The 144,179-nt window shown below is 43.5% G+C and overlaps 5 protein-coding genes, 1 long non-coding RNA gene and 1 pseudogene across 7 annotated transcripts; 2 read left to right on the top strand and 5 right to left on the bottom strand.

Annotated features, from left to right (window-relative positions):
- Positions 1–9,604: 9,604 nt before the first annotated feature.
- Positions 9,605–14,191, bottom strand: LOC123725471 (keratin, type I cytoskeletal 13-like). The gene is made up of 7 exons (XM_045691246.2): positions 13,514–14,191; positions 12,870–12,952; positions 12,389–12,545; positions 11,990–12,151; positions 11,725–11,850; positions 10,506–10,726; positions 9,605–10,311 (listed from the first exon to the last, which is right to left on the bottom strand). The coding sequence occupies exons 1-7, from the start codon at positions 14,114–14,116 to the stop codon at positions 10,062–10,064; spliced, it is 1,602 nt and encodes a 533-aa protein (XP_045547202.2). The 5' UTR covers positions 14,117–14,191; the 3' UTR covers positions 9,605–10,061.
- Positions 14,192–37,578: 23,387 nt separating this feature from the next.
- LOC106564960 (keratin, type I cytoskeletal 13) lies at positions 37,579–41,347 on the bottom strand. The gene is made up of 7 exons (XM_014131516.3): positions 40,728–41,347; positions 40,119–40,201; positions 39,640–39,796; positions 39,243–39,404; positions 38,978–39,103; positions 38,433–38,653; positions 37,579–38,239 (listed from the first exon to the last, which is right to left on the bottom strand). Exons 1-7 carry the CDS (start codon positions 41,277–41,279, stop codon positions 38,035–38,037), a joined length of 1,506 nt encoding a protein of 501 aa, XP_013986991.3. The 5' UTR covers positions 41,280–41,347; the 3' UTR covers positions 37,579–38,034.
- Positions 41,348–49,611: 8,264 nt separating this feature from the next.
- LOC106564961 (keratin, type I cytoskeletal 13) lies at positions 49,612–53,451 on the bottom strand. The gene is made up of 7 exons (XM_014131518.3): positions 52,843–53,451; positions 52,243–52,325; positions 51,762–51,918; positions 51,363–51,524; positions 51,098–51,223; positions 50,554–50,774; positions 49,612–50,259 (listed from the first exon to the last, which is right to left on the bottom strand). The coding sequence occupies exons 1-7, from the start codon at positions 53,380–53,382 to the stop codon at positions 50,061–50,063; spliced, it is 1,488 nt and encodes a 495-aa protein (XP_013986993.1). The 5' UTR covers positions 53,383–53,451; the 3' UTR covers positions 49,612–50,060.
- Positions 53,452–96,928: 43,477 nt separating this feature from the next.
- LOC123725643 (keratin, type I cytoskeletal 19-like) lies at positions 96,929–110,482 on the bottom strand (annotated as a pseudogene). The gene is made up of 9 exons (XR_014379830.1): positions 110,101–110,482; positions 101,464–101,592; positions 99,899–99,981; positions 99,512–99,668; positions 98,996–99,157; positions 98,682–98,807; positions 97,919–98,139; positions 97,154–97,220; positions 96,929–97,015 (listed from the first exon to the last, which is right to left on the bottom strand). The product of XR_014379830.1 is annotated as a keratin, type I cytoskeletal 19-like (transcript).
- On the top strand, positions 105,714–106,661 carry LOC106587059 (uncharacterized). Its single transcript, XR_006757959.2, has 2 exons — positions 105,714–105,973; positions 106,112–106,661. It is a non-coding gene; the product is annotated as an uncharacterized LOC106587059 (long non-coding RNA).
- A 10,743-nt stretch (positions 110,483–121,225) lies between the features above and the next one.
- On the bottom strand, positions 121,226–128,751 carry LOC106564757 (keratin, type I cytoskeletal 19-like). Its single transcript, XM_045691244.2, has 9 exons — positions 128,219–128,751; positions 126,785–126,913; positions 124,770–124,852; positions 124,383–124,539; positions 123,877–124,038; positions 123,606–123,731; positions 122,986–123,206; positions 122,234–122,322; positions 121,226–122,110 (listed from the first exon to the last, which is right to left on the bottom strand). Exons 1-9 carry the CDS (start codon positions 128,525–128,527, stop codon positions 122,004–122,006), a joined length of 1,383 nt encoding a protein of 460 aa, XP_045547200.2. The 5' UTR covers positions 128,528–128,751; the 3' UTR covers positions 121,226–122,003.
- Positions 128,752–138,562: 9,811 nt separating this feature from the next.
- LOC106564758 (cholecystokinin-like) lies at positions 138,563–139,360 on the top strand. Its single transcript, XM_045691245.2, has 3 exons — positions 138,563–138,615; positions 138,717–138,992; positions 139,141–139,360. The coding sequence occupies exons 2-3, from the start codon at positions 138,719–138,721 to the stop codon at positions 139,209–139,211; spliced, it is 345 nt and encodes a 114-aa protein (XP_045547201.1). The 5' UTR covers positions 138,563–138,615; positions 138,717–138,718; the 3' UTR covers positions 139,212–139,360.
- The last annotated feature ends 4,819 nt before the right edge of the window (positions 139,361–144,179 follow it).

The following is a 144,179-nucleotide window of genomic DNA, read 5'->3' as shown; positions in this document are numbered from 1 at the left end:
CATTAGCCTTTGCAACCTCAAAAATAAAATGTTCTGTCTGTATGTTGTTTTTAATGATTGGTATTGATAATTAATATAATCACAGAAACCTGTATCTGGGATATTTTTTCCCATCAACACGTCTCCTTCTCCAGTAGGGGCGATAAAGTCCTAGACCACTGTTACTCTATCCACAAGCAAGCATACAAGGCCCTTCCTCGTCCCCACTTCGGCAAATCAGATCATGACTCTATACTCCTACTTCCTGTCTACAAGGTCAAACAGGAAATACCCGCTCCATAGAGGAATGGTCCCCCGAATCGGAGACTAAGCTACAAGACTGCTTTGCTAGCGCTGACTGGAATATTTTACGTTACTCAGCCGATATCATCAACAAGCTAACCACCTCCGTCAACGGCTTTATTAGGAAATACATCAGCGACGCTGCTTCCCAATCAAAAGCCCTGATTTAACACAGAGTTTGGCGCTAAGCTAAAGGACAGGTTTAGCGCACACAGGAATATCGCAGCCAACTCCAAGGCAATGGCTGAGGACACAAACAAGTACAAGAAGTCCTGCTATGATCTCCAGACAGCCATCAAACAAGCAAAAGGACAACATAGGAACACGCTGGAATCCTATTACACAGACTCCGACACCCGCCGCATGTGGCAAGGGCTATAGTCCATTACGGATTACAAAGGAAGGCCCAGCCATTATCTTCCCAATGATGTCAATCTACTAGAAGAACTCAATGCATTTAATGCACGCTTCAACAAAAACAACACCGAGCCGTGCATGAGCGCACCCGCCGATTCAGAGGTCTGAGGGATCTCGCTAATCAGGTTAACCTGTTATGGCTAGGGGGCAGTATTTTCACAGCCGGATAAGAAACGTACCCGATTTAATCTGATTATTACTCCTGCCCAGAAACTAGAATATGCATATAATTATTAGCTTTGGAAGAAAACACTCCAAAGTTTCTAAAACTGTTTGAATGGTGTCGGTGAGTATAACAGAACTCATTTGGCAGGCCAAAACCTGAGAAGATTCCATGCAGGAAGTGCCCTGTCTGACAATTTCTTGCCCTTCTTGATTATCTCTATCCATTACAGGGGATCTCTGCTGTTACGTGACACTTCCTACGGCTCCCATGGGCTCTCAGAAGGCGGCAAAAAGCTGAATCGTGGCTTTGCAGGCTCTGGCTGAAACAAAGTAGCCGCGTTTGGATAGTGGCTGGTCACAGTACTGTGAGACTCAGGCTCGTGCCCGAGTCGACCCCATGCTTTATTTTCTTTCGTCTGTTTACCTAAACGCAGATTCCCGGTCGGAATATTATCGTTTTTTTACGAGAAAAATTGCATAAAAATTGATTTTAAACAGCGGTTGACATGCTTCGAAGTACGGTAATGGAATTTTAAAAAATATTTTGTCACGAAATGCGCCATGCTCGTGACCCTTATTTACACTTCGGATAGTGTCTTCAACGCACGAACAAAATGCCGCTATTTGGATATAACAATGGATTATTTTGAACCAAACCAACATTTGTTAATGAAGTAGCAGTCCTGGGAGTGCATTCTGACGAAGAACACCAAAGGTAATCAAACTTTTCTAATAGTAAATCGGAGTTTGGTCAGGGCTAAACTTGGTGGGTGTCTAAATAGCTAGCCGTGATGGCTGGGCTATCTACTCAGAATATTGCAAAATGTGCTTTCACCGAAAAGCTATTTTAAAATTGGACACCTCGATTGCACAAAGGAATTCTGTATCTATAATTCTTTAAATAATTGTTGTTTTTTTTTGTGAACGTTTATCGTGAGTAATTTAGTAAATTCACCGGAGGTTTGCGGGGGGTATGCTAGTTCTGAACATCACATGCTAATGTAAAAAGCTGGTTTTTGAAAAAAGTATTTAGTCAGCCACCAATTGTGCAAGTTCTCCCACTTAAAAAGATGAGAGAGGCCTGTAATTTTCATCATAGGTACACGTCAACTATGACAGACAAAATGAGAGAAAAAATCCAGAAAATCACATTGTAGGATTTTTTATGAATTTATTTGCAAATTATGGCGGAAAATAAGTATTTGGTCACCTACAAAAAAGCAAGATTTCTGGCTCTCACAGACCTGTAACTTCTTCTTTAAGAGGCTCCTCTGTCCTCCACTCGTTACCTGTATTAATGGCACCTGTTTGAACTTGTTATCAGTATAAAAGACACCTGTCCACAACCTCAAACAGTCGCACTCCAAACTCCACTATGGCCAAGACCAAAGAGCTGTCAAAGGACACTAGAAACAAAATTGTAGACCTGCACCAGGCTGGGAAGACTGAATCTACAATAGGTAAGCAGCTTGGTTTGAAGAAATCAACTGTGGGAGCAATTATTAGGAAATGGAAGACATACAAGATCACTGATAATCTCCCTCGATCTGGGGCTCCACGCAAGATCTCACCCCGTGGGGTCAAAATGATCACAAGAACGGTGAACAAAAATCCCAGAACCACACGGGGGGACCTAGTGAATGACCTGCAGAGAGCTGGGACCAAAGTAACAAAGCCTACCATCAGTAACACACTACGCCGCCAGGGACTCAAATCCTGCAGTGCCAGACGTGTCCCCCTGCTTAAGCCAGTACATGTCCAGGCCCATCTGAAGTTTGCTAGAGAGCATTTGGATGATCCAGAAGAGGATTGGGAGAATGTCATATGGTCAGATGAAACCAAAATATAACTTTTTGGTAAAAACTCAACTCGTCGTGTTTGGAGGACAAAGAATGCTGAGTTGCATCCAAAGAACACCATACCTACTGTGAAGCATGGGGGTGGAAACATCATGCTTTGGGGCTGTTTTTCTGCAAAGGGACCAGGACGACTGATCCGTGTAAAGGAAAGAATGAATGGGGCCATGTATCGTGAGATTTTGAGTGAAAACCTCCTTCCATCAGCAAGGGCATTGAAGATGAAGCGTGGCTGGGTCTTTCAGCATGACAATGATCCCAAACACACCGCCCGGGCAACGAAGGAGTGGCTTCGTAAGAAGCATTTCAAGGTCCTGGAGTGGCCTAGCCAGTCTCCAGATCTCAACCCCATAGAAAATATTTGGAGGGAGTTGAAAGTCCGTGTTGCCCAGCGACAGCCCCAAAACATCACTGCTCTAGAGGAGATCTACATGGAGGAATGGGCCAAAATACCAGCAACAGTGTGTGAAAACCTTGTGAAGACTTACAGAAAACGTTTGACCTGTGTCATTGCCAACAAAGGGTATATAACAAAGTATTGAGATAAACTTTTGTTATTGACCAAATACTTATTTTCCAACATAATTTGCAAATAAATTCATTAAAAATCCTACAATGTGATTTTCTGGATTTTCTTTTCTCATTTTGTCTGTCATAGTTGAAGTGTACCTATGATGAAAATTACAGGCCTCTCTCATATTTTTAACCTCTCTGGGCTAGGCGGGACGAATTCGTCCCACCTACGTAACAGCCACTTTAAGCCTGTGGCGCGATTTTCAAAACCTTAAAAATCCTATTACTTCAATTTCTCAAACATATGACTATTTTACAGCTATTTAAAGACAAGACTCTCGTTAATCTAACCACACTGTCCGATTTCAAAAAGGCTTTACAACGAAAGCAAAACATTAGATTATGTCAGCAGAGTACCAAGCCAGAAATAATCAGACACCCATTTTTCAAGCCAGCATATAATGTCACCAAAACCCAGAAGACAGCTAAATGCAGCACTCACCTTTGATGATCTTCATCAGATGACAACCCTAGGACATTATGTTACACAATACATGCATGTTTTGTTCAATCAAGTTCATATTTATATCAAAAACCAGCTTTTTACATTAGCATGTGACGTTCAGAACTAGCATACGCCCCGCAAACTTCCGGGGAATTCGCTAACATTTTACTAAATTACTCACGATAAACGTTCACAAAAAGCATAACAATTATTTTAAGAATTATAGATACAGACCTCCTCTATGCACTCGATATGTCCGATTTTAAAATAGCTTTTTGGTGAAAGCACATTTTGCAATATTCTAAGTACATAGCCCAGGCATCACGGGCTAGCTATTTAGACACCCGGCAAGTTTAGCACTCACCATAATCATATTTACTATTATAAAAGTTTGATTACCTTTTGTTGTCTTCGTCAGAATGCACTCCCAGGACTGCTACTTCAATAACAAATGTTGGTTTGGTCCAAAATAATCCATCGTTATATCCGAATAGCGGCGTTTTGTTCGTGCATTCTAGACACTATCCGAAATGGTAAAGAAGGGTCGCGCGCATGGCGCAATTCGTGACAAAAAAATTCTAAATATTCCATTACCGTACTTCGAAGCATGTCAACCGCTGTTTAAAATCAATTTTTACGCCATTTTTCTCGTAGAAAAGCGATAATATTCCGACAGGGAATCTCCTTTTCGGCAAACAGAGGAAAAAATCACAAAGGCGGGGGCGGTCGGGTCACGCGCCTAAGCCCAGTGTCCCTTGATCGGCCACTTGAGAAAGGCGATAATGTGTTTCAGCCTGGGGCTGGGATGACGACATTCTGTTTTTTCCCGGGCTCTGAGCGCCTATGGACGACGTAGGAAGTGTCACGTTAGAGCACAGATCCTTAGTAAAAGATAGAGATGGAAAAGAAGTTCAAGAAATGGTCAGACAGGCCACTTCCTGTAAAGGAATCTCTCAGGTTTTGACCTGCCATTTGAGTTCTGTTATACTCACAGACACCATTCAAACAGTTTTAGAAACTTTAGGGTGTTTTCTATCCATATGTAATAAGTATATGCATATTCTAGTTACTGGGTAGGAGTGGTAACCAGATTAAATCGGGTATGTTTTTTATCCAGCCGTGTCAATACTGCCCCCTAGCCCTAACAGGTTAAGTGGGAGAACTTGCACAATTGGTGGCTGACTAAATACTTTTTTGCCCCACTGTAAATATGAACTTGATTGAACAAAACATGCATGTATTGTATAACATAATGTCCTTGGTGTGTCATCTGATGAAGATCATCAAAGGTTAGTGCTGCATTTAGCTGTGGTTTTGTTTTTTGTGACATTATATGCTAGCTTGAAAAATGGGTGATTATTTCTGGCTGGGTACTCTGCTGACATAATCTAATGTTTTGCTTTCGCTGTAAAGCCTTTTTGAAATCGGACAGTGTGGTTAGATAAAGGAGAGTCTTGTCTTTAAAATGCTGTGAAATAGTCATATGTTTGAAAAATGGAAGTTTTTGTATTTTTGAGGAATTTGTAATTCGCGCCACGCCTATCATTGGATATTGGAGCAGGCGTTCCGCTAGCAGAACGTCTAGATGTAAGAGGTTAACACTCAGTATTCCATGGCACGTTCTCAGTGCGTGCACAGAACAGCCATTAACAACCTCTCCTTGTCTCAGTCTCTAATCCCCACGTCTCAAGCTGACCCCCATCATTCCTGTTCCCAAGAACTCTAAGACTACCTGCCACAATGACTACCGCCATGTAGGACTCACATCTGTAATCATGAAGTGTTTTGAAAGGCTGGTTATGGCACACATCAACTCCATCATTCCAGACACCCTAGACCCACTCCAATTTGCATACCGCCCCAACAGATCAACGCATACTCAATTGCACTCCACACTGCTCTCACCCACCAAGAGAAGAGGAATACCTATGTGAGAATGCTGTTCATTGACACCTCCCTCTGCAACTGGATCCTGAATGGTGAGGGTAGGCAACATAACCTCCGCCACACTGACCATCAACATGGCGGCCCCAAAAGGGTGTGTGCTTAGTCCCTTCTTGTTCTCCCTGTTCACCCACGACTGCTTGGCCACGCACGACTCCCACACCATCAAGTTTGCTGACGACACGACGGTGGTAGGCCTGATCCCCGGTGACTATGAGACCGCTTACAGGAAGGAGGTCAGTGATCTGACAGTGTGGTGCCAGGACAACAACCTCTCCCTCAACATCAGTAAGACCAAGGAGCTGATCGTGGACAACATTAGAGGAGGGTGAGGACTCCCCCATCCACATCGATGGGGATGTAGTGGACTGGGTCGAGAGCTTCAAGTTCCTCGGTGTCCAAATCACTAAGGACTTCAAATAGCCCACACACACAGTCGTGAAGAAGGCATGACAGCGCGTCTTCCTCCTCAGGACGTTGAAAAGATTTGGCATGGGCCCTCAAGTCCTCAAAAAGTTATATAGCTGCACCATTGAGAGCATCATGACTGGCTGCATCAATGATTGGTATGACAACTGCACCACCCTCGATTTCATGGTGCCACAGAGGGTTGGGTGGACAGCCCAGTACATCCCTGGGGCCAAGCTCCCTACCATCCATGACTTCTATATCAGGCGGTGTGAAAGGAAGGCCCAGAAAAGACTCCAGCCACCCAAGCCATAAACTGTTCTCACGGCAATTGGTACCAGTACGTGACATCAACGGGCTCCTGAACAGCTTCTGTCCTCAGCCATAAAATGGCTAAATAGCTCATCTCAGTTACCCAGAAGCTTCTCGTAAAAGTTTGCCATTTCCTTTTTTTTCTTTTGGAGGGAATTTCATTAACAATTATGATTACCTTTGTGCAAAGGAAGGAAGCGAAGTTTCCTCCTTCGCCACATGGAAACTCTCGGCTAAAGTCCTCCCTTTAATTATTTTCACCAGTATTTATCTTGACTTTGTGGCTGTGGAATCTAGTGGAAACCGCTTATCATCCGCACACAGGCTTAAAAATCACGGTACCAGTTTACGCACCGCCTTCGCCCCAATTCTGATTCATCCAAATAATCAATGATGAAAACAGAAAAACAGAAACCACTGCCGCTGGTAATCACATTATTCTACGTGAGCCTTGACGGATTCTCGCCGTTTCATCTGTCCACGAAAATCTGTCGAAGAGATTTTAAATAGCTAACTCAATCACTACACGGCCTATCTGTACTGACCCTTTTTATGGATTTCTTTATTTTTGCACGTACTTTATGCACCCTCGCAGGACTCTACACACTCACATTGATACTCCAACACACACACACACACACACACACACACACACACACACACACACACACACACACACACACACACACACACACACACACACACACACACACACACAAACACAGTCTTGCACAGCTAACCGTGTGGGGACATACAATTCAGTCCCATTCAAAATCCTATTTTCCTTGACCCGTAGCCTTACCTTAACCCTAACCCTAACCTTAAACCCATACCCTAACCTTACCCTAAACCTAACCCTAGCTCCTAAACCTAACCCTAAAACTAACCCTAGCTCCTAAACCTAATTCTAACCCTAACACTAATTCTAACCTTAACCCCAAACCCCCTGGAAATAGCCTTTGTCCTTGTGGGGATCAACAAAATGTCTCCAGTTGGTCAAAATGTTGTTTGTTTTCTATTTTTGTTGTGAATTCTGGTCCCCACAAGTATAGTTAAACACGTCCACCCACACACACACACACACACACACACACACACACACACACACACACACACACACACACACACACACACACACACACACACACATTTTGTTACAATTTGTTAGATTACTTGTTAGATAATACTGCACTGTCGGAACTAGAAGAACAAGCATTTCGCTACACTCACATGAACATCTGCTAACCATGTGTGTGTGACAAATAAAATTTGATTTGATTTGACACACACAAATACACACACACACACACACACTTCATTTTCTCACACACACAGAACACACACACACATTCATGCTGACTCTACACACATGCACACACACTCACACACACAATCATCATATACGCTGCTGCTACTCTGTTGATCAGACACAAGCAAAGAATGTACATGTTTGACAGGAATGAACATGCAGAACCCCCCCAGGAGAAAATGTATGAAGCATGAACTATGTAAAGTGACCTCTGCCTGTCCTCTCCCCTCCAAAAAGATGGCAGACCGCACAATCTGGTGGGCCATGATTATGTCCTAGCTAAATTCCCAAATCTGGCCCTCCAACCGTGATGACCATCTAATCATCCCAAGCTTTCTAATGGACTTTTTCACCCCGTCAGCTCTCCCCTGCAGCTATTCCCAGGTTGTTGCTATAAATAAGAATGAGTTCTCTTCTCAGTCAATTCACCTGGTAGAATACAGGTTAAATAAAGCAATGGTGTACACCCACCTCTAAGATTGGATTGCAGCTTGTGCCTACTGTGCAATCACCCATAAAGGGTGGCAGGTAGGCTAGCAGTTAGAGAGGGGAGCCAGCAACCGGGTTGCAAGATTGAATCCCGGGTCCGACGGGAAAAATCAGTCGGGAAGTGAGCTGGCAACCGGAGGATTACTGGTATCAAATCTTAGACATCATTGCCTGCTGTTGTGCCCTTGAGCAAGGCACTTAACCCCCCACAACAAAAGCTCAGTTTTAGTTTGATTTTAGTTTGATTCTTTATATAAATAGTGCATGCAAAAGCTTGTTTGTGTGTAAACTAAGGTATACCGCTTCATTTTAGCCTCAACCTTTTGTAATTCATAACTTATTATCTGTTTGTTTGTGGCTGTCACACGGAGCAGAGTACAGCAGTGCAACGTTGTCACCACTGTCACTCACCAGATTCACCTGTAACTCAACCCCTGTCCATTGGCATTACGTAACTGGTTCTTCCAGACATACAATGTAGAAACAAACAGACGCCCTTTTCTTGAACAAATATGTCATGAAGAAGACATTCTATAGCAATATTCTCTAGAACACAATCTAGTGATATTATGGCTTTTACAACCAATGCTAAATCAGAAATGTGCAGTCAGTTTGTCAGTCCGCATTGACATGTTCACACAAAGAAGGAGCTAGGGAAATGCAATCAGTTTAGATAAAAGCAATTCATCTGAATGCATGAATTACTATATTGGATGAAGGCAGAAGACACATTTCAGTTGAATGCATTCAGTTGTGCAACTGACTAGGTATCCCCCTTTCCCTTTCCCTTACATGTGTCTGCATCTTGATTTATGGCTGTGCACCACTGTGAGTAGAGCACTCTACTTTTCAAGCCTTGTATGAGTTTCTCAAGTCACCCACAGTCATATCTGTCAACACTAACCCTCTAACTCCACTGTGTGGTCTCACTTGTTTCAGAGATATTAATGCTTTATCATAGACTGACTATATGAATCTGTGAGTATGGATGTCATAGCAGATACATTTTGTGCTCTCATTTCATAAGACTTGATTTCAATTTACATCTTTCCACCAAAACATTGTGTCCAGCACTAGAGTTGACTCCACAAACACTCTCCATACAGTATATAACTCTGAATCTAATGCTTGAAAAATTGAGTTTGATTAATACAGATAGAATTATATAATTTTGCTGACAACTTGCATTCAAGTTTCTACTATCAGCATTTCAAAAAATATTGGCAAGTATTAAACTCAGTACAAGTGAATGTCCTAAATATATTCAAGATCATACTGACACATATACTTTCTCAAGACAATATAATTGGCCTCATGTGCAAAAGATGACAACTTATATGATAGTCAGATGTATAGGAGCATGCCAGATCAGATACATCAAGTTGAAAGACACAGAAAACAGAATGATGGTGTCAGCAAGTCAGAGCATCTTTATTGTATTCACAATGGGGTCTGTTGTTGGTGTCCCATCCAGATGTAGTAGAATATGTTGTTCTGGAGGTGTTAACCATAGAAATAGAATTACCAGAAAATAAATCCCCATTCAAGTCAATGTTCCATGATGGGTATCTGAGGGGCTTTAGCCATTCTAGAAAGTATAGCAGGACGTTAAGCACATCTTAAACTAGAGTAATCCAGAGCTGGCCTAAACAAATAACACTGATAACGAGGATAGGGATTTTTTTATCTGACAAATACTTTTTATAAGTTGGAACATTGTATTTTAGGTTGCATGAATAAAGGACTGGGGAACCGTAATATTCCACTTTCTGGCCTCTCATTTCCAATAACCATTCTAGTAATTATATTTCTATGTAGTTAACCAATTGCTTGCCGCAGTGCTCGCTGTGTGTCTAGGACCTTAAGAGGTGTGTTTGGTTTCACTTGAGGAGACAACCTTGCCATCCACCATTTCCTCTGTGACAATCACCACCTTGCGTGCGGTGGAGGTGGATGAGCTGGGGCCAGAGCTGGCGGAGCTGAGGCCGGAGCTGAGGCCAGAGCTGGAGGAGCTGAGGCTGGAGTTGAGGCCGGAGCTGAGGCCGGAGCTAGAGGAGCTGATGTGGGAGCTGGAGGAGCTGTGGCCAGATTTCGAGGAGCTGTGAACGAGGCTGTTAGGAAGGGAAACCAATGGCTAGCATAGTTAGCATCTATGATCTATGATCATAGTAAATATCTATTAAAGGTTACATAGCTGTAGATTCATGTCAAAAGTAACCATGGCTCAAACTAAGGTCAACTTCAAATGAACATTGTTTTTAAAAATCAAATGTTGAGGGAGACATCCAATCGCTTCCTGCCTTACCCGCTAGCCTCTCCATCCAGCAGCCTCCTATACTCAGCGATCTCCATCTCTAGGCGTGTCTTGATGTCCAGCAGCATCTTGTACTCCTGGCCCTGGCGTTCCATGTCGCTGCGGAGGGACACTAGCTGCTCCTCCAGACTGGTCACTTGGTCTTGGAGGCGTCCCAGCTGCATGGAGTAACGGTCCTCTGTCTCCGCCAGCGTGTTCTCCAGGGAGCCTTTCTATTGGCCGGGAGAGACAGAGATGATAAGTCAAAAACTGTGGCAGTAGTTTTGGAATTTGGAATGTTTACTGTCATACTGAAAAAGTTAGCTCGAGTAATTGAATGTGAAGGCAGTAAGAGGTTATCTATAGTAAAGTACAACACAAAGATGCTTGTCCTAGATCCCAAGAAACAAAGAGATCTTCTGTTGAATCTGACAATTCATCTTGATGGTTGTACAGTCGTCTCAAATAAAACTGTGAAGGACCTCGGCGTTACTCTGGACCCTGATCTCTGTTTTGACGAACATATCAATACTGTTTCAAGGACAGCTTTTTTCCATCTACGTAACATTGCAAAAATCTGAAACTTTCTGTCCAAAAATGATGCAGAAAAATGTAGACATGCATTTGTCACTTCTAGGTTAGACTACTGCAATGCTCTACTTTCTGGCTACCTGGATAAAGCACTAAATAAACTTCAGTTAGTGCTAAACACGGCTGCTAGAATCCTGACTAGAACCAAAACATGTGATCATATTAGTCCATTGCTAGCCTCTCCACACTGGCTTCCTGTTAAGGCAAGGGCTGATTTCAAGGTTTTACTGCTAACCTACAAAGAATTACATGGGCTTGCTCCTACCTATCTTTCCGATTTGGTCCTGCCGTACATACCTACACGTACGTTATTGTCACAAGACGCAGGCCTCCTAATTGTCCCTAGAATTTCTGAGCAAACAGCTGGAGGCAGGGCTTTCTCCTATAGCGCTCCATTTTTATGGAATGGTCTGCCTACCCATGCGAGAGACGCAGACTCGGTCTCAATCTCTTCAGTAGGTCCTATGATTGAGTGTATTCTGATTTGATTTGATTTGGTGCCTGGCTATAACAACTTGAGGGATAGTGTTAGATTCTAGGTGAAAGTAAGGTACTTGAGGAATGGTAGAGAATGATGAAAGTGTCAAATATTGATTATTGATAAAAGTTGCAGAAAGTTGTGTAGGTAATTACGGCTCACCATGGTGAGCTGTGACTGCAGTTCGGCTTCCAGGCCCTGCAGTGTGCGACGGATCTCTGAGATCTCTGACTTGGAGGTCTGGAGAACCTCTGTGCTGGACGCCACCTCCTGGTTCAACGTCTCTGTCTGTTAAACACAATAAGTGGTCAATCATCACAGGATCAAACCAACATTTCAGCTCATGATGGAATGTCACAATGTTACTAACTAGAAGTAAAGGAACATCTACACAATGAACATAGTTTATAGGTTCTAGAGGTTCTACCTTGGTCTGGAACCAGGACTCCAGGTCGCGCTGGTTCTTGGCACTAACGGACTCGTACTGCTCACGGATCTCAGACATGACTCTGGTCAGGTCCTCCTGTGGTGCTGCGTCCACTTCCACGTTGATTTGTCCAGTCATCTGCGTCCTCATGGCAAGCAGCTCCTGTGGAGAAAAACATAGTGGTGAGTTTAAAGGATTAAGAAGTAACTAACCTCTGCCTGATGGTAACAACTTGACCTGCCCTCTATCTTCATTATACATTTGAACACCATTGCTTGATACAGATGTGCTTGAAAGCCAGCAATGGTGTTCTAGTGAAGACCCATAGCAGGTTGACATGGTCAATAGATGTAATACATTAAGGGACTGTATGGATATGTTCCATCAGCCCACACCCACCTCCTCATGGTTCTTCTTGAGATAGATGAGCTCCTCCTTCAGCCCCTCGATCTGCATCTCCAGGTCAGATCTGGCCATGGTCATCTCGTCCAGCATCCTCTTCAGCCCGGCGATGTCCGCCTCCACTGACTGACGCATGGCCAGCTCGTTCTCATACCTGAGAGATGGAGAGAGCTTAGGTCAAAGAACTGTCGGAATGTGTTCCTCTGTGAGAATAGCAGGGTTTATAGATTCTAGTTAGTATTGCATTAAGTTTTGGGAAAATAACAGAAAGTAACACCAGGCTTCTGATATGTCTGTTAGGTGGGTGTGGTTATGGTGGGGGTGAAGGGTAATGTCATTTGGTTTACTTTTAATAGATTCAACACAAAATGTAATAACAAACAGTATGAGGGTTTTTACAGATTTGGGGTTATTCCATGTGGTTAATGTAATGCACCAGCAGTGTACTGTATCTGTGGATGGTGTTGGGTGTACTTACTTGTTTCTGAAGTCGTCTGCAGCGAGCTTTGCGTTGTCGATGTTCAGATAGATACTTCCGTTCAAGCAGGTGGCAGCCTGGATCTGAGAGGTGGAGGATGGCAAAAACATTTCAGGATGGGGTATTCATGGAATTTGATACAAATGCAGTACACACAAACTGTGATACCACAATGTAATGATTGAGTTCTGAGTTTCAGCTGCACTGTAAATGATAGACCATAGAATCATTACAGGGACCCTGTTGTCATTATGATCATTGTAAACCATGACATGACACAAAGAAACAATTTGCGACTTCTGTATTCGCCTAGGGGCTATTAAGAGAGAGGAAGGATTGGCTTCAATGATCTGCTTTATTTTCAATGCTTCAGCTGCAAATATGCATACTGTCTTTGCATCTATCTTTGGTGCAAATTCTTGTTTGAATCAATTATAACAAATGTATATAATTTTGCATTTTCTAAAAGTCATATTAATTTCTCTATTAGTAACTTGTTGGAAAAACAAGCTGATGACGTGTACACCATGTACATGTACTCTCTAACAAAGAATAATATTTTCACAATGCAGACATTATCATGCTTTGACATGCTGTGATGTCATCATTGAGTGCTATTGCCGTCTAGGAGACATGTCACATACCTTTTCCTGAAGGTCGGCGATAGTAGCGTGGAAGCCAGAGTAGTCGCGAGCGCTGGGGGACGTCTTACTCTCAAGGAACTGACGGATCTTCAACTCCAGCTCACCATTGGCTGCCTCCAGCGAGCGCACCTTCTCCAAGTAGGTGGACAGGCGGTCGTTCAGGTTCTGCATTGTGGCCTTCTCATTGACCGACACATGGAGGTCGGCTCCACCGCCGCCACCACCACCCCCACCCATGCCAAAACCATAACTGCCGCTGCCACCCCCTCCCATGCCGCCGCCACCCCCTCCCATGCCGAAACCATAACCGCCACCGCCGCCACCCCCTCCCATTCTGAAACCATAACCGCCACCACCACCTCCGCCACCGGAACCGAACGAGGAGCTAGAGATGCGCACCCCAGAGCCTCCTGCTCCTCCATACACACTGCCGGCCCTCATGGCAGTGACACGGCCTCCTCCACCGCCACAACCACCCATCGAGGAGAAGCGGGAGGAGCCCATACCCATTCCACCTCCACCTCCAGACCTCATGGACATGGTGCCACCTCCGCCTCCACCGCCGCTGCTGCTGTAGGACATGCTAGATCTGGAGAAGGACATGGCTGCTGAGAGGGAGTCTGCCTGCCTGGGATGAAGAGGAGAGAGAATGTGGTGCACTGCCCAGCCACTGTTCCCTTTTTATGCTGCACAGGGCAGGAGGGAGGGAGGTTGGGAGTAGGACATCGGTGGGAGATGCAGAAGGGAGGAGAAGGGAGGAATACAGGGAGTCATTACCTCATGTAGGGCAGGGCAGGGCAGGGCAGGGCTCCTCCACCCACTTTGACAACCTGCTGGCAATCGCGAGAATGCAGAAGGAGGTGGTGTGCCAAAGACACACCAGAAGGGCTTTCCAAGAGGTGTTGAGTATTCCAGGGTGGTCCAGTCTTTGTCCAAAAACAATGGATAAATGTTGCCATAAATCAAAGGGTGCAGTCAGTCAGTCAGTGTACATTGGCGTGTTCACACAAACAAGGTGCCAGGCCAGTGCAATTCATTTTGATAAAAGCAATTAATCTGAACGCATTAATCACTATATCATCTATCATACGGTACATGGCCAAAAGGTATGTGGACACACCTTCAAATTTGTAGATTTGGCAATTTCAGCCAAACCCGTTGCTGACAAGTGTATAAAATCGAGCACACAGCTATGAAATCTCCATAAACTAACATTGGCAGTAGAATGGCTTTCATGAAGAGCTCAGTGACTTTCAACGTGGCACCGTCATAGGATGCCACCTTTCCAACAGGTCAGTTTGTCAAATTTCTGCCCTGCTAGTGCTGCCCCAGTCAACTGTAAGTGCTGTTATTGTGAAGATGAAACCTCTAAGAGCAACAACAGCTCAGCCGCGAAGTGGTAGGCCACACAAGCTCACAGAACGGGACCGCCGAGTGCTGAAGCACGTAAAAATAGTCTGTCCTCGGTTGCAACACTCACTACCGAGTTCCAAACTGCCTCTGGAAGCAAGGTCAGTACAAAAACAGTCCGTCTGGAGCTTAATGAAATAGGTTTCCATAGCCGAGCTGCGGCACAAAAGCCTAAGATCAAATAAAATCAAATCAAATGTACTTATATAGCCCTTCTTACATCAGCTGATATATCAAAGTGCTGTACAGAAACCCAGCCTAAATCCCCAAACAGCAAGCAATGCTGGTGTAGAAGCACAGTGGCTAGGAAAAACTCCCTAGAAAGGCAAAAACCTAGGAAGAGACCTAGAGAGGAACCAGGCTATGAGGAGAGGCCAGTCCTCTTCTTGCTGTGCCAGGTGGAGATTATAACAGAACATGGCCAAGATGTTCAAATGTTCATAAATGACCAGCATGGTCAAATAATAGAAGTCATAGTGAACAGGTCAGGGTTCCATAGCCGCAGGCAGAACAGTTGAAACTGGAGAAGCAGCACGGCCAGGTGGACTGGGGACAACAAGGAGTCATCATGCCAGGTAGTCCTGAGGCATGGTCCTAGGGCTCAGGTCCTCTGAGAGAGAAAGAAAGAAAGAAAGAAAGAAAGAAAGAAAGAAAGAAAGAAAGAAAGAAAGAAAGAAAGAAAGAAAGAAAGAAAGAAAGAAAGAAAGGAAAGAAAGAAAGAAAGAAAGAAAGAAAGAGAGAATTAGAGAGAGCATACTTAAATTCAAACAGGACACCGGATAAGACAGGAGAAATACTCCAGATATAACAGACTGACCCTAGCCCCCCGACACATAAACTACTGCAGCATAAATACTGGAGGTTGAGACAGGAGGGGTCAGGAGACACTGTGGCCCCATCTGATGATACCCCCGGACAGGGCCAAACAGGCAGGATATAACTCCGCCCACTTTGCCTAAGCACAGCCCCCACACCACTAGAGGGATAGCTTCAACCACCAACTTACCATCCTGAGACAAGGCCGAGTATAGCCCACAAAGATCTCTGCCACGGCACAACCCAAGGGGGGCGCCAACCCAGACAGGAAGACCATGTCAGTGACTAAACCCACTCAAGTGACGCACCCCTCCTGGGGACGGCAAGGAAGAGCACCAGTAAGCCAGTGACTCAGCCCTGTAGTAGGGTTAAAGGCAGAGAATCCCAGTGGAGAGAGGGGAACCGGCTAGGCAGGCTAGGCAGAGACAGCCAGTGCCTTTCCGTTCACCTTCACACTCCTGGGCCAGACTACACTCAATCATAGGACCTACTGAAGAGATGAGTCTCAAAAAAGACTTAAAGGTTGAGACCGAGTCTACGTCTCTCACAAGGGTAGGCAGACCATTCCATAAAAATGGAGATCTATAGGAGAAAGCCCTGCCTCCAGCTGTTTGCTTAGAAATTCTAGGGACAATTAGGAGGCCTGCGTCTTGTGACCGTAGCGTACGTGTAGGTATGTACGGCAAGACCAAATCGGAAAGATAGGTAGGAGCAAGCCCATGTAATTCTTTGTAGGTTAGCAGTGTCGTGTCTTTGGGGTACCATTAAACTGAAGACATGTTTATCAATTAACTCTATTATCACGTGATCAAACTGATTCATCGTTTAATTGTAATTAACTAGGAGATCGGGGCACCAAGGAAAATATTCAGATTACAAAGTTATAATTTTCCTAATATAACTTTCCTATATTATAACATTATATATTATATTCTATTATAGTATAGGCCGATTATCTTCTGGTTTAAATGGTGTATTTTACCTCGCGTCCAGTCTCATTCCAAACGTCGTAAATTGTTGTATCTGCCCGAACCCAGTCTTTACTAAGAGTCATCCATACATCAATTGTCTTAAAATCATTTATTTACTAAACTAAGTAATTCACATAAAGTATACAAACAGTAATTATCATCACAAAGAATTGGTAGAGTAATGTGCCCTAGTGGTCTAAACAGGCATGGCTGGTGTCTTGTAGAACAATGGGTCATAAAATGTTCAGCTGAGGAGGTACACAGTTCATTAATATTAACAATTGACATGCTAATCCTTTGCACATGAACGCTCACTCATTTGAGAACAATTGCAATCAATATATATTTACGCTCAGTGTGTCGTCGGGATCCTTGTTGGAGCGTCGTTCTGATGGAGAGTTCTCTCTCTCTCTCTCTCTCTCTCTCTCGGTTAGAATGGATCTTTCAAAGCGACATTCATTAATGTCGTCATAGAATGGATGTTTCGTTGGTCTTCGCGTTCAATGATATAATTTACTTAGCTGCAGACTAATAATTAATATCAAAGACTTGTTCTTATTCTGTCGGTATCAATAGTCTAAAAGTTAACCACGTGGTATAGTTCACTTTCAGTAGAGTACTTGGATGGTCAAACCTATTGGCCAACTCGCAATGGAGTGGAGGCCAGGTCTGAAGAAATGTAAATCAGGGTCTAGTTTTTTAGTGAACATGTCAAATGACGCCTGGTCCTGTCTGTGTCCCTGGGGGCGTGCCGATGACTGAGTTAACCTGTTAGGGCTAGGGGGCAGTATTGACACGGCTGGATAAAAAACATACCCGATTTAATCTGGTTACCACTCCTACCCAGTAACTAGAATATGCATATACTTATTACATATGGATAGAAAACACCCTAAAGTTTCTAAAACTGTTTGAATGGTGTCTGTGAGTATAACAGAACTCAAATGGCAGGTCAAAACCTGAGAGATTCCTTTACAGGAAGTGGCCTGTCTGACCATTTCTTGAACTTCTTTTCCATCTCTATCTTTTACTAAGGATCTCTGCTCTAACGTGACACTTTCTACGTCGTCCATAGGCGCTCAGAGCCCGGGAAAAAACAGAATGTCGTCATCCCAGCCCCAGGCTGAAACACATTATCGCCTTTCTCAAGTGGCCGATCAAGGGACTCTGGGCTTAGGCGCGTGACCCGACCGCCCTCGCCTTTGTGATTTTTTCCTCTGTTTGCCGAAAAGGAGATTCCCTGTCGGAATATTATCGCTTTTCTATGAGAAAAATGGCGTAAAAATTGATTTTAAACAGCGGTTGACATGCTTCGAAGTACGGTAATGGAATATTTAGAATTTTTTTGTCACGAATTGCGCCATGCGCGCGACCCTTCTTTACCATTTCGGATAGTGTCTGGAACACACGAACAAAACGCCGCTATTCGGATATAACGATGGATTATTTTGGACCAAACCAACATTTGTTATTGAAGTAGCAGTCCTGGGAGTGCATTCTGACGAAGACAACAAAAGGTAATCAAACTTTTATAATAGTAAATATGATTATGGTGAGTGCTAAACTTGCCGGGTGTCTAAATAGCTAGCCCGTGATGCCTGGGCTATGTACTTAGAATATTGCAAAATGTGCTTTCACCAAAAAGCTATTTTAAAATCGGACATATCGAGTGCATAGAGGAGGTCTGTATCTATAATTCTTAAAATAATTGTTATGCTTTTTGTGAACGTTTATCGTGAGTAATTTAGTAAAATGTTAGCGAATTCCCCGGAAGGTTTTGAAAATCGCGCCACAGGCTTCAAGTGGCTGTTACGTAGGTGGGACGAATTCGTCCCGCCTAGCCCATAGAGGTTAAGCTTGGTACAGAAATATAATTCTATCACATTAACATCAGTACATAGCATCTCAATGTATTACAAATAGCTTTATCCTTATAAATACATTCTATACAACCATGTGGATGCAAGTCTCAAGGCTGAGGCTATTATATAAACCGTTTTATGGTAATATGGCTATATTGTCTCTTCTGAGTATCACAAAATTGTACCAAGCGGACCAGTTCGTAGCTGGATTCTTCACCAATCTTTCATACCTTCTCCAGAACACAAATGTCACTTGGCTCCCCAATTCTGTGAGTTGGAAGAATTTCCTGTGTCTCTCTATGGGCCATGTGGCAAGAGATTCTCCTCTTAGAGTTTTTACAACCCTTTCACACAGGGCCTGGGTGGGGGAAGGTAGGTTGGGGGATGGTGCAAGGGGGGAGGGGGTCAACTGTCCTCCCTGTACTCAAAGAGGCCAACGTCATGACAGCAGAAAAACCTTGAAATCAGCCCTTGCCTTAACAGGAAGCCAGTGTAGGGAGGCTAGCACTGGAGTAATAGGATCAAATTTTGGGGTTCTAGTCAGGATTCTAGCAGCCGTATTTAGCACTAACTGAAGTTTATTTAGTGCTTTATCCAGGTAGCCGGAAAGTAGAGCATTGCAGTAGTCTAACCTAGAAGTAACAGAAGTATGGATACATTTTTCTGCATCAATTTTAGACAGAAAATTTCAGATTTTTGCAATGTTACATAGATGGAAAAAAGCTGTCCTTGAAACAGTCTTGATATGTTCGTCAAAACAGAAATCAGGGTCCAGAGTAACGCCGAGGTCCTTCACAGTTTTATTTGAGACGACTGTACAACCATCAAGATTAATTGTCAGATTCAACAGAAGATCTCTTTGTTTCTTGGGACCTAGAACAAGCATCTCTGTTTTGTCCGAGTTTAAAAGTAGAAAGTTTGCAGCCATCCACTTCCTTATGTCTGAAACACAGGCTTCCAGCGAGGGCAATTTTGGGGCTTCACCATGTTTAATTGAAATGTACAGCTGTGTGTCATCCGCATAGCAGTGAAAGTTAACATTATGTTTTCGAATGACATCCCCAAGAGGTAAAATATATAGTGAAAACAATAGTGGTCCTAAAACGGAACCTTGAGGAACACCGAATTTTACAGTTGATTTGTCAGAGGACAAACCATTCACAGAGACAAACAGATATCTTTCCGACAGATAAGATCTAAACCTGGCCTGAACTTGTCCGTGTAGACCAATTTGGGTTTCTAATCTCTCCAAAAGAATGAGGTGATCGATGGTATCAAAAGCAGCAATAAGGTCTAGGAGCACAAGGACAGATGCAGAGCCTCGGTCTGACGCCATTAAAAGGTAATTTACCACCTTCACAGGTGTAGTCTCAGTGCTATGATGGGGTCTAAAACCAGACTGAAGCATTTCGTATACATTGTTTGTCTTCAGGAAGACAGTGAGTTGCCGCGCAACAGCTTTTTAAAAATGTTTTGAGAGGAATATAGGCCGATAGTTTTTTATATTTTCTGGGTCAAGGTTTGGCTTTTTCAAGAGAGGCATTATTACTGCCACTTTTAGTGAGTTTGGTACACATCCGGTGGATAGAGAGCCGTTTATTATGTTCAACATAAGAGGGCCAAGCACAGGAAGCAGCTCTTTCAGTAGTTTAGTTGGAATAGGGTCCAGTTTGCAGGTTGAAGGTTTAGAGGCCATGATTATTTTCATCATTGTGGCAAGAGATATAGTACTAAAACACTTTAGTGTCTCCCTTGATCCTAGGTCCTGGCAGAGTTGTGTAGACTCAGGACAACTGAGATTTGGAGGAATACGCAGATTTAAAGAGGAGTCGATAATTTGCTTTCTAATGATCATGATCTTTTCTTCAAAGAAGTTCATGAATTTATTACTGCTGAAGTGAAAGCCATCCTCTCTTGGGGAATGCTGCTTTTTAGTTAGCTTTGCGACAGTATCAAAAATAAATTTTGGATTGTTCTTATTTTCCTCAATTAGGTTGGAGAAATATAATGATCGAGCAGCAGTGAGGGCTCTTCAATACTGCACGGTACTGTCTTTCCAAGCTAGTGGGAAGACTTCCAGTTTGGTGTGGCGCCATTTCCGTTCCAATTTTCTGGAAGCTTGCTTCAGAGCTCGGGTATGTTCTCTATACCAGGGAGCTAGTTTCTTATGACAAATGTTTTTTGTTTTTAGGGGTCCAACTGCATCTACGGTATTGCGCAAGGTTAAATTGAGTTCCTCAGTTAGGTGGTTAACTGATTTTTGTCCTCTGACGTCCTTGGGTAGGCAGAGGGAGTCTGGAAGGGCATCAAGGAATCTTTGGGTTGTCTGAGAATTTATGGCACGACTTTTGATGCTCCTTGGTTGGGGTCTGAGCAGATTATTTCTTGGGATTACAAACGTAATAAAATAATATCACCATGTACAGTGCCAAGCTTCGGCTGGAGTGGTGTAAAGCTCACCTCCATTGGACTCTGGAACAGTGGAAACATGTTCTCTGCAGTGATGTATCACGCTTCACCATCTGGCATTCCAACGGACGAATCTGGGTTTGGAAGATGCCAGGAGAAACGCTACTGGCCCTAATGCATAGTGCCAACTGTAATGTTTGGTGGAGGAGGAATAATGGTCTGTGGCTGATTTTCATGGTTCGGGATAGGCCCCTTAGTTCCAGTGAAGGGAAATCTTAACGCTACAGCATACAATGACATTCTATCGAAGACGTTTGGAATCCCATCGAACACCTTTGGGATGAATTGGAAAGCTGACTGCGAACCAGGCCTAATCACCCAACATCAGTGCCCGACCACACTAATGCTCTTGTGGCTGAATGGAATCAAGTACCCGCAGCAATGTTCCAACATCTAGTGGGAAGCCTTCTAAGAAGAGTGGATGCTGTTATAGTAGCAAAGGGAGGACCAACTCCATATTAATGCCCATGATTTTGGAATTAGCTTTTCGACAAGCAGGTGTCTACATACTTTTGGCCATGTGTTTTGAGGTGGCAGATAGCCTAGTGGTTAGAGCATTGGGCAAGTAATCGTAAAGGTTGCTGGATTGAATCCCCGAGCTGACAAGGTAAAATCTGTCGTTCTTCCCCTTAACAAGGCAGTTAACCCACTGTTCCCCGGAAGGCTGTCAATAAGAATAAGAATTTGTTCTTAACTGACTTGCCTAGTTAAATAAAGGTTACATTTCAAAATAAAAAAATGTCGTGTTTAAGTGGTCTGTTTAATAAGTGTTTAAGTGGCTGTGCACCACTGTGAGTAGAGCACTCTACTTTTCAAGCTTTTTATAAGTTTCCCAATTCTCCTACATTCATATCTGGCAAAACTGACTGTACCATCCTGCAATGTCTACTGATGTTGTGTAACAGTGGAGGCTCTTCAGAGGAGGAATATGAGGACCACCCTACTCAGTGATTTCTGAAAAATACTAAATATTTACAAATTAAAAAGTTATGCTTTTTAGATAAAACTCTACTAAATATATTCACGTCACCAAAAACCTGATTTCCTAAAACACACTCTCACAATGAAGGTCTACAGAAGTCTCTAAAGGACCCTCTATGGTAGCACCCTGGTGTATCCAGAGGACAGCAATTTTCTATCCTCCTCTGGCTACATCGATTTTCAATACAAAACCTAGGACGCTCTTGCTCCTGACCTACTTCCATAGACCTACATGGTAGTTCTGATGGAGACCACCCAGAACCTCGATGTGGATGTGGATGAGATCAAGTAATAATTTGTCAACAGAACCATCAATAAAGATTATGTGGTTGAATGAGAATGGACTGTGTGGCTTCACTTGTTATAGAGATATTCATTCTTTATCATAGACTGAAAATATGAATCTTGGAGAATGGATGTCATAGCATTTACATTCTATCATCTAATTTCAAATGACTTGTTTTCAAATCTAAATCTTTCCACCAAAACTTGGTTTCCAGCTCTACAGTTGACTCCACAAACACTTTCTCTACAGTATACAACTCTGAATCTAAAACTCTGAAATGTTCTTAATAGAGATAGAATTATATAATTTTGCAGACAACTTTCAACATTTCTACTATCAATATTTAAATGTTTTAGCCTAGTATTAAACTCAATACAAGTGAATGTCATAAATATATTCAAGATCATACTGACACATATGCATTCTCAAGACAATAGAATTGGCCTCATGTGCAAAAGATGACAACTTATATGATAGTCAGATGTATAGGAGCATGCCAGATCAGATACATCAAGTTGAAAACACAGAAAACAGAATGATGGTGTCAGCAAGTCAGAGCATCTTTATTGTATTCACAATGGGGTCTGTTGTTGGTGTCCCATTCAGATGTAGTAGAATATGTTGTTCTGGAGGTGTTAACCATAGAAATAGAATTACCAGAAAATAAATCCCCATTCAAGTCAATGTTCCATGATGGGTATCTGAGGGGCTTTAGCCATTCTAGAAAGAATAGGAGGATGGAATTCACATCTTAAACTAGAGTTAACCAGAGCTCCCCTTAACAAATAAGACAGATAACGAAAATAGGGATTTTTCATCTGACGAAGACTTTGTATAAGTTGTAACGTTGTATCTTAGGTTGCATGAACAAAGCACTGTGGAGCAGCAACATTCCATGTGCTGGCCTTTCATTTCCTATACCCATTCTAGTAATTATATTTCTATGGGGTTAAACCGTTGCTTGCTGCAGTGCTCGCTGTGTGTGTGGGACCTTAAGAGGTATGTTTGGTTTCACTTGTGGAGACAACCTTGCCATCCTCTAATTCCTCTGTGACGATCACCACCTTGCGTGTGGTGGAGGTGGAGGAGCTGGGGACGGAGCTGGAGGAACTGACAGCAGAGCTGAGGCCGGAGCTGGAGGAGCTGACGTGCGAGCTGGAGGAGCCGTAGCCGGATTTCGAGGAGCTGAGGCTGTGAGGAAGGGAAACTCATGGTTAGCATAGTTAGCATCTATGATCATAATAAGTATGGTAACAACTTGACCTGCCTCTGTCTTCATTATGAATTAGAACACCATTGCTTAACACAGATGTGCTTGAAAGTCACCACCCCCCCACCTCCCATGACGAAACCGTAACCGCCACCGCCGCTGCCACCCCTTCCCATGCCGAAACCTTAACCGCACCACCACAGGTTAGTCGAGGTAATTTGTAAAGTGACTATGCATAGATAATAAACAGCAAGTAGCAGCAGTAAAAAACAAAGGTGTAGGAGGCAGTGGGGGATGGGGGTCAATGTAAATAGTCCGGGTTGCCATTTGATTAATTGTTCAGCAGTCTTATGGCTTGGGGGTAGAAGCTGTTAAGGAGCCTTTTGGTCCAAGACTTGGCGCTCTGGTGTCGCTTACCGAGAGAACAGTCTATGACTTCAGTTTCTTCAGTCTTTGACAATTTTGGGGCCTTCCTCTGACACCGCCTGGTATATACTGTAGGTCCTAGATGTCAGGAAGCTTGGCCCCAGTGATGTACTGGGCTATACGCACTACCCTCTGTAGCGCCTTACGGTCAGATGCTGAGCAGCTGCCATACCAGGCGGTGATGCAACCAGTCATCACCGCCTGTCCTTTTCCTTAAACTTAACAGTCCATTATTGCTTCATAGTGTTTGTGATTTTATGCATATACTCAGGTACCATTATATTAAGTTTCACTCAACTTTATGCATTTTCCATCCACTGTAGTTGTCTGCAGGTCCAACAAAAGTAGTTTTCCTTCCCTTTCCAACTTTATAGCACCATGGGATGAGTCATTACTCCAGGCATCGTACCCCATGAAAAATCACCTCAGATGGGATTAATGATAGAACGTACTGTTCTTTTCCCTTAACACCTTGGCAAGGAATTTGGCATCTGCAGCGTGCAAGAACAAGCTATTGCTTGTTTGCATAGTTTCATATAACCAGAGCATGCTCCAGATGTTGCCATTTGAGTCCTATGTTCTGTATGTGGGAAAGTTGATTTGCATTTGGTTAAAGCCAAAGAGCATTGCAGAAGTTATGTTCTCATGTTAATGATTTGCAGTAGAATGGATTATTGTGACATTGGTGGAGATGTTGCACTATATACAGCTATTGCCTTTAAGTCAACACGGTCTAACTAGAATATGTAACAGAAAAGTTACATTTAACCTTTGTAGGTAAATTGTCACCATAGCTGACATATTATTAACACGTAAGTTGCAGTGACATCTCACTGGGCTCACCATGTCATTTCTGTAATGAACACGAGGGAGACAGAGAGCTGGTTTCAAGCGCAGGGCACAGCAGGTGTTTAATGTAAAGGACCATAGGAGGAGGCAGGTAGCTGGGTCCAGGGGCAGGCAGAAGGTCATACACAGAGGTCCAAAAAGGCAACAGTACAGGCAGGGAAATGAGATCAGGAAATAGGTAGATAACAGGAAATCCGATAGGCTAAAGTACAGGCAAAAGGCGTCGTTAGTGAGGCAGGCAAAAACTATCATACATAGGAGGATTAAATCACGCGAAAACCAGCGCTCCGAATAGAAGTGTGTCCAAAAACAAACAATACTTCACAACGATTGGGTGCAAAGAACTGAACTAAACAATGTGTGATAATGACATACAGGTGTGTGAATAGGTTATCAGAATTAGGGTGATTGGAATCTGGAGAGTGAGCTATGTGCAGGAGATCTATGTGTTTGAGAGTGTGAGTTGGAAGCAGACGTTACATTTTCAACATGTACAATTGGGTGACATTTGGTTGAGATGTTGATCAATGAGATTATAACCTATATTCACCCATTCAAAAAGACAGACAAAAGTTTGTTGAATTCCCAAAGTGTTATCACTATGCTTTAAACCATCCAAAAACAATGGAACAACGTTGTCTGATTTCTCGTTTAGTTATCACCTAAATGTGTTATAGCTGCACTTTCAACCGTTTAGCACCACGTTCAAATGGCGAAACAATGACAGAAATGTTGTGTGTTTGTACAACTCAATGTGCTGTCACTGTGCTTCATCTAATAGCACAACCAAATGAGCTGATTTAGCATGTGTCACGTCCTGACCAATATTTAGGTATTATTTGTATTATATTTGATCAGGACGTGGCAGAGGTATATTTGTTTTGAATTGTGGGGTTTTGTGTGTGGTGTAGTGGGGTGTGTTAGTTTTGGTATAGGTTCTAGGTTTGTTTTTCTATGTGTAGTTTTGGGTGCTGGACTCTCAATTGGAGGCAGGTGTTTCTAGTTGCCTCTGATTGGGAGTCCTATAAGTCGGTGTGTGTTTGTTTGGTAGGTTGTGGGTAGTTGTATTTTGCACTGCGTTTAGTCTGCCTGTAAAACTGTCACTAGTCTTTATTCGTTTTCTTGTTTTTTATCCGTGTTCTCTTTATTCAATTAAAATATAAGATGAGCATTCACATCCCGGCTGCGTTTTGGTCTGTACAACCCAACGAACTCTGTGACAGAATGACCCACCACAACAGGACCAAGCAGCGGAGGAATTCTGGCGAGGACTGGGGAACACGGCTGGTAAGGGAGCCCGAGAGGCAGCCCCAAGAATTTCTTTTGGGGGTGCACAAGGGCAGTTTGGCGGGGCGAGGATGGATCCCCAGGCCAGCTCCCCATACCCTGTTTAGGCAGAGACAAACTGGACAGGTCCCGTGCTTTGGGGTGATGGGTACGGTGGCGAGGCCGAGCATTTTTAGGCCAGTACGCGCAGTACCAGCGCCCCGAAAGTGCCAGGGGAAAGTTGGCATCCAGCCATTAGGGGTGATGCCAGTCCTGCGCTCAAGACCGCCAGTGCGCCTCTACGGTCCAGTGTTTCCTGCTACACGCACGAGCCTTGAGGTGCGTCAGCCCAGTCTGACTCGGCCTGTTCCCACTCCCCACACTAGCCCTAAGTTGCGTGTGCCCAGACTGGCACATCCTGTACCAGCCCCACACATCAGGCATCTAGTGCGTCAGCCCAGCCTCACCAGTCTGGTGCTGCCAGAGCCGCCCGCCAGTCAGGAGCTGCCAGAGCCGCCTGCCAGTCGGGAGCTGCCAGAGCCGCCCGCCAGTCGGGAGCTGCCAGAGCCGCCCGCCAGTCGGGAGCTGCCAGAGCCGCCCGCCAGTCAGGAGCCGCCAGAGCCGCCCGCCAGTCAGTAGCTGCCAGAGCCGCCCGCCAGTCAGGAGCTGCCAGAGCCGCCCGCCAGTCAGGAGCTGCCAGAGCCGCCCGCTAGTCAGGAGCTGCCAGAGCCGCCCGCTAGTCAGGAGCTGCCAGAGCCGCCCGCCTGTCAGGAGCTGCCAGAGTGGCCCGTCTGCCCGGAGCTGCCAGAGTGGCCCGTCTGCCCGGAGCTGCCAAAGTGGCCCGTCTGCCCGGATCTGCCAGAGTGGCCCGTCTGCCCGGATCTGCCAGAGTGGCCCGCCGCGCCGGATCTGCCAGAGTGGCCCGCCGCGCCGGATCTGCCAGAGTGGCCCGCCGCGCCGGATCTGCCAGAGTGGCCCGCCGCGCCGGATCTGCCAGAGTGGCCCGCCTGTCCGGAGCTGCCAGAGTGGCCCGCCTGTCCAGAGCTGCCAGAGTGGCCCGCCTGTCCGGAGCTGCCAGAGTGGCCCGCCTGTCCGGAGCTGCCAGAGTGGCCCGCCTGTCCGGAGTCTGCCTGTGACCCGGAACAGAAAGGGTTTACCTGTGACCCGGAACCAAGGGGGTCGGCCTGCGACCCGGGACTAAGGGAATCTGCCTGTGACCCGGAACCAAGGGGGTCAGCCTGCGAACCGGGACTGAGAGCATCTGCCTGTGACCCAGAACCGGGTGAGTCTGGCTACGATCCCAAAATATAATTAATTAACTGTGAATGTAATGAGTCTGCCTACAGCCCGGGACCGAAGGAGTCGGCCTATGACCTGGAACCGAAGGAGTCTGCCTACTGTCCAAAGCCAAGCAAGTCTGTCTACGGTCTGGAGGGCAGTAGGCCAGAACCGGAGCCACATCCAATATAGGTGGGTTGGGGAGGGGGGGTGTAGCACAGTGCCGTCATTGACGGCAGCCACCCTCCATTCCCTCCCTTTCATTTAGGGGGTTTATTTTTGTATTGGGTTCTCTTTATGTTGGTGCATTCGGTGTATGCACCTTTAGGGGGGGTAATGTCACATCCTGACCAATATTTAGGTATTATTTGTATTATATTTAGTCAGGACGTGGCAGAGATATATTTGTTTTGTATTATGGGGTTTTGTGTGTGGTGTAGTGGGGTGTGTTAGTTTTGGTATAGGTTCTAGGTTTGTTATTCTATGTGTAGTTTTGGGTGCTGGACTCTCAATTGGAGGCAGGAGTTTCTAGTTGCCTCTGATTGGGAGTCCTATAAGTAGGTGTGTGTTTGTTTGGTAGGTTGTGGGTAGTTGTATTTTGCACTGCGTTTAGTCTGCCTGTAAAACTGTCACTAGTCTTTATTCGTTTTCTTGTTTTTTCTCCGTGTTCTCTTTTTTCAATTAACCTGTTAGGGCTAGGGGGCAGCATTTGCACGTCTGGATAAAAAAAATGTACCCGATTTAATCTGGTTACTAATCCTACCCAGTAACTAGAATATGCATATACTTATTATATATGGATAGAAAACACTCTAATGTTTCTAAAACTGTTTGAATGGTGTCTGTGAGTATAACAGAACTCATTTGGCAGGCAAAACCCTGAGACATTTTCTGACAGGAAGTGGATACCTGATGTGTTGTATTACCTTTAAACCTATCCCATTGAAAAATACAGGGGCTGAGGAATATTTTGGCACTTCCTATTGCTTCCACTAGATGTCACCAGCCTTTACAAAGTGTTTTGAGTCTTCTGGAGGGAGATCTGACCGAACAAGAGCCATGGAACGATGATGTCCCATTAGACACCTGGCGAGCGAGTTGATGTTGGGTACCCTCGTTCCAATACGTTATAAAAGAGTATGCATTCGTCCACCTTGAATATTATTCATGTTCTGGTTAAAAAAGGCCCTAATGATTTATGCTATACAACGTTTGACATGTTTGAACGAACGTAAATATATTTTTTCCCCTCGTTCATGACGAGAAGTCCGGCTGGCTTAGATCATGTGCTAACAAGACGGAGATTTTTGGACATAAATGATGAGCTTTTTTGAACAAAACTACATTCGTTATGGACCTGTTATACCTGGAAGTGACATCTGATGAAGAGAATCAAAGGTAATGGATTATTTACATAGTATTTTCGATTTTAGATCTCCCCAACATGACGTCTAGTCTGTATCGCAACGCGTATTTTTCTGGGCGCAGTGCTCAGATTATTGCAAAGTGTGATTTCCCAGTAAGGTTATTTTTAAATCTGGCAAGTTGATTGCGTTCAAGAGATGTAAATCTATAATTCTTTAAATGACAAAATAATATTTTACCAATGTTTTCTAATTTTAATTATTTAATTTGTGACGCTGACTTGACTGCCGGTTATTGGAGGGAAACGATTTCCTCAACATCAATGCCATAGTAAAACGCTGTTTTTGGATATAAATATGAACTTGATAGAACTAAAAATGCATGCATTGTCTAACATAATGTCCTAGGAGTGTCATCTGATGGAGATTGTAAAAGGTTAGTGCATCATTTTAGCTGGTTTTATGGTTTTGGTTACCCTGTCTTTGAATTGACAAAACATTACACACAACTCTTGTAAATGTACTGTCCTAACATACTCTAAATTTATGCTTTCGCCGTAAAACCTTTTTGAAATCGTAAAACGTGGTTAGATTAAGGAGATGTTTATCTTTCAAAGGGTGTAAAATAGTTGTATGTTTGAAAAATTTGAATTTTGACATTTATTTGGATTCAAATTTGCCGCTCTTGAAATGCACCTGCTGTTGATGGAGTGCACCACGGGTGGCACGCTAGCGTCCCACCTAGCCCATAGAGGTTAAAATATAAGATGAGCATTCACATCCCGGCTGCGTTTTGGTCTGTACAACCCAACGAACTCTGTGACAGCATGACATCTATTGTTGGGTATGCTATTTCATGATAATAATTATGATAAAATGTAGTCTAGAGTAAATTGCACATCCATATCCCACTCTTATCTTATCTCTCCATTCCCCACTTTCTTTCGTACCCTCATTACTCTCAAACCCAGAGGAGTAAAATTAAAATAGTGTTTTTGCCTCTGGTCACAAAAGTTGAAGTTTGCATTAGTCAAACATTTCTATCTCTATAACATCTCCTAAACTCTCCTGGTTTGTGTCGTGCATATATGCATCTCTCAACTATATAGAATAACATGTGCTATGACATGGCAGTGTGCAATGTACTCTCATGACCATACCTGCACTCTGCAGGCTTTTACAAACCCTCAGAAACTGGCATCTTGGTGCTGGCGTGGGATCGAGGATTGTGGGAGGTGGAAGGGGTTCATGTGGTCCATAATAGCCCTTTTCTTTTATACACTTCCTTGTCTTCACCATTAGCCTTTGCAACCTCAAAAATAAAATGTTCTGTCTGTATGTTGTTTTTAATGATTGGTATTGATAATTAATATAATCACAGAAACCTGTATCTGGGATGTTTTTTCCAATCAACACGTCTCCTTCTCCAGTAGGGGCGATAAAGTCCTAGACCACTGTTACTCTATTCACAAGCAAGCATACAAGGCCCTTCCTCGTCCCCACTTCGGCAAATCAGATCATGACTCTATACTCCTACTTCCTGTCTACAAGGTCAAACAGGAAATACCCGCTCCATAGAGGAATGGTCCCCCGAATCGGAGACTAAGCTACAAGACTGCTTTGCTAGCGCTGACTGGAATATTTTACGTTACTCAGCCGATATCATCGACAAGCTAACCACCTCCGTCAACAGCTTTATTAGGAAATACATCAGCGACGCTGCTTCCCCAATCAAAAGCCCTGATTTAACACAGAGTTTGGCGCTAAGCTAAAGGACAGGTTTAGCGCACACAGGAATATCGCAGCCAACTCCAAGGCTATGGCTGAGGACACAAACAAGTACAAGAAGTCCTGCTATGATCTCCAGACAGCCATCAAACAAGCAAAAGGACAACATAGGAACACGTTGGAATCCTATTACTCAGACTCCGACACCCGCCGCATGTGGCAAGGGCTATAGTCCATTACGGATTACAAAGGAAGGCCCAATCATGATCTTCCCAATGATGTCACTCTACTAGAAGAACTCAATGCATTTAATGCACGCTTCAACAAAAACAACACCGAGCCGTGCATGAGCGCACCCGCCGATTCAGAGGTCTGAGGGATCTCGCTAATCCGGTTAACACTCAGTATTCCAGGGCACGTTCTCAGTGCGTGCGCAGAACAGCCATTAACAACCTCTCCTTGTCTCAGTCTCTAATCTCCACGTCTCAAGCTGACCCCCATCATTCCTGTTCCCAAGAACTCTAAGACTACCTGCCACAATGACTACCGCCCTGTAGGACTCACATCTGTAATCATGAAGTGTTTTGAAAGGCTGGTTATGGCACACATCAACACCATCATTCCAGACACCCTAGACCCACTTCAATTTGCATACCGCCCCAACAGATCAACGTATACTCAATTGCACTCCACACTGCTCTCACCCACCAAGAGAAGAGGAATACCTATGTGAGAATGCTGTTCATTGACACCTCCCTCTGCAACTGGATCCTGAATGGTGAGGGTAGGCAACATAACCTCCGCCACACTGACCATCAACATGGCGGCCCCAAAAGGGTGTGTGCTTAGTCCCTTCTTGTTCTCCCTGTTCACCCACGACTGCTTGGCCACGCACGACTCCCACACCATCAAGTTTGCTGACGACACGACGGTGGTAGGCCTGATCCCCGGTGACTATGAGACCGCTTACAGGGAGGTCAGTTATCTGACAGTGTGGTGCCAGGACAACAACCTCTCCCTCAACATCAGTAAGACCAAGGAGCTGATTGTGGACAACATTAAAGAGGAGGGTGAGCACTCCCCCATCCACATCGATGGGGATGTAGTGGAGTGGGCCGAGAGCTTAAAGTTCCTCGGTGTCCAAATCACTAAGGACTTAAAATAGCCCACACACACAGTCGTGAAGAAGGCATGACAGCGCGTCTTCCTCCTCAGGAGGTTGAAAAGATTTGGCATGGGCCCTCAAGTCCTCAAAAAGTTATATAGCTGCACCATTGAGAGCATCATGACTGGCTGCATCACTGATTGGTATGGCAACTGCACCACCCTCGATTTCATAGTGCCACATAGGGTGGGGTGGACAGCCCAGTACATCCCTGGGGCCAAGTTCCCTACCATCCATGACTTCTATATTAAAAATCAATGTACCAGTTTACGCACCGCCTTCGCCCCAATTCTGATTCTTCCAAATATTCAATGATGAAAACGGAAAATCAGAAACCACTGCCGCTGGTAATCACAATATTCTACGTGAGCCTTGACAGATTCTCGCCGTTTCATCTGTCCACGAAAATCTGTCGATGAGGTTTTAAATAGCTAACTCAATCACTACACGGCCTATCTGTACTGACCCTTTTTATGGATCTCTTTATTTTTGCACTTACTTTATGCACCCTTGCAGGACTCTACACACTCACATTGATACTCCAACAAACACACACACACACACACACACACACACACACACACACACACACACACACACACACACACACACACACACACACACACACACACACACACACACACACACACACACACACACACACACACACACACACACACACACACTGTCTTGCATGTGTGGGGACATGCAATTCAGTCCCATTCAAAATCCTATTTTCCTTAACCCGTAGCCTTACTTTAACCCTAACCCTAACCTTAAACCTTAAACCCATACCCTAACCTTACCCTAAACCTAACCCTAGCTCCTAAACCTAACCCTAAAACTAACCCTAGCTCCTAAACCTAATTCTAACCCTAACACTAATTCTAACCTTAACCCCAAACCCCCTGGAAATAAATTTGATTTGATTTGACACACACAAACACACACACACACACTTAATTTTCTCACACACACAGAACACACACACACATTCATGCTGACTCTACACACATGCACACACACTCACACACACAATCATCATATTCGCTGCTGCTACTCTGTTGATCAGACACAAGCAAAGAATGTACATGTTTGGCAGGAATGAACATGCAGAACACCCCCAGGAGAAAATGTATGAAGCGTGAACTATGTAAAGTGACCTCTGCCTGTCCTCTCCCCTCCAAAAAGATGAGACCGCACAATCTGGTGGGCCATGATTATGTCCTAGCTAAATTCCCAAATCTGGCCCTCCAACCGTGATGACCATCTAATCATCCCAAGCTTTCTAATGGACTTTTTCACCCCCTCAGCTCTCCCCTGCAGCTATTCCCAGGTTGTTGCTATAAATAAGAATGAGTTCTCTTCTCAGTCAATTCACCTGGTAGAATAAAGGTTAAATAAAGCAATGGTGTACACCCACCTCTAAGTTTGGATTGCAGCTTGTGCCTACTGTGCAATCACCCATAAAGGGTGGCAGGTAGTCTAGCAGTTAGAGAGGGGAGCCAACAACCGGGTTGCAAGATTGAATCCCGGGTCCGACGGGAAAAATCAGTCGGGAAGTGAGCTGGCAACCGGAGGATTACTGGTATCAAATCTTAGACATCATTGCCTGCTGTTGTGCCCTAGAGCAAGGCACTTAACCCCCCACAACAAAAGCTCCCCAGGCATCCAGTGTGGCAGCACCCCACACCTCTCCAAAAAATCTGTATGTATGTGTGGGTCGGGTAAAAAGAGGAAGTCATTTCGGTTTGGACCTTGTGTGCAATTGACCAATAAAGTTCTTAATCTTAATCTTAATGTCACGTCCTGACCAGTACAGGGGTTATTTGTTATTATAGTTTGGTCAGGACGTGGCACGGGGAATTTGTTTTATATGGTTTTGAGTGTCTGTTTATGTAGAGGGGCGTTTGATTTATGTATTCCGGGGTTTTTGGTTTAGTTCTGTCTGTTCTAGGGTATTTAGATCTACGTTTAGGTAATTGGGATTGGGGCCTTCAATTGAAGGCAGCTGGTTATCGTTGCCTCTGATTGAAGGTCCTATATTTAGGACTATGTTTGTTATGGGTATTGTGGGAGGTTGTTCTTAGCACTGCTGTATTTAGCCTGGAAGACTGTTAGTTCGTTCGTTTCTTGTTTTGTTTATTTAAGTGTTCACTGATAAAGTTAAGATGAGCACTCGACCCGCTGCGCCTTGGTCCATTCACTACGACGACCGTGACAGAACCTCCCACCTCCAACGGACCAAGCAGCGGAGAAAGGAGCAGCAGGTGGACTATCGGGAGTTTTGGACATGGGAGGAAATTCTGGACGGGGCTGGACCATGGCACCAGGCTGGGGAATACCGTCGCCCACCGGAGGAGATAGAGGCAGCCAAGGCAGAGCGGTGCCGGTATGAGGCTATATATGCACCGATAAGGAAGAAGGAGAGGCACCCCCCCCAAACTACACGGGTAGTTTGACAAGGGCAGGCAGTAGACCTGAGCCAACTATCCGTGATTATTATGGGGAACAGAGGATCAGAGGAACACAGTACTATGCGGAAGTGTGCATGATCTCGCCTATGCGCACGAACAGTTCGGTAAAAATTTCAGCCCCTCTCAAGTGCCATGCTCGAGCGAGTACTCAGGCCGTAGGGGTTGTATGCTCCAGACCGCCAGTAATGCTTCACGGCCCAGTGTATCCTGTTCCCGCTCCTCGCACTAGCCCTGAGGTGCGTGTCTCCAATCTGGTACCTCCACTACCAGCACCACGCACCAGGCTTCTAGTGCGTCAGCCCAGTCCAGTACGTCCTGTTCCCGCTCCTCACACTAGCCTTGAGGTGCGTGTCTCCAGTCTGATACCTCCAGTACCAGCACCACGCACCAGGCTTCCAGTGCGTCAGCCCAGTCCAGTACGTCCTGTTCCCGCTCCTCGCACTAGCCTTGGGGTCCGTGTCTCCAGTCTGATACCTCCAGTACCAGCCCCACGCACCAGGCTTCCAGTGCGTCAGCCCAGTCCAGTACATCCTGTTCCCGCTCTTCGCACTAGCCTTGAGGTGCGTGTCTACAGTCTGATACCTCCAGTACCAGCCCCACGCATCAGGCTTCCAGTGCGTCAGCCCAGTCCCGAGCTTCCGACAACATTACCTCGTCCAGAGTGTCCGGCAACAGTGCCTCGTCCAGAACTTCCGGCAACAGTGCCTCGTCCAGAACTTCCGGCAACAGTGCCTCGTCCAGAGCTTCCGGCGACAGTGCCCCGTAGAGAGATGGCCCACTGTCCGGAACCAAGAGAGATGGCCCACTGTCCGGAACCAAGATAGACGGCCCACTGTCCGGAACCAAGAGAGACGGCCCACTGTCCGGAACCAAGAGAGACGGCCCACTGTCCGGAACCGAGTGAGACGGCCCACTGTCCGGAACCGGGTGAGACGGCCCACTGTCCGGAACCGGGTGAGACGGCCCACTGTCCGGAACCGGGTGAGACGGCCTACAGTCCGGAACCGAGTGAGCCGGCCTACAGTCCGGAACCGAGTGAGTCGGCCTACAGTCCAGAACCGAGTGAGACGGCCTACAGTCCGGAGCTCCCAGAGTCACCCTACAGTCCGGAGCTCCCAGAGTCAACCTACAGTCCGGAGCTCCCAGAATCGCGCTACAGTCTGGAGCTCCCAGAGTACAGTCCAGGGTCTACAGTGACACGCTTCAGGCCGAGGTATTCAGTAGGGGTGGACTGGTCAGGTGGGGGACAGGAATGAGCCTGAGCCACCTCTACTGTAGGAGGTTTAGGGAGGGGGGGTGTAGCACGGGAGCCGTCGGTGACGGCAGCCACCCTCCCTTCCCTCACTTTAGTTTAGGAATACTTTTATTATTATTCCCCCTACTAGAATGTACTTTACACTGACATTCAGCTAGTGGCATGAAGTGTTATGTTATGTTTTACTTTGATTTTAGTTTGATTCTTTATATGAATAGAGCATACAATAGCTTGTTTGTTTGTAAACTAAGGTATACCGCTTCATTTTAGCCTCAACCTTTTATAATTCATAACTTATTATCTGTTTGTTTGTGGCTGTCACACGGAGCAGAGTACAGCAGTTGTGGTGGCCAATTTCTGCATTACCAAATGAGAGTTAAACTACATCTTTAATACTTAAGATACTTTTGCAAAAGTACTTGACCCCCAATAATGCACTCTCTCGAATGAACCATTGAATGAGGTAATTACACAATGGATACAGAGATCTTTTATAGCAAAGGTACACCCCCTTCAATGTACATTGACAAACAACAGCTCTTAGTACCAGTTCACAAAGGTTAAGTTTTATATGACAGATATCCATAAAACACAGCAGACAGTAACTGCTATGTCAACAGGGTTCATTATATAGACCAGTATCTGGTCCCCTTAGAACTGTCCTTCCCTGGTATGGTATTGAACAGAAGCATTAGCTCATGTCCTCTGGAATGCTTTTTAGGCGTTTTTATCAAAATACATCATACATCTCCTTTGTCAGTGCTATCTCATAGTGGCCCATCCTCAGTAAAACACCTCTTGTTCCCACTCCTGGACAGGCTCACTGAGAGTGAGCCTCTAGGCCATATATTATCACAGGATAAGTGTGAGATCTAAGAAAGGACATACAAGGGTCCATTTACTGCCATAATCCTCCAAACAATAAAGAAAAGGAGGGAGTGACTTGCTCACAGACATTGTGGAGACAAGTCATTGGTTCCCCATTAATCACGCCATCCCTTCACATGGTTTAAGAATAAGTAAAGACACATTCCCATGACGACAAATCTGACCTGTCCCCTCTCTGGGCCCCAAGTGTCTGAGCCCCAGCTAAGGTAGACGTGCAACGGAAAAGACACCAGAGTCCAATGGACACTTTCTAATGACAAGTACCTCAAATAAGCATATTATACTAATAAAACATCTTAATTATCTATGTTACCCAACTAATTCTGATTCGTCCACGACACAGTGCAACGTTGTCGCCACTGTCACTCACTAGATTCACCTGTAACTCAACCCCTGTCCATTGGCATTACGTAACTGGTTCTTCCAGACAGACAATGTAGAAACAAACAGACGCTCTTTTCTTGAACAAATATGTCATGAAGAAGACATTCTATAGCAATATTCTCTAGAACACAATCTAGTGATATTATGGCTTTTACAACCAATGCTAAATCAGAAATGTGCAGTCAGTTTGTCAGTCCGCATTGACATGTTCACTCAAAGAAGGAGCCAGGGCAATGAAATCAGTTTAGATAAAAGCAATTCATCTGAATGCATGAATTACTATATTGGATGAAGGCAGAAGACTCATTTCAGTGGAATGCATTCAGTTGTGCAACTGATTAGGTATCCCCCTTTCCCTTTCCCTTACATGTGGTCTGCAGCTTGATTTATGGCTGTGCACCACTGTGAGTAGAGCACTCTACTTTTCAAGCCTTGTATGAGTTTCTCAAGTCTCCCACAGTCATATCTGTCAACACTAACCCTCTAACTCCACTGTGTGGTCTCACTTGTTTCAGAGATATTAATGCTTTATCATAGACTGACTATATGAATCTGTGAGTATGGATGTCATAGCAGATACATTTTGTGCTCTCATTTCATATGACTTGATTTCAATTTACATCTTTCCACCAAAACATTGTGTCCAGCACTAGAGTTGACTCCACAAACACTCTCCATACAGTATATAACTCTGAATCTAATGCTTGAAAAACTGAGTTTGATTAATAGAGATAGAATTATATACTTTTGCTGAGAACTTGCATTTAAGTTTCTACTATCAGCATTTCTAAAAATATTGGCAAGTATTAAACTCAGTACAAGTGAATGTCCTAAATATATTCAAGATTATACTGACACATATACTTTCTCAAGACAATAGAATTGGCCTCATGTTCAAAAGATGACAACTTATATGATAGTCAGATGTATAGGAGCATGCCAGATCAGATACATCAAGTTGAAAGACACAGAAAACAGAATGATGGTGTCAGCAAGTCAGAGCATCTTTATTGCATTCACAATGGGGTCTGTTGTTGGTGTTCCATCCAGATGTTGTAGAATATGTTGTTCTGGAGGTGTTAACCATAGAAATAGAATTACCAGAAAATAAATCCCCATTCAAGTCAATGTTCCATGATGGGTGTCTGAGGGGCTTTAGCCATTCTAGAAAGTATAGGAGGACGTTATGCACATCTTAAACTAGAGTAAACCAGAGCTGGCCTAAACAAATAACACTGATAACGAGAATAGGGATTTTTTATCTGACAAATATTTTTTATAAGTTGGAACGTTGTATTTTAGGTTACATGAATAAAGGACTGGGGAACCGTAATATTCCACTTTCTGGCCTCTCATTTCCTATAACCATTCTAGTAATTATATTTCTATGTGGTTAACCCATTGCTTGCTGCAGTTCTTGCTCTGTGTGTAGAACCTTAAGAGGTGTGTTTGGTTTCACTTGAGGAGACAACCTTGCCATCCACCATTTCCTCTGTGACAATCACCACCTTGCGTGTGGTGGAGGTGGATGAGCTGGGGCCGGAGCTGGAGGAGCTGACGCCGGAGCTGAGGCCAGAGCTGGAGGAGCTGATGTGGGAGCTGGAGGAGCCGTGGCCGGATTTCATGGAGCTGTGAACAAGTCTGTTAGGAAGGGAAACCAATGGTTAGCATAGTTAGCATCTATGATCTATGATCATAATAAATATCTATTAAAGGTCACATAGCTGTAGATTCATGTCAAAAGTAACCATGGCTCATAGTAAGGTCAACTTCAAACTAACATTGTTTTTAAAATCAAATGTTGAGGGAGACATCCCATCTCATTCTGCCTTACCCGCTAGCCTCTCCGTCCAGCAGCCTCCTGTACTCAGCGATCTCCATCTCCAGGCGTGTCTTGATGTCCAGCAGCATCTTGTACTCCTGGCCCTGGCGTTCCATGTCACTGCGGAGGGACATTAGCTGCTCCTCCAGACTGGTCACTTGGTTCTGGAGGCGTCCCAGCTGCATGGAGTAACGGCCCTCCGTCTCCGCCAGCGTGTTCTCCAGGGAGCCTTTCTATTGGCCAGGAGAGATAGAGATGATGGGTCAAGAACTGTGGGAGTAGGTTTGGAGTTTGGAATGTTTACTGTCATATTAAAAAAGTTAGCTCTAGTAATTGAATGTGAAGGCAGGTAGAGGTTAGCTATAGTAATGGAGTGGTGCCTGGTCCCAACAACTTGAGGGATAGTGTTAGAGTCCAAGTGAAAGTAAGGTACTTGAGGAATGGTAGAGAATGATGAAAGTGTCAAATATTGATTATTGATAAAAGTTGCAGAAAGTTGTGTACGTAATGTGCCCTAAACTGTGGTCCTTGGTCAGATGTTTGTAATTACGGCTCACCATGCTGAGCTGTGACTGCAGTTCAATTTCCAGGCCCTGCAGTGTGCGACGGATCTCTGAGATCTCTGACTTGGAGGTCTGGAGAACCTCTGTGCTGGACGCCACCTCCTTGTTCAACGTCTCTGTCTGTTAAACACAATAAGTGGTCAATCATCACAGAAAGAAGTCAACATTTCAGCTCATGATAGAATGTGACTGCGTTACCAACTAGAAGTAAAGGAACATCTACACCATTAACATATTTTAGGGGTTCTAGAGGTTCTACCTTGGTCTGGAACCAGGCCTCCAGGTCACGCTGGTTCTTGGCACTAACGGCCTCGTACTGCTCACGAATCTCAGCCATGACTCTGGACAGGTCCTCCTGTGGTGCTGCGTCCACTTCCACGTTAATCTGTCCAGTCATCTGCGTCCTCATGGCAAGCAGCTCCTGTGGAGAAAAACATAGGGGTGAGTTTAAAGGATTAAGACATGACTGACCACTGCCTGATGGTAACAACTTGACCTGCCCTCTGTCTTCATTATACATTTGAACACCATTGCTTGATACAGATGTGCTTGAAAGCCAGCAATGGTGTTCTAATGAAGACCCTTAGCAGGTTGACATGGTCAATAGATGTAATACATTAAGGATGTATGGATATGTTCCATCAGCCCACACCCACCTCCTCATGGTTCTTCTTGAGATAGATGAGCTCCTCCTTCAGCCCCTCGATCTGCATCTCCAGGTCAGATCTGGCCATGGTCATCTCGTCCAGCATCCTCTTCAGCCCGGCGATGTCCGCCTCCACTGACTGACGCATGGCCAGCTCGTTCTCATACCTGAGAGATAGAGAGAGCTTAGGTCAAAGAACTGCCGGAATGTGTTCCTCTGTGAGAATAGCAGGGGGGTTATAGATTCTAGTATTCCATTAAGTTTTGGGAAAATATCAAGAAGTAACATCATGCTTCTGGTTTGTCTGTTGGGTGGGTGTGGTTATGGTGGAGCTGAAGGGTAATGTCATTTGATTTCCTTTCTTATAGATTCTACACAAAAGTTATAAAATACAGTATGAGGGTTTTTACAGATTTGGGGTTATTCCATGTGGTTAATGTAATGCACCAGCAGTGTACTGTATCTGTGGATGGTGTTGGGTGTACTTACTTCGTTCTGAAGTCATCTGCAGCGAGCTTTGCGTTGTCAATGTTCAGATAGATGCTTCCGTTCAAGCAGGTGGCAGCCTGGATCTGAGAGGTGGAGGATTTCAAAACATTTCAGAATGGGGCATGCATGGAATTTCACACTAATACAGTAGACACAAACTGTTAAATCACACTGTTATCACTGAGTTCTGAGTTTCAGCTGCACTATAGCTAATAGAAGCATAACAGGGAACCTGTTATCTTGGTGAACATTGTAAAGAATTACACAAAGAAACTAATTGCACCTTTTGCAATCGCCTAGGGGCTCATAAAAGAGAGGAAGGATTGGCTTCAATTGTCTGCTTTGTTTTCAATGCTTCAGCTGCAAATATGCATACTGTCTTGTCATTTATCTTCGGTGAAATATCTTGGTTGATTCAATTATAACAAATGTATATCATTTTGCATTTTCTTATAGTCATATATCACTCTCAGTAACTGACATGTGTTCACCATGTACCTATACTCTCTAATAAAGCATAACATTGTCACTTTGCAGACATTATCATGTTTTGACATGCTGTGATGTCGTTATTGAGTGCTCTTGCCCTCTAGGAAACATGTCACGTACCTTGTCCTGCAGGTCGGCGATAGTAGCGTAGAAGCCAGAGTAGTCGCGAGCGCTGGGGGACGTCTTGCTCTCCATGAACTGACGGATCTTCAGCTCCAGCTCGGCGTTGGCCGCCTCTAGCATGCGCACCTTCTCCAAGTAGGTGGACAGGCGGTCGTTCAGGTTCTGCATTGTGGCCTTCTCATTGACCGACACATGGAGGTCGGCTCCACCACCGCCACCACCACCACCACCCCCTCCCATGCCAAAACTAAAACCGCCACCGCCGCCACCCCCTCCCATTCCGAAACCATAACCGCCACCACCACCTCCGCCACCGGAACCGAACGAGGAGCTAGAGATGCGCACCCCAGAGCCTCCTGCACCTCCATACACACTGCCGGCCCTCATGGCAGTGACACGGCCTCCTCCACCGCCACCACCACCCATCGAGGAGAAGCGGGAGGAGCCCATACCCATTCCACCTCCACCTCCAGACCTCATGGACATGGTGCCACCTCCACCTCCACCGCCGCTGCTGCTGTAGGACATGCTAGATCTGGAAAAGGACATGGCTGCTGAGAGGGAGTCTGCCTGCCTGGGATGAAGAGCAGAGAGAATGTGGTGCACTGCCCAGCCTCTGTTCCCTTTTTATGCTGCACAGGGCGGAATGAGGGAGGGAGGGTGGGAGGTGGACATGGGTGGGAGAGGCAGAAGGGAGGAGTAGAGAAGGGAGGAATACAGGGAGGATTTACCACATATAGGGCAGGGGATCCTCCCCCATACTTTGACACGCTAGGATGCAGAAGGAGATGGAAGAGGATAGATATGTACTGTATGTGTGGATACGCAAATATTGAAAATATACTAATGTTGTGCAACTCCACTCTCCCTGTAACGGCTGTCTTCGTCCTCAGACAAAACAGAGAAGTCATCGTCTGAGAAAGTGGACCAATATGCAGTGGAGTTAGTGTTCATCTTTGCATTTATTTAAGCAAGAACACTATACAAAAACAAAACCGACATCCAAACAGTCCTGTCAGGTGCAAAACACTAAACAGAAACAATCCCCCACAAAACCCAAAGGAAACACATGCTCCTTATGTGTGACTCCCAATCAACAACAACGAACTTCAGCTGTGCCTGATTGGGAGCCACACACGGCCCAAAACAAAGAAATACAAAAACCTAGAAAAAGAACATAGAACGCCCACCCAATGTAACACCCTGGCCTAACCAAAATAAAGAACAAAAACCCCTCTCAATGGCCAGGGCGTTACACTCCCCATCTCACTCTATATATGGCGTCTGCCTGCACAAACATATAAAAGTGCCAACACCTATAAATAGTTGGAATTCCTCTCCCGTAATAGCGTCTGGTTGAAAGCATAAACAAACCTGCTTCTACTAGCCCCAGGTAGGTCAATCAATCGGTCAACACACACAGTATAATTTTTACATGCTGTGACAGGTGAGCTTTGCCATGTTTCCTGAGCATATTTTTTTAAACACTGAATGGCTATTTAACTCTAACTGTTATGTACCAAGACAGGGACTGGAGAATTTGTCAGGATCAAAATAAATATGAAAGGAGCAAAGGGAGAATTACACATATGTTAATGCCAAAGACATGCCAGAAAGGCTTTCCAAGAGGTGTTGAGTTTTCCTGAGTGGTCCAGCCTCAGTTCAAAAACAATGGATAAATGTTGCCCAAAGACTTGTCTAAAGTTTGTAAAAACTAAAATATACCTCCTCACCTGACTTTGCCTTTTAATTACTCATAACTAATTTCCTGGTTGTATGTGGCTGTATACAACCAAGTCACAGAGAGCGGAGCCGAGCGCAACAGCACATAGAGCCACTGACAGTCCCTAGATTCACCCAGAACTCAATCTCTGTCCATTGGAATTCTGTAGCTGGTTCTTCCGCAAACACAATGTCCCCAACGTAGGAACAAACAGACCTCCTTCGCATGAACAAATACAGTTGAAGTCGGAAGTTTACATTCACTTAGGTTGGAGTCATTAAAACTTGTTTTTCAACTAATACCACAAATTTGTTGTTAAGAAACTATAGTTTTGGCAAGTCAGTTAGGACATCTACTTTGTGGATGACACAAGTACATTTTTCCAACAATTGTTTACAGACAGATTATTTCATTTATAATTCACTGTATCACAATTCCAGTGGGTCAGAAGTTTACATACACTAAGTTGACTGTGCCTTTAAACAGCTTGGAAAAGTCCCGAAAATGATGTCATGGCTTTAGAAGCTTCTGACAGGCTAATTGACATCATTTGAGTCAATTGGAGGCGTACCTGTGGATGTATTTCAAGGCCTACCTTAAAACTCAGTGCCTCTTTGCTTGACATCATGGGAAAATCTAAAGAAATCAGCCAAGACCTCAGAAAAAAAATTGTAGACCTCCACAAGTCTGGTTCATCCTTGGGAGCAATTTCCAAATGCCTGAAGGTACCATGTTCATCTGTACAAACAATAGTATGCAAGTATAAACACCATAGGACTACGCAGCCATCATACTGCTCAGGAAGGAGACGCGTTCTGTCTCCTAGAGATGAACGTACTTTGGTGCGAAAAGTGCAAATCAATCCCAGAAAAAAGGACCTTGTGAAGATGCTGGAGGAAACAGGTACAAAAGTATCTATATCCACAGTAAAACGAGTCCTATATCGACATAACCTGAAAGGCCGCTCAACAAGGAAGAAGCCACTGCTCCAAAACCACCATAAAAAAGCCAGACTATGGTTTGCAACTGCACATGGGGACAAATATCATACTTTTTGGAGAAATGTCCTCTGGTCTGATTAAACAAAAATGTAACTGTTTGGCCATAATGACCATTGTTATGTTTGGAGGAGAAAGGGAGAGGCTTGCAAGCCGAAGAACACCATCCCAACCGTGAAGCACGGGGGTGGCAGCATCATGTTGTGGGGGTGCTTTGCTGCAGGAGGGACTGGTGCACTTCACAAAATAGATGGCATCATGAGGGACGAAAAGTATGTGGATATATTGAAGCAACATCTCAAGACATCAGTCAGGAAGTTAAAGCTTGGTCGCAAATGGGTCTTCCAAATGGACAATGACCTCCACCATACTTCCAAAGTTGTGACAAAATGGCTTAAGGACAACAAAATCAATGTATTGGAGTAGCCATCACAAAGTCCTGACCTCAATCCTACAGAACATTTGTGGGCAGAACTGAAAAAGCGTGTGCGAGCAAGTAGGCCTACAAACCTGAATCAGTTACACCAGTTCTGACAGGAGGAATGGGCCATAATTCACTCAACTTATTGTGGGAAGCTTGTGGAAGGCTACCCGAAACATTTGACCCAAGTTAAACAATTTAAAGGCAATGCTACCAAATACGAAGTGAGTGTATGTAAACTTCTGACCCACTGGGAATGTGATGAAAGAAATAAAGGCTGAAATAAATCATTCTCCCTACTATTATTCTGACATATCAAATTCTTAAAATAAAGTTGTGATCCTAACTGACTTAAGACAGGGAATTTTTACTAGGATTAAACGTCAGGAATTGTGAAAAACTGAGTTTAAATGTACTTGGCTAAGGTGTATGCAAACTTCCGACTTCAACTGTATGTCTAAAAGAAGACATCCTGAAGCAGTAATTTCTAGACCACAATCTAGTTGAAATGGATTCAAATCCAAAGTGTATCATCTGTGTCATATTACAATTGTGAAATTATGGTATTTTCTGAGCAATGCTAAGTCAGAAGGGTGCAGTCAGTCAGTCAGTTTACATTGGCATGTTCACACAAACAAGGTGCCAGGCGAATGCAATCAATTTGTCACGAAATCTACCGAAGGTGGCTCCTCTCCCTGTTCGGGCGGCGCTCGGTGGTCGTCGTCGCCGGCCTACTAGCTGCCACCGATCCCCTTTTCCTGTTCGTTTGGTTTTGTCTGTTTTGTGTCACACCTGTTTTGAGTTTAGGTAATTAGTGGGGTATTTAGTCTTGCTTTCTACGTTTAGGTTTTGTGCGGGATTGTTCGTTGTTACCTGTCGTGGGGTTTTGGGGTTGTTTTGTTTTCCCGATATATTTTCGTGGAAGAACATTATTTTATTTCTGGACTGTGTTCCGACCCTGTTGAGGTGGACATTATTTTTTGTCTGGTTCATTTTTCCTTGTTCATAGCCTGGTTATGGTATTGTTGGACTTAACGCATCTTTGGTCTCCTGCGCCTGACTTCACCCCATCACTCTAGTGAGCTTTGACAGAATCCCGCACCAAATATAATGGAGTCAGCAGGAGTGGACGCGCCCCACTCATCTATGGAGGAGCGTGTCGCGCAAAACATCACCATCCTACATCGTCTGGGATCGGCCATGGACCAAGTATTAGCAAGAATGGAGAGTTGGGAGAGAAGCGCTCTCCCTACACCACCTTCAGCTGCTCTCCAACCTGCGCCACCACCATCACCGACGGCGTCCAGCCCCAGCAGGATTAAACTCGCTCTCCAGAGGGAATACGATGGGACGACTGCCGGGTGTAAGGGGTTCCTGCTCCAGTTGGAACTTTACCTGGCGACCATTCACCCGACTCCCTCGGGAGAGGAGAGCGTCAGCGTCCTCGTCTCCTGTCTTACTGTTAAAGCCCTGGAATGGGCCAACGCAGTCTGGGAGGGTCCGGATTCTGCTAGGGACCATTACCCAGAATTCACCCGTCGCTTCCGGGCTGTTGTCGTGGACGAATCAGAATTAGTTGGGTAACATAGATAATTAAGATGTTTTATTAGTATAATATGCTTATTTGAGGTACTTGTCATTAGAAAGTGTCCATTGGACTCTGGTGTCTTTTCAGTTGCACGTCTACCTTAGCTGGGGCTCAGACACTTGGGGCCCAGAGAAGGGAGAGGTCAGACTTGTCGTCATGGGAATGTGTCTTTACCTATTTCTTAAACCATGTGAAGGGATGGCGTGATTAATGGGGAACCAATGACTTGTCTCCACAATGTCTGTGAGCAAGTCACTCCCTCCTTTTCTTTATTGTGGGGAGGATTATGGCAGTAAATGGACCCTTGTATGTCCTCTCTTAGATCTCACACTTATCCTGTAATAATATATGGCCTAGAGGCTCACTCCCCCCAGTGAGCCTGTCCAGGAGTGGGGTCAAGAGGGGGTTTGCTTGAGATGGGAGTATCTAGAGTTGACAATTGATATATGCCATTGGATGAAATCGTTCTGTTCAATACCGTACCAGGGAGGGACGGTACTAAGGAGACCAGATACTGGGCTATACCATTAATCCTGTTGACATAGCAGTTACTGTCTGATGTGTTTTATTGATATCTGTCATACAAAACTTAACCTTTGTGAACTGTTACTAAGTATCTGTGGTTTGTCAATGTACGTTGAAGGGGCTGTATCGTTGCTATAAAAGATCCCTGTAGCCATTCTGTAATCACCTCATTAAATGATTCATTCGAGAGAGTGCATTATTGGGGGTCAAGAACTTTTGCAAAAGTATCTTAAGTATTAAAGATGTAGTTTAACTCGGACTGGTGTGTTTGTAACTCCTCATTTGGTAATGCGGAAATTAGCCACCACACTGTGTTCGATCATCCACCAGAGGGCAGAGCAGCGGGTGAGCAGCTGTTCTATTTAAGACAGGAGACGAGAAGTGTTCAGAACTTCGCGCTGGAGTTCCGGACCCTGGCCGCTGGCTCAGGGTGGAATGAGAGGGCCCTGATGGACCATTATAGGTGTAGCCTTAGAGAGGACCTCTGCAGGGAGCTGGCATGTAGGGACTCCACTCTGACTCTGGACCAACTCATTGACATGTGCATAAGATTGGACAACTTGCTGGCTGCCCGATCAGGCCCTCTTTGTTCCACCTCCCAGCACTCCTGCTCCAACGCCCATGGAGATAGGTGGTGTTGCAGCTAGGAAGACAGGAGGGGGAGTCTTCTCCTGCACCAACTGTGGTCGGAGAGGGCACACTGCTGACCGGTACTGGAGGAGCTTTGGAGTCGAGATGGCAGGCAGAGCACTACTCAGACACCTCAGGTGAGTCAGCACCAGGCTCACCCAGAGCCCCCTGTTGGCCATATGCATGTATTGGTTTCTTTCCCTGAGTTTTCCCCTCATTCCCAGCATAAGGCGCTAGTCGATTCAGGCGCAGCTGGGAGTTTTATGGACCGTGGGGTCGCGAGTAAGTTAGGGATTCCTTTGGTTCAGTTGGACCAACCCTTCCCCGTGCACGCCTTAGATAGTCGACCACTTGGGTCAGGGCTGGTCAGGGAAGCCATAGTTCCACTGGTCATGGTAACGCGGGGGGGTCATGAGGAGCGGATTAGCCTCTTCCTCATTGATTCCCCTGCGTTTCCGGTGGTGCTGGGGATTCCCTGCTTAGCTGATCACAATCCTAATATTTCATGGAGAGAGGGGGCTCTTCAGGGGTGGTCAGAGGAGTGCTCGGGTAGATGTGTGGGAGTTTCCATCGGTGGAGAGTCCGGACCAAGTCTCTACTGTGCGCATTCCCTCTGAATATGCCGATTTGGCTATCGCCATCAGTTAAACGAAGGCGACTCAATTACCACCTCATCGACGAGGAGATTGTGCGATAGACCTCCAGGTTAACGCTGCACTTCCCAAGAGTCACGTGTATCCCCTGTCACAGGAGGAAACGGTGGCTATGGAGACATATGTCACTGAATCGCTGAGGCAGGGATACATTTGGCCCTCCATGTCACCCGTCTCCTCAAGCTTCTTTTTTGTGAAGAAGAAGGATGGAGGTTTGCGTCCGTGCATTGACTTTAGAGGTCTAAATTCCATCACAGTGGGTTTCACTTACCCGCTACCTCTCATCGCCACGGCGGTGGAGTCATTTCATGGGGCACGCTTCTTCACAAAACATTTTTTAAATTCATCTGAATGAATAAATCACTATATCATCTTTCATACACTACATGGCAAAAGTATGTGGCTATTTCAGCTACACCCATTGCTGACAAGTGTATAAAACCGAGCACACAGCTATGCAATCTCCATAAATTAACATCGGCAGTAGAATGGCTTTAATGAAGAGCTCAGTGACTTTCAACGTGGCACTGTCATATGATGCCACCTTTCCAACAGGTCAGTTTGTCAAATGTCTGCCCTGCTATTGCTGTCCCAGTCAACTGTAAGTGCTGTTATTGTGAAGTCGAAAGCCCTAGGAGCAACAACGGCTCAGCCGCGAAGTGGTAGGCCACAAGTTCACAGAACGGGACCGCCGAGTGCTGAAGCTGAAGCACGTAAAAATTGTCTGTCCTCTATTGCAACACTTACTACCGAGTTCCAAACTACCTCTGGAAGCAATGTCAGCACAAAAACAGTTAGTCGGGAGCATTATGAAATAGGTTTCCACGGCCGAGCAGCAGCGCAAAGGCCTAATGCCACCATGCGCAATGCCAAGCATCTGATAGAGTGGTGTAAAGCTCATCGCCATTGGACTACGGAGCAGTGGAAAAGTGTTCTCTGGAGTGATGAATCACGCTTCACCAACAGGCAGTCCGACAGACTAATCTGGGTTTGGAAGATGCCAGGAAAACACTACCGGCATATTGGTGGTCTGGGGCTGGTTTTCATGGTTTGGGATAGGCCCCTTAGTTCCAGTGAAGGGATATCTTAACGCCACAGCGTACAATGACATTCTATTGAACATCTTTTGGACGAATTGGAACGCCAGCTGCGGGCCTAATCACCCAATATCAGTGCCCAACTTCACTAATGCTCTTGTGGCTGAATGGAACCAAGTACCTGCAGCAATGTTCCAACATCTAGTGGCAAGCCTTCCCAGAATAGTGTAGGCTATTATAGTAGCATAGGTGGACCAGCTCCATATTAATACCCATGACTTTGAAATGATGTGTTCGACGAGCAGGTGTCCGCATACTTTTGGCCATGTAGTGTTTATGTGGTCTGCATTTTGGTTTATGGCTGTGCACAACTTTGAGTAGAGCACTCAACAAGTCTCCCACAGTCATATCAGTCAAAGTGAACGGTACCATCATCTAACTCCAATGACTACTGATGTTGTGTAACTGTGGAGGACCAGCCAACTCAGTGATTTTCAGAAAAATACAAAAAAATAAAAAATTCTAATCATCACCAAATACCTGATTGCCTAAAACACACTTTCACAATGAAGGTCTACAAAAGTCTCAACAGGACTCTCTATGGTAGCACCCTGGTGTATCCAGAGGACAGCAATTTTCCATCCTCCTCTGGCTACATTGACTTCAATATAAAAAATAGAAGGCTTGTGCACCTGACCTACTTCCATAGACCTACATGGTAGTTCTGATGGAGACCACCCAGAACCTCGATGTGGATGTGGATGAGATCAAGTAATAATTTGTCAACAGAACCATCAATAAAGATTATGTGGTTAAATGAGAATGGACTGTGTGGTTTCACTTGTTATAGAGATATTCATTCTTTATCATAGACTGAAAATATGAATCTTGGAGAATGGATGTCATAGCATTTACATTCTATCATCTAATTTCAAATGACTTGTTTTCAAATCTAAATCTTTCCACCAAAACATGGTTTCCAGCTCTACAGTTGACTCCACAAACACTTTCTCTACAGTATACAACTCTGAATCTAAAACTCTGAAATGTTCTTAATAGAGATAGAATTATATAAATTTGCTGACAACTTTCAACGTTTCTACTATCAATATTTAAATGTTTTTGCCTAGTATTAAACTCAGTACAAGTGAATGTCATAATTATATTCAAGATCATACTGAAACATATACTTTCCCAAGACAATAGAATTGGCCTCATGTGCAAAAGATGACAACCTATATGATAGTCAGATGTATAGGAGCATGCCAGATCAGATACATCAAGTTGAAAGACACAGAAAACAGAATGATGGTGTCAGCAAGTCAGAGCATCTTTATTGTATTCACAATGGGGTCTGTTGTTGGTGTCCCATCCAGATGTAGTAGAATATGTTGTTCTGGAGGTGTTAACCATAGAAATAGAATTACCAGAAAATAAATCCCCATTCAAGTCAATGTTCCATAATGGGTATCTGAGGGGCTTTAGCCATTCTAGAAAGAATAGGAGGATGGAATTCACATCTTAAACTAGAGTTAACCAATGCTGATATTAAAAAATAAGACAGATAACGAAAATAGGGATTTTTCATCTGACGAAGACTTTGTTTAAGTGGTAACGTTGTATTTTAGGGTGCATGAACGAAGCACTAATATTCCATGTGCTGGCCTTTCATTTCCTATACCCATTCTAGTGATTATATTTCTATGGGGTTAATAACCCGTTGCTTGCTGCAGTGCTCGCTGTGTGTGTGGGACCTTAAGAGGTATGTTTGGTTTCACTTGTGGAGACAACCTTGCCATCCACTAATTCCTCTGTGACGATCACCACTTTGCGTGTGGTGGAGGTGGAGGAGCTGGGGACGGAGCTGGAGGAACTGACAGCAGAGCTGAGGCCGGAGCTGGAGGAGCTGACGTGCGAGCTGGAGGAGCCGTGGCCGGATTTCGAGGAGCTGAGGCTGTGAGGAAGGGAAACTCATGGTTAGCATAGTTAGCATCTATGATCATAATAAGGATCTAATAAAAGGTCACGTAGCAGTAGATTCATGTCAAAAGTAACCATGGCTCACAGTAAGGTCAACTTCAAATGAACATTATTTTTTAAATCAAATGTTAAAGGAGACATACATTTATTTCATGTGTTTCAAGGTCCAGTGTCACCCCTCTTCCCATCCCACAAAGATGTAACACTCTCCTCCCACATCCCTGTCTGTCTCATTGGCCCCCCTCTGTCCAATCGCTTCCTGCCTTACCCGCTAGCCTCTCCATCCAGCAGCCTCCTGTACTCAGCGATCTCCATCTCCAGGCGTGTCTTGATGTCCAGCAGCATCTTGTACTCCTGGCCCTGGCGTTCCATGTCGCTGCGGAGGGACACTAGCTGCTCCTCCAGACTGGTCACTTGGTTCTGGAGGCGTCCCAGCTGCATGGAGTAACGGCCCTCCGTCTCCGCCAGCGTGTTTTCCAGGGAGCCTTTCTATTGGCCGAGAGAGACAGAGATGATGGGTCAAAAACTGTGGGAGTAGGTTTGGAATTTGATATGTTTACTGTCATACTGAGAAGTTAGCACTAGTAATTGAATGTGAAGGCAGGTAGAGGTTAGCTATAGTAATGGAGTGGTGCCTGGCTACAACAACTTGAGGGATAGTGTTAGAGTCCAGGTGAAAGTGAGATACTTGAGGGATGGTTGAGAACGATGAAAGAGTCAAACGTTGATTATTGATAAAAGTTGCAGAAAGTTGCGTACATAATGTGCCCTAAACTGTGGTCCTTGGTCAGATGTTTGTAATTACGCCTCACCATGCTGAGCTGTGACTGTAGTTCAATTTCCAGGCCCTGCAGTGTGCGACGGATCTCTGAGATCTCTGACTTGGAGGTCTGGAGAACCTCTGTGCTGGACGCCACCTCCTGGTTCAACGTCTCTGTCTGTTAAACACAATAAGTGGTCAATCATCACAGAAACAAGTCAACATTTCAGCTCATGATAGAATGTGACAGCGTTACCAACTAGAAGTAAAGAAACATCTACACCATGAACATAGTTTAGGGCTTCTAGGGGTTCTACCTTGGTCTGGAACCAGGCCTCCAGGTCGCGCTGGTTCTTGGCACTAACGGCCTCGTACTGCTCACGAATCTCAGCCATGATTCTGGACAGGTCCTCCTGTGGTGCTGCGTCCACCTCCACGTTGATTTGTCCAGTCATCTGCGTCCTCATGGCCAGAAGCTCCTTTGGAGAAAAACATAGTGGTGAGTTTAAAGGATTAAGACATGACTGACCACTGCCTGATGGTAACAACTTGACCTGCCCTCTGTGTTCATTATACATTTGAACACCATTGCTTGATACAGATGTGCTTGAAAGCCAGCAATGGTGTTCTAGTGAAGACCCATAGCAGGTTGACATGGTCAATAGATGTAATACATTAAGGGACTGTATGGATATGTTCCATCAGCCCACACCCACCTCCTCATGATTCTTCTTGAGATAGATGAGCTCCTCCTTCAGCCCCTCGATCTGCATCTCCAGGTCAGATCTGGCCATGGTCATCTCGTCCAGCATCCTCTTCAGCCCGGCGATATCCGCCTCCACCGACTGACGCATGGCCAGCTCGTTCTCATACCTGAGAGATGGAGAGAGCTTAGGTCAAAGAACTGTCGGAATGTGTTCCTCTGTGAGAATAGCAGGGTTTATAGATTCTAGTTAGTATTGCATTAAGTTTTGGGAAAATAACAGAAAGTAACACCAGGCTTCTGATATGTCTGTTGGGTGGGTGTGGTTATGGTGGAAGTGAAGGGTAATGTCATTTGGTTTACTTTTAATAGATTCAACACAAAATGTAATAAAAAACAGTATGAGGGTTTTTACAGATTTGGGGTTATTCCATGTGGTTAATGTAATGCACCAGCAGTGTACTGTATCTGTGGATGGTGTTGGGTGTACTTACTTCGTTCTGAAGTCATCTGCAGCGAGCTTTGCGTTGTCGATGCTGAGATAGATACCTCCGTTTACGCGGGTGGCAGCCTGGATCTGAGAGGTGGAGGATGGCAAAACATTTCTGGATGGTGCATGCGTGTAATTTCACACTAATGCAGTACACACAAACTTTGATCCCACATTGTAATCATTGAATTCTGAGTTTCAGTTGCACTGTAAATATTAGCTCATAATTGCATTACAGGGAACCTGCCGTCTATATGATCATTGTAAAGCATGGATCAAAGAAACAAATTGCTCCTTCTGCAATCGCCTAGGGGCTCTTAAAAGAGAGGAAGGAATAGCTTCAATGATCGGCTTAATTTTCAATGCTTCAGCTGCAAGTATGGATACTGTCTTTGCATCTATCTTTGGTGCCTTGGTTGAATCAGTTATAACACATTTTACAATGTTCATATATCACTCTCACTAACTTGTTGGAAAAACAAGCCGATGTCGCCTTTACTCTCTAGCAAAGGATAACATTGTCACTTTGCAGACATTATCATGTTTTGACATGCTGTGATGTCGTTATTGAGTGCTCTTGCCATCTAGGAAACACGTCACGTACCTTGTCCTGCAGGTCGGCGATAGTAGCGTAGAAGCCAGAGTAGTCGCGAGCGCTGGGGGACGTCTTGCTCTCCATGAACTGACGGATCTTCAGCTCCAGCTCGGCGTTGGCTGCCTCTAGCATGCGCACCTTCTCCAAGTAGGTGGACAGGCGGTCGTTCAGGTTCTGCATTGTGGCCTTCTCATTGACCGACACATTAATGTCGGCTCCACCGCCACCACCACCCCCTCCCATGCTGAAACTAAAACCGCCACCGCCGCCACCCCCTCCCATTCCGAAACCATAACCGCCACCACCACCTCCGCCACCGGAACCGAATGAGGAGCTAGAGATGCGCACCCCAGAGCCTCCTGCACCTCCATACACACTGCCGGCCCTCATGGCAGTGACACGGCCTCCTCCACCGCCACCACCACCCATCGAGGAGAAGCGGGAGGAGCCCATACCCATTCCACCTCCACCTCCAGACCTCATGGACATGGTGCCACCTCCGCCTCCACCGCCGCTGCTGTAGGACATGCTAGATCTGGAGAAGGACATGGCTGCTGAGAGGGAGTCTGCCTGCCTGGGGTGAAGAGGAGAGAGAATGTGGTGCACTGCCCAGCCACCGTTCCCTTTTTATGCTGCAAAGGGCAGAAAGAGGGAGGGAGGGTGGGAGGAGGACATGGGTGGGAGATGCAGAAGGGAGGAGTAGAGAAGGGAGGAATACAGGGAGGATTTACAACATGTAGGGCAGGGGATCCTCCCCCATACTTTGACACGCTAGGATGCAGAAGGAGATGGAAGAGGATAGATATGTACTGTATGTGTGGATACGCAAATATTGAAAATATACTATTGTTGCGTGACTCCACTCTCCCCATCTCACTTTATATATGGCTTCTGCCTGCAGGGTGCTTGCAGGAACTCACACAGACATATAAATGTGCACACACCCATAAAGAGTTGGAATTCCTCTCCCGTAAAAGTATCTGTTTGAAGGCATGGACACGCCTGCTTCTATTAGCCCCAGGTAGGTCAACACACACAGTATAACTTTGACATGCTGTGACAGGTGAGCTTTGCCATGTTTCTTGAGCATACACTGAATGGCTATTTACCTGTACATGTTATCTTACCAAGAAACAAGTTGCAGAGATGCATGCAGTTAATTGAAACTTTACGGTACAATTTGATCTTTCACTTGACACCCAGACAACATTCTCCCCAAACAGACCTGTCTTTTACTCACACACTGATATCTCGCAAGAAAATCTCCTTTTCTTTTCCTTCAACGCAACAGTCCATTGTTCCTTCATAGTTTTGTGATTTTATGCACATACTCAGGTACTATTGTATTAAGTTTCACTCAACTTTATGCATGTTCCATCTACTGTAGGAGTCTGCAGGACTGACAAAAGTACAATTTTATAGCCCCCATGGGATGAGTCATTACTCCGGGCATTGTACCCCTGGAAATCTCACCCCAGATGGGATTAAAGTACTGGGCCCAGATTCACAAAACACTAGAAGCTTCTTAAGAAAACAAAACGTTTATAAGATAGTTCGTAAGTGCAATTCCTCAACAATATCTTAAGATTTAATTGTTTTCTTGCAAACTTTTGTTTCTAGTTGACAATTTTAGCTAGCTATCTAGCTAGCAATGGCAATGGCAATCATGTTAGCATATTTCTTACTGAGATTACTGTTCTAAAACATGTTCTTGGATTTAAATAATCAATACTGAAACTTTCAGATGAAGTTTGTGAGTGAATTAAACATGTTCAATTGCGTTCATGAGCTTTTTCTCTCACTGCCCTGAGTTTAAGACAAGGGTTTGGCTATCTTGGAATTAACAACATTTCCAATAACTTTATGTTCAAGAATCTAATTTCTTCTTAACTTCTTGCTTACGGAGAAACATAGGAAGTAGGAGAAACATAAGAAATTGGAAACATTTCCAATAACATTTGAGGAATAGCAACTTTGCTTAACTTTCTTCTTAAGTCTAGTTAAGGAAAAAAATGTCAGTTAAGAAGACATTTCTTAGTAAGAAGGTTTTGTGAATGTGGGCCCTGTTCTTTTCCCTTAACACCTTGGCAGGGTACTTGACATCTGCAGCGTGCAAGAACAAGCTATTGCTTGTTTGCATATTTCCATATAACCAGAGAATTTCTTCCAGGTTACAATTTGAGTCTCACATGCTGTACATGGAAAAGTTGATTTACATTTGTTCAAGCCAATGCAAGTTATGTTAATGATTTGCAGTAGAATGCAAGATTGTGACATTGGTGAATATGTTGGAAAGCACTATAGCTAGCTAGCTGTCAGTCAACATGGTCTTATTAGAAGATGTCAAAATCAAAAAGTGACATTTAACCACTGTAGTTACAGTGCCTAGTGAAAGTCTTCACACCCCTTGCACAGTCTTCACATTTTGCTGCTTTAAAATGTACTCTAAATATGTATTAAATTATATATTTTTTATATGGATATACACAACCTAATCGTCATTTTAAAGTGAAGGAAAAATTGCAATTGTCCAGCTGAAAAATAAAACTATCCCAGAGTTAGGTTTTCAGAAGACTGAGGCGAGTTTTTTTTTACCTGGGCTTTGCTCCTTTCATATTTATTTTGATCCTGACATCACAACGCAGGTTGAAACCCTGTGTATTTTCAAGCTTTGTGATGGCAAAATCACCTTATGGGTATGCCTGTTACCGGCAGGGACTGTGTGGTTTGTCAATATCAAATGTAATATGAAAGGTGCAAAGCACAGGTAAAAAGGTGTATTTTTCAGCCAAAGATCCTTAAGAATGGCATTCCAATAGGTGTTGAGTGTTCCTGAGTGCTCCAGTCTCAGTCCAAAAACAATGGATAAACGTTGCCCTAAGAGCTGTTGTAACGCCCTGGCCATAGAGAGGGGTTTTTGTTCTTTATTTTGGTTATGCCAGGGTGTTACATTGGGTGAGCGTTCTATGTTCTTTTTTCTAGGTTGGTTTGTTTCGTTAATTTTGGCCGTGTGGCTTCCAATCAGGCACAGCTGTAGTTTGTTGTTGCTGATTGGGAGTCACACATAAGTAGCCTGTTTTTTCCTTTGGGGTTGGTGGGTGATTGTTTCTGTCTAGTGTTTTCTGTTTTGTTCATTTGGGACCAGACAGGACTGTTTGCTGTCGTTGCTATCGAGTGTTTTGTTTGTAGTGGTTCATTTTTAAAATTAATACACATCCTTCGCTGCACCTTGGTCTTATTACGACGACAGCTCTTACAGCTGTCTAAAGTTTTTAGAATTGTATTATTCACAACTGTAATGGCTGCCAAAGGTGCTTCCACCCAGTATTAACTCTGGGGTGTGAAGACGCAAAACGTTCTATACATTTTCTTTCACTTGTGGAGTAGGTTACAGTATGTAGATCGGTAGGAATGAAATCCAATTTAATCACTTTTAGATGTAATTTTAAGACTGCAAAATGTGCAGATTGTGCATGGGGTGTGTAGACTTTCCCTAGGCTCTGTGTGTCAAATAGGCTGGTACTAGTTACGTGGCAGTTGCGGTGAGATGTATCAGTCCAAGTTTCTGATATGTAAGTTATAAGTGAATGAATGAGTAAGAAAATAATTAGCTGAGGTCATCTGCCTGGTACTCCTGCTCACACGCTCACTCATATGACTGATTTCCTCTCATCTTCACAAAACTTCAGCCTTTTCTCAACGTACTCTACGGATTACCAGTGTGTCTGTACCGCAACTCAGGGTTTAGACATAGAAACTCATTGAGCCTAATTCTGCTACTGACCAATGAGAAAGGGGGCGGGTAAATGGCATAGCCATGTCCCACTCTCATCCCTCTAGTCCCCACTTTCTTTTGTACACACGTTACTTAGAGTGTGAGAGAGAGTGTGAGAGAGTGAGATAGAGAGAGTGAGAGAGATTGAGAGACGTTATGTTCTTGTGTGCCCTGCAGCTTTCCTCTTCAAAGGAGAGATCCACACCCAGATAAAACCACAGGAGTGTCTTTCTCATGCCCTGACAATGACTGCAATGTATGATTTTCAGCATTTATCAATTTGATTTGTCTGTCCCTCCTCTGCAATTAAGAATGTGCACGTTTGACAGGAATGAACATGCAGTAACCCCAAGGAGAAAATGTATGAAGCGTGAACTATGTAAAGTGACCTCTATCTGTCTTCTCCCCTCCAAAAAGATGACAGACCACACAATCTAGTGTACTATGGAAGACCAAGTCCATATTATGGCAAGAACAGCTCAAATTAACAAAGAGAAACAAGCCCTGAAGCAAGCTTCCAGAAAATTGGAATGGAAACAGTGCTCCCCCAAACTGGAAGTCTTCCGACTAGCTTGGAAAGACAGTACCATACAATATCAAAGAACCCTCACTGCTGCTCGATCAGCCTACTTTTCCAACCTAACTGATAAAAACAATACAAAATGTATTTTGATGCTGTCGCAAAGCTAACTAAAAAGCAGCATTCCCCAACAGAGGATGGCCTTCAGTTCAGCAGTGATGATATTTTCGTAAAAGTAGTTCATGATTTCATGATCATTAGAAGGCAAATTACAATCTGCATATTTCTCCAAAACTCAGTTGTCCTGAGTCTGCCCAAAACTGCCAGGACCTAGGATCAATGGAGACACTCAAGTGTTTTAATCCTGTATCTCTCAACACGTTCACGAAAATAGTCATGGCAACTTCCAGCTGCCTACTGGACCCTATTCCAACTAAACTACTGAAAGAGCTACTTCCTGTGCTTGGTCCTCCTATTTTGAACATAATAAATGGCTCCCTCTCCTCTGGATGTGTACCAAACTCACTGAAAGTGGCAGTAAAAAAGCCTCTCCTGAAAAAGCCAAACCATGACCCAGAAAATGTAAAAGACTATCGGCCGAATTGCCCATTCCTCTAAAAAGAAATCTGAAAAGCTGTTGCGCAGCAACTCACTGCCTTACTGAAGACAAATAATGTATACAAAACGCTCCAGTCTGGTTTTAGACCCCATCATAGTACTGAGGCTGCACTCGTGAAGGTGGTAAATTATCTTTTGATGGCGTCAGACCAAGGCTCTGCATCTGTCCTCGTGCTCCTTGACCTTAGTGCCGCTTTGACACCGATCACCACATTCTTTTAAATACATTGGAAACCCTAATTGGTCTACACGGACAAGTTCTTGCCTGGTTTAGATCTTATCTGTCGGAAAGATATCACTTTGTCTCGGTGGATGGTGTATATTTCAAAGGCAACATTGTTCCGTCAACGTAATATTGCTAAAATCGGAAAGGTTTTGTACCAAAATTATGCAGAAAAGCTAATCCATGCTTTTGTCACTTCTAGATTCAACTGCTGCAATGATCTACTCTCCGGCTACCTGGATAAAGCACTAAATAAACTCCAGTTAGTGCTAAATATAGCTGCTGGAATCTTGACTAGAACCAAAGAATGGGATCATATTACTCCAGTGTTAGCGTCTTTACACTGTCTTCCTATTAAGGCAAGGGCTGATTTCAAGGTTTTACTGCTAACCTACAAAACATTACATAGACTTGCGCCTACCTATCTCTCCGATTTGGTCCTGCCGTACATACCTATACGTACGCTACGGTCACAATACGCAGGCCTCCTTATTGTCTCTAGAATTTCTAACCAAACAGCTGGAGGCAGGGCATTCTTCTATAGAGCTCAATTTTGATGGAATGGTCTGCCTATCCATGTGAGAGATGCAGACCATGTCTTGACATTTGTCTTTACTAAAGACTCATCTCTTCAGTAGGTCCTATGATTGAGTGTAGTCTGGCCCAAGGGTGTGAAGGTGAACGGCAAGGCACTGGAATGACGAACCACCCTTGCTGTTTCTGCCTGGCCGGCTCCCCTGTCTCCACTCGGATTCTCTGCCTCTGACCCTATTACGGGGGCTGAGTCACTGGCTTACAAGTGCTCTTCCGTGCCGTCACTAGGAGGGGTGTGTCACGTCGTGACAGGCTTCTTTGCGCTACAGTATACTCAACTTGAGTGGGTTGAGTCACTGACTTGATCTTCCTGTCCAGTCTTGCACTCCCTCGGGCTTGTGTGGTGGAGGAGCTCTTCGAGGGCTATACTCAGACTTGTCTCAGGCTAGTAAGTTGGTGGTCTGTTGATATCCCTTTAGTGATGTTGGGGCTGTGCTTCGGCAAAGTGGGTGGGGTTATATCTTGCCTGGTTGGCCCTATGGGGCCACAGTGTCCTCTGACCCCCCCCCCCCCCCCCCCCTTCTCAGCCTCTAGTATCTATGCTGCAATAGTCTAAGTACCGGGGGGGCTACGGTCAGTCTGTCCTATCTGGTGAAATTCTCCTGTCTTATCTGTTGTCCTTTGTGAACTTAAATATGTTCCCTCTAATTCTCTCTCTCCCTCTCTCCCTCCCCTCCTGGAGGACCTGAGCCCTAGGACCATGCCTCAGGACTACCTGGCCTGATGACTCCTGGCTGTCCCCAGTCCAGCTGGTCGTGCTGCTGCTTCTGCCTGTGGCAGAACAGTTGGAACCCTGACCTGTTCACCGGATGTACTACCTTGTCCCAGACCTGCTGCCTTCGACTCTCCTCCCTTGCTCTCTCTCTCTCTCCCTCCCTCCCTCTATACCGCACCTGCTGTCTCGACCTACGCTCGGTTATGAAAAGCCAACTGACATTTACTCCTGAGGTGCTGACCTGTCAAACCCTCTACAACCCCTGTGATTGTTATTTGACCCTATGGACGTCATCTATGAACATTTGAACATCTTTAAGAACGATCTGGCCTTAATGGCCATGTACTCTTTATAATCTGCACCCAGCACAGCCAGAAGAGGACTGGTCACCCCAGAGCCTGGATCCTCTCTAGGTTTCTTCCTAGGTTCCAGCCTTTGTAGGGAGTTTTTCCTTTTTAAAATTTTATTTAACTAGGCAAGTCAGTTAAGAACACATTTTTAGTTACTATGACGGCCTACAAATTTCCTAGCCACCTTGCCTCTACAGTTCCATTGCTTGCTGTTTAGGGTTTTAGGCTGGGTTTCTGTATAAGCACTTTGTGACATCTGCTGATGTAAAAAAGTCTATATGAATACATTTGCTTGCTTGATTGATTGATTGATGAGTGAGAGAGTTACAGACAAACAAATATCATATCCCCAAGTGTCACAGGGTCATGGAATGGAGACCAAGACGCAGCGTGGATAGTACTCATTCTTAATTCTTTAATGAATACACTTAAACAACAAAATAACAAAACGACCAACAACAGTCCCGTCAGGTACTCTAGACTAAACCGAAAACAACTACCCACAAACCCCAAAGGAAAACAGGCTGCCTACGTATGGCTTCCAATCAGAGACAACGAAAAACACCTGCCTCTGATTGGAAACCATACCCGGCCAAACATGGAAAAACAAAACTAGAACACTCCCACATAGAAACAGAAAACCCCAAAACCCACAAAAAACAACCCCCTGCCACGCCCTGACCATTTTACTATGGCAAATGACCTCTATACCTGGTCAGGACGTGACAGTACCCCCCCCCCCCCCCGAAGGTGCAGAACCCGACTGCACTCCACACCAAAACCCACAAAAACAACCCTAAACATAAAGGGAGTGTGGCCACCGTCAATAACGGCTCCTGTGCTACACCCAGACCTTCCGCCAATCCTCCAGCTCTGGAGGTGGCTCCGGGCAAAGCCCCCGTTCTGCCTGCAGATCCCTCTGCTTCTGGAACCCTGACCTGTGGATCATTACCAGAGGTTCTGCGCTGCCGACCACCGCTGAAGGCTCTGGGTTGCAGACCATCGCTGAAGGCTCTGGGCTGCAGACCACCGCTGAAGGCTCTGGGTTGCAGACCACCACTGAAGGCTCTGAGTTGCAGACCTCCGCTGCAGGCTCTGAGTTACAGACCACCGCTGCAGCCTCTGGGCTGCAGACCACCGCAGAAGGCTCCGGACTGAGAAGCGTCGCCGAAGGCTCCGGATGGAGAAGCGTCGCTGGAGGCTCCGGACTGAGGAGCGTCGCCAGAGGCTCCGGACTGGGAGGCGCCGCCAGAGGCTCTGGACTGGGGAGCGTCGCCGGGGGCTCCGCTCTGAAGAGCGTTGCCAGAGGCCCCGGGCTGAGGAGCGTTGCCGGAGGCCCCGGGCTGAGGAGCGTCGCAGGAGGCCCCGGGCTGAGGAGCGTCGCCGGAGGCTCCGGGCTGAGGAGCGGAGGGCGCACTGGGGGACGAGTGCGCGGAGCCGGCACCGGACGTACTGGGCCATGGAGGCTTACTGGAGGTCTGGTGCTTGCGGCTAGCATAACCCGTCCTGGCTCGATGCTGATGCTAGCCCGGCAAGGGTGGAGCGCCGGCACAGGACTAACTGGGCTGTGCTGGGGAATGCGGGGTACCGTGCGTGGAGCAGGCATAGGATATATTGGGCCAAGGATTCTCACTGGAGGTCTGACGCTTACAGCTGGCATAACCCGTCCTGGCTCAATGCTGACTCTAGCCCGGCAAGGGCGAAGCGCTGGCACAGGACGAACTGGGCTGTGCAGGGGAATGCGGGGTATCGTGTGTGGAGCAGGCGTAGGTTATCCTGGGCCGAGGAGCCGCACTGGAGGCCAGATACGTTGAGCCGGGGCACTTTTACCTGGCTGCCGGCTAACTGTCGCACGACAACATTGAGGAGCCTGTATCGACCGCACCGGACAATGAGTGCGTATGGGCGACATAGTGCGCATTACTCCATACTGCATTGCTCACCCCTCTGCGCGCCTGCTCCGTCGTGCCCTTTCCGCCAGTCCCTCTCTCCGGAATCTAGCGTCGTACTCCGCTCTTGATTCCCTGACTGGTTCTGGTTTCCTCCATGGCTCTCTCCGAAATGCCCGGGAAGTTAGGTCAGGGCTCCCCCTGACCTAGCCAAACTCCCCTTATGCCCCCCCCAAAAAAGAATTTTGGGGGCTGCCTCTTCACCTCCTCAATTGGAGGATATAACGCCTCATAATACCGTCGTTCCCTCTTCGCTTCTTCCAGTTCCTCCTTCGGGCGCTGGTACTCCCCAGCCTTGCTCCAGGGTCCCTTTCCATCTAGGATTTCTTCCCACGTCCATGACTCCAGGTACCTCCTCTCACGCTGCTTGGTCCTTTTACGGTGGGTAGTTATGTCACAGGGGTCGTGGAATGGAGACCAAGACGCAGCGTGGATAGTGCTCATTCTTAATTCTTTAATGAATACACTTAAACAACAAAATAACAAAACGACCAACAACAGTCCCGTCAGATACTCTAGACTAAATGGAAAACAACTACCCACAAACCCCAAAGGAAAACAGGCTGCCTAAGTATGGCTTCCAATCAGAGACAACGAAAGACACCTGCCTCTGATTGGAAACCATACCCGGCCGAACATGGAAAAACAACACATAGAAATAGAAAACTAGAACACTCCCACATAGAAACAGAAAACCCCAAAACCCACAAAAAACAACCCCCTGCCACGCCCTGACCATTTTACTAATGCAAATGACCTCTTTACCTGGTCAGGACGTGACATTCTAACCTCTCACCATTACAAAAACAGGAAAGATTAGGACTTCTTTTTTGGTGGGGAGATATGATATTTGTGTGTCTAACCTTCTCACTCAACATTACACGATTCATTAAGATCCATAATCATGGTAGCATCCACATTAATGTAGAAACATATTATACTCTTATTTACAATAAAAGTGATTCCAAAATGACACAATACATTATTCACCATTCATTTCTCTTGGACACAAAATAATCTGAAACATAAAACAAAACGTAAATGCATCCAACACATTTTTAGAGTCACAAGCTCTAAATGGTTCATCCGATATGGATGAAAATACCATCAAATTAAAGCTGACAGTCTGTACTTTAACTTCATAGTCATTGTTTGATTTCAAATCCCAACTTTTGGAGTAAATAGCCAAAAGAAGAAAAAATGCTTCACTGTTCCAATAATTATCGAGGGCACCCTATGTGGTCTGCCTCTTGATTTATGGCTGTGCACCACTGTGAGTAGAGCACTCTACTTTTCAAGTCTTGTATGAGTTTCTCAATTCTCCCACAGTCATATCTGGCAAAACTAATTGTACCATCCTCTAACTCCAACGCCTACTGATGTTGTGTATTGTCTAACTAAACGAAACTAACCTGGTCCTACCTGTTGAATAGCCCTAGTAGGACCACACCTTTTATTCAGTCGGTCAGAGGGACATCAGGGCTGTATTGTATAGTTAAACCCTGTTTCTCTCCCACATTCTGTAACTCTCACACTCTACCCCCTCTGGCACTATAGATTTCAAAGATCCTATGACTCACTGCCAGCATCGGTTCCACAGCCATGGCTCTGTTCCATTGTATTATGTGTACATGGTCAGGACTGGTTTCTGCTGTTTCTGCTTATGCCCCACAGCTATTGGCTTGCCTGGCCACACCCTACCTGACCCAGAAAGGACCCGACTATAAGCCTAACGAGGCACCTTTGTTCTTCAACTGTATGTAGGTAAAATAGAATACATGTTTTTAAAGAGTAACAATGTTTGCTCTGAGTCTAAGTTATAGTTCAGCTGTAATAGTCCTAATCTATGTACTGTTTGTAGGTTTTATTTAAATTCATTCAAATACTGTCAAAGGGATTACTACTAATCACTGTATTCAGGGTTATGTTATAGCTTATATAGCGATGAGTCACATTTGAGTCACATTCTGAAGTAATACATGGGCGGTTGATTACACACAATGGTACTATTGACAGTTATTAGTATTTCAATCATGGTGTTGCTTACAGTACCTCATCATTTTGTACATGGTATCACACACATGCAGTTGATGAAAGCTACATTTGTTTTATTTTTTTATTTCAACTTTATTTAAACAGGTAGGCTAGTTGAGAAGAAGTTCTCATTTACAACTGCGACCTGGCCAAGATTAAGCAAAGCGACACAAACAACAACACAGAGTTACACATGGAATAAGCAAACATACAGTTAATAATACAATAGAAAAAAGTCTATATACAATGTGTGCAAATGAGGTAGGATAAGGGAGGTAAAGGCAATAAATAGGCCATAATGGCGAAATAATTACAATATAGAAATTAAACAATGGAGTGATAGATGTGCAGAAGATGAGTGTGCAAGTAGAGATACTGGGGTGCAAAGGAGGAAAATAAATCAAATAAATAACAGTATGGGGATGAGGTAGTTGGATGGGCTATTTCCAGATGAGCTATGTACAGGTGCAGTGATCTGTGAGCTGCTATGACAGCTAGTGCTTAAAGCTAGTGAGTGAGATATGAGTCTCCAGCTTCAGTGATTTTTGCAGTTCGTTCCAGTCATTGTCAGCAGAGAACTGAAAGGAAAGGCAGCCGAAGGAGGAATTGGATTTGGGGGTGACCAGTGAAATATACCTGCTGGAGTGCGTGCTACGGCTGGGTGCTGCTATGGTGACCAGTGAGCTGAGATAAGGCGGGGCTTTACCTAGCAAAGACATAGATGACCTGGAGCCAGTGGATTTGGCGACGAATATGAAGTGAGGGCCAGCCAACGGGAGCATACAGGTCGCAGTGGTGGGTAGAATATGGGGCTTTGTTTACAAAACGGATGGCACTGTGATAGACTGCATCCAATTTGCTGAGTAGAGTGTTGGAGGCTATTTTGTAAATGACATCGCTGAAGTCAAGGATCAGAAGGATAGTCAGTTTTACAAGGGTATGTTTTGCATCCTGATTTACTTTTGGACTGGAGATGCTTAATGTGAGTCTGGAAGAAGAGTTTACAGTCTAACCAGACACCTAGGTATTTGTAGTTGTCCACATATTTGAAGTCAGAACCATCCAGAGTAGTGATGCTGGATGGGCGGGCAGGTGTGTGCAGCGATCGGTTGAAGAGCCTGCATTTAGTTTTACTTGCATTTAAGAGTAGTTGGAGGACACGGAAGGAGAGTTGTTTGGCATTGAAGCTCGTCTGGAGGTGAGTTAACACAATGTCCAAAGAAGGGCCAGAAGTATACAGAATGTTGTCGTCTGCGTAGAGGTGGATCAGAGAAACACCAGCAGCAAGAGCGACATCATTGATGTATACAGAGAAAAGAGTCAGCCCGAAGATTGAACCTTGTGGCATCCCCATAGAGACTCCCAGAGGTCCGGACAACAGTCCCTTCGATTTGACACACTGAACTCTGTCTGAGAAGTAGTTGGTGAATCAGGCGAGGCAGTCATTTGAGAAACCAAGGCTGTTGAGTCTGCCGATAAGAATGTGTTGATTGACAGAATCGAAAGCTTTGGCCTGGTTGATGAATACAGCTGCACAGTATTGTCTCTTATTGATGGTGGTTATGATATCGTTTAGGACCTTGAGCGTGGCTGAGGTGCCCCCATGACCAGCTCGGAAACCAGATTGCATAGCAGAGAAGGTACGGTGGGATTCGAAATGGTCGGTGATCTGTTTGTTAACTTGGCTTTCGAAGACTTTAGAAAGGCAGGGTAGGATAGATAGAGGTCTGTAGCAGTTTGGGTCTAGGGTGTCTCCCCCTTTGAAGAGGGGGATGACCGCGGCAGCTGTCTAATCTATGGGGATCTCAGATGATAGGAAAGTGCCCGTATTTCCGGATTTGGGGTTGTACCTGGTAGGTTCATTGAGGCAATTTGTGTGAGATTGAGGGCATCAAGCTTAGATTGTAGAATGGCTGGGATGTTAAGCATATCCCAGTTTAGGTCACCTAACAGCACAAGCTCTGAATATAGATGGGGGGGCAATCAATTCACATCTGATGTCCAGGGACTAGCTGGGGGCAGAAGGTGGTCTATAGCAAGTGGCAACGGTGAGAGACTTGTTTCTGGAAAGGGGAATTTTTTAAAGTAGAAGCTCAAATTATTTGGACACAGACCTGGAAAGTAAGACATTACTCTGCAGGCTATCTCTGCAGTAGATTGTAACTTCGCCCCCTTTGGCAGTTCTATCTTGTTGGAAAATGTTATAGTTAGGGATGGAAATTTCAGGGTTTTTGGTGGTCTTCCTAAGCCAGGATTCAGACACGGCTAGAACATCCGGGTTGGCAGAGTGTGCTAAGGCAGTGAATAAAACAAACTTAGGGAGGAGGCTTCTAATGTTAACATTCATGAAACCAAGGCTATTGCACTTACAGAAGTCAACAAATGAGAGTGCCAGGGGAGTGGGAGTGGAGCTAGGCACTGCAGGGCCTAGATTAATCTCTACATCACCAGAGGAACAGAGGAGGAGTAGGATAAGTGTACGGCTAAAGGCTATAAGAACTGGTCATCTAGTATGTTCAGAACAGAGAGTAAAAGGAGCAGGTTTCTGGGCACGGTAGAATAGATTCAAGGCATAACGTACAGACAAAGGTATGGTAGGATGTGAATACAGTTGAGGTAAACCTTTGCATTGAGTGACGATGAGCGAGATATTGTCTCTAGAAACATAATTTAAACCAGGTGAGGTCACCGCATGTGTGGGAGGTGGAACTAAAGGATTAACTAAGGCGTATTGAGCAGGGCTAGAGGTTCTACAGTGAAATAAGGCAATAATTACTAACCAAAACAGCAATGGACAAGGCATATTGACATTAGGGAGAGGCATGCATTGCCGAGTGGTCATAGAGGTCCAGTGAGTGGCTCAGGCGGGCCGGAGACACGGCGATTCAGGCAGCTAGCAGGCCGGGGCTGGCAAGCTAGCAGAAGGACCTTAGAGGGATGTCGTGACGGAAGAAGTCAGTTGTAGCCCCCACATGCTGTAACGTCGGCAGACCAGTCATCGTGGATCAGCAGGGCTCCATGCATGTGGTGAAAGGGTTCAGGCCAATTGGCAAAATAGGTATAGTGGCCAAAGAATTTGTCCGATGGGCCTCTTAAGCTAACAGTCCGATATGCTCTAGACAGCTAGCGAGCCGCGGCTAGCAGGCTAGCAGATGGGCATTCAGGGGACATCGCAACGGAGGAGCCAGTTGAAAAACCACCTCGGTCGAATTGCGTCGGTAGTCCAGTCGTGATGGGTCGGCGGGGATCCAGGCCAATTGGCAAAATGGGTATTGTAGCCCAAGGAGTGGCTTACGGACCTCTTCGGCTAGCCGGGAGATGGGCTTAGCAAAGGCTAGCTCCAGGCTAGTTGGTTCTTGCGTCGGGACAGAGACGTTAGCCAGGAGTGGCCACTCGGATAGCAGCTAGCTAGGTTCGGATTCCAGGAAGGAATCCGGAGATATGGAGAAAAATAAGTCCGATTTGCTCTGGTTTGAGTTGCGCTGTGCAGACTGGCGAGAATTGTCCGGGTTAAAGGTAGCTGATGAGTGCTAACAGTGGCTAGCTGACTACTAGCTAGTAGCTAGTTAGCTGGCTAGCTTTTGTTTGGGGTTCCGGTTCGAAGTAAAGAAAATAGCAGATCCATACCACATTGGGTGAGGCGGATTGCAGGAGATTATGTTGAAGTTGAGGTTAAGAAAAATATACAAAATATATGCGAAGAAAAAAGATATATACACGATTTATACATGGGACACGACGAGGACAAAAGACGTCTGACTGCTACGCCATCTTGGATCTTGGATAAATCTGGATGCAATGGAATGATGTGTCACATGCTGTTGTGTGCAAACAGAACGAGATAGCACTGTGAATGTGAATACAAGTCTAAATTAAAATCAACAAGAAGGGAGCTCTATTCAATCTATATTGCAGAGTTCAGTGTTACAGCGTGATTGAAATTTAATGGCAATGTTCTGGCATTAGCAGAGATTGTACTCATGGTAAACGCTGCATATGTCGGCTCAATCGTAAATTACCTTTTCATTTCTATTGCTCAATCTGAAACGCTTCAGCAATACAGATTGAATAGAACCCTTAGTCTTTCAGTTAAACATACAATAAAGCTTAGCATAAGGGTTTCAGATAAACTTGCTACAGAGTACAAAATATTGACTCAAACAAATATAGAACACACAAATATTCCCACAAGCATTGTTTGCTTTGGTGCCACATTAGGTAATACACTCTATCCTTTATTAGAATGTACCACTGTTGGAACACCAACAGGAGTTTTTATATGGTTGAACATTGACTTCCATATGTCTTTCTGTTTGTATAATGACACTTGAGATGGGATGTCTTTTATGATAAAGACATTCATGATAAAGACAGTCATGATAGAGACAGTTGTGATAGAGACAGTCGTGATAGAGACAGTAAAGATAAAGACGGTCATGACAAAGACAGCCATGACAAAGACAGCCATGATAAAGACAGCCATGATAAAGACAGTGAAGATAAAGACAGTCATGATAATGATAGTCATGATAAAGACAGTCATGCTTGAACTGCTATAAGCCAGGGGAGAAAGTGAATGCAAGTTATTAATTAACATTGATATAGATTTTCAAGTTATAGACATACTGTAGTTGTATGTAGGGCTGGTGCGGTCATGACATTTTGTCAGTCGGTTAATGTCGGGCAAAAGACTGCCAGTCTCATTGTAATTGACCTTCATTAACATAAACACATATAGCATCTCCAGGCCTCCATGGATACAAGCTGTTGATGCGTGCCTTTGGAACATCTACATTTCAATATATATATATATATAAAAATCAATTGAATATACACCACACAATAAATCCATTATTTATTTTAGGCAGGTCTAAAGAAACATTATGAGATGAAGAATCTTTTTTTCAGAAGAACAGAATATGAGTTGGCCTTCTGTATGTTATCTGGTTATGCGCCGTGGCATAGGCTGTAGTTTTGTTCATTTAGCAGACAAGATATCCTCATAAGTCCCATGCCATTATTTTATATTATATGATTTTAGTAAGAAAAATATAATTTAACTTAGTTGAATAAAATATATAATATATATTTCCCATTCCGGAGTCAGAGTGCACATATGAAGTGGCTATGTAGAGCTTGATGAGTGATCATTTGAAACAGGTCTTATATGCTAGATTTAGAGTTATTTGGCAACTTCAATTGTGAATGATACAAACCATAGAACGCCTTAGAAATCAAAAGATATGTGGGCTGCGCTCTGTTCCTTGCCTCAGGATGCACACGCTGTTCTCTCATCAAGTGATCATATTTTCACCCATCAGACTATTGTCTTTACTAATATGTAGAATTTGTTTTGATTTAGAACGGCCTATTATCAAATGGGCAGGAACAGGGGCAAGACAAAAAAGGCATGTAATCCATATACAATCAAATAGAGAATAGAAGCTACTTTCCCACAAGTTCCTTTCACTCATTTTGGGTAGGCTACTCCAGTTATTCTGCCATGCAACAGGTGATATTCCGCCCAAACTCTGTATGCCATAGGCTCTCCTATCCTGTTGCTTAATTTGGGAAACCAAGTGAAATCTGTTTGGGAACATTGATAGTAACATGTTTTCACAGCAAAACATATTTAATTCAACTGTTGAGAGCCCTTCTCCCTGGGCGCTTGAGAAAGGAATGAAGGACAGCAGAGAGGAGATGGAAATGCACGGTGGTGAGATAGCTAAAAGTAATGTCAGCCTATTAATTGTGCAAATATAAAGACATGCCCTATTACTAGGCTACTCAAAATCAAATACAAATGCACTATAATTGTAGGCTAAGTCTGAATTGGTTTAATTTAGGCAAGACCAATTATATACCAAAGATATCTTAAATTAGTATTTTTTTAAATGTTTTTCTGCCTCGTGTAATATGTGGTAGGCTATGTGTTGTATAATGGCACAATCATTATTTTTATTCAGGTATTTCTTCAGGCTTGGGCTCATATATAGGCCTATGCATAAACTCTAATATGCATAAGGGGTTTTGAATTAATCATCACCTTAGAAAGCACTATCCATTTTGTTGTGTTATGCTTTGACACAACATCCACAACGACCATGTTTTCCACTCAGTTTCAACCTGTTGTTGAACTTCTTTCTTCATGTTGATCAAGCACATACTGTTTTGATTATAAATGTTTGATGTGATTTTCGATTGCATTTGCATTGATGTCAGAGTGGTTAGAGCGACAAAAGAGCTCTGAGTACCAGGCCATTAGGACCTGATGGAGGGACAATAGATCTCTTAGTACCAGGCCATTAGTGACCTGATGATCATTAGCAAGTTGGGTACTACTAATGCATGTCCAGAGTGCATAAGAGGAGATTACTGTGACAAAAAAATGTCACAAAAAAAAGCAATTTTTATGCAAGTTATCACCTTACTTGTGTTCCAATCATCAGTCAGTCCGTCAGTCAGTCACAAGGACACACCCTGCTCTTCAGTGCGCCCACATGAGGTTGAACACATGAACAGCAAAGCCACACCCAGATCTACTGTTGTTTCTACTTGCAGAGATACAATAGAAAGTGAAGTGGGGAGGGTTTGTACCGTGAATTAATGAAATCAAGTCTGTATAAAGATACAAATGTTCACTTAAAAGCTGAAGACGAGGATCTGAATATACTGTATTTTGGTTTTCAACTGGGCATGTTTAATATTCTCCTATAACTCAAACTAGTATTGAGCCAAAGTCGCCATCACCCTAGAAATACAATGAGAACACACCAGTGAAGACTCGTCAGAGGAGGAAGGGAAGCACCATCCTACTCAGTGAATTTGATAAAAATACAGAAATATTTTTTAAAGTTTTTAAAAACTATACTAAATATATTTACATCACCAAATAACTGATTAAAACACAATGTTTTGCAATGAAGGTCTGTAGTAGCCTCAACAACACTCTCTGGGGTAGCACTATGGTGGACAGCTTTTTCCACCCTCCTCTGGGTACATTGACTTCAGTACAGAACCTAGGAGGCTCATGGTTTTCACCACCTTCCATAGATTTACACAGTAATTATGACTAATTCTGGAGGATGTCCTCCAATCTACTAGAGCACTTGTTGCATGAACTGACATGTTGTCCACCCAATCAAAGGAGAATGAATCAGAGAATGAATCTAGTACTGAAAGCATAAGCTACAGATAGCTAGCACTGGAGTGCATAAAATGTGGTGAGTAGTTGACTCAAAAGAAGACAATAGTTTAACCGTTTTGAACAAAGTAATTTCTTCAAAAGCAGCAGGAGAGAGAGACTAGTTGTATTTTTGAACTTACTTAGCTACTTAATGCAGCTAGCTAAGTTAGCCTACTCAAACACCCGGCTCAAACGGAGAGGAATGCTATTTATGTTAGTTAGCTGGCTAAGGCTATCCAACACTGGAACTCTTCCAAGTCAAAATCAAATCAAATCAAATGTATTTGTCACATACACATGGTTAGCAGCAGGTGTTAATGCAAGTGTAGCGAAATGCTTGTGCTTCTAGTTCCGACCATGCAGTAATATCTAACAAGTAATATAACCTAACAATTTCATAACAACTACCTTATACACACAAGTGTAAAGGAATGAATACGAATATGTACATAAAAATATATAAATGAGTGATGGCCGAACGGCATAGGCAAGATGCAGTAGATGGTATAGAGGACAGTATATATATATGAGATGAGCAATACAGGGTATGAAAACACGATATGAAGTGACATTGTTTAAAGTGCCTAGTGATACATTTAATTACATCAGATGGCAAGATGCAGTAGATGGTATAGAGTACAGTAAATACATAAGAGATGAGTAATGTAGGGTAAGTAAACATTATATAATATAAAGTGGCTAGTGATAAATTGATTACATCAATTTTACCATTATTAAAGTGGGTGGAGTTGAGTCAGTATGTTGGCAGCAGCCACTCAATGTTAGTGATGGCTGTTTAACTGTCTGATGGCCTTGAGACAGAAGCTGTTTTTCAGTCTCGGTCCCCGCTTTGATGCACCTGTACTGACCTCGCCTTCCGGATGATAGCGGGGTGAACAGGCAGTGGCTCGGGTGGTTGTTGTCCTTGATGATCTTTTTGGCCTTCGTGTGACATCGGGTGGTGTAGGTGTCCTGGAGGGTAGGTAGTTTGCACCCGGTGATGCGTTGTGCAGACCTCACTACCCTCTGGAGAGCCTTCCGGTTATGGGCGGAGCAACTGCCGTACCAGGCGGTGATACAGCCCGACAGGATGCTCTCGATTGTGCATCTGTAAAAGTTTGTGAGTGTTTTTGGTGACAAGCCGAATTTCTTCAGCCTCCTGAGGCTGAAGAGGAGCTGCTGCGCCTTTTTCACCACGCTGTCTGTGTGGGTGGACCATTTCAGTTTGGTTGTGTTTCAAGGTAAGCTTTCAGTTTTATTAATTTATTGCCACTGGAGCCCACCGGTGTGGTGTAACTGGTAAACTGCTTGATATACACTGTACTGTGTGATTGTAGTGGATTAACTACCGCGTTAGTTCTAATAGCTATGTTAACTATGACGTTAGCTAATATGGTGACACTGACATCACAGGAGGTTGGTTGCACCTTAATTGGGGAGAACGAGCTTGAGGTAATGGCTGGGTTCCATGTGTTTGATGCCATTCCATTTGCTCTGTTCCGGCCATTATTATGAGCTGTTCTCCCCTCAGCAGCCTCCTGTGATTGACAACGACGTAGAGGGAAGTGGGGGGTGCTGAAGCATCCCCTGATAAATCACAATAAATTCTGCTCTAACAGCAGAACTGTCAGTACTGGCCATCAACAGTCAGTACTACACAATATGCATTTTATGTCATAGTTTACATGACTGAAATAAAATATGAATTTATATCTATTCCTGTACTGCATGGAGACTTGGCACTGATTATATAATTGACACAGCAACAGTACCTGAGCTCAGTATTCTCTATCAATACAGTTCTGAGTCATTGTATTAAGTCAGCATGCATCCAATAGTTGTATTTTTCTTCTTTATTTAACAGGGCAAGACAGTTGAGAACAAATTCTAATTTACAATGATAGCCTACACTGGCCAAACCCGGGCGACGCTATGCGCCGCCCTTTGGGACTCCCAATCACAGCTGGTTGTGATACAGCCTGGATACGAACCAGGGTGTCTGTAGTGACATCTCAAGCACTGAGATGCAGTGGCTTAGACCGCTGCACCACTTGGGAGCCCAAAATGAATTGATCACATAGTTATGGAAGCATATACAGTGACAAAGTATTGGGACAGTGACAAATATTTTTGTTTTGGCTCTGTACTCCAGCACTAATGACTATGAGGTCAAAGTGCTGACTGGCAGCTTTAATTTGAGGGTATTTTCATCCATATCGGGTGAACCATTTTAGAGATTAGAGCACTTTTTGTACATAGTCCCCCCATTTTAGGGGACCAAAGGTATTGGATAAGAATATAATATGATTCTAAACACTTCTACATTAATGTGGATGATTACGGATAGTATATATTAGTGCGTCTAACTTTCTCACTCATCATTCACAATTTTATTCAGGATTATTCGTAATCATGGTAACCAAATACTAAACTTGACTACCGTAATTTCCGGACTATTTCCCACGCTTTGAACCTCGCGGCTTAAACAATGACACGGCTAATATATGGATTTTTCCCGCTTTCAAACTAAAAAAAAACAAACAAAAAAAACATTCTGTGACGTGCTCAGTTTTTGGGCGGCATGAAGCTTTCATTAGACCAATGAAATTGCCGAACGGGTTAAGGTCAAACAACTTTTTTGTTTACTGTTTAGATTAAATCGAGCGTGCTCAAACTTCTCATCATTCTGATTACGGTAGTCATTTTGTCACCCTCATCATGGCAAAGACACGGAGAAATGCATATGACGCAGCTTTCAAGTTGAAGGCGATTGATCTGGCTGTTGGAAAAGGAAATAGAGCTGCTGCACGGGAGCTTGGTCTGGAGCAATGACTTTCTTGGTAGGCTACTGTTTACTGCTAATTTGTTGATTTTTTATTTTTTTTTTACAAGCCGTGTTTCATTAAAGCCTATTTATTTTTGTTACAAGCCGTGTTTCGTTTAAGCCTGTGTAAAGTTCATTTGTTTCAATGTACCGGTAGGCACCTGCGGCTTATAGACATGTGTGGCTTATTTATGTTCAAAACAATATATATATTTTTTTATTCAGTGGGTGCAGCTTATATTCAGGTGCGCTTAATAGTCCGGAAATTACGGTACTTTAATACACATAATTGAATTTGTCCCAATTGCTGGGGTACAGAGCCAAAACAAAAAATGTATCACTGTCCCAATACTTTGAGCTCACTGTAGGTGTCAAATCTATTTGAATAGCAAATTAAATTGACATTTTGGTAATTTAGCAGACACTCAGACAGAGCGACTTGCAGTCAATGGTGATATTGAGTTATCATTATACAATTGAAATAGAATTGACAGATATATGCTTCCATAGACAGTGACAGCAGTGGCAATTTGGAAATGTTTGAATATGCAATAAAAACCTTCATAACCTGGTGTTGACATCATTTCATGTGTAATGAACACAATGAGAGAGAGAGTTGGTTTCAAGCGCAGGGCGCCGCAGGTATTTATTGTAAAGGACCACAGGAGGAAGCAGGTAGCTGGGTCCAGGGTCAGGCAGCAGGTCATACACAGGGGGTCCAAAAAGGCAACAGTAAAGGCAGGGAAAAGGCTAGTAACATTACATTTACATTACATTACATTTAAGTCATTTAGCAGACGCTCTTATCCAGAGCGACTTACAAATTGGTGCATTCACCTTATGATATCCAGTGGAACAACCACTTTACAATAGTGCATCTAAATCTTTTAAGGGGGGGGGGGGGTAGAAGGATTACTTTATCCTATCCTAGGTATTCCTTAAAGAGGTGGGGTTTCAGGTGTCTCCGGAAGGTGGTGACTGACTCCGCTGTCCTGGCGTCGTGAGGGAGCTTGTTCCACCATTGGGGTGCCAGAGCAGCAAACAGTTTTGACTGGGCTGAGCGGGAACTGTGCTTCCTCAGAGGTAGGGGGGCCAGCAGGCCAGAGGTGGATGAACGCAGTGCCCTTGTTTGGGTGTAGGGCCTGATCAGAGCCTGAAGGTATGGAGGTGCCGTTCCCTTCACAGCTCCGTAGGCAATCACCATGGTTTTGTAGCGGACGCGAGCTTCAACTGGAAGCCAGTGGAGAAAGCGGAGGAGCGGGGTGACGTGAGAGAACTTGGGAAGGTTGAACACCAGACGGGCTGCGGCGTTCTGGATGAGTTGTAGGGGTTTAATGGCACAGGCAGGGAGCCCAGCCAACAGCGAGTTGCAGTAATCCAGACGGGAGATGACAAGTGCCTGGATTAGGACCTGCGCCGCTTCCTGTGTGAGGCAGGGTCGTACTCTGCGAGTGTTGTAGAGCATGAACCTACAGGATCGGGTCACCGGCTTGATGTTAGTGGAGAATGACAGGGTGTTGTCCAGGATCACGCCAAGGTTCTTAGCACTCTGGGAGGAGGACACAAGGGAGTTGTCAACCATGATGGCGAGATCATGGAACGGGCAGTCCTTCCCCGGGAGGAAGAGCAGCTCCGTCTTGCCGAGGTTTAGCTTGAGCTGGTGATCTGTCATCCACACTGATATGTCTGACAGACATGCAGAGATGCAATTCGCCGCCTGGTTATCAGAAGGGGGAAAGGAGAAGATTAATTGTGTGTCGTCTGCGTAGCAATGATAGGAGAGACCATGTGAAGATATGACAGAGCCAAGTGACTTGGTGTATAGCGAGAATAGGAGAGGGCCTAGAACAGAGCCCTGGGGGACACCAGTGGTGAGAGCGCATGGTGCGGAGACAGATTCTCGCCACGCCACCTGGTAGGAGCGACCTGTCAGGTAGGACGCAATCCAAGCGTGGGCCGCGCCGGAGATGCCCAACTCGGAGAGGGTGGAGAGGAGGATCTGATGGTTCACAGTATCAAAGGCAGCAGATAGGTCTAGAAGGATGAGAGCAGAGGAGAGAGAGTTAGCTTTAGCAGTGCGGAGAGCCTCCGTGACACAGAGAAGAGCAGTCTCAGTTGAATGCCCAGTCTTGAAACCTGACTGATTAGGATCAAGAAGGTCATTCTGAGAGAGATAGCAGGAGAGCTGGCCAAGGACGGCACGTTCAAGAGTTTTGGAGAGAAAAGAAAGAAGGGATACTGGTCTGTAGTTGTTGACATCGGAGGGATCGAGTGTAGGTTTTTTCAGAAGGGGTGCAACTCTCGCTCTCTTGAAGACGGAAGGGACGTAGCCAGCGGTCAAGGATGAGTTGATGAGCGAGGTGAGGAAGGGGAGAAGGTCTCCGGAAATGGTCTGGAGAAGAGAGGAGGGGATAGGGTCAAGTGGGCAGGTTGTTGGGCGGCCGGCAGTCACAAGACGCGAGATTTCATCTGGAGAGAGAGGGGAGAAAGAGGTCAAAGCACAGGGTAGGGCAGTGTGAGCAGAACCAGCGGTGTCGTTTGACTTAGCAAACGAGGATCGGATATCGTCAACCTTCTTTTCAAAATGGTTGACGAAGTCATCCGCAGAGAGGGAGGAGGGGGAGGAGGATTCAGGAGGGAGGAGAAGGTAGCAAAGAGCTTCCTAGGGTTAGAGGCAGATGCTTGGAATTTAGAGTGGTAGAAAGTGGCTTTAGCAGCAGAGACAGAAGAGGAGAATGTAGAGAGGAGGGAGTGAAAGGATGCCAGGTCCGCAGGGAGGCGAGTTTTCCTCCATTTCCGCTCGGCTGCCCGGAGCCCTGTTCTGTGAGCTCGTAGTGAGTCGTCGAGCCACGGAGCAGGAGGGGAGGACCGAGCCGGCCTGGAGGATAGGGGACAGAGAAAATCAAAGGATGCAGAAAGGGAGGAGAGGAGGGTTGAGGAGGCAGAATCAGGAGATAGGTTGGAGAAGGTTGGAGCAGGTTTGAGCAGAGGGAAGAGATGATAGGATGGAAGAGGAGAGAGTAGCGGGAGAGAGAGAGCGAAGGTTGGGACGGCGCAATACCATCCGAGTAGGGGCAGAGTGAGAAGTGTTGGATGAGAGCAAGAGGGAAAAGGATACAAGGTAGTGGTCGGAGATTTGGAGGGGAGTTGCAATGAGATTAGTGGAAGAACAGCATCTAGTAAAGATGAGGTCAAGCGTATTGCCTGCCTTGTGAGTAGGGGGGGAAGGTGAGAGGGTGAGGTCAAAAGAGGAGAGGAGTGGAAAGAAGGAGGCAGAGAGGAATGAGTCAAAGGTAGACGTGGGGAGATTAAAGTCACCCAGAACTGTGAGAGGTGAGCCATCCTCAGGAAAGGAACTTATCAAGGCGTCAAGCTCATTGATGAACTCTCCAAGGGAACCTGGAGGGCGATAAATGATAAGGATGTTAAGCTTGAAAGGGCTGGTAACTGTGACAGCATGGAATTCAAATGAGGAGATAGACAGATGGGTCAGGGGAGAAAGAGAGAATGTCCACTTGGGAGAGATGAGGATTCCAGTGCCACCACCCCGCTGGCTCGATGCTCTAGGGGTATGCGAGAACACGTGGGCAGACGAAGAGAGAGCAGTAGGAGTAGCAGTGTTATCTGTGGTAATCCATGTTTCCGTCAGCGCCAGGAAGTCTAGGGACTGGAGGGTAGCATAGGCTGAGATGAACTCAGCCTTGTTGGCTGCAGACCGGCAGTTCCAGAGGCTGCCGGAGACCTGGAACTCCACGTGGGTCGTGCGCGCTGGGACCACCAGGTTAGAGTGGCAGCGGCCACGCGGTGTGAAGCGTTTGTATGGCCTGTGCAGAGAGGAGAGAACAGGGATAGACAGACACATAGTTGACAAGCTACAGAAGTGTTGTTTCTTGTATTATTGTCTCTTTAGAGAACTGTTTCACTTTGATATCCTTTTTCTTCTGTCCTGATTTTCTCTTTTTTAACATCATCCAGGAGATCAGGCAATAGGTTGATAGCAGGAAAGTACAGGCAGGGAATAGGTGTCGTTAGTGAGACAAAAACAATCATACACAGGAGGAGTAGATTACAAGAAACCCAGCGCTCCAGGCTAGACGTGTGTCACAAAACAAACAATACCTACAATGATTGGGTGCAAAGAACTGAACTAAATAGTATGTGATAATGACATACAGGTGTGTGAACAGGTGATCAGAATTCCGGTGATTGGGATCTGGAGAGTGAGCTGTGTTTGAGAGTGTGAGCTGGAAGCAGACGTTACATCATGACATCATACATTTATAATATATATTTATTTTTTTAACACTTAACAATATAGCCATTGAACAGACATTAAAGCATAATTCTTATTTTATAAGTTAGCTACAGTACTCTTGACAGGCGACACCACTACACTGTTCCATCTCAAAGCAGCATAACGAACTATTCAGAGTGTGATGGTTGTTGTTCTTCTCAGGAATGCAGATTGTGAACCATGGATGGCCTTCAATTGTACTTCCTTGATTCTTCATGTCCTCTATCCTTTCCACCTCCTGAAAATGCATTCGAGGAGAATATGCAAGTTCCCTCCCTCTGACCTTCTCCACCAATGCATTTCTAGGAGACGAGGAAATGAACACACAGGATCAATGAAAGGCAAAATGAGATCCACCACCTGTGTTCTTGGAAGGGGCAGTAGAGGGAGGGGTCACCTGGGGGCATGTGGGAGAGGTGTGGGCCCTCGCAGGCTAAACATGTCCCCACTGGACGAGTGTCGACACGGGGCCTTCCACAAACCAGAGACTGCTCTGCCTCTTTGATCTCCATGGATTGTTGAGCTCTGCTGCTTTCCTCCACATAGCTGGGGGAAAGAGAGGGAGGAGGGAGGAGAGGAAGATGGACAGAGAAGAGAGAAAACACGGTTCAGAAAGAGATATGGGGTTGATGACAATGATGATAAAACTAGTCGTTCAGCTTATAGTACTGTATTTATATTAACAGCAAGATGGTGTGTGTACTCACCTGAGTACAGCTAGGTTCTTCAGCATCTCTCCGACCTGTGGGTGTGAGCGTACCAGATTGTCCTCACACACTCTCATAGCCTGTTTATACAGGGGCAGCGCCTCACTGTGCTTTCTCTGTCAGACACACAATAACACACAGTCAGACCAATGTCCAGACAGAATCCAGGAGAAACAGTCTGAATTTCCATTTGAAGTCCAATTAACCTGGGGAATCAAATCAAACCATACACATGCTGTATGCTGTATGCTTTCCAACAGTTCCCATCTTTCCCTAATATGCATGCAGCAGACCTGTGTTTAATGTGAAAAATCATTTCAAACACCTTATCTGTGCCTGTTTGAGCTTGCCTGTCTTAATAAACCAATACAAGACCCAAAACTGCAAACCCCGTACATCTGGCATTCCTGGCAAACTCAAGTATTTGAAAGGATTTTTCAAGTATTTGAACCTGTGACTGGTATGCAGTGAACTGTTAGCGTTTTTGGTCTTCTCAGCACTTAGCAGCAGAGTATAGCCAGGTTGACCAATGCTGTGGCCATACTGGGGTGTTTGGGTCTAAAACTCTTCTCCCTGATGTCCAGAGCCAGCTCGTGCATAGGAACAGACTTCTCCAGCTTTCCCTGGACAACACACACATCTTCTCTGCCAGGTTCAAAAATCAGGATTACACACAAGCTACAAGAATTCAAGGTCTCTAGGCTAACTGCCAAACAGTAATGCACATAACGCTACCAGACATGGGACGGTTGCACAGATTCAGATCAAGCCTACATCTGGAGTGGACTAAAAGCTACTTTAACCTATACTCTCTTTAAACAAGGACTTGTGATAAGCTGTAGGCCACACTATCTACCGAGAGAGTTCTCTTCTATATTATTCGTAGCTGTCTATTTACCACCACATACTGATGCTGGCACTAAGACCGCACTCAACGAGCTGTATAAGGCCATAAGCAAACAAAAAAGGCTCATCCAGAAGCGACGCTCCGAGTGGCAGGGGACTTTAATGCAGGCAAACTTAAATCCATTTTAACAAATTTCTACCAGCATGTCACATGCGCAACCAGAGGAAAAATAACTCTGGACCACCTTTACTCCACACACAGAGACGCATACAAAGCTCTCTCTCTCCCTCCATTTGGAAAATCTGACAATAATTCTATCCTCCTAATTCCTGCTTACTAGCAAAAACTTAAGCAGGAAGTACCAGTGACTAGCTCAATACCAAAGTGGTCAGATGACTCTGATGCTACGCTACAGGACTGCTTTGCTAGCACAGACTGGAATATGTTCCGGGATTCATCCAATGGCATTGAGAAGTATACCACCTCAGTCGTCGGCTTCATCAATAAGTGCATTGACGACGTCATCCCCACAGTGACCGTACGTACATATCCTAACCAGAAGCCATGGATTACAGGCAGCATCCACATCAAGCTAAAGGCTAGAGTTGCTACTTTCAAGGAGCACTAATCCGGAAGCTTATAAGAAATCGCGCTACGCCCGCAGACAAACCATCAAACAGGCAAAGCGTCAATACAGGATTAAGATTGAATCCTACTCCCATTGTTCTCTGCAGATCCTCTCAGGCTTTGTCAGATTTAGAAAACAATTACTTATAGAGTTAGTGTGTGTTGTGACATACAGTCGAAGCAGGCGGTCTCCCTCATGAAAAAGTACTGCTGAATTACTACTACACAAGATCTGCACAAACCCTCTGTATGATGAGCTGGATGTGTTCAAACATGTTGTGCTCACTCACACCTGACTACATCCAGATCTGACCCAGCTCGTTACATGCCTAGGGGAAAAATGACGACCCAACATATATCATCTGATCCTCACCAACTCAATAATGAATGTTTTACAGTCAGGCAATAATGACATGTTAGTACTCAAGTTTTATTTTAAGTGCATTTCACATGGGTCACAAGTACACAACATCATTAATAGGGAATACAATCACATAGGAAAATGTGGAAAGAGGAATGTGGAGTACTGACTGTGTTGATGGCCAGTACTGACAGTTCTGCTCTTAGAGACCCAGTTGACTCAAACTTCACTTAGAGCAGCAAAATTATTTACTAGCAAGCTAGCTTGTAAACCTACAACAAACTTTTGTCCTTAATAGAAAGCGTTATGATTGAGGCAAATCAAACACAACACATCACTGAGTACCACTCTTCATATTTTCAAGCATTGTGGTGGCTGCATAAACTTTATGGGTAGGCTTGTCATCGACAAGGACTGGGAGTTTTTTAGGATCAAAATAAATGGAAAAGAGCTAAGCATGGGCAAAATCATAGAGGAAAACCTGGTTCAGTCTGCTTTCCAACAGACACTGGGAGACAAATTCACCTTTCAGCAGGACAATAACCTAAAACACAAGGCCAAATATACACTGGAGTTTATCAATAACCAATTTGACAGAGCTTGAAGAATTCTGAAAAGAATAATGGGCAAATATTGCACAATCGAGGAGTGGAAAGCTCTTAGAGACTCACAGCTGCAATCACTGCCAAAGGTGCTTCTACAAAGTATTGACTCAGGGGTGTGAATAATTACAGTACCTGTCAAAAGTTTGGAAACACCAACTCATTCAGGGGGTTTTCTTTAATTTGACTATTTTCAACATTGTAGAATAATAGTGAAGACATCAAGACTATGAAGTAACGCATATGGAATCATGTACTGTAGTATCCAAACAATTGTTAGACAAATTAAATATATTTTAGATTCTTCAAAAGTAGCCACCCTGTCATGCCCTGACCTGAGAGAGCCTTTTTATGTCTCTATTTAGGTTTGGTCAGGGTGTGATTTGGGTGGGCATTCTATGTCCTTTTTTCTATGTTTTTGTATTTCTTTGTTTTGGCCTGGTATGGCTCTCAATCAGGGACAGCTGTACATCGTTGTCGCTGATTGGGAGCCATACTTAGGCAGCCTGTTTTACTTTGGGGTTTTGTGGGTAGTTGTTTTCTGTCTTGTGTGTTCACCTGGCAGAAGTGTTGGCTTTAGTTTTCTTGTTTGATTTAAAGTGTTTCATTGAAATAAATTATGACCACTTACCACGCTGCATCTTGGTCCCCTCTTTCAGATGAGCGTTACACACCCTTTGCCTTGATGACAGCTTTGCACACTCTTGGCATTCTCTGAACCAGCTTCACCTGGAATGCTTTTCCAAAAGGCTTGAAGGAGTACCCATATATGCTGAGCACTTGTTGGCTGCTTTTCCTTCACTCTGCAGTCCAACTCATCCCAAACCATCTCAATTGGGTTGAGATCAGGTCATTGCGGAGGCCAGGTCATTTGATGCAGTACTCCATCACTCTCCTTCTTGGTCAAATAGCCCTTATAGAGCCTGGAGGTGTGTTGGGTCATTGTCCTGTTAAAAAACAAATGATAGTCCCACTAAGCGCAAACCAGATGGGATGGCGTATCACCGCCGAATGCTGTGGTAGCCATGCTGGTTAAGTGTGACTTGAATTCTAAATAAATCACTGACAGTGTCACCAGCAAAGAACCCCCACACCATCACACCTCCTCCTCCATGCTTCATGGTGAGAACCACACATGCAGAGATCATTCGTTCACCTACACTGCGTCTCACAAAGACACACATTTTTGCAGGAGCGATAAGCAAAACAAAAGCAAGTTCTTCATTTTGTGCATTAATGTCCTGTTTCCAGCTAGTCTAAATTATTGATTAAATACTACATGTAAAAAATGAGTTCTAAAAGGAGTTTTTCTAGTTAATATTAGCTTACTACACATACACATAGTATTACCTTCTTAGCTACGGGATACATATCTCTCTGGCATCCTACGTAATTTATGAAGCAGCATAAGACATTTTTGGACTCACGTTGTTGTGACGTGCTTGAACAGGAAAGTGGCGCGGCGGTCCTTCGTGGGCAAATTTTGTCATCAAAGAGAAAGATGCTGTATTTACAATTCCAAGTTGAATGACAGTTCAAAACGTATTTTCCCAGTTTGAGCTGTTTATTCCCGACTTCCCAGTTGCAATGCTTGCAGTTAGCCACTGTCACCGATTCCTTACAAAACACTCATTGTTGAATTTGCGATCTACCAAAATTGTTATGTAATGTTTATGTCCAGTGGCCGATGAGCACCAATACGTTTTATCTATATATATATGACAAGGAATAAAAAGGATTTGCCAGTAGACTTGATTCATCAAAATCAAATTTATTTGTCACATACACGTGGTTAGCAGGTGTTAATGCAAGTGTAGCGAAATGCTTGTGCTTCTAGTTCCGACCATGCAGTAACATCTAACAAGTAATCTACTAATTCCACAACAACTACCTTGTACACACAAGTGTAAAGGAATTAATACGAATATGTACATAAAAATATATAAATGAGTGATGGGCGAAAGGCGTAGGCAAGATATAATAGATGGTATGGAGTACAGTATATACATATGAGATGAGTATTGTAGGGTATGAAAACATATAAAGCGGCATTGTTTAAGGTGGCTTGTGATACATTGCATCAGGATGGCATAGAGTACAGTATATGTAACAGGGTTGGTTATGTTTCCACTTGCCTCTAAAGAAATGTGTACTTAATGTTCAAGCATTCGTATTGGTTGGTTCAACTGATGACAATAAGGTGTGTTGTGATTGGCCCCGCTTGCAGATAGGGGGAGATCGCGAACGTCAGGTCTTCCCAGTATGAAAATGTGATGCAAGGGGTAGGTCACGTTCTGAATACTGTTTTATATTTTATATTTTACAATGTGTACAAGTTTGCTGTACGTTACGGATTTATACATGTGTGGGTATATGGTACCTGTTAGGGATTGAGGGGCTTTCTGGAATGTGCTTTGGCATATGATTGCTGTAGATAAGTGTTAGCTAGCATACACCGTTGTAATGGTCACATAAGCCCACTGCTAACACAGTTGTCTTCATGCTACAGCTTTTGCCATTGACAGCCATCAGTATCATTAAGCCCTGCACAACTACTGTGCTGTTTCTCATTTAACAACAGGTATTTACACATGTTATATTTTGTATTGTATTTTTGTATTTTGTGGCCCAGTATGAAAATGTGATGCAAGGGCTTTTGCCATCGACAGCCATTAGTATCATTAAGCCCTGCACAACTACCGTGCTGTTTCTCATTTAACAACAGGAATAAATGATGCTCAACTGGGACCACTGGCTGATGTGATTTATTAGGAGAAAACACAACGCAAGGAGAGTACGCTATACATCTGTTACACTGGTGCCGTGACTCGTCTTCTTGTCTTCGCCGGACGTCACGTGGAGGGATCCGAGACCCGGCTTCAAGAAGTACTGTGGTTGCTGATGCACGCCAGAGGCCTAGGTTTCGCAGTCTGCACAAGTGGAATTCTCAGGGAGCTCCTGGTAGCATGAGTGAGTGGGGGGAAATATAATGTACTGGTTATTACTTGTATGTGGTGATGCTATGATTATTTAGTGATGTAATTGTGCTGTTATGCTAGTAACCTTCCGAAGCAAATTAACGTGAGGGCAACGCCATTTTCTACCACACGGTGGTGACAACTATTTATGATGGCGTTTCTTGTTACTTTTCTGTGTTGATTCTTGGTCTTGTTAGACATCTACTACTGAACGTTTGTTTTGAGTGGATTATGTTCATTTTGATTCGATAGATTGTTCATATTGATTGTGATTTTTTTTTTTTTTTTGTCTAAATATTTACATTAAAAAAAACAATATATTTTATTTAAAAAATGGAAGGTTTTGGGAGAGGTAGGGGAGTTTTCATGTTTAACCCTTCACCGCCAGTGGGTAGGGGGGCAGCTATTTCTCCAGTTACTTCCACACCTCTGGCCAGGCCAACTGCACAGGCAAGTGTGCGCTTTCCACATGATTTAGAGCTACCTCAACTCAGTGCATTCGAGACAGTTTCACCTAGTCCTAGGAAGGAGGATGCGTCTATGGATTTCCTGGCAGACATTGTTAAGCAGATAGGTCACTCCATAGGTGAAAATATTGCCTCTGTTTGGAATCAAAGGCTATGGGAGATGGGGTAGGACAGAATGTCGATTATGTTGGTGGTACCATGGCTGGGGCCATCTCTAGTCTAAATGTAGTGGTGAAAATTGATGTCAGGGAACCAGTGTGTTTCAGGGGGGATGGTTCAGAGAAATGCACAGTGCATGAGTGGGAGGAGACCATGTTAGCGTACATGCAGAGGAAGGGCTATGATGGGCAGGAGAGGTCAGATGAAGTTTTGGGTAAACTGTCAGGGCGGGCACGTGACGTGGTAAGAGTAAGCCTACGCAGTAACCCAGTTGACTTAAGCCAGGGCCCTAGACCAGTTTTTGACATTCTGAAGCGTCACTTTAGCGACACAGTCAACTCCGACATGCCCCTAGCTGATGTTTATTCTACGTTGCCAATGGAAGGGGAGACTCCTTTTGACTACTGGATCAGACTGAACAGGGCTATAGAGGTGGCAGAGGACTGTTTGAAGAGGCAGAACAAGGAGCTAGACAATCCATCACGTGTTCTGACTGTCATGTTCATCAAGCACTGTCCGAACCCAGAGCTGTCATTGATATTCATGTGCAAACCATTGCATGAGTGGACGGTTGCGGAGGTCCATGGCAGGCTGGAGGAGTACCAGAGGAAGTGCAAGGCTCCACGTCCCTTGCGGCTGGCCCCACTGGTCACCACACTGATGCAGGAAGTAAGTAGGCCAGTGTCAGCTGTTGCAAACTATCCGGACCCCTTGCAGCAGCCCACAACTGGCTCATCCGAGGCATTGGATTGGGTGATTGGCATGCTTGAACGGGTCTTGGAGCAGAGGCCACAGCAACCTGTAGGCGGCTATGATAACCGTTTCCAGGGGAGGCCCAGGAGAAGGGTGAACCCGTCTTTGCAATGCAAAGTGTGTGGTGATGCCAATCACAGCACAATGGATCATTGTTATTCTAACCACCTATGCTTCCTCTGTTATGCAGCTGGGCACACTCGTCTAGAATTCCCTCGCACTTCATCGGTAACTCCCGTCGCTCCATCAAACAGCGACACGACACAGCGGCAGGAAAACTAGCTGGCCCGCACGGGATGGGGGGAAGTGCTGGGCCTTGTGAGGTGCCCCAATCAGTTAGTGGTGTAGATCTAGAGTCAGTATATTCAAATGTTTGTGATGAAGTCAAGTTGAACGAAAAAGTCGTTATGCAAAATACACAGAGAGTGCTCCACAACGATGAACTCTTCTATACTAGTGTGTTACTGGGGGATGTTATAGAGGTGAGCGCTATGATTGACAGCGGTTCTATGGCATGCACATTGAGCTCAACAGTGGTGCCACGCCTTGAGAAAGCAGGTGTGCTCAAGAGTGGCTCCCTCAGTCCAACTGAAGTGGTGTTGGTTGGCTGCGGGGGGTTGAAGACCAAGCCTGTAGGTGTGTGTGAATTGAATCTGTCTGTGTATGGCAGCAGTGTCTCTGTCCCTGTTCTAGTAGTGGATGGCCAACGTGATGAGCTTATCCTAGGCAGCAACGTGATTAAACACCTCATCAGGGAGCTGAAGACGACTGGTGACTTCTGGGAGAAGATGTCATCATCTGAACACAATGGAGATGACAAACTGTTCCGTCTGCTGGCTAATGTAGAGAGATGGAAAGGGACTGAAGTGCCAGAAAGAGTGGGCACAGTAAGCCTGAAGCGGGCGGTCACATTGGAGCCTATGCAGGAACATTTAGTCTGGGGCCGGCTGTGTACGCCTCAAAATGTATCCGCGGGCAGTGCTGTCGTTATTGAGCCTACGAGGGCACGCTCAAGACCAAAAAACATTCTAGTGGGGAGAACAGTAGCGACATTGTGGAGCGATGGCTGGGTCCCTGTCAAAGTTATCAATCCCTCACCAAAGCCAGTAACGGTGAGACGGAATGCCAAGATAGCGGATGTTTTTCCTTGCATGGCATTAGAGGACTTTGACACTGACTATATGGATGGGCCCACTGTCAACCCGGTCCCCCTGGTGCAGCAGGTACACAAAATGGATGACAATCCAGACTTTGACAATGGTAGTGGAGATAGCTTGACCGTTGACAGTACCGTCAACCCGCACAGAGTGACAAGTGAGGTGTTGCACGAGTTAGGGTTAGGTGACATTGACATTGAGTCCACTCAGTTGTCGCAACAGTGTAAGGCCAGGCTAGTTCAGCTTATAGCCCGCTACGAGTCTATCTTCTCCCGGCACAAACTAGATTGCGGGAAGGCTACGGGATATGTCCATCGCATCAGACTCAGTGACACTAAGCCTTTTAGGCTACCTTACCGTAGGCTTTCCCCTAACCATTATGACAAGCTCAGGCAGGCCTTGGATGAGATGGAAGAGCGAGAGATAATCAGGAAATCCAGCAGTGAGTATGCCTCCCCACTCGTCCTGGTCTGGAAGAAGTCTGGTGATCTGAGACTGTGTACAGACTTCCGATGGCTCAATGCTCGCACCGTAAAGGATGCTCACCCTCTACCTCACCAAGCTGATGCTCTGGCGGCCTTGGGTGGCAATGCTTTCTTCTCTACAATGGATTTGACCTCCGGCTACTACAATGTGGAGGTGCATGAAGACGACAAGAAGTTTACAGCCTTCACTTCTCCTTTTGGGTTATATGAATATAACCGTCTTCCACAAGGACTATGTAACAGCCCAGCTACATTCATGAGGATGATGTTGAGCATTTTTGGGGATCAACATTTTTCTAGCCTCCTATGCTACCTGGACGATGTGCTGGTTTTTGCCCCGACTGAAGAACTTGGATTGCAACGCTTGGAGTCAGTTTTTGAGCGTCTCAAAGCCCATAATCTGAAATTGTCTCCAAAGAAATGCCATTTCATGAAGAGGTCAGTGCGGTTCTTGGGGCATGTCATCAGTGAAGGAGGTGTGGCCACAGACCCAGAAAAAAGTGACGGCTATTACAGGGATGACAGAGAAGGATCTCATGGAGGATAACACGGACGTGCCTTCCCAGGGGAAGATTCGGTCCTTTCTCGGAATGATAGTCTATTACCAGCAGTTCATTGAGGGGTGCTCCACCATCGCTAAGCCGCTGCATGGGCTGACAATGGGGACGAAGGCACCACGCCACGGGAAAGGCAAGAGGAAAAGAGGAATACATAGGAAACTCACAGCAGCAGACTGGACTGGTGAGTGCAAACAGGCCTTTAGTCAGTTGAAACAAGCTCTCCTCGATCAGGTCATGCTAGCCCACCCTGATTTTAGTAGACCTTTCTTGCTGTCTGTAGACGCATCTAGTAATGGATTAGGTGCTGTCCTTTCCCAGGTGCCAAAGGATGGGTCTGCAGCCAGACCGGTAGCATTCGCTAGCAAATCACTTACGTATGCACAGTCAAAGTATCCTGCCCATAGGTTAGAGTTTTTTGCTTTACGGTGGGCTGTCTGTGAGAAATTTAGTCATTGGCTAAGGGGCAAGCCTTTTACTGTATGGACAGACAACAACCCATTAACGTACATCCTGTCCAAGCCCAAATTGGACGCCTGTGAACAGAGATGGGTTGCTAAACTTGCTCCATTCGAGTTTGACATCAAGTACATTCCCGGTCCCAAAAATGTCATTGCTGATGCACTCAGTAGACAGCCATTTGTGCAGCCGAGCGCTCTCCACCGCATCACAAGGGTTCCATACAAGGCCTTGCTGGAAGAAGCTGCGGGAGTACGTGCTGAGAAGGTGCAAGATGTGTTCCGCTGGTCGACCCACCCATTCGACCTTGAAAGCTGCTCACCGTCAATTGAGGCAGATGCCTGTGAAATTGTCATGGACTGCCAGACTACCTCCTATCCTTCTCCTGGTTCTCTGTCAAAGGAAGCGGTGTCAGCAGTCCTGAGGTCGCAAGGGGAGGCTGGTTTACAGAACTGTGCGCTGCTACTGCCTCAGCTCACTCAGTCACTGGTGCCGTCTGAGATGTCAGGTGTGAGAGTGCTATCCCGTGACGACCTGATATCAAAGCAGCGCCAGGATGACGCTCTCGCCAGAGTTGTCTTCTACGTGGACAGGGGCCGTAGACCTTCTAGGAGGGAACGTGGCCATGAACCACTCGAGGCTCTGCGGATTCTGAAGACCTGGGAGAAGTTCACTCTGAAAATGGGTGTACTGTATCGCGTTACCAAAAGTTTGCTGTCAAAGAAGAAGACGTACCAGTATGTAGTACCCACCTCAATGAGGGTAACAGTTTTGAAGGGTGTCCACGATGAAGCCGGTCATCAGGGGCAACAGCGGACGTTGTACTTGACGAGACAGAGGTTCTTCTGGCATGGTCTGGAGTCGGATGTCAGAGAGTATGTCAAGACCTGCAAGAGGTGTGTGTTCAGTAAGGCCCCCGAGCCAGAGGCCAGAGCTCCACTGGAGAACATCATCACGACTGAGCCCCTCGAGTTGGTGTGCGTGGACTTCTGGTCTGCTGAAGACTCCAACAACAAGTCCTTGGATGTCCTGGTCATCACTGATCATTTTACTAAGATGGCCCATGCCTTCTTGTGTCCGAACCAATCAGCTAAAGCAGTGGCCCTTCAGCTATGGAACAACATCTTCTGTGTGTATGGTTTTCCTCGTCGTATCCACTCTGACCAAGGGGCCAACTTTGAAAGTAAATTGATTGCTGAGTTGTTGAGTGCTGCAGGAGTCCAGAAGTCGCACACAACTCCCTACCATCCGATGGGGAACGGGGGAGTCGAAAGGTTCAATAGAACGCTGGGAAACATGATCAGGGCTTTACCTACAAGAGCGAAGCACAGGTGGCCCCAGAAGCTGAAGTCGTTGACCTTCGCCTACAACTGTACGGTCCATGAAACCACGGGCTACGCCCCTTTCCAGTTGATGTTTGGGAGAACCCCACACCTGCCTGTCGACATGATGTTTGGTACGGTGCTGCGAGACTCAGAGGTTGTAGACTATGACGAGTACATAAAGTCCCTGACGAGAGACCTGAGGGAGGCCATGGAGACGGTACAGGTGTCGGCAACCAAACAGCTGAAGAGGCATGCGGGCCTCTACAACAGGAAGATCAGAGGGGCTCCAGTGGAGGTCGGTGATCGGGTGCTGCTGGCGAATAAGGGTGAACGTGGAAAGAGGAAGCTGGCGGATCGTTGGGAGAACAACCTCTATATTGTTACGGAAAAGAATAGCGACATCCACATCTTCAATATACAGAACATGTCGACTGGCCAGGAGAAAACGGTCCACCGTAACCTGATAATGCCTGTAAACTTCTTGCCTCTACCTGACACTGCCTTGGAGACACCTAATATGGGAGACCGTGAGGATCCGAGTGAGGAGATGGAGGACTCATCCGTGAACGATATACCAGAAATGGACATTGGTGAGAGGACTAGTGTGTGGGTATCAGAACAGACCTCGGGGGAAGCACAGCCGGAGCACTCTGAAAAAGAAACCCCAGATGTGCTGGAAGATGGGCCACTGGCGAGGGACCCTCAGAACTCACCACATTCTGAGGGTGCCGCTGGTGGCACAAGCGTGTCAGTGCTAACCTTTGGAGAAGAAATGTCCGAACCCTCTGAAGAAGAAAGGCATTCTGAAGATGCCGCTGGTAGCACAAGCTCCAGCAACAGTCACAGAACCCTTGACCTTGACTATCCACCGACTGTGGAAAGTGACCCACCAGTGGTGGTTGTAGGTGAACAGGTTAAACGTAATATCTCTGTTAGGCCTGTCAGGTCAGCGGCTGGTCGGGTTAAGAAACGCCCGGTGAGACTCATAGAGACTATGCAGACACAGAGGGTTTTTCATACAGAATTCATTAGAATACCTGTGTGGGTGTAGGATTAGAATCCAAGTCTGTAGACCATTTTTTATTTTTTCCTTTTTTTATTTTTATTTTCTCATTCAAGAGACCCCATGGAGGTCATGGGTCAGAGGTCAAGTAGACCAAGGTTTTTCTGTGAGGTTCTTATTGTCACTGAGTGTGCTGAACATGTAACAGGCATGTTTTCCTACGGGGTCTTTGAATTCCTGTAATTCTATTTGGAGAATAGTCTTTGCACTGGAATATTTGGTGACATGTATTGCAAGGTATTGCATACCTCATTTTGTTTCTTTATAGTGTGCAAGTGTAATTCAGCAGGGGAGAATGTAACAGGGTTGGTTATGTTTCCACTTGCCTCTAAAGAAATGTGTACTTAATGTTCAAGCATTCGTATTGGTTGGTTCAACTGATGACAATAAGGTGTGTTGTGATTGGCCCCGCTTGCAGATAGGGGGAGATCGCGAACGTCAGGTCTTCCCAGTATGAAAATGTGATGCAAGGGGTAGGTCACGTTCTGAATACTGTTTTATATTTTATATTTTACAATGTGTTCAAGTTTGCTGTACGTTACGGATTTATACATGTGTGGGTATATGGTACCTGTTAGGGATTGAGGGGCTTTCTGGAATGTGCTTTGGCATATGATTGCTGTAGATAAGTGTTAGCTAGCATACACCGTTGTAATGGTCACATAAGCCCACTGCTAACACAGTTGTCTTCATGCTACAGCTTTTGCCATCGACAGCCATTAGTATCATTAAGCCCTGCACAACTACCGTGCTGTTTCTCATTTAACCTCTATGGGACCGGCGGGACGAATTCGTCCCACCTACGTAACATCCACTGCCAGCCTGTGGCGCGATTTTCAAAATCTTCAAAATCCTATTACTTCAATTTCTCAAACATATGACTATTTTACAGCCATTTAAAGATAAGACTCTCGTTAATCTAACCACACTGTCCGATTTCAAAAAGGCTTTACAACGAAAGCAAAACATTAGATTATGTCAGCAGAGTACCAAGCCAGAAATAATCAGACACCCATTTTTCAAGCCAGCATATAATGTCACCAAAACCCAGAAGACAGCTAAATGCAGCACTCACCTTTGATGATCTTCATCAGATGACAACCCTAGGACATTATGTTATACAATACATGCATGTTTTGTTCAATCAAGTTCATATTTATATCAAAAACCAGCTTTTTACATTAGCATGTGACGTTCAGAACTAGCATACCCCCCGCAAACTTACGGGGAATTCGCTAACATTTTACTAAATTACTCACGATAAACGTTCACAAAAAGCATAACAATTATTTTAAGAATTATAGATACAGACCTCCTCTATGCACTCGATATGTCCGATTTTAAAATAGCTTTTTGGTGAAAGCACATTTTGCAATATTCTAAGTACATAGCCCAGGCATCACGGGCTCGCTATTTAGACACCCGGCAAGTTTAGCACTCACCATAATCATATTTACTATTATAAAAATGTCATTACCTTTTGTTGTCTTCGTCAGAATGCACACCCAGGACGTCTACTTCAATAACAAATGTTGGTTTGGTCCAAAATAATCCATCGTTATATCCGAATAGCGGCGTTTTGTTCGTGCGTTCCAGACACTATCCGAAATAGTAAAGAAGTGTCGCGCGCTTGGCGCAATTCCTGACAATAAAATTCAAAGTATTCCATTGCCGTACGTCGAAGCATGTCAACCGCTGTTTAAAGTCAATTTTTACGTCATTTTTCTCGTAGAAAAGCGATAAAATTCCGACAGGGAATCTCCTTTTCGGCAAACAGAGGAAAAAATCCCAAAGGCGGGGGCGGTCGGGGTCACGCGCATAAGCTAGTGTCTCTTGATGGGCCACTTGAGAAAGGCGATAATGTGTTTCAGCCTGGGGCTGGAATGACGACATTCTCTTTTTTCCCGGGCTATGAGAGCCTATGGACGACGTGGGAAGTGTCACGTTAGAGCAGAGATCCTTAGTAAATGATAGAGATGGCAAAGAAGTTCCAGAAATGGTCAGACAGGCCACTTCCTGTAAAGGAATCTCTCAGGTTTTGACCTGCCATTTGAGTTCTGTTATACTCACAGACACCATTCAAACAGTTTTAGAAAATTTAGGGTGTTTTCTATCCATATGTAATAAGTATATGCATATTCTAGTTACTGAGTAGGAGTGGTAACCAGATTAAATCGGGTATGTTTTTTATCCAGCCGTGTCAATGCTGCCCCCTAGCCCTAACAGGTTAACAACAGGTATTTACACATGTTATATTTTGTATTGTATTTTTGTATTTTGTGGCCCAGTATGAAAATGTGATGCAAGGGCTTTTGCCATCGACAGCCATCAGTATCATTAAGCCCTGCACAACTACCGTGCTGTTTCTCATTTAACAACAGGAATAAATGATGCTCAACTGGGACCACTGGCTGATGTGATTTATTAGGAGAAAACACAACGCAAGGAGAGTACGCTATACATCTGTTACATATATACATATGAGATGAGTAATGTAGGTTATGAAAACATTATATAAAGTGGCATTGTTTAAAGTGGCTAGTGATACATCTAATACATCAAGATGCAGTAGATGGTATAGCATACAGTATATACATATGAGATGAATAATGTAGGTTATGTAAACATTATCTAATATAAATAATATAAAGTGGCAAGTGATACATTGATTACATCAATTTTCCCATTATTAAAGTGGCTTGAGTTGAGTCAATATGTTGGCAGCAGCCACTCAATGTTAGTGATGGCTGTTTAACAGTCTGATTGCCTTGAGATAGAAGATGTTTTTCAGTCTCTCGGTCCCAGCTTTAATGCACCTGTACTGACCTCGCCTTCTGGATGATAGCGGGGTGAACAGGCAGTGGCTCGGGTGGTTGCTATCCTTGATGATCTTTTTGGCCTTCCTGTGACATCGGGTGGTGTAGGTGTCCTGGAGGGTAGGTAGTTTGCACCCGGTGATGCGTTGTGCAGACCTCACTACCCTCTGGAGAGCCTTCCGGTTATGGCCGGAGCAGCTGCTGTACCAGGCGGTGATACAGCCGACAGGATGCTCTCGATTGTGCATCTGTAAAAGTTTGTGAGTGTTTTTGGTGACAAGCCGAATTTCTTCAGCCTCCGGAGGTTGAAGAGGCACTACTGCGCCTTCTTCACCACGCTGTCTGTGTGGGTGGACCATTACAGTTTGTCCGTGATGTGTACGCCGAGGAACTTAAAACTCTCCACCCTCTCCACTACTGTCCCGTCAATGTAGATAGGGGGCTGCACCCTCTGCTGTTTCCTGAAGTCCACGATCATCTCTTTTGTTTTTTTGACATCATGATGATGATTGCTAGCTAAGATTGTGAAAGTAAGATGTTGACATGATCAGTCCAATCAAAGCTACTGTACATATAACGTGATTTGACGTAATTTCTGTGGCCAATGACCTTGAGCCTTCTTGGAAGGGCACTTGTAATATAACTCTATGGCAGGACCCAAAGGGCTGTCTACCATTTCTAAGGATTTAAGCTTGGCGATTACGTAAGGTCCCCATGAGTAACAGAACACTGAGCCAATCAAGGCGCAATGCTCCTATTGTCTGCTAGCACGCCCCACCACCACAGAAAGCACTGAGCTAGGCCTGAAACACCTACATTTTGGAGCTGCCTTACTCAAGAAAACAAAAGAGACCATGGTTCTATGCGGCTTGATGAATTAAATTATATATTTATTTTTTTACATTGTTCACTAACTGATATGTAACACGTATTTATGCCAAAATAACATGCAAAACTACGCTGACGCTACGAATATGCTAAGAATAGCATATATAAAAAAAATTAAAAAACTGGCCAACTGCATGTGACCTTCACTGGTGAAAAGAGACAGACAGAAGGAATTTGAATTTGTGAAGTTTGGACACCTACTCATTCAAGGTTTGAGTCACGTTTATAGTCTGAATCTCTCTTTGGACTGTTATATTCTATTGTGCTTGAGGTAATTGTCAGACCTTTTTGTTCAATTGTTTAAATGTGCTCCAGTCGAGGATAGGAATGTGTATATAGTACACGCCCCACCTGCCGTGATTGACGTGTCGCCACTGTGCCTCCTCCCACCTCCTCTCCATTTTCATTGGGTGACTGATCGAACCAATCATAATCCGTTCTGCTCTGAGAACATGTTTGAGTAAGTGAAACTCCCATGAGTGTTATGCTCATATAATGTAAGGCACAGTATGTGTGTTGGCCTCCTCCAATCTGCAAAGGTGTTTCGTTTCATCTTTTTAGAGGACAGCAATGGACCCTCAATTATGATATCAGTGTCCTGAAATGCATTGACATCTATATTTAATCAACAGCCAAATTTATCATGTAGCGTCAGTGTCATATGCCTACAGAATATTAACTTTAAACCTTTCATAAAGTACAGAGAACATACATGGCTTGTGGTCCTGGGAGTATACAAAGGAGCTAAAATAGCTTTATAATGGCTGATGAAGCAAATCGTATTTTCCCTGATGTCGCTTATGTAACTGTAATAATCTGTTTTCAATTTACTGAAATGAGATAATTTTCACTTTTAATTGGGCTGGCCAAAGATGTTTAAATGAGAGACATGCCACCTGGTGGCAACAAATGGAACAAGAAAAACACATTCTAGAAATAATATTCAATTTGCCATATGATAGAGTTATAAGGTAACATGAGTAAATTACATCAGTTATCATTCAGCTGATGCAATCCTGTCAAAAGTGACATATTACAGTATGCGACCATGAAATATATATACATACATACAGTTGAAGTCAGAAATTTGCATACACTTTTTTCAACCACTCCACACATTTCTTGTTAACAAACTATAGTTTTGGCAAATCGGTTAATAAGACATCTACTTTCTATATGAACTAATTGTTCCAACAATTGATTAAAGAAACATTATTTAACTTATAATTCACTTTATCACAATTCCAGTGGGTCAGAAGATTACATACACTAAGTTGACTGTGCCTTTAAACAGCTTGGACAATTCCAAAGATGCATGTCATGGTTTTAGAAGCTTCTGATAGGCTAATTGACATAATTTGAGTCAATCGGAGGTGTACCTGTGGATGTATTTCAAGGCCTACCTTAAAACTCAGTTCCTCTTTGCTTGAAATCATGGGAAAATCTAAAGAAATCAGCCAAGACCTCAGAAAACAAATTATAGACCTCCACAAGTCTGGTTCATCCTTGGGAACAATCTCCAAACGCCTGAAGGTACCACTGTACAAACAATAGTACGCAAGTATAAACAGCATGGGACCACACAGCCGCCATACCGCACAGGAAGGAGACGAGTTCTGTCTCCTAGAGATGAACGTACTTTGGTGCGAAAAGTGCAAATCAATCCCAGAACAGCACAGGACCTTGTGAAGATGCTGGAGGAAACAGGTACAAAAGTATCTATATCCACAGTAAAACGAGTCCTATATCGACATAAACTGAAAGGATGCTCAGCAAGGAAGAAGCCACTGCTCCAAAACCGCCATAAAAAAAGCCAGACTATGGTTTGCAACTGCACATGGGGACAAAGATCGTACTTTTTGGAGAAATGTCCTCTGGTCTGATGAAACAAAAATTGAACTGTTTGGCCATAACAACCATCTCTGTATGTTTGGAGGAAAAAGGGGGAGGTTTGCCAGCCAAAGAACACCATCCCAACCATGAAGCAAGGGGGTGGCAGCATCATGTTGTGGGGGTGCATTGCTGCAGGAGGGACTGGTGCACTTCACAAAATAGATGGCATCATGAGGGAGGAAAATTATGTGGATATATTGAAGCAAAATCTCCAGACATCAGTCAGGAAGTTACAGCTTGGTCGCAAATGGGTCTTCCAAATGGACAATGACCCCAAGCATACTTCCAAAGTTGTGGCAAAATAGCTTAAGGACAACAAAGTCAAGGTATTGGAGTGGCCATCACAAAGCCTGACCTCAGAACTGAAAAAGTGTGTGCGAGCAAGGAGGCCTACAAACCTGATTCAGTTACACCAGCTCTGTCAGGAGGAATGGGCCAAAATTCACCCAACTTATTGTGGGAAGCTTGTGGAATGCTACCGAAACGTTTGACCCAAGTTAAACAATTTAAAGGCAATGCTACCAAATACTAATTGGGTGCATGTACATTTCTGACCCACTGGAAATGTGATGAAAGAAATCAAATCTGAAATAAATCAGTCTCTCTACAATTATTCTGACATTTCACATTGTTAAAATAAGGTGGTGATCTTAACTGACCTAAAACAGGGAATTTGTACTAGGATTAAATGTCAGGAATTGTGAAAAACTGAGTTTAAATGTATTTGGCTAAGGTGTATGTAAACTTCCGACTTCAACTGTATATATAGACGAGGCTTGAACACCCCGTCATCAGTTGTATGTGTGGTCCAGGGGTATGTGTGGTCCGTTACCGCTTCACCAGATTCCGGAACTATCTGGCCTTCTCAGTTAGTTCATATCCTGGACCTTCTCATCAACTGAGGTGGATACCACCTTCCCATCCACCATCTCCTCCACGATCACCCTCACCCGCTTCTGCATGTGTGGATTATACTCTGTGGAAAGAGCCACCAAACAGGAATTCATTCAGTCATTCATTGTGTGTATTATGGGGAACACATGATTCTTTCATTGATTCATTCATTTGATTAATTATTCTCCTGCTTGCTCAACTTCCACCACTTCCTGGACTTGTATTTCCTGGATCTTCTCGACCACGATCGCTTTCCTGACCTCCTGTCTGGTGTCAATGCCAAATGGTAGACACAGGCGATGAACACTTACGGTCAGCTAAACTCACCAACACACATCTTGATCAACTAGTTTGCAATCAGGGGTGTAAAGTACTTAAGTAAACATACTTTAAAGTAATACTTAAGTTGTTTTTTGGGGCATCTGTACTTTACTATTTATATTTCTGACTACTTTTACTTCACTTCATTCCTTCAGAAAATATTGTACTTTTCCTTGACACCCAAAAGTACTCGCTACATTTAGAATGGTTAGCAGGACAGGAAAATAGTCCAATTCACGCACTTATCAACCGAACATCCCTGGTCATCCCTACTGCCTCTGATCTGGCGGACTCACTAAACAAACATGTTTTGTTTGTAAATTATGTCTGAGTGCCTCTAGCTTTCTGTAAATTAAAAAACTAAAAAATGGTGCCATTTGGTTAATACAAGGAATTTGAAATGATTGACACTTTTACCATTGATACTTAAGTATATTTTAAACCAAATACTTTTAGACGTTTACTCAATTAGAATTTTACTGGGTGACTTTTACTTGAGTCATTTTCTGTTAAAGGCATTTTTATTTTTAATCAAGTATGACAGTGGGGTACTTTTTCCACCGCTGTTTGCAATGAGGTGCCAATAAACAGCTGTCATCCCCCCATCCCTCCTTCTTTCCTGCCCCTCCATTATCCCCTCTCACCTGAGTCCCTCTCCATCCAGCAGCCTCCTGTACTCAGCGATCTCCATCTCCAGCCTCATCTTGATGTCCAGGAGGATCTGGTACTCGGAGGCCTGCTGCTGGATGCTGACGTTGAGCTGCTGCAGCTCCTCCTCCATGCTGTTGATACAAACCTGCAGCTGGCTCAGCTGGGAGCCGTGGCTGCCCTTTATATCAGTGACGCTCTGCTCCAGGTCCCCCTTCTAGGAATGTGTTTATGTTTGTAAGGGATGAAGATGAAGGAAGGAAGGAAGGAAGGAAGGAAGGAAGGAAGGAAGGAAGGAAGGAAGGAAGGAAGGAAGGAAGGAAGGAAGGAGAGGAAGGAAGGAAGGAGGAGGAAGGAAGGAAGGAAGGAAGGAAGGAAGGAAGGAAGGAAGGAAGGAAGGAAGGAAGGAAGGAAGGAAGGAAGGAAGGAAGGAAGGAAGGAAGGAAGGAAGGAAGGAAGGAAGGAAGGAAGGAAGGAAGGAAGGAAGGAAGGAAGGAAGGAAGGAAGGAAGGGTAGTAGAAATGTATAAAGAGGATATGAAGAAGGGTAGAGATAGTTAGATTGGTGTGCATAAAGGTGTTAGAACACCTTGACATTAGACCACTGTGGAGGTCTGAAAACATCTAACAAACTTTGATTTTGGAGTGTACTGTTCTTTTAAGACCTAAAGGAATTCCATATTTTAGGAACAGAGGTAGGGTAAAGAGAAATGCTATATGTTTAGGGAGGCTGATTCACTAAGATGGTTTGACATCATACCTGAGTGAGCAGGCCATGCAGTTCAATCTCCAGGCTCTGGAAGGTCCTCTTCAGGTCAGTCACCTGAGACTGAGAGGTCTTCACCTCTGTGGTGCTGGTGGTGATCTGGTTCTGAAGCACCTCCACCTGACACACACACACACACACACACACACACACACACACACACACACACACACACACACACCGTATTAGTCAAAAGTATAGTACCACTTCACAAAATACATGTCAATTGTGCCTCTCACGAAACACATTTAGGGACCCATGCCCACATCTTTCAAGTCCCCCTGTCCTATTCTCAGAGGTTGTCTCACCTTGCTCTCAAACCACTTGGCAGCATCTCTCTGGTTCTTCGCCAACATGCCCTCAGACTGGGTCCTCATCTCCTCCAGAACCTTGCTCGTGTCCACTGAGGAAGCACAGTCCATCTCCACATTCACAGCACCACAATGCTGCGTCCGCATCAAATGCATCTCCTAACAACATGAAAAGGGGGACAAATTGTTCTATAATACCTGGGATTTGTAGTTTACATATACACAGGGAAGGGCAAAAGCACCTGAAAACAATCAGTTACTGTATATTTGAGTACTAATAACAGTGAAGTTGCCCTAGATTTGTTGTGGGTGAGTTTTGCCCCCTTGGGGCCAAACATGGAAAGGTCTCAAACCCACTGAGAATTAATAAATACATTCAAATGCGAAAACAATGCAAATACTACAGGGGGAGCCATTGTGTCCAAATGAAAAACCACATGTGGCTGTCCTGGCACATTGGCACTTCAGCCAACAGCACAAGCGTTAAGACTTGAGTGTGTGAGGAGAAATGACCTCCTCGTGGTTCTTCCTGAGGTAGACCAGCTCCTCCTTCAGCCCCTCAATCTGTATCTCCAGTTCTGCTCTGGTGAGTGTAAAGCTGTCCAGGACTCCTCTCAGACGAGCCACATCCCCTTCCATCTTCATACGCATGTTAGCCTCCGTCTCTAACCTACAGGGGTTGAGGAAAGAAGAGGGCTTGATTAGTTCCTCCTCACAACAAACCAAGATACAACTTGCCCAACCATAAACTGATTCATAGCCCCTGCCTACATCCATGAGCATTTCTGTATATCTGGGAGGATTCGATCTACTCAATCTCAAACCTATAGGCCAAGAGTTACAAACAGAATCAGTACACTCACAGAGGCTGTGTACAGTACAAACAGGAAGTGCACCTACTTCATCTTGAAGTCATCAGCTGCAAGTCTGGCATTATCCACCTGCAGGATCATCTGAGAGTTCTCCACAGACCTGGCTTGGATCTAGGAACAGGAGGACAGCCACAGTCAATGGAATATAATAACAGAGTCAACTATGTATAGGATATCATATGTTTAGATCAGCAGATCTGGTTCACGTCTAATGTTCATTAATTTACAACAGAACACAGTTTTTTGACAATCAACAAGATAAACATTGAGAGACAATGGGAATTACACCTCAAATCTATCACTTATCTACAATGCCTTCGGAAAGTATTCAGACCACTTTACTTTTTCCACATTTTGTTATGTTACAGCCTTATTCTAAAATGGGTTAAAAAAAAAATAATCCTCAGCAATCTACACACAATACCCTATAATGACAAAGCAAAAACAGGTTTTTAGAAAAAAATTAAAATAATACCTTATTTACCTAACTATTCAGACCCTTTGCTATGAGACTCGACATTGAGCTCAGGTGCACCCTGTTTCATTGATCATCCTTGAGATGTTTCTCCAACTTGATTGGAGTCCACCTGTGGTAAATTCAATTGATTGGACATGATTTGGAAAGGAATACACCTGTCTATATTAAGTCCCACTGTTGACAGTGCATGTCAGAGCAAAAACCAAGCCATGAGGTTGAAGGAATTGTCCGTAGAGTGCTGAGACAGGATTGTGTCGAGGCAAAAATCTGGGGAAGGGTAGCAAAACATTTCTGCAGCATTGAAGGTCCCCAAGAACACAGTGGCCTCAATCATTCCTAAATGGAAGAAGTCTGGAACCACCAAGATTCTTCCTAGAGCTGGCCGCCCGGCCAAACTGAGCAATCTGGGGAGAAGGGCCTTGGTCAGGGTGGTGATGGTCACTCTGACAGAGCTTCAGAGTTCCTCTGTGGAGATGGGAGAACCTTCCAGAAGGACAACCATCCCTGCAGCACTCCACCAATCAGGCCTTTATGGAAGAGTGGCCAGACGGAAGCCACTCCTTAGTAAAAGCCACATGATAGCCAGCTTGGAGTTTGCCAAAAGTCACCTAAAGACTAAGACCATGAGAAACAAGATTCTCTGGTCTGATGAAACCAAGATTGAACTCTTTGGCCTGAATGCCAAGCGTCAAGTCTGGAGAAAACCTGGCACCGTCCCTACGGTGAAGCATGGTGGTGGCAGCATCATGCTGTGGTATGTTTTTCAGCGGCAGGGACTGGGAGACATCAGCATATCTGGTTCATGTCTACTTTTCATTAATTTACAACAGAACATGTTTTTCAACAATCAACAAGATAAATTCTGAGAGACAACAGGAATTATACCTAAAATCTATCACTTATCTAATTCATCCTAGTGACGCTCTTCTTTCACAAAGCTGTTGGCGTCGTCTCAGTCCTATCCTCACCACCCTGCCCACTGTGACAGACATCAATTCAACGTCTATTCCACGTTGTTTCAACATAATTACATTGAAATGACATGGAAACAATGTTGATTCAACCAGTGTGTGCCCAGTGGGTCGCTACATTAAGACTACATTACCCAGAAGTACCGTGTTGAGGATGTCTGTGATGGTGGTATAGAACCCACTGAGGTCCTTCTTGTGAGTCGGTGATCTCATCTCATAGAACTCCTTGATCTGCAGCTCCAACTTGCTATTAGCTGCCTCAAGAGAGCGTACCTGTGTACACAGGGAGAGGGAATCATTTGGGCTCCCGAGTGGCGCAGTGGTCTAAGGCACTGCATCGCAGAGCTAGTGGCGTCACTACAGACCCTGGTTTGATCCCAGGTTGTATCACAACCGGCTGTGATTTGGAGTACCTTAGGGCGCTGCACAATTGGCCCAGCGTCATCTGTGTTAAGGGAGAGTTTGGCCGGGATAGGCCGTCATTGTAAATAAGGATTTGTTTTTAACTGACTTGCTTAACTGACTTTCTTGGTTAAATAAATACAAATAAAAAGTTCAGTTCATGGGTCAATCTGAAATGGCACCCTATTCCCTATATAGAGCACTACATTTGACCAGAGCCCTGTGAGCCCTGATGTGCACTACATAGGGAATAGGGTGCCATTTGGAGCGTAACACATCACGTTATGAGAATCAGCACTCTCCCATTAGATAATCCCCAACATAATGGAATTGAAAATAAATGATCAAATCCTGCCATGTCATTGTCCTCACTATGTATGTTGTGTTGCTACCGTGCTGTGTTGTCATGTGTTGCTGCCTTGTTATGTTGTTGTCTTCGGTCTCTCTTTATGTAGTGTTGTCTCTCTTGTTGTGATGTGTGTTAAATAAAGGTAAAATAAAATAAATAGGTGTATTTAGGAACGTGTATTTATAATAGTAATACAGGTGTCATGACGTTGGCCTCTCCCTTTTGCACACAATCCACCCTGTGTGTAAAGGGTAGAAAAAACTCTAAAATTCCAGGAAAGTCTCTGGCCACATGGCCCATAGAGAGACAAAGGAAATTCTTCCAACTCATAGAATTGAAGAATCCAGCTATGAACTGATCCGCTGGTACCATTTTGTGATACTCAGAAGAGACAATATAGCCATATTACCATAAAACTGTTTATACAATAGACTCAGTTTAAGACTTGCCTCATATGTATTGTATTGATAAGTATTAAGCTTTTGTAAGACATTGAGATGCTATGTACTGATGTAATGTGATAGAATTGTATTTCTGTAACCAAATCTAACTCAGTCATAGGCACGCCCCAGGGACATATACAGGACCAGGCGTCATTTGACCAGCCTGTTCGATGGGCACTATAAAACACTCCCTGATTTACATTTCTCGAGACCAGGCCTACACTCTATGGCCAGAGGTTTGACCATCCAAGTACTCTACTGAAAGTGAACCATACCACGTGGTTAACTTTTAGACTATTGATACCGACAGAATAAGAACAAGTCTTTGATATTAATTATTAGTCTGCAGCTAAGTAAATTATATCATCGAACGCGAAGACCAACGAAACAACCATTCGATGACGACATTAATGAATGTCGCTCTGAAAGATCCATTCTAACCGAGAGAGAGAGAGAGAGAGAGAGAGAGAGAACGCGGACAAAACTCCCCAACAGAACTACTCTCCAACAAGAATCAGAACGACACACTGAGCGTAAATATATATATTGATTGCAATTGTTCCCGAATGAGTGAGCCTTCAATTGTCAATTGAATCCTACAGACGAAGAACCATATATGTGACATTTTTCAAAAAAAAGAGATATACATGAAAAATCGTTATTGGACACCCTTTTTCTATAGTGAACCGGTTTCACAAGCTTTCCACGCGCTAATTAACAATATTTTTAAATTTAAAGATAGGCTCTCGTGGAATAACCGTTTATGTGCACCACTCAGAATGGACGGACAAGCGCACAACTTTTCTGTTGCTGATGAAAATCGCCGAAATGTGGGAAAGAAACGTAAAACTAAACTAAAAGAATGGAAAGACAGGCAAAGGAAGATCTTACGGGATGCGGGAAAACCCTATACAAATCGTAAGGGTCAAGAAAAAACTGGAAAAAGCTGTCCAAAAGAGGTATGTGGAAGAACCGTATATCAAACAATCTAGCTAGCTAGCTATTGAGTACAGTAACTAACATGTATGTTCTGGGTTGTCTAATTTGTAACTATAGAGAAAACATATTAGCTAAAGTTCGTTGGCTACTAACTTATACATTATCGTTACAAATGTTATTGCTAGATTATAGAAGAAACATAGCTAGCTACTTTTTCTCCATCCACCGGATGATTCGACATGGCTACAGTAGCTAGCTAGTTATATGTAACGTTACACTGTATCCTGCAGGGAAGAGCGTGTTCCACTACGTGCAGAAAGGATTGTGGAAAGTTGACTGATGAGCGCAAGCTGCATTTGTTCAACACTTTCTACACTGTCCCATACGAGAAACAACAAGCGTTGATTCTCTCCGGCTTAGAACAGGTTAGAAATAGGACAAAACTCCTATTATTATTATAATAGCTATATTGAACACTTGCATAGTTTAACTTTGACAGTAATGATACGTACATTAACGTTAACTCTAAAAGTGCAGTGTTACACAATGGTGTAACACAAACTCATTCTGTGTATAGGTTGGGAGTGTGTGAAAGATGGAGGTCCTGATCAAGCAATACCCTGAATGTGCTACAGTATATTAAATTCTGAATTTATCATTGTCAATTTTTATTGCAGCATGAGGTGAAACGGAGACGTAAACCTGAGGATACAAAGGAGAACAAACGACGGAAACAAACCTTCAAATACCATGTACAGCAAGCAGGCCAGAGATCGAATGTGTGCAAGGTCACTTTCATGTCTGTGTTCCAGCTAACCAACAGCCGTCTTCAGGCAAGTGAAAATATGAATTAATGTCTATATGAATATCAATTACAAACATATTGTATTCTTTGTACTCGTTTTTTTAGAACCTGCTAATTGAAATGTAATTGTTTTGGTCAGGTTGTTCAGGAAAAGTTAGGAGTTCAAGCTGAGGCAGGTGAGGTTGCAGGGTCTCCAGATCAGGCTACTGAGGCTAGGTCTCCTTTAGAAGATGGAAGAGGGAAGCATAGCAATAGGTAATGCGCTATGGATTCCAGCCTGGATTATTTCACTATAGCAGTGCTCTAAACAATCTTCTAAACATTAACATAGAGTATCGAATGGATGAATAGCGAATTCTGAAACAAAAATATAAAAATGTTTATTACTTTTAAACAAAATGATGGTAATTAAGCTGTCCAACTACAACCTGAGCATTGAGGACTGAGTGCCGATTACCTTCCCCCTCCCACCGGACGGCACTGGCCTAATTCTCGCCGCCCTACAGGACCCCCCGGCCACAAACGGCAATGGCGTGACCGGGATTTGTACCCCGGTTATAGCGACACAGTTGCACTCTAAGGCAGGTCCCTAGACCATTGAGAGAATACAAGTTCAACAACATCTTGTTGTCTCCTTACAGGCCACATCGGATACATGCTACAGTGAAAGAGGGCATCAAGGAGCACATTTTATCTTTCCCAAGAACCCAGAACCACTACTCTCGGATGAAGGGGGATGTACACAGAGAATACCTCAGCCCTGATCTGAATTTGTTGCGAATGTACCGACTCTACAAAGAGAAGAATACCACATCATCTGCAAAATTCTGGGTTTATAGGGACATTTTCAAACAGCAGAGTCTCAATTTCGGCCAACCCAGGAGTGACACCTGTGGCAAATGTGACGCATTCTTCACTAAGATGTCAGCAGCAACATCTGAAGAGGAGAAGAGGAAGATTGCAGTTGAAAGTGAGTTGCACCATCGAAAAGCCGAAAAGGCCTACACACAGCTTCAAAGTGACACTGAGTGGGCTAAAGCCAATGCTGACTGCCATGTCATTTCTGTGGATCTACAGGGGGTGATGTACACCCCTAATCTGACCCACTCCAATGTCTACTACCAGCGGCAGCTGTCAAATTTTAACCTTTGCATCCAGGAACTTGGAAAAGAAGATCCTGCATACATGTGTGTTTGGCATGAGGGGATTGCACACCGAGGTTCCATTGAGGTAGCAAGCTGCATATTGAAGTGGGTGAAGACAAAATTCACGCCACTCCCCAAACCAGAGGTGCGCAAGTTGATCATCTTCAGTGACAGATGCTGTGGGCAGAATAACAACTGGCGGATGCTCAATCTGATGTCGATGCTCATCTCTATGGGTTACTTTACCCAAGTTGAACAGAAGTTCATGGTCTCTGGTCATTCTTTTCTTCCTTGTGATCGATCATTTGCCACCATTGAGAAGAGGCGCAAGGTGTCAGTCCTTCATACACCTGATGATGTTTCAAAGATGATACTTGAAGCACAACCAGCAAAACCATTCAAGGTGATGAGGATGCAATGTGAAGACTTCAGGCACCTTCCAGATTCTGTCCTCAAGCGACCAGCTGGACTACAGATCACCTCAGTGAGGTGGTTAAAAGTCACAGGTATTGGGAAAGGAATCGATCGCAAACATTGGCTCATTCTAAGATCCGATGACAGTATATCACAGGTATTGCACAGAGAATAGTTTACTAACATTCATCATCAACATGCAACATGTTGTTCTAACAATAAAATATCCTAGTGCTTGACTGTGAAAGTTGTTTATTGATGTCAGGAACTTAAAATGTTTCTGTTGTAATTTCAGTTGAGGATCCTTGGAATCTGTACGCCAGACAGAGCCACAGTCTATTTGAGGGATGGAAATCGTGGCTGATCTCCAAACCAAAACAAGGAGCTACACCTCAACCTCCCTATTTTGCAAGCCACTACCCTAGAGCATATGAGAGTCCTCTGCCCATCAAAAAAAACAAGTACCAAGATCTGATGACCATGCTCAACTACTTGCCAGCTGCTGCACGCTCTTTTTATAAATCACTGCAGAGTGAATAATTTGATGTTAAACCAAGCTACATAATTAACCGTTTTTTCTGTGAGTTTATGATCCCCTGAACCTGTATAGTATGTTGAATCTGAATACATTTCAGAAAACATGTCACCCCTATTGTAGGAATTTTCTATGTGAATCAATTTGTGTATGATTTCAACCAGCACAATATATTGAATTAATTTAATTTTAAGATGTTGTTCCTAGTGTAGAAAATGTTATGTACAATGTGTTCTGTTGAGAATGATTTTGTGTGTGATCATTTGAACCTTTTTTAAATCTGAATTAATTAAAAACAAACAAGTCATCACATACAGTATGTGAGTATTCATTTGATCTTGATTCCCTTTTGTTATTCATTACAATACACAGTACGTCTCTCTGTCACCACATTTAGCATCAACTCTAAGCAGTTAATACTTATTTACTGCTGTCACCTCAGTACAGGACATTTCTTGCCTTTAGCATGGGTTTAACGCAATTCAAAACTTAATTGCTGATCATAGTGTTAAACGCAAAGAGAATGGGTTTCTGAACGTTTTGTAATATTGACCTTAGGGACCTGCATATTGGCACATGACATTGATCCATATTTGATATGTAGAAGTTGTGCTTCTTTTGATTGAATTCTATTTTTGTAGTTATTCTATGGTATGTTCACATTGAGGGCTTCATTTTAAATGAGACTAAGATTTCATGACTCAACTTTTAAGAAAAGTCATCAGTGTTAAAGTTGATAGACCACCTTTAAATGAACCTCCATTAAATGAATTAACTACATATTGCATTTAAGTTATTTACATGAAGGGCATCTGCACTTGAAAGTACTTAAAACATCATATCAGGTGTTAAAAAAGGACATCTTACAAGTGTCATGCAAAATGTCACATATACTGTTCTTCCACAAACTGAAATCATCACTGGAGATATACTGTTCTTCCACATTCTAAAAATTAAAACGGCAATAAAAAAAGTATTTTTTGAAATAACAAAAAAATATCAATTGTTGTTGGAAGATATGAGTATGGTGAATTATTTGTCAACCATAAAACACCTAATGTGGTACACACAATTAATAATATAAAAATAACTGATTATCTTAAAATGGAAAAATTGTCACATATATGGTTCTTCGTCTGTAGTATTCAATTGTTAATGAACTCTGTGTAAACTTCTCAGCTAACCATTTATGACCCATTGTTCAACAGGCCGACCAGCCTGTTTAGCCCACAAGGGCACATTCCGATACCAATCCTTTGTTGACGATAATTACTGTTTGTATGTTTTTCTGTTAATTACTTAGTGTAGTAAATAAATGATTTTAAGACAATTGATGTATGGATGATTTTAGTAAAGACTGGGTTCGTGCAGATACAACAATTTACGACGTTTTGGAATGAGACTGGACTAGAGGTAAATCCACCATTTAAACTTAGAAGATAATCGACCTATACTATAATAGAATAGAATATTATAGTACAGGAAAGTTATATTAGGAAAATTCTAGCTTTGTAATCTGAATATTCTCCTTGGTGCCCCGACCTCCTAGTTAATTACAATTAAACGATTAATCAGTTTAATCGCGTGATAATAATTACAGGGAGCTAATTGATAAACATATCTTCCGTTTAATGGTACCCCCAAAGACACGACACAGGTGTGTCTTTTTAATAATGAGACTTTCCTTGGAGCTTTACAGGCAAACTATAGGTTACTGCTTCTTCTCAATAGCAATTTTACAATTCGAAAAGCTAATGATCGAATAAATAGTTTTTTAAAAGTTAAAAGTTTAGCAAAAGTTATATATATATATATACATACACACTGCTCAAAAAAATAAAGGGAACACTTAAACAACACAATGTAACTCCAAGTCAATCACACTTCTGTGAAATCAAACTGTCCACTTAGGAAGCAACACTGATTGACAATAAATTTCACATGCTGTTGTGCAAATGGAATAGACAACAGGTGGAAATTATAGGCAATCAGCAAGACACCCCCAATAAAGGAGTGGTTCTGCAGGTGGTGACCACAGACCACTTCTCAGTTCCTATGCTTCCTGGCTGATGTTTTGGTCACTTTTGAATGCTGGTGGTGCTTTCACTCTAGTGGTAGCATGAGACGGAGTCTACAACCCACACAAGTGGCTCAGGTAGTGCAGCTCATCCAGGATGGCACATCAATGCGAGCTGTGGCAAGAAGGTTTGCTGTGTCTGTCAGCGTAGTGCCCAGAGCATGGAGGCGCTACCAGGAGACAGGCCAGTACATCAGGAGACGTGGAGGAGGCCGTAGGAGGGCAACAACCCAGCAGCAGGACCGCTACCTCCGCCTTTGTGCAAGGAGGAGCAGGAGGAGCACTGCCAGAGCCCTGCAAAATGACCTCCAGCAGGCCACAAATGTGCATGTGTCTGCTCAAACGGTCAGAAACAGACTCCATGAGGGTGGTATGAGGGCCCGACATCCACAGGTGGGGGTTGTGCTTACAGCCCAACACCGTGCAGGACGTTTGGCATTTGCCAGAGAACACCAAGATTGGCAAATTCGCCACTGGCGCCCTGTGCTCTTCACAGATGAAAGCAGGTTCACACTGAGCACATGTGACAGACGTGACAGAGTCTGGTGACGCCGTGGAGAACGTTCTGCTGCCTGCAACATCCTCCAGCATGACCGGTTTGGTGGTGGGTCAGTCATGGTGTGGGGTGGCATTTCTTTGGGGGGCCGCACAGCCCTCCATGTGCTCGCCAGAGGTAGCCTGACTGCCATTAGGTACCGAGATGAGATCCTCAGACCCCTTGTGAGACCATATGCTGGTGCGGTTGGCCCTGGGTTCCTCCTAATGCAAGACAATGCTAGACCTTATGTGGCTGGAGTGTGTCAGCAGTTCCTGCAAGTGGAAGGCATTGATGCTATGGACTGGCCCGCCCGTTCCCCAGACCTGAATCCAATTGAGCACATCTGGGACATCATGTCTCGCTCTATCCACCAACGCCACATTGCACCACAGACTGTCCAGGAGTTGGCGGATGCTTTAGTCCAGGACTGGGAGGAGATCCCTCAGGAGACCATCCGCCACCTCATCAGGAGCATGCCCAGGCGTTGTAGGGAGGCCATACAGGCATGTGGAGGCCACACACACTACTGAGCCTCATTTTGACTTGTTTTAAGGACATTACATCAAAGTTAGATCAGCCTGTAGTGTGGTTTTCCACTTTAATTTTGAGTGTGACTCCAAATCCAGACCTCCATGGGTTGATAAATTGGATTTCCATTGATTATTTGTGTGATTTTGTTGTCAGCACATTCAACTATGTAAAGAAAAAAGTATTTAATAAGATTATTTCATTCATTCAGATCTAGGATGTGTTATTTTAGTGTTCCCTTTATTTTTTTGAGCAGTATATATATATATACTATATATATATGAGCGGTATATATATATATATATATATATATATATATATATATATATATGCGGTCCATTGGCTGTAGCCTACTGTATTATCCCATTTAAATGAACATTCTGGATAGTATTGACTAAAGGGTTTACTGAAAACAAAAAAGCTTTATCACAAAGATTAAAGATCACTTTCTCGCAACATTTTTCTGTATCATCGAATATGTTGTGGTTTGAAAAGAGTGATCACTCTGCCTTGTCTTTCAGTCTCCGCTCACAATCTAGGCCGTGCGTAATATTGCTCAACGCGCGTAATCTCCATCTACTGTACATCCCCATCACTCTGCCTTACCTTTTCCAGGTAGGTGGCCAAACGGTCGTTCAGATTCTGCATGGTATGCTTCGCGTTGGCACCGATAGTGATCTGGTCTGGCCCGTCCATAGAGAAGACTGAGAGATACGGGTGCCGTATCCCCCGGCACCTCCATATTCACTCGGCGCGCGACTGCTCCCAACAGAGGACACGCTCATGCGGGACCTACCGCCTCCCAAACCGCTGGAAAACTGCATCCCACCGGACGAACTGAGGCCACTCGAACCGACACCGCTCCGTGAGATGTATCTACGGTATCTACGGCTACTACTGCGACTGGCTACAATTAACATGGCGAGAGATAGTCTGGCGTCTGGCGATGCGCCCTGGGAGGTTAAAGTGCGTTCTTCCGAGTTGGAGGCGACAGGTAAAATAACCCCTTATACAGCTTCTTATATAGTTGCATTAAGAATGCTTGACTGCGTCACCACTATTCCTTGGAATGAAGGTATATCTAATTGTTTTGTTCAGTGGGTGGGTACAAGGCTTGCAATAACTATGTAACAAGAGACATCAAGTCACTAAGGACATCTAGGGAAATGAATGGTTCAGTAAAGGTTGTGGTTAATGAAGGGCAGTGGGTTTGACAGGTATAGACTGACAAGTCAGACAGCTTGAGAACATTACTGGATGTGTTTTGTAAAGCTGACATTCCATGGTTTCAGATATCCATTTTCAATTACATTTTAGTTTGTTTATTGAAATGTACAATGTCTAATATATCAGGATTTGTAGGCTAAATATTGTATGTGTTATGTTATTATTTTACCAAACTAAAATGTTGCACCAAGTCACTCCTTCACTTACATTTGATGATTCTGTCATTCTATCCATTTGAAAAGATGGTCAGTAACAGTCATCTTTTTGAAATGTAAATAACCATTATGAACTGTTCATAAACTCAACCCATTCAATGTTGTTACTTTGTCTACTCAGTATACTTGCTCTCAGATTAGTTGGTTTGGATAGTGTGTTCAATCATTGTCAAAGATGTGTAGCAGGTATTCTTACTATTTTGACAAAATAGAATGTTGCCCTAAATCACTTATGATTTTCTCATTCTTTCTGAATTCAAAAGATGTACTGTACAGTAACTATAACCTTATTTGAAATATGAATAAACCTCAGAATTCCTCACATTGTAATGGCTTTCGTCGTAATGCGAAGGGGACCAAAACGCAGCGTGGCAAGTGTTCATATTTATTAATATAACGAAACACTTAAACAAAGAAACAAAACGAAAGCAAACAGTTCCGTCAGGTAACAGATAACTAAACGGAAAACAACTACCCACAAACACAGGTGGGAAAAGGCTGCCTAAGTATGATTCCCAATCAGAGACAACGATAAACAGCTGCCTCTGATTGGAAACCATACTCGGCCTAAACAAAGAAATATAATGACAGAATGCCCACCCCCATATCACACCCTGACCTAACCAAACAGAGAAAAACGTCTCTCCCAGGTCAGGGCGTGACACACATTCCATTTTGCCTACTCAGTACTTGCCTTCAAATGTTGGTTTGGATAGTGGGATTTATTCAAAGGACAAGTGTATGCAAAACAACCTGAATAAATGTATCAGTTTTATTCCAAAACGGTCTATATCCATTTTCAGAAATGTTGGTAAATTAGCTTTTATTGTTTAAAGACATTATGAAAGAGATTGGTGTGTTTTTTTTCACTATCCCATGAGGTTATTCAGTGACAGACATGTATTTGTTAATACTGTTAGGTTTCACACAGTCAAATGTAACAAATAAATACATTTTTTATAAAGAAATGTACAAAATGATACAGCAATATTTAGAATTTTTACATTAGATTTTTTTGCAACCCCACCATGTAAAGACAGTGATGTAATCAATGGTCAATGTTTACTTTTTTAATTGGGGGTATGACAGTCTATTACAAATCAGTATTAAAGTACTTTTGACAGCATTTCAGTCTGAAGGAAGTATGGTTTTAAGTGACTAAAATGCATCAGAAAGGTATTGGGAAATGTAAAAGATCATCAGGCAATACTTTGTCATCATCTTCTGTGTAGAAAAAACATAATTGATGATGTCGTCCCCCCCCCCCCCCCCCCCAGTCTGATTTAGTGCCTGGTCTTGTCCACTCCGCTGCCATGACATTTCCTACAGGTTTCCTCCTGGTTCTATTCAAAGTCAAGTTCTCAGAACGTTCAGAGAAAGTTAAGAAACAATGTTCTTCTGTGAGAATTTAAGTACTTCAGCATAACTTTTTCTGCAGGTTTCCTCATGGTTCTATTTAAAGTCATGTTCTCAGAACATTAAGAAACTTTCCATAAAATCCATAAGAAAACATGAACGTTCTAAGAATGTTATTTAAAAACATACATTCCGTTCTTAGCATCAACAAAAATGCTCTATCCTCTATCTTGTTAAGTGTGTTCACCTCGCCCACACCTGATCTTAATGAGTACTTGTTTCAATTTTGAAATAGGGTCCGTATGAATAAACAATAATGAACAGCTTTATATGAGTAAAAAACACACATGGCATGCTAGCTCCATCTTGGTGGCGCAGTGGACTAATTCAATGAATAGAGCAGAAGATCATAGGTTAAAATCTCAGATGCCATGCCACAATAAAAAAGTGTTTGATTGATTAATGCCTAAGTAAATGAATTTCTATCTGTGCTTGGAGTTCACAACAACTAAACACACACTGTAATTTAAAGTCTTATTGAAACAAACATGTTCTCAGAACGTTATTTAATTACCTTCAAATAACCTATAATTTCCGTTCTCAGAACATTAATAAAACCTCCCAGGAAAACATTCAGGGAACCATAGTAAAACATTCTCAGAACCTCCCTTAAAAATGTATGTTCCCAGAATAGGAGAATATTTCACTTTTGTTTAAACAACAATAAGTGTAAAAGTTCAGGAAATGTATGGCTTCGTTCCCAGAACCAATGGGAAACCAAAAACGCACGTTCCCACAACTTCCAAGGAAACAAAATGTACTATCTGGGATATCACAGTCAAATATACAGGATAAGAACATTCAATTCCAGCTAAAAACATATTTATAGCATTTTGTATCAAAAAAAAGTATTATTCTAAAATGTAGGAATAAAACAATCTGAGAACAGTGATATTTTACAAACACATGAAGCGTTTTGGAAATAAACTTTTCAAATACATCTCAGTGATCAAAATCGAATTATTTCTGCTGATGTAGAGATGGACCTTTACTTTCCAACATACTGAGGCTGGATTACAGTCAACCCTGTATGTTTGCACAATCTCTTTGTTTAATAAAAACTGCCCAAGCTCACGCACTAATTCTTAAAACCATCAACCTGTTAGAGGAGTTTGTAGTTGGATTTTTACAGCAGTGAAAACCATTCTAGGATTTTATTTGAATTCAGGGAAAATTAGCTGCTCTGTAAGCACTGCAAGGCAGGTTAGACTTAATTGAGCCCTGCCTCTTTCCATGTTATGATGATGAATGAGTTCTACCTTGTCAGAGCATGAACAGACATATCCCCAGGGCCTTTTCACATTAACAAAAATCATTAGTGGTGAATAGCACACAGATACAGTGCCTTCAGGAAGTATTCACACCCCTTGACTTATTCCACATTTTGTTGGGTAACAGCCTGAATTCAAAATTGAATTAAACAAATATACATCTCACCCATATACACACACACAATACCCCATAATGACAAAGTGAAAACTTAGAAATATTTGCACATTAACTGAACATGAAATACAGACAAATCTAATTTACATAAGTATTCACACCCCTGAGTCAATACATGTTAGAAGCAACTTTGGCAGTGATTACAGCTGTGAGTCTTTCTGGCTAAGAAAGAGCTTTACACACCTGGATTGTACAATATTTGCACATTATTCTTTTTAAAATTCTTCAAGATCTGTCAAGTTGGTTGTTGATCATTGCTAGACAGCCATTTAAGTCTTGCCATAGATTTAAGCCAATTTAAGTCAAAACTGTAAGTGGGCCACTCAGGAATATTCTATGTGGTCTTGGTAAACAACTCCAGTGTATACTTGACCTTGTGTTTTAGTTTATTATCCTGCTGAAAGGTGAAATTGTCTCCCAGTGTCTGTTGGAAAGCAGACTGAAGCAGCTTTTACACTAGGATTTTGCCTGTGCTTAGCTCTATTCCATTTTTTTATCCTAAAAAAACTCCCTATTCTCTACTGATGACAAGCATACCCATAACATGATGCAGCCACCACCATGCTTGAAAATATGAAGAGTGGTACCTTTAGTACCATGTTGCAAACAGGATGTGTGTTTTGGAATATTTTTATTCTGTTCAAACTTCCTTATTTTCACTCTGTCATTTAGGTTAGTATTGTGGTGTAACTACACAACCGCTAAACTCTAACTGATTTAAAGTCACAATTGGCCTCAAGGTGAAATCCCTGCACGGTTTCCTTCCTCTCCAGCAACTGAGTTAGGAAGGACGCCTGTATCTTTGTAGTGACTGGATGTATTGATACACCATCCAAAGTGTAATTCATAACTTCACACTGTAAAAGTTGTCAAAAACATAAATAGTAAAGTAAGTACAGATACCCCAAAAAACTGCTTAAGTAGTACTTGTAAGTATTTTTACACCACTGATTATAATAAAGCAGGTATGGAGGGGAGTGGTATACCTCCTACACTGGAAGTTATACCAGTAAAAAGAGGGACACAGAGCAGACTGGGCCAGCACAATTTAGAGGGCTGGAGGTGGAAGGACCCTAACTAAATGGTTGTATTTCTAATCTAGGACATCAACAATCTTACATGCTTTAATGTCCCTTAAATTATCAGTCTCTACTATACACTCTCTTCCCTACCCACATCTCACACCCCAATTACCCCACACACACACCTCCAGTCTTCCTAGGAAACAGCCCCCCTATCCATTCTCATCATCCTTGGAGTGCCAGAAACTGACAGACTGGCTTCCAGTTTATCTATAAAAATGTGTTGATACCTTACATTCTTGTGAAGTGCACAATGTAGAGACATCAGGTCCATGTTAAACCATTATCTCTTGTTTCCTATTTCCATAACAGCATATCACTTTGGCTGTGGTATCCTGACAACAATTCCGTGTTAAAAAAATTATAATATTGACAAGCTTCATTGACAACATTCTAAACAGATATCATATCTGTATGAATTGAATTACAATTTTTTGCCGCTTTCAAAGAATATAATATACAGAAGATAGTTCCTTAACTATTTAGAAAATCTATAAGTAAACAACTCTAATGTTGGTATCTGTCAATGATTCTCTTTAGTCCAGATAAGAGTGGAGGATGTACGTCATCACACACTGTCCACTTAACCTTTTCTCATCGGTTGTTTAGGTTTCGCTTTAATGATATCACTGTTATAATCATTTTACAACTACACTCTAAAAAGAAAAGGTTCCTGGAGTATCCTTTAGGGGTTCCTCAAATTGAAACTGTGGGGGAACCCCTATAAGTTCTTCGAAAAACCCTTTAAAAGGTTGATTTTAGTGGCAAAGTAAAATGAACAAATCAAAATATCAGGTAAACTTCCAGCAGAGCCTCAAGTCCAATGGGTATATTATTTGGCGTGTTGATGTTCTCCGTATCCATAGCCAGAATAATTTTACAGTGCATGGTGATTGAACAGGTATCCTATTATATTCAGAGGTGTAGGGAGGGTGAAGTCTGAATCCCAAATTGTTTAACTACACAGATGTTTAACAAAACATGCACAACAGTACTCATACCTTGGTTTTTGTTGTAAATGTGAATGAAAAAGCTGCTTTGATAATGGTTTTCATTCACATACCATGTCCATAATGTAGAGGCCTATAGGATATTAATTGAAGAGGTAAGGGAGGAGGATGGTAAATGGGATCTGCATTACATACCAATAGACATACCTTTGTGTTACGCGGAGAAGAACAGGGGAACCCACGAGCAGACTCAGACGAGGAGACGGGGATGAAGTAACCAAGGTATTTATTGGAACACAGGGGGAAGATGGAGTGCAGGTCAGTGGAAGATCGGGCGGGTTGCTGGAGACCAGGTGCAGAGGCTGAGGCTTGAGCGAGAGTGGTTGAGACAGGGTAAGCAGGTCCAGGGGGAAGCCAAGGGAGTAGTAGAGTGGGGAATCCAGGACAGAGTAGCAGGATGATGAGACGTGGGACAGGAGATAGGGACCAGAGTCAGAGCGGGCAGAACTGTAGCAGAGAGGAAAACATCATCAGGCAGGGAAACATACACAGCAGGGTAACAGGATCTGAATAGTGACAAATAGCTAGACGCGTAGACTAACTGAGCAGAGATTACGATCTGGCATCGTGGAAGTGGCAGGGCTGAGTATTTGTAGAGGTCTTGATTATGGAACAGGTTGCAGCTGGTGGGGATCTGCTCTGACTCCAGCACACCTGTCTCCGCCCACTCAATCAGACACACACAGAAAGAGAGAAGGAGAGGGAGAGGGTACTGGGGGAGTGGTGGCAGGTCAAGGAGACACAGGATGAGCGGTAGAGGGCGTTGCAGGAGCAGATGTGACACCTTTGTATGCCTCCTCTGTATATCTGCAGACACAGACACACAAGTGAGTAGTTCAGTCATCTGCACCCAATACACCTAGCCTTCAACATTTTCTTATAGCCTACATATTCTTACCTCTTTGTTGATTTGATAGCCATTAAATTGTCAATTTTCTGTTTCAGAAAGATTTGCACAAATATGAAAAGATAGATGCTATCATCAAACAATATCAATTTAGATCATACAAGGGACAAACCTTACCTTAAATTGAGGAGATCTATACTTGTTTCAGTTAAGTGCCTGCTCCTGCTGTCCTTCCAAATTAAAATCCAAATGTTTCAGTTGGGCAGTTAGGTTCTTGCAAGAACCCGCACCAACTAAGGAGGTTCCTCGATGAACACCTCCTCCTACGGGGTTCTTGGAAGAACCTTTTGGGGGCAATTTTCAGTGTCAAGAACCCTAAGGTTCTTCAAATAACTTTGAGGATCTTAGAAGAACCCTTGTTGAATCCCTAATTTTTAGTGTAGGTCTATATTAAGAACAACAGTAATGATATGGTGCCTTTGTGTTTCAAATATGTTTCTAAGTCATGGAAAACTTGCCACTTATTCCATTGCATTTTTAATGATCGATCCATGGTTTTCCTTGCATGTCAATGCAAGTGGAAGTTAGAGTTGGTAGACCTTGACCTTGGATACAGGTGTTATGACAGGGTTGTAGACTTTTGTAAAAACAACCACTATTGAATGGCTAACTGAGTTTAAAACTTCTCTAGGGTAGGGGGCAGTATTTTGACGTCCGGATGAAAGGCGTGCCCAAATTAAACTGCCTGCTACTCAGGCTCAGAAGATAGGATATGCATTTTATTAGTAGATTTGGATAGAAAATACTCTGACGTTTCTAAAACTGTTTGAATGATGTCTGTGAGTATAACAGAACTCATATGGCAGGCAAAAGCCTGAGAAAAATCCAACCAGGAAGTGGGAAATCTGAGGTTTGTAGTTTTTTCAAGTCATTGCCTATACAGTGACTTAGAGTTCATGTTGCACTTCCTAAGGCTTCCACTAGATGTCAACAGTCTTTAGAACGTTGTTTCATGCTTCTACTGTGAATTTGAACAAGAGGGCCTGGAGTCAGATGAGTGAGGAAATGACATGAGCTCAGAGGCATGAGCTCAGAGGCGCGTGCTCACGTGAGTGTGAGCTGTGTTCCTTTTCTTTTCTGAAGACATTGGAATTTTCCGGTTGGAATATTACTGAAGATTTATGTTAAAAACATCCTAAAGATACCTCGTTTGACATATTTCTACGAACGTAAATATAACTTTTTTTTACTTTTCGTCGTGACATTTGCGCGCGCTTCCTGCATTTGGTGTAGTGGACTGAACGCGTGAACAAAAGGAGGTATTTGGACATAAATGATGGACTTTATCGAACAAAACAAATATTTATTTTGGACCTGGGATCCCTGGTAGTGCATTCTGATGAAGATCATCAAAGGTAAGTGAATATTTCTAATATTATTTCTGAGTTTTTTTGACTCCACAAAATGGTGGGTTTGGTTTCGTGTCTGAACACTGTACTCAGATTATTGCAAAATTTGCTTTCGCCGTAAAGCTTTTTTGAAATCTGACACAGCGGTTGCATTAAGGAGAAGTGTATCTATAATTCTTTAAATAACTGTTGAATATTTTATCAACGTTTATGGTGAGTATTTCTGTAAATTGATGTGCTCATTCACCGGAAGTTTTGGGAGGCAAAACATTTCTGAACATTACACGCCAATGTAAAATGGGGTTTTTGGATATAAATATGAACTTTATCGAGCAAAACATACATGTATTGTGTAACATAAAGTCCTATGAGTGCCATCTGATGAAGATCATCAATGGTTAGTGATTCATTTTAGCTGTATTTCTGGGTTTTGTGACGCTTCTCCTTGCTTGGAAAATGGCTGTGTGGTTTTTCTTGTTAGGCACTGTCCTAACATAATCTAATGTTATGCTTTCGCCGTAAAGTCTTTTTGAAATCGGACAACATGGTTGGATTAACGAGAAGTTATCTTTAAAATGGGATATAATAGTTGTATGTTTGAGAAATTTGAATTATGAGATTATTGTTGTTTTGAATTTGGCGCCCTGCTATTTCACTGGCTGTTGGCAGTGTGTCCCACATACCCTAGTGAGGTTAACTTTATTGTCTCACATTTCCAGGTGAACGATTAGAATATTGATGCGCCCCATTCTGGCACCAAGTATCCATTATGCATGGCGTTTCCATAGTCTTTTTCAAACAATCAAGAGATCTATCTTGGATGTTATCAGATATTGCTCTTTGACCATATTAGTTACATAGACCTTAGTGTATAAAAGACCTGACATAGAGAACTGCCAATATCATTCACAATTGCTGACTTAATTTTGTACAGACTGTTACGTACGATCGCCTCTCTTTTACAGAAACAAGATTCTCTGGTCTGATGAAACCAAGATTGAACTCTTTGGCCTGAATGCCAAGAGGCATGTCTGGAGGAAACCAGGCATCACTCATCACCTGGCCAATACCATCCCTGTGGTGAATCATGGTGGTGGAAGCATGGTGGTGTTTTTCAGCGCCAGCGACTGTGAGAATAGTCAGGATCGAGGGAAAGATAAACGGCGCAAAGTACAGAGAGATTCTTAATGAAAACCTGCTTCAGAGCACTCAGGGCCTCAAACTGGGGGCAAAGGTTCACCTTCCAACAGGACAAAGACCCTAAGCACACGGTCAAGAGAACGCAGGAGTGGCTTTGGGACAAATCTCTGAACGTCCTTAAGTGGCCCAGCCAGAGCCTGGATTTGAACCCGATCGAACATCTCTGGAGAGACCTGAAAATAGCTGTGCATCAACGCTCCCCATCCAACCTGACAGAGCTTGAGAGGATCTGCAGAGAAGAATGTGAGAACTCCCCAAATATATGTGTGCCAAGCTTGTAGCGTCATACCCAAGGGTCTGAATATTTATTGTAGGAGCCAAATAGGTAATATTGTATATGTTTCCAATTCATGATACATTTCTGTTGAATGTGTGTTTGCCATTAATCCCCTGTCAAGTGTGTGCACCCTCTCTACAGGCCAATGGAGAATACAGTTAAAAGGCATACACGCTCCAATACTTGGAGTGACTGGAACGGCATACCGTTCTGTCCATGTTTACCATGCTGTTTGTTTCTTTAGTTTAATGATCAGAATTCGTTTTGGTAGAATTCTATACATGTTTGTATCCAGAAGAACGACAAATAAATGTATAATTATTTTTTAACTCTGGACATTGGATTTGTATGCATCAAGACTAACATTTCACCACTCGCCATTGTGGCTAAAGGATTAGAATGGAAATTGTATTTTGACAATTATATTAGACATTTAGCCACTACACTTAGTCAAAATACACCGCTGGAAAGTACTTCCTCGGAATTGAAAAACTGGATTGTTTGGAAAGACGCATAACCAAGGAACAAAGCACCCGCGCAGTCTCAAGACTACAGTACAGCGTAGAAAATACGCACTTGGGTATGTAAAGTAGCCTTACAAGCGCACAAACTTTTGGATGATTAGAGGGTACATTTGAGTGTATGGCTACACTTATAATGTATTCAAAGTATGGAAAGTTTACTATTGGAGTGACTTATTCAGACAAAGGGTTGAATGCATAGAATCCGATTTCCAATCTCCGCTTGGAAAGAATCAGTGGCTAACTGCAAGCATTGCAAAGCAATCATTAGCCTGCTATTCAGTGGTGTGGCTGTGTGGTCCCAAGTCTAAGATGAAGGCTCTCTTTTCGACCATATCAAGACTGTTTCAAGGACAGCTTTTTTTTCCCCATCTACGTAACATTGCAAAAATCTGTAACGTTCTGTCCAAAAATGCAGAAGATTTAATCCATGTTTTTGTCACTTCTAGGTTAGACTACTGCAATGCAGTACGCTACATGGATAAAGCACCAAATAAACTTAAGTTAGTGCTAAACACGGCTGCTAGAATCTTGACTAGAACCAAAACATGTGATCATATTACTCCGGTGCTAGCCTCTCTACACTGGCTTCTTTTTAAGGCTAGGGCTGGTTTCAATGTTTTAATGCTAACCTACAAAGCATTACATGGGCTTGCTCCTAACTATCTTTCTGATTTGGTCCTGCCGTACATACCTACACGTACGCTACGGTCACAAGACTCAGGACTCCTTACTGTCCTTAAAATGTCTAACCAAACAGCTGAAGGCAGGAATTTCTCCTATAGAGAACGTCCCCTATTAGGTATTCCCACCTCCTCCCGCCTACTCTTCTTTTTCATTGGTTTCCTGATGCAACCAATCATAATCCTTTCTGCTCTGAGAACATGTTTGAGTCAGTGAAACTCTCATGAGGGTTACACTCATATAATGTAAGGGTACAGTATGTGTGTTGGCCTCATCCACTCTGCAAAGGTGTTTTTTCCCAGCTTTTTAGAGGACAACAATGGACCCTCAATTATGATATCAGTGTCCTGAAATGCATTGACATCTATATTTTAATAACAGCCAAATGTATCATGTAGCGTCAGTGTCGTAGGCCTACAGAACATGAACTTTAAACCTTTCATAGAGTACAGAGAACATACATGGCTTGTGGTCCTGGGAGTATACAATGGAGCAAAAATAGCTTTATACATTATTTGTTACCAGATGTTGCTTAACAATTATGAGACTTTGCTTTTTGTCGTTATCAATGCAGCAAAATAAACTACGGGGTAAAAATAGAGAGAAAAAGTGAAATTTTCAACAGTAATGGCAATGTTGTCATATTTTCCCTGTTGTCACTTATGTAACTGTAATAATCTGTTTACACTTTACTCAAATTAAATCATTTTCAGTTTTAATTGCGCTGCCCAAAGATGTTTAAATGAGAGATGTCACCTGGTGGCAACAAATGGAACAACAGGAAAAACACACTAGAAATAATATTCAATTGTTCACATGATAGAGCCATATAAGAGTTATAAGGTAACATGAGTAAATTAGATTAGTTATCATTCAGCTGATGAAATCCTGTCAAAAGGGAAATATTACAGTATGCGACCATGACATTATTTAGATGCACTATTGTAAAGTGGTTGTTCCACTGGATATTATAGGTGAATGCACCAATTTGTAAGTCGCTCTGGATAAGAGCGTCTGCTAAATGACTAAAATGTAAATGTAAATGTAATTATATATATATATATATATATATATAGATGGGGCTTGAACACCCGTCATCAGGGGTATGTGTGGTCCAGGGGTATGTTTGGTCCGTTACCGCTTCACCAGATTCCGGAACTATCTGGCCTTCTTGGTTAGTTCATATCCTGGACCTTCTCATCAACTGAGGTGGATACCACCTTCCCATCCACCATCTCCTCCACGATCACCCTCACCCGCTTCTGCATGTGTGGATTATACTCTGCGGAAAGAGCCACCAAACAGGAATTCATTCATTCAGTCATTCATTGTGTGTATTATGGGGAACAACACCTGATTCTTTCATTGATTCATTCATTTGATTAATTATTCTCTGCTTGCTCACCTTCCACCACTTCCTGGACTTGTTGTACTTCATGGACCTTCTCGACCACGATCACTTTCCTGACCTCTTGTCTGGTCTCCACATGCCTACTGGTAGACACACAGGCGAAGAACACTTACGGTCAGCTAAACTCACCAACACACATCTTGATTTACTAGTTTGCAATCAGTGGTGTAACTTAAGTTGTTTTTGGGGGTATCTGTACTTTACAATTTACATTTTTGACTACTTTCACTTCTTACTTGCTTAAGAAAATATTGTACTTTTCCTTGACACCCAAAAGTGCTCGTTACATTTTTCATACTTAGCAGGACAGGAAAATAGTACAATTCACTGACTTATCAACCAAACATTCCTGGTCATCACTACTGCCTCTGATCTGGCGGACTCACTAAACCGACATGCTTTGTTGGTAAATTATGTCAGAGTGTTTGAGTGTGCTTCCGTAAATTAAAAAAAATAATAATGGTGCCATCTGGATTGCTTAATACAAGGATTTTGAAATGATTTCTACTTTTATTTTTGATGCTTAAATATATTTTAAACCAAATACTTTTAGACGTTTACTCAATTAGAATTTTACTGGGTGACTTTTACTTTTATTTGAGTCATTTTCTGTTAAGGTATTTTTATTTTTAATCAAGTATGACAGTTGGGTACTTTTTCCACCGCTGTTTGCAATGAGGTGCCAATAAACAGCTGTCATCCCCCCATCCCTCCTTCTTTCCTGCCCCTCCATTATCCCCTCTCACCTGAGTCCCTCTCCATCCAGCAGCCTCCTGTACTCAGCGATCTCCATCTCCAGCCTCATCTTGATGTCCAGGAGGATCTGGTACTCGGAGGCCTGCTGCTGGATGCTGACGTTGAGCTGCTGCAGCTCCTCCTCCATGCTGTTGATACAAACCTGCAGCTGGCTCAGCTGGGAGCCATGGCGGCCCTTTATATCAGTGACGCTCTGCTCCAGGTCCCCCTTCTAGGAATGTGTTTATGTTTGTAAGGGATGAAGATGAAGGAAGGAAGGAAGGAAGGAAGGAAGGAAGGAAGGAAGGAAGGAAGGAAGGAAGGAAGGAAGGAAGGAAGGAAGGAAGGAAGGAAGGAAGGAAGGAAGGAAGGAAGGAAGGAAGGGTAGTAGAAATTTATAAAGAGGATATGAAGAAGGGTAGAGATAGTTAGATTGGTGTGCATAAAGGTGTTAGAACACCTTGACATTAGACCACTGTGGAGGTCTGAAAACATCTAACAAACTTTGATTTTGGAGTGTACTGTTCTTTTAAGACCTAAAGGAATTCCATATTTTAGGAACAGAGGTAGGGTAAAGAGAAATGCTATATGTTTAGGGAGGCTGATTCACTAAGATGGTTTGACATCATACCTGAGTGAGCAGGCCATGCAGTTCAATCTCCAGGCTCTGGAAGGTCCTCTTCAGGTCAGTCACCTGAGACTGAGAGGTCTTCACCTCTGTGGTGCTGGTGGTGATCTGGTTCTGAAGCACCTCCATCTGACACACACACACAAACACACACAGTATTAGTCAAAAGTATAGTACCACTTCACAAAATACATGTCAATTGTGCCTCTCACAAAACACATTTAGGGACCCATGCCCACAAGTCCCCCTGTCCTATTCTCAGAGGTTGTCTCACCTTGCTCTCAAACCACTTGGCAGCATCTCTCTGGTTCTTCGCTACCATGCCCTCATACTGGGTCCTCATCTCCTCAAGCACCTTGCTCATGTCCACTGAGGAAGCACAGTCCATCTCCACATTCACAGCACCACAATGCTGCGTCCGCATCAAATGCATCTCCTAACAACATGAAAAGGGGGACAAATTGTGCTATAATACCTGGGATTTGTAGTTTACTTATACACAGGGAAGGGCAAAAGCACCTGAAAACAATCAGTTACTGTATATTTGAGTACTAATAACAGTGAAGTTGCCCTAGATTTGTTGTGGGTGAGTTTTGCCCCCTTGTGGCCAAACATGGAAATGTTTCAAACTCACTGAGAATTGATAAATAAATTGATTGTGCAAAAACTACAGGGGAAGCCATTGTGTCCAAATGAAAAACCACATGTGGCTGTCCTGGCACATTGGCACTTCAACCAACAGCACAAGCGTTAAGACTTGAGTGTGTGAGGAGAAATGACCTCCTCGTGGTTCTTCCTGAGGTAGACCAGCTCCTCCTTCAGCCCCTCAATCTGTATCTCCAGTTCTGCTCTGGTGAGTGTAAAGCTGTCCAGGACTCCTCTCAGACGAGCCACATCCCCTTCCATCTTCATACGCATGTTAGCCTCCGTCTCTAACCTACAGGGGTTGAGGAAAGAAGAGGGCTTGATTAGTTCCTCCTCACAACAAACCAAGATACAACTTGCCCAACCATAAACTGATTCATAGCCCCTGCCTACATCCATGAGCATTTCTGTATATCTGGGAGGATTCGATCTACTCAATCTCAAACCTATAGGCCAAGAGTTACAAACAGAATCAGTACACTCACAGAGGCTGTGTACAGTACAAACAGGAAGTGCACCTACTTCATCTTGAAGTCATCAGCTGCAAGTCTGGCATTATCCACCTGCAGGATCATCTGAGAGTTCTCCACAGACCTGGCTTGGATCTAGGAACAGGAGGACAGCCACAGTCAATGGAATGTAATAACAGAGTCAACTATGTATAGGATATCATATGTTTAGATCAGCAGATCTGGTTCACGTCTAATGTTCATTAATTTACAACAGAACACAGTTTTTTGACAATCAACAAGATAAACATTGAGAGACAATGGGAATTACACCTCAAATCTATCACTTATCTACAATGCCTTCGGAAAGTATTCAGACCACTTTACTTTTTCCACATTTTGTTATGTTACAGCCTTATTCTAAAATGGGTTAAAAAAAAATAATCCTCAGCAATCTACACACAATACCCTATAATGACAAAGCAAAAACAGGTTTTTAGAAAAAAATAAAAATAATACCTTATTTACCTAACTATTCAGACCCTTTGCTATGAGACTCGACATTGAGCTCAGGTGCACCCTGTTTCATTGATCATCCTTGAGATGTTTCTCCAACTTTATTGGAGTCCACCTGTGGTAAATTCAATTGATTGGACATGATTTGGAAAGGAATACACCTGTCTATATTAAGTCCCACTGTTGACAGTGCATGTCAGAGCAAAAACCAAGCCATGAGGTTGAAGGAATTGTCCGTAGAGTGCTGAGACAGGATTGTGTCGAGGCAAAAATCTGGGGAAGGGTAGCAAAACATTTCTGCAGCATTGAAGGTCCCCAAGAACACAGTGGCCTCAATCATTCCTAAATGGAAGAAGTCTGGAACCACCAAGATTCTTCCTAGAGCTGGCCGCCCGGCCAAACTGAGCAATCTGGGGAGAAGGGCCTTGGTCAGGGTGGTGATGGTCACTCTGACAGAGCTTCAGAGTTCCTCTGTGGAGATGGGAGAACCTTCCAGAAGGACAACCATCCCTGCAGCACTCCACCAATCAGGCCTTTATGGAAGAGTGGCCAGACGGAAGCCACTCCTTAGTAAAAGCCACATGATAGCCAGCTTGGAGTTTGCCAAAAGTCACCTAAAGACTAAGACCATGAGAAACAAGATTCTCTGGTCTGATGAAACCAAGATTGAACTCTTTGGCCTGAATGCCAAGCGTCAAGTCTGGAGAAAACCTGGCACTGTCCCTACGGTGAAGCATGGTGGTGGCAGCATCATGCTGTGGTATGTTTTTCAGCGGCAGGGACTGGGAGACTAGCCAGGATTGAGGCAAAGATGAACGGAGCAAAGTACAGAGAGATCCATGACAAAAACCGTCTCCAGAGCGCTCAGGACCTCAGACTGGGCGAAGGTTTACCTTCCAACTGGACAACAACCCTAAGCACACAGCCAAGACAATGTAGGAGTGGCTTCAGGACAAGTCTCTGAATGTCCTTGAGTGGCCCAGCCAGAGCCCGGACTTGAACCCGATCTAACATCTCTGGAGAGATCTGAAAATAGCTGTGCAGCAACGCTCCCCATCCAATCTGACAGAGCTTGAGAGGATCTGCAGAGAAGAATGGGAGAAACTCCCCAAATACAGGTGTGCCAAGCTTGTAGCGTCATACCCAAGAAGACTCAAGGCTGTAATCGATGCCAAAGGTGCTTCAACAAAGTACTTAGTAAAGGGTCTGAATAGTTATGTAAATGTGATATTTCCATATTTGCTAAAGTTTCTAAAAACCTGTTTTTGCTTTGTTATGGGGTATTGTGTGTATATTGATGTGGGGGACAAGCCTGTAACGTAACAAAATGTGGAAATAGTCAAGGGGTCTGAATACTTTCCAAATGCACTGTAATTCATTCTAGTGACTCTCTTCTTTCACAAACCTGTTGGCATCATCTCAATCCTACCCCCACCTCCCTTCCCACTGGGCACAGATGTCAATTCAACGTCTATTCCATGTTGGTTCAATATAGTTACATTGAAATGACATGGAAACAATGTTGATTCTACCAGTGTGAGCCCAGTGGGTTGCTACATTACCTAGAAGTACCTTGTTGCAGATATCTGTGATGGTGGCATAGAACCCACTGAGGTCCTTCTTGTGAGTCGGTGATCTCATCTCGTAGAACTCTTTGATCTGCAACTCCAACTTGCTTTTGGCTGCCTCAAGAGAGCGCACCTGTGTACACAAGGAGTGGAGGGAATCAGTTCAGTTCATGGGTCTATCCTAAATGGCGCCCTATTCCCTATATAGAACACTAAATTTGACCAGAGCCCTATGGGCCCTGTTTCGCACTACAAAGGAAATAGGGTGCCATTTGGGGCGCAACCCATCACGTTATGTGAATCTGCGCACTCCCATTAGATAATCCCCAACATAATGGAATTAAAAATAAATGTTCAAATCCTGCTATGTTATTGTCCTCATCAGTGGTGTAAAGCACTTAAATAAAAATTATTTAAAGTACTACTTAAGTAGGTTTTTTGGGGTCTATTTACTTTACTTTACTAGTCATATTTTTGACAACTGTTACTTTTACTCCACTACATTCCTAAAGAAAATAGTGTACTTTTTACTCCATAGATTTTCCCTGACACCCAAAAGTACTCATTACACTTTGAATGCTTAGCAGGAAAGGAAGATGGTCCAATTCACACTCTTATCAAGAGAACATCCCTGGTCATCCCTAGTACCTATGATCTGGCGGACTCACTAAACCAACATGCTTTGTTTGTAAATGATGTCTGAGTGCCCCTGGCTTTCTGTACAAAAAATGTAAATAACTAATTGTGCCGTCTGGGTTGCTTAATATAAGGAATGTGAAATGATTTACACTTTTACTTTTACTTTTGATACTGAAGTATATTTTAGCAATTACATGTTTTGATACTAAAACCAAAGACTTTTGGACTTTTACTGAAGTAGTATTTCACTGCGTGACGTTCACTTTTACTAGAGTCATTTTCTATTAAGGTATCCTTATGACAATTTGGTATTTTTTCCACCACTGGTCCTCATTATGTATTGTGGAACTTGCGTTTATAGTTGTAATACAGGTGTGTCTTTTAATAATTATGAGACTTTCCTTGGAGCTTTACAGGCAAACGATAGGTTGCTGCTTCTTCTCAATAGCAATTTTACAATTAGAAACATTAATAATGGAATAAATCGTTTTTAAAAAGTTTCAAGTTAAGTAAAAGTTGTTTTATATACTTATTTTTTATGGAGTCAATTTACTGTAGCCTACTGTATTATCACGTTTAATTTAACAATGTGGATAGTATTGATGAAAGTGGTTATTTAAAAAAAAGCTTTATATCAAAGATTAAAGATCACTTTCTCATAGGAATTTTCTATATCATCGTTCTATATCACCTTGTCGTTCATGCCTTGACTTTCGATCTCCACGCACATGATCTGGGCTGTGCGTAATATCGCGGAGCGCACCTAATCTCCAGACACATCCCCGTCACTCTGCCTTACCTTTTCCAGGTAGGTGGCCAAACGATCGTTCAGATTCTGCATGGTATGCTTTTCGTTGGCGCCAATAGTGATCTGGTCTGGCCCGTCCATAGAGAAAGAAGACTGAGAGATACGGGTGCCGTATCCCCCGGCACCTCCATATACACACGGCGCGCGACTGCTCCCAACAGAGGACACGCTCATGCGGGACCTACCGCCTCCCAAACCGCTGGAAAACTGCATCCCACCGGACAAACTGAGGCCACTCGAACCGACACCCCTACGTGAGCTGTATCTACGGCTACTACTGCGACTGGTTACAATGGACATGGCGAGAGATGGTTTGGAGATGCGTCCTGGGAGGTTAAAGTGCGTTCTTCCGAGTTGGAGGCGACAGGTAAAATAACCCCTTATACAGCTTCTTATATAGTTGCATTAAATAGCTGTAAAATAGTCATATGTTTGAGAAATTGAAGTAATAGGATTTTTAAGGTTTTGAAAATCGCGCCACAGGCTGCAAGTGGCTGTTACGTAGGTGGGACGCAAGCATCCCGGAGGCGACAGGTAAAATAACCCCTTATACAGCTTCTTATATAGTTGCATTAAGAATGCTTGACTGCGTCACCACTATTCCTTGGAATTAAGGTATATCTAATTGTTTTGTTTAGTGGGTGGGTACAGGGCATGCAACAACTATGTAACAAGATACATCACTAAAGTCACTAAGGACATCTAGGGAAATGAATGGTTCAGTAAAGGTTGTGGTTAATGAAGGGCAGTGTGTTTGACAGGTATAGACTGGCAAGTCAGACAGCTTGAGAACATTACTGGATGTGTTTTGTAAAGCTGACATTCCATGGTTTCAGACATCCATTTTCAATTACATTTCGGTTTGTTTACTGAAATTGGCAATATTTTAATATATCTTTGTCAAGGATTTGTAGGCTAAATATTGTATGTGTTATGTTATTATTTTACCAAACTAAAATGTTGCACCAAGTCACTCCTTCACTTACATTTGATGATTGTGTCATTCTATCCATTTGAAAAGATGGTCAGTAACAGTCATCTTTTTGAAATGTAAATAACCATTATGAACTGTTCATAAACTCAACACATTCAATGTTTTTACTTTGTCTACTCAGTATACTTGCCCTCAGATTAGTTGGTTTGGATAGTGTGTTCATTCACTGTCAAAGATGTGTAGTGGGTATTCTTACTATTTTGACTATAAATCACTGATGATTTTCTCATTCTGTCTTTCTGACTTCAAAGATGTACTGTACTCTAACTATAACCTTATTTGAAATATGAATTAACCTCATAATTCCTCACATTCCATTTTGCCTACTCAGTACTTGCTCTCAGATGTTGGTTTGGATAGTGGGATTTATTCAAGGGACAAGTGTATGCAAAACAGCCACATAACAGCCTGAGTAAGTTTCATTCCAAAACGCTCTATATCCATTTTCAGAAATGTTGGTAAATTTGCTTTTATTGTTTAAAGAAATTATGAAAGAGATTGGTGTTTTTCTCTATCTAATGAGGTTGTTCAATGACAGATATGTATTTATTACTACTGTTAGTTTTCACACAGTCAAATGTAACGAAAAAATAATAATAATTATAAAGAAATGTACAAATTATACAATATTTAAAAATGTTTTACAAAAAAAAAATTCAGTATAGTCAGTATCTGCATGTAGAATGTTTACATTTGACATTTTAGTCATAGCAGATGGTCTAATCCAGAGCGATTTACAGAAAGTGCATTAATTTCAAACTAGCTAGGTGAGACAACCACATCCAATCTAGCACATAACGTTCTGAGAACCACGTTTCTTAGAGCTTGGTGAGAGTGTGGTTGTCCTGTGGCTATTTTGCATGCAACCTTCTCATAAAGCAGAGCTTCACAAACTTGTTAGGCCCATGACCTCATTTTGATATAAAAAAAATGTTTGCGACCCCACCATGTAAAAAAAGTGATGTAATCATCGGTCAGTGTTTACTTTTTTAATTCTGGGTATGACAGTCTATTACAAATAAGGCTGACAATACTTTTGACAGTATTTCAATCTGAAGGAAGTATGGTTTGAAGTGACTGAAACGCATCAGAAAGGTATTGGAAAGTTTAGAAGATCATCAGGCAATAATTTTTCATGATCTTCTGTGTAGAAAAGAACATCATCATTGATGATTTTCTTCCCCCCCCCCCCCCCCCCAGTCTGATTTAGTGCCCGGTCTTGTCCACTCTGTTTTAATTGGGCTTGTGGGCATTGTAGAGGGAAACATAAAACATGTATGTGTTCCTGAGAGTCTTATATTTCAGTGATGGGGTCATAATATTTTGGAGCTTAAACCATTCAAAAGAGTCACATTTTTAAGAAGAAAACAGAAACCGCTCTGTTTATTAACACCGCATCTAGCTGCTACTGTACAAGAGTTTATTGACGTAACCCCGGTTCTATGAACCAAGCGCAATCTTTTTTATTTATTTCAGAGTTTCTCTCTCCATTTTTTAATCAGGCTACCCGTAGTTTGGGAATGCTGCCATAACATTTCTTACAGGTTTCCTCGTGGTTCTATTTAAAGTTATGTTCTCAGATTGTTCAGAGAACGTTAAGAAAAAACGTTCTTCTGTGGGACTTTCAGTACTTCAGCGTAATGTTTTCTGCAGGTTTCCTCATGGTTCTATTTAAAGTCATGTTTGCAGATTGTTCAGAGAACAACTTGAATATTTCAGCATAACGTTTTCTGCAGGTTTCCTCATGGTTCTATTTAAAGTAATGTTCTCAGAACATTAAGAAAACTTTCCATAAAATCCACAAGGAAACATAAGTAACGCTCTAAGAACGTTCTAAGAATGTTATTTAAAAACATACATTCTTAGCATCAACAAAACTCTCTCATCCTCTATCTTGTTAAGTGTGTTAAGGTGTGTTGGCCCGCCCACTAATTGGCCACACCTGATCTTAATGAGTGCTTGCTTCCTTTGAAATAGGATCCTTTTGAATAAACTAAAATGAACAGCTATATATGAGTAAAAAAACATGGAATGCTAGCTCCATCCTGGTGGTGCAGTGGACTAATTCCATGGATACATCAGAAGATCGTAGGTTTGAATCTCACAGATGCCATTCCACAATAAAAAATACATGTGTTTGCATCAGGACTCAGGATAAGACCCAGATGCAGACAGTTCGAATTACAAATGTTTATTTACAAAGCAGGGGGCAGGCAAACGGCAGGTCAAGGGCAGGCAGAGGTCGGTAATCCAGGGCAGAGTCAGTAAGGTACAGAACGACAGGCAGACTCAGGGTCAAGGCAGGCAGAATGGTCAAAGCAGGAAGAACTAGAAAATGCTGGTAGGCTTGACGAGACAACAGTAGAACAGCAGAGAGGCTAATAATCTTAGAGATGGGGAAAGGGCCGATAAAATGGGGTGAAAGTTTGCGGGCCTCCACCCAGAGTGGCAGATCCCGAGTGGACAACCATATCCTCTTCCCGAGAAAATAACGGGGAGCCGGTGGCGGTCCGCCTGTCATCGATACCTGGAGGTGGTCTTGAGAAGAGCAGACCGGGCTCTCTTCCAGGTATGGTTACAGAGGAGGACAAACATCTGGGCCGAGGATATGCTGACCTCTTCCCTCTTGCTCAGGGAAGAGCAGGGGGCGTATAACCCATTGAACACTCGAAAGGCGAAAGACTAGTGGCTGAGCAGGGGAGGGTGTTGCGGGCGTATTCCACCCACACGAGTTGCTGGCTCAAGGTGGTGGGGTTGGCGGAGACGAGGCAACGAAGAGTCGTCTACAGGTCCTGATTGGCTCGCTCCAACTGGCCGTTAGACTGGGGGTGAAACCCGGAGGATGGCAGACTTAGGAGACTCTCTGGGGAACTCGGGTAACCTCGGATTCTCTCTGGAACTTAGACCCCGGGGACTTCCGGGATTGGGATCGTTGGGCGAGCGAGTGGGACCGGAATCAGACCTCCTCTCCCTCCTACATTCCCGTAGACGTCCATCGATCCTGATGGTCAAGGCGATGAGCAAATCGAGATCCGTAGGCAGCTCCCGGGCTGGGAGCTTGTCTAACTTTCTCCGATAATCCATGAAGGAACGTGTCGAACAGGGATTCTGCATTCCAGGCACTCTCAGCAGCGAACGTTTGGAAATCTGTGGGAGTCTTGACGAAGCTGGAGTAACTTCCGGGCAGCCTCTCTCCCAGACAACGGAGAATCGAAAACCTTTTCATCTCAGCCACGAACTCTTCCAGACTTTATGAGGTACACTTTCTTCGAGCGGTCTGAGTGAAAGGACGAGGGCTGCAGCTCGAAGATGAGGGAACACTGGGCGAGAAACGCCCAACAGGTTCCTGACTCTCCAGCGAAGCGTTCCGGAGGAGGTAAGCGGGGTTCTCAGGAAACCGGGGTGGCCTGGAGAGACGTGCTGCTGATAGCAGGGTTACTGAAGGCTGGGAGGTTACTGTCGTGGCTGGCTGCCTAACAGACAATCGGCGGAATTGCTCCAGCAATGTATTCAAGGCATGGTCATGGCGTTCCGCCATGTTTATTTACAAAACAGGGGGCAGGCAAATGACAGGTCAAGGGCAGGCAGAGGTCGGCAGTCCAGGGCAGAATCAGTAAGGTACAGAAGGGCAGGCTCAGGGCAGGCAGAGGTCAGTAATCCAGGGCAGTGTCAGAAAGGTACAGAACGGCAGGCAGGGTCAGGGCAGGCAAAATGGTCAAAACCGGAAGAACTATAAAACAGGGACTAGAGAGAACAGGAGTACGGGAAAAATATGCTGGTAGGCTTGACGAGACAAGACAAACTGGCAACAGACAAACAGAAAACACAGGTATAAATGCACAGGGGATAATGGGAGGGGCTTGGAGACAAGCACATGACAGGGGAAACAGATCAGTGTGACAGTTTGCACGATTAATGCCTAAGTAAATAAATGTCTATCTTTGCTTGGATTTGGAAACAACTAAACTAGCACTGTAATTTAAAGTCTTATTGAAACAAACATGTTCTCAGAACGTTATTTAATTACCTTCAAATAACGTATTGTTTCCGTTCTCAGAACATTAATATAACCTCCCAGAAAAACATTCAGGGAACCATAGTAAAACGTTCTCAGAACCTCCCTGCAACTTAAAAATGTATGTTCCCAGAATAGGAGAATAGTTCCCTTTCGTTTAAAAAACGGTCAGTTTTAACGGTCAGGAAATGTATGGCTTTGTTCCCAGAAGCAATGGGAAACCAAAAACGTACATTCCCACAACTTCCAAGGAAACAAATGTGCTATCTGCGATATCACTGTCAAATATACAGGATATAAACATTCCATTCAAGCTAAACAATGGTTTTATAACATTTTGCAAAAAAAAAAAAAAAAACATTTTTATAATCTCGAATCTAGGAATGAACAATCTGAGAACATTCATATTTTACAAACACACGAAGGTACCCATAAGCGATCATTTCTGATGAAAAAGAAAAACGTTGAAAAATGTGTGGATATAGCGTTTTGGAAATAAACTTTTCAAATACATCTCCATGATCAAATCAAATGATGTCTACTGATGGCCAGCTGGACCTTTACTTTCCTACATACTGAGGCTGGTTTTCAGTCAAACCTGTACAGTATGTTTACACACTGTCTTAGTTTAATCAAATTTGCCCAAGCTCACACACTAATTCTTAAAACCATCAAGCATCAACCTGTTAGAGGAGTCTGTAGTTGGATTTGTACAGTTGGGAAAACCATTCAGATTTTATTTGAATTCAGGGAAAATGAGCTGCTGTGTATGCACTGCAAGGCAGGTTAGACTTAATTGAGCCCTGCCTCTTTCCATGTAATGATGATGAATGAGTTCTACCTTGTCAGAGCATGAACAGACATATCCCCAGGGCCTTTTCACATTAACAAAAATCTTTAGTGATGAATAGCACACAGATACAGTGCCTTCAGAAAGTATTCACACCCCTTCACTTATTCAACATGTGTTTGTGTCACAGACTGAATTCAAAATGGATTGAAAAAACGCACAATACCCCATAATGACAAAGCGAAAACTTGTTTTAGAAATGTTTGCACATTTATTGAAAATGAAATACAGAAATATCTCATTTACATAAGTATTTACACCACTGAGTCAGTACATGTTAGAATCACCTTTGGCAGCGATTACAGCTGTGAGTCTTTCTGGGTCTAAGAGTCTCTAAGAGCTGTACAAACCTAGATTGTAAAATATTTGCACATTATTCTTTTTTAAATTCTTCAAGCTCTGTCAAGTTGGTTGTTGATCAGTGCTAGACAGCCATTTTCAAGTCTTGCCATAGATTTTCAAGCCGATTTAAGACAAAAAAAACTGTAACTAGGCCACTCAGGAACATTCAATGTCGTCTTGTAAAGCAACTCCAGTGTATATTGGCTTTGTGTTTTACGGGCTGACTACACCTCTCGCGTCGCGTGCATGAGCGTTGAAAAATAAATGTAGAAATGTATATTATTAAATTATTGCACCCACACTGCTCGCGCGTGCCAACAAGCATTTGTGTTGCCAAGAATAGAAGTCAGTTCTATTTGTGACGCAGATCGCGCTGCAAGTCCTGCCTCACCCATCTCCTTGGTTTATAGAAGCAGGTACCCACGTGCCATCTCCTCATTGGTTATACCCACGTGGGTGACTGATATAAAGTCAAGAGAAGAAAAAGCCTGGAAGGAGGAGAGATGACTAGAAACGATTCGGTTGACCGTTTTATGTGTGGATTAATTGGCGGAGTAGAGGATCTGGTGCATTTCAGGTAAAATAACAACTCAATGTTTATATCCCAGGACAAATTAGCTAGCAACAGCAAGCTAGCTAAATAGGACAAATTTGCTAGCAAGTGCAAGCTAGCTAGCTAAATTGCCATAAATGTTTAATGCTTTTCGACCTGTCCCCAAATTAATATAACTGGTTCAGAGTTTGATATTTTAACCTGCGTGTCATGATCGCATTTGGTGTGGGGGGACAAAATACATTTATGCACGATCGCGCACGATGGCGCACACGCGCAGCCAGCTGGTTTGGGTTCCGTGTTAGGTTATTGTCCTGCTGAAAGGTGAATTTGTCTCCCAGTGTCTGTTGGAAAGCAGACTGAACAAGCTTTTACGCTAGGATTTAAAAAATCCCTAGTCCTTGCCGATGACAAGCATACCCATAGCATGATGCAGCCACCACCATGCTTTAAGATATGAAGAGTGGTAATCAGTGATGTGTTGTGTTGGATTTGCCCAAAACATAATGTTTTGTTTTCAGGACATAAAGTTAATATCTTTAAAACATTTTTCCAGTTCTATTTTAATGCCTTATTGCAAACAGGATGCATGTTTTGGAAGACTTATGTATAGGGTTCCTTTTCACTCTCATTTAGTATAATGTTGTGGAGTAACTACAATGTTGTTGATCCATCCTCACTTTTCTGCTATTGCTACAATTAAACTCTAACTGTTTTTAAGTCACCATTGGCCTCATGGTTAAATCCCTGCGCGGATTCCTTCCTCTCCGGCAACTGAGTTAGAAAGGATGCCTGTATCTTTGTAGTGTCTGGGTGTATTGATACACCATCCAAAGTGTAATTAATAGCTTCACCATGCTCAAAGGGATACTCAATGTCTGCTTTAAAAATGTTTTACCCATCTACCAATAGGTGCCCTTCTATGCGAAGCATTGGAAACCTCCCTGGTCTCTGTGGTTGAATCTGTGTTTGAAATTCACTGCTTGACAGAGGGACCTTACAGATAATTGTATGTGTCTGGTACAGAGATGAGGTAGTCATTCAAAAATGATATTGAACCCCATCATTGTACACAGGATGAGTCCATGAAATTTGTGACTTGTTGGGCAATTTTTTACTATTTGACTTATTTAGGCTTGCCATAACAAAAGGAGTTGTATACCTATTGACTCAAGACATTAACTTTTCACTTTTAATGAAATAATAAAAACAATTCCAGTTTCACATTATGGGGTATTTTGTGTAGGCCAGTGACACATTTTTATTGTAGCAATTTTAAATTCAGGATGTGACACAAAATGTGTAAAAAGTCAAGGGGTGTGAATACTTTAAGGCCCGGTAAGCAGACATTTTAAATGTTTTACCTCTCAAAAGGTCAAATCATTCATACCCGGTGAACCCATAAGACGACGTGATGAATGATCCTCATGCCTCGCTATGTAAACTCATCCCTATCAAGACTTCACTGTCACTATCCTCAAACCACCACTTATTGAAACCCCAAAGCCCCCTCATTCAGCCAATACACTTGTACATGAAAAAACTTAACTTGATGTATTCTCTGGTGACCCTAAAGGTTAAAAGGGAGTGTTTGACTCAAATCTTCTTTCGCACCGTGTGACGAGAGGTATTTCCAGGGAAACCAAGACACCATTGCGTGCCTAATCACTTGGCAGGCCTTCTGCTAGTTCTACTGTTTTCTTTGGTTCTATTATCACAGGTAGAGATATTTATGTTCTGCCTCGATTAGCGTAAGACGGTAACAAAAGCGAAGGGGTGAGTCCTCTGTCTTTGGCCTACGTTCAATTCCTTCCAAATGTCAGCTGGAATGCCTGTGTATCTGTGATATTATGATAAAGAAAGTTGAGGGGAGTGGTATACCTCCTACACTGGAAGTTACACCAGTAAAAGAGGGACACAGCGCAGACTGGGCCAGCACAATTTAGAGAGCTGGAAGGACCCTAACAAAAATCGGTTTATTTCTAATCTAGGACATCAACAATCTTATGTGCTTTTGATTTAATTATCCTTTTCATTTCCCTTTAATGATCAGTTTCTCCATAACTCTTCCACACCCACATCTCAAAACTGAATGAACAACATCTCAAACATACCTTAATTACCCCAGTTACACACACCTTCAGTCTTCATAAGAAAGAGCCTCCTATACATTCTCATCATCCTTGGAGTGCCAGAAACTGACAGACTGGCTTCCAGTTTTTCTATATAAATTAGTTGATACTTTACATTCTTGTGAAGTGCACAATGTAGAGACATCAGGTCCATGTGTAACGCTTGTCGTCTGTAAAAGAAGGGGACCAAAGCGCAGCGTGGTGAGTGTTCATATTAATGATTTAATAATAACAAACACTTCAAACAAACAAGGACATGACCAACAGTTCTGTCAAGTCACAAAATGTACAAAACAGAAAATAACTACCCACAAACCCCAAAAGAAAACAGGCTGCCTAAGTATGACTCCCAATCAGCGACAACGATGTACAGCTGTCCCTGATTGAGAGCCATACCAGGCCAAAACAAAGAAATACAAAGCATAGAAAAAAGGACATAGAATGCCCACCCAAATCACACCCTGACTAAACCTAAATAGAGACATAAAAAAGGCTCTCTCAGGTCAGGGCGTGACACCATGTTAAACCATTATCTCTTGTTTCCTATTTCCATAACAGCATATCACTTTGGCTGTGGTATCCTGACAACAATTCCAGTGTTTAAAAAAATATATATATTAACAAGCTTCATTGAAAACATTCTAAATGGATAGCATATCTGTATGAATTGAATTAAAATCTTTTTAATGCTTTAAAAAAATATATATATTAACAAGCTTCATTGACAACATTCTAAATGGATAGCATATCTGTATGAATTGAATTAAAATATTTTTAATGCTTTTAAAGACTACCTTATACACAGAAGATATTTCCTTGACTATTTAGAAAATCTATAGGTAAACAACTCTAATGTTGGTTCCAGTCAATGATGCTCTCTTTAGGCCAGATAAGAGTGTTGGCTGTACATCATCACACACTGTCCACATAAAACCCTTCCTCATCCGTCGTTTAGGTTACACCATCACGATATCGCTGTCATAATAATTTTACAACTAGGTCTATATTAAGAACAACAGTAATGATATGGTGCCTTTGCGTTTCAAATGTGTTTCTAAGTGATGCACCACTTGCCATTTTTTTCATGGCATTTTTAATGACTGATTCATGGTTTTCCTTGCATGTCAATGCAAGTGGAAGTTAGAGTTGGTGGACCTTGGCCTTGGATACAGGTGTTATGACAGGGTTGTAGACTTCTGTAACAACAACCACTATTGAATGTCTGAGTTATACTTTATTGTCTCTCATTTCCAGGTGAACGATTAGAATATTGATGCGCCCCATTCTGGCACCAAGCATCCATTACGCATGGAGTTTCCATAGTTTTTTTCAATCAATCAAGGGATCCATCTTGGACATTGTTATCAGATATTGCTCTTTTACCATATTTGCTACATAGACCTTTGTGTATAAAAGACCTGACATAGAGAGCTGGCAATATCATTCGCACTTGCTGACTTCGTTTAGTTCAGACTGTTACGTACGATCACCTCTCTTTTAAGGTAATTGCCACCATCATTTTCACACAAAAAATTGCTTTTTGCATTCCCTACTTTTAATAATCTAAAGCTATGTTGTAAGAAAACTCTTATTCTGCATCCAGGCATGGCAATGAGTGGATTGTTGGTGTGCGTCCTCATGGCAGCGCTAGTGGGGGTTGGTTTGACATCACCTGTATCCAAGTCGGATGGCAACACCAAACAGGGTGGGATACTGCCACAGCTACTGGCCAGGAGGGAGGCCGTGAAGAATGCTGCGGAGAACGTGGTTAGGATGGCGCAAGACACTCAAACGAGCATGGCACGGGTGGAGAGGATGTCGCACCTGTCGGAGGACCAGCGCGAGTTCATGTCCAAGCAAATCATGCAGGCCATCTCAGGTACGTGGTGGTGTCGAGTCAAGTGTGTGTGTGAGAGAGATGCCAACATCTACCGTGGCACATTTGAAGTGCATCGTTGTTCACTTGAGCACTTTAAATCCACATTGAACTTTTCTGTTTGGTTCATGTAGGTTTGTATTGTTCGCAGAGATGATGAACGAGTGTCCGGACCGGGACTACCAAGGATGGGTTGACTTTGGACGGCGGAGTGCAGAGTAGAGATGTACCACAGGCCAAATGAGGAACGTCTGCCTGCACTGGCATTACTCAGAAATCCATCCCTATTTGAAGTAGATTGTATATTTTCATTGGATTATGTCATGAGTTTTGCTTTTAATCCAAGTGTCATAATAAACATGTTTGCAGTATGTATGTCTACGGACATTTCTTGATTTCATTTAGGACATGGGCGGGTTTCCATTTAGGACATGGGCGGGTTTCCATTTAGGACATAGTTGGTTTCCATTTAGCACATGGGTTGGTTTCCATTTAGGACATGGGCGGGTTTCCATTTAGGACATGGGCGGGTTTCCATTTAGGACATAGTTGGTTTCCATTTAGCACATGGGTTGGTTTCCATTTAGGACATGGGCGGGTTTCCATTTAGGACATGGGTTGTTTTCCATTTAGCACATGGGTTGGTTTCCAATTAGCACATGGGTTGGTTTCCATTTAGGACATGGGTTGGTTTCCATTTAGCACATGGGTTGGTTTCCATTTAGCACATGGGTTGGTTTCCCGGACACAGAATCTACATGAAGTATTCTTTTTAGTCTAGGACAATGCTTAATGTGTCCGGGGAAACCTGTGTTGTGCTTCCCCTGCCAGCCACAAAATTAAGGAAAAGGGGGGGTTCGGCAAGGCTATTTTCTTTGCTGCCGAAACCCCCCCCCCCCCCCCCCCCCCCTTCTATCTTGGGACTGCAAGGCCTGGCACACTCCAGAATCGTTTTGGTAGCTCATGTTGACCAGTAGTGTGGGCCACAGAAAGTATTTGTCTCTAGCCACAAAATTAAGGAAATTAAAAGGGGGGGGGGTGTTCGGCAAGGCTATTTTCTTTGCTGCCGAAATCCCCCCCCCCCCCCTTCTATCTTGGGACTGCAAGGCCTTGCACACTTCAGAATCATTTTAGTAGCTCATGTTGACCAATAGTGTGTGCCAAAGAAAGCAAAATTAGAGTATAAAGAAACATAAACATCTATTTTAGAAACATTTTGTAATGTTTAAGAAAAGAATGATAATACACAAATAGTATCGCACAATAACACAAAAACATCACAGAAAGTGAAGTTTGGTAACAAACATTAAATAAGAAATACAAGTTTCGATCTTTGCGTAAAAAGATAAAAAATGACAAATCAAATATAACAAGACAATAAATAATATAAACAAATATTGGAAAGCTGCAACGGCTCAACTGATCATTTAGGTTTTCCAGGTGATACCGTCGCCTGGAACTCAAGCCTAGCCTAGTCCTGACATGCAGCGCAGACATAATCCTCCAATAAGGGGATGGTTTTCATACAGGACTGGTGGAACCATCGTGGGCAGCGGTCACAACCAATCTGAAATTTGTGATGAAAAATGTTAATATATTTAAAACATTAAAAACATTTTCTTGAATTACAATTATTTCATTTTCAGATAAAGCGGATAATACTACCTCTAGAAATATTACTGCTTATACAAATTCGTACTCCTAAAAAATGTGCCTTTAGAAGTGAATATGCAATTACCCAGTTAGTGTCTTCCTCATTATTGTCCACCTCCCCACAGAAGTGGCACAGTTGGCTCAGGTCATCTAGCAAAACATAATGTCAAGTAGTCTATACATCTTTACATGTATTTTTCTGAGCGAACAAGGGAATAGTATAGGTTTCTTGTAACAGAATTATTTATACACACGTGTTTTAGTAGCCATCTAGTCAGAAGTTGGATCAAAGATAACCTTGAAAGATCCATATAAAATGTTTTTTTTATCTACAATTATATTAAATTAGAAATTGAACATACCAGTGTTTTGGAGGAGAGTGACTGCTATTTCTTCTCTCATGATGTTAACATCTTTGTCCGTATTTGAAAAGACAATCGACTCCTCCTTCAGAACCCATTCAGCAAACTGGGGATTTTTTTTTTATTGGCATTTCAGTTATCCCCAACAAAATTATGTAACACTTAAGATTCTAATTTGAAGTATAAAACCACACAGCTATAATATAATTTGACTGTTCTGTTTTTCCTTTTAGTCAGTATACTTTCAGTAGGTTAACTGTACATTACTTATACTCTCATCCTTACTTTCAAGGCAAATACCCCACAATAAGTAACATCTTGTTGCCATGGGTGAGGAAGGGTACCACACGACCATCTGGCGATAATACACCCCTTCTCTCTCAGGAATGATCTGAACATATATGTTAATAAAAGTATAGCATCTTGAAACACTTTATTAATTACAATATAGAGATTAATAACAAAGGGGAATCTGAGAATGCAGGGATTCCAGCAGGGTGTGAGTTGAAGTAGTCATATCTGGAGCTGACAAGGGCTGAAATGACATGTGATCATCTGGGATGATCTAACATCTGAGAATGGGCAGGCATTCCCTCGGATGAAGAGCATCTCCGTCTTGCTGATTATGTGCTGTCATTCAGGTGGAAATATCACCTGCACATCTGATGTAGGAAAAGAGATAAGAGATAAGTTGAGTGTCCTGTGAATATGTTTATGTATATGTACTGTACATGTGTGTGTATGTGTATATATATATATATCTTGGTATATACATTTTTTATTTTAATTTCTATTATTATTATCATTATTGTGTTTTGTGGTTGAGGGAGGTTGATGGGGATGGTGTAGGTGCTGGGGGTGTCCTATTGAGGGCGAATAGACCTATTGGGGAGGGGATTCTTCATGGAGGCACATTGCCATAGTTTTGTTTATTATATTATTAGACTTTTTTGTCTTATTTTTTCTTCTTCTATTATTATAACAGTTTACTGTGATTATGGATATGCACTCATGTTTACTTATATATTCGTACTTTCGTTTTCGCCCAGGAACTACTGTACCTACATTCTTAAAAACTAAAACATAAAGTGTAATTTTTGTTTAGGAAAAGCCATAAGAGGGAAAAGCACAATGGGATGGGGGATTGAGGGATGGGTAGAGAGAACAGTAGAGGGCTCTGAAATCTATTATTGCTGAAATAACCACTTCCTTTTGTGACTAGAGTTTAATACTTCCTGTGGCACACATCAGAGGGCATGATAGGTCACCAAAAATGATTCTGAAGTGTGCCAGGCCTTGTAGTCCCAAGTTAGAAGGGGGGGAGAATTTCGGCAGCAAGAAAATAGCCTTGCAGAAATCCAAGTCTCTCACTGTTGCCGCTTGCTATAGACCACCCTCTGCCCCCAGCTGTGCCCTGGACACCATATGTGAATTGATTGCCCCCCATCTATCTTCAGAGCTCGTGCTGCTAGGTGACCTAAACTGTGACATGCTTAACACCCCGGCCATCCTACAATCTAAGCTTGATGCACTCAATCTCACACAAATTATCAATGAACCCACCAGGTACAACCCCAAATCCGTAAACACGGGCACCCTCATAGATATCATTCTAACCCACTCACCCTCCAAATACACCTCTGCTGTTTTCAACCAAGATCTCAGCGATCACTGCCTCATTGCCTGCATCCGTAATGGGTCTGCGGTCAAACAACCACCCCTCATCACTGTAAAACGCTCCCTAAAACACTTCAGCGAGCAGGCCTTTCTAATCAACCTGGCCCGGGTATCCTGGAAGGATATGGACCTTATCCCATCAGTAGAGGATGCCTGGTTATTCTTTAAAAGTGCCTTCCTCACCATTTTAAATAAGCATGACCCATTCACATTTTTTTTAACCAGAAACAGATATAGTCCTTGGTTCTCTCCAGACCTGACTGCCCTTGACCAGCACAAAAACATCCTGTGGCATTTTGCATTAGCATCGAACAGCCCCCGTGATATGCAACGGTTCAGGGAAGTTAGGAACAAATATACACAGGCAGTTAGGAAAGCTAAGGCTAGCTTTTTCAAGCAGAAATTTGCATCCTGTAGCACAAACTCAAAAAAGTTTTTGGACACTAAAGTCCATGGAGAATAAGAGCACCTCCTCCCAGCTGCCCACTGCACTGAGGCTAGAAAACACTGTTACCACCGATAAATCCACAATAATTGAGAATTTCAATAAGCATCTTTCTACGGCTGGCCATGCTTTCCACCTGGCTACCCCTACTCCAGTCAACAGCCCTGCGCTCCCTACAGCAACTCGCCCAAACCTCCCCCACTTCTCCTTCACCCAAATCCAGATAGCTGATGTTCTGAAAGAGCTGCAAAATCTGGACCCCTACAAATCAGCCGGGCTGGACAATCTGGACCCTCTCTTTCTAAAATGATCTGCCGAAATTGTTGCAACCCCTATTGCTAGCCTGTTCAACCTCTATTTCGTATCGTCTGAGATTCCCATAGATTGGAAAGCTGCCGCGGACATCCCCCTCTTCAAAGGGGGAGACACTCTAGACCCAAACTGCTACATCTATTCTACCCTGCCTTTCTAAGGTCTTTGAAAGCCAAGTTAACAAACAGATTACCAACCATTTCGAATCTCACCGTACCTTCTCCGCTATGCAATCTGGTTTCAGAGCTGGTCATGGGTGCACCTCAGCCACGCTCAAGGTCCTAAACGATATCATAACCGCCATGGATAAGAGACATTACTGTGCAGCCGTATTCATCGACCTGGCTAAGGCTTTCGACTCTATCAATCACAACATTCTTATTGGCAGACTCAACAGCCTTGGTTTCTCAAATGATTGCCTCGCCTGGTTCACCAACTACTTCTCTGATAGAGGTCAGTGTGTCAAATCGGAGGGCCTGTTGTCCGGACTTCTGGCAGTCTCTATGGGGGTGCCACAGGGTTCAATTCTCAGGCCGACTCTCTTCTCTGTATACATCAATGATGTCGCTCTCGCTGCTGGTGATTCTTTGATCCACCTCTACGCAGACGACACCATTCTGTATACCTCTGGCCCTTCTTTGGACACTGTGTTAACTAACCTCCAGATGAGCTTCAATGCCATACAACTCTCCTTCCGTGGCATTCAACTGCTCTTAAATGCAAGTAAAACTTCAACCGATC

This window comes from Salmo salar, chromosome 12, assembly GCF_965601325.2.
Source record: "Salmo salar chromosome 12, fSalSal1, whole genome shotgun sequence".
In the NCBI taxonomy this organism is placed as follows: domain Eukaryota; kingdom Metazoa; phylum Chordata; class Actinopteri; order Salmoniformes; family Salmonidae; genus Salmo; species Salmo salar.
The sequence above is the reverse complement of the archived record's forward strand: the minus strand, read 5'-3'. Positions and strand labels throughout refer to the sequence as shown.

Excerpts from the sequence above, each read along its gene's own strand:
- LOC123725471 (XM_045691246.2), bottom strand. The coding sequence starts at position 14,116 with ATGTCCTTCTCCAGATCTAGCATGTCCTACAGCAGCAGCGGCGGTGGA. Across the intron at positions 12,152-12,388 it reads TCAAGAAGAACCATGAGGAG|GAGCTGCTTGCCATGAGGAC; the intron begins GTGGGTGTGGGC and ends TTTTCTCCACAG. Across the intron at positions 11,851-11,989 it reads AGTCCTGGTTCCAGACCAAG|ACAGAGACGTTGAACCAGGA; the intron begins GTAGAACCTCTA and ends TGTGTTTAACAG.
- LOC106564960 (XM_014131516.3), bottom strand. The coding sequence starts at position 41,279 with ATGTCCTTTTCCAGATCTAGCATGTCCTACAGCAGCAGCGGCGGTGGA. Across the intron at positions 40,202-40,727 it reads TCGCCGACCTGCAGGACAAG|ATCCAGGCTGCCACCTGCTT; the intron begins GTACGTGACATG and ends TCCACCTCTCAG. Across the intron at positions 38,654-38,977 it reads TGCAGTCACAGCTCAGCATG|AAAGGCTCCCTGGAGAACAC; the intron begins GTGAGCCGTAAT and ends CCTGGCCAATAG.
- LOC106564961 (XM_014131518.3), bottom strand. The coding sequence starts at position 53,382 with ATGTCCTTCTCCAGATCTAGCATGTCCTACAGCAGCGGCGGTGGAGGC. Across the intron at positions 52,326-52,842 it reads TCGCCGACCTGCAGGACAAG|ATCCAGGCTGCCACCCGCGT; the intron begins GTACGTGACGTG and ends TCCACCTCTCAG. Across the intron at positions 50,260-50,553 it reads CTGGATGGAGAGGCTAGCGG|CCTCAGCTCCTCGAAATCCG; the intron begins GTAAGGCAGGAA and ends CCTTCCTCACAG.
- LOC106564757 (XM_045691244.2), bottom strand. The coding sequence starts at position 128,527 with ATGTCCATTGTAACCAGTCGCAGTAGTAGCCGTAGATACAGCTCACGT. Across the intron at positions 124,540-124,769 it reads GCTGATGACTTCAAGATGAA|GTTAGAGACGGAGGCTAACA; the intron begins GTAGGTGCACTT and ends CAACCCCTGTAG. Across the intron at positions 122,323-122,985 it reads CTGGATGGAGAGGGACTCAG|TAGGCATGTGGAGACCAGAC; the intron begins GTGAGAGGGGAT and ends TGTGTCTACCAG.
- LOC106564758 (XM_045691245.2), top strand. The coding sequence starts at position 138,719 with ATGGCAATGAGTGGATTGTTGGTGTGCGTCCTCATGGCAGCGCTAGTG. Across the intron at positions 138,993-139,140 it reads AATCATGCAGGCCATCTCAG|AGATGATGAACGAGTGTCCG; the intron begins GTACGTGGTGGT and ends TATTGTTCGCAG.